The 144,179-nt window shown below is 34.6% G+C and overlaps 3 protein-coding genes across 3 annotated transcripts; 1 reads left to right on the forward strand and 2 right to left on the reverse strand.

Moving 5' to 3' along the window:
- Window positions 1–9,507: 9,507 nt before the first annotated feature.
- Window positions 9,508–10,915, reverse strand: LOC145039123 (dof zinc finger protein DOF5.7-like). The gene has a single exon (XM_078987240.1). The coding sequence runs from the start codon at window positions 10,689–10,691 to the stop codon at window positions 9,684–9,686; it is 1,008 nt and encodes a 335-aa protein (XP_078843366.1). The 5' UTR covers window positions 10,692–10,915; the 3' UTR covers window positions 9,508–9,683.
- A 21,441-nt stretch (window positions 10,916–32,356) lies between these two features.
- Window positions 32,357–86,972, forward strand: LOC145040630 (zinc finger BED domain-containing protein RICESLEEPER 2-like). The gene is made up of 8 exons (XM_078988539.1): window positions 32,357–32,696; window positions 84,412–84,471; window positions 84,553–85,090; window positions 85,301–86,036; window positions 86,106–86,199; window positions 86,296–86,679; window positions 86,778–86,842; window positions 86,925–86,972. The coding sequence occupies exons 1-8, from the start codon at window positions 32,357–32,359 to the stop codon at window positions 86,970–86,972; spliced, it is 2,265 nt and encodes a 754-aa protein (XP_078844665.1).
- Window positions 86,973–101,086: 14,114 nt separating this feature from the next.
- LOC145043587 (tRNA/rRNA methyltransferase (SpoU) family protein) lies at window positions 101,087–103,477 on the reverse strand. The gene is made up of 4 exons (XM_078992289.1): window positions 103,157–103,477; window positions 102,613–102,907; window positions 102,357–102,407; window positions 101,087–101,564 (listed from the first exon to the last, which is right to left on the reverse strand). The coding sequence occupies exons 1-4, from the start codon at window positions 103,441–103,443 to the stop codon at window positions 101,163–101,165; spliced, it is 1,035 nt and encodes a 344-aa protein (XP_078848415.1). The 5' UTR covers window positions 103,444–103,477; the 3' UTR covers window positions 101,087–101,162.
- Between the last annotated feature and the right edge of the window lie 40,702 nt (window positions 103,478–144,179).

Below are 144,179 nucleotides of genomic sequence, written 5' to 3' on the forward strand. Positions count from 1 at the left end.
TGCTTGATATACTTTCAAAGGAAAAAATCAGGATCATTAAAAAAATTATATAAAGAAAATACAAATTTAAATTTGTTGAAATTATGGATGAAATTACTGGCGAAAATTGTTTTGAATGAAGTTGTATTTTTTATGGTATAATAATATTATAAAATTTGAAATATGTATATTTGTTGTATAAATTTATAAATTTTATTTTTACTAGATAAATATAAAAAAGTAGGTTGATATGACATACAAAAACATCATAATTTCAATGATATTTTAAAATCATGCCAAAATTAACCGGATTCTTATGACATAAAAATTCAAAAAAATCATAACCATCTCTAATATATAAAAGTAACGTTTTCATAATTAATATCAGTTCCTAAGATAGGTAATTTCTGTTTTGTTAAAGGCACGTAATACATTTTATTGTTTATTTGAAAAGTTTCAGAAAAATATTTAATTGATTTCATGTAGTTTGTAAAAAAGAAAATTGAAATATATGAATACATATATTTGATATAGGAACAAAAAAATAATCGAAAAAGTATATAGAAAGTGAAACAAGGTACCAACCTTCTAGTACACAAGAGCGAATGTTTGAAGCAGAGAATGATGATGGAAGTTATAATCAACAATAATGATGTTGTAGGAGAAGGTTTGAAGAAAAGAAACGATTGAAAATAAGTGGAGCCACGGATTCAATGATGAATCGTATATGTATGTGATAATTTGAATATGATTTTTTGATAGTAATGATTTCCTAATAAAAATAGATTTTATATTAATGGTTTACTAATATAAACGGATTTATATTAATGGTTGATATCAATGTCTTGATTGAAATGGTTTGTTAGTAATATGCTTTTAAAATTGACCATATTAAAATCTTCATAACCGAAAATTAAAGATTTAAAATATGGAAAGCTTTTATTGGAATTAAATACATTCAATTTCAACGAATGTAAGTTATTGTTTGACGATTGGAAAACATTTATTGTAATTAAATACATTCTATATGGGAAAGATGATGTCAGTAATTTGATCTAATGGTGAAAAAAATAATATTGAAATACAATCAATGGTTCAGATTATTTAAGATGATCTCATAAAGTTTTTTTTTAATAATATTTAAAGATGTTTGGTAAATTTTAGAACCGTTTTGGTTATATTTTTGCATTTTACATGTTTAAAATCCATTATGCGTCAGATTTGTGTTATAGCAAATCATCTGACCATTTATGACAAAAATATTATTATAACACTCTTTACTATATATAATATATTGAGACAAAAATGATGATTGGAATATAATATGTTTGTTAAAATTTAAGTCTTGGATGGTACACTTTAACAAAATAATTTTTTTTCTCTGTAAGCTTATATAAAGAATTGATCCGTTATTAAAATCTAATTCTATTAAGAAATTTTATTAAAAATTGTCACTAATTAATACTTTGAACAATGACAACTAGACAAAAATTTGACTAATGCGTTTATGTTTCGTAGTAGCGTTGTCGTTGGAAATTACATGTGAAATCGTTGTGGCTACCCACCCAAATCATTGTAAGTATTCACAATCTTTTTTTTTTTTATTACTGTTTTAGTACTTTCTTTCGCTATTTATATTTTTTTAGATTATTTTTTTTTTCTCCTATATCAAATATATGTATTCATATATTTAGACTTTCTTTGTCACAAATTATATGAAATCACTTAATTATTTCTTTGAAACTTTTCAAATAAATAGGAAAAAAAGATATTGCATATCTTTAATAAAACATAAATTAACTATCTTTGGAATTGACACAAATTAGAAAAATATTATTTTTATATATTAGAGATGATTATGATTTTATTTTAATTATTATGTTATAAGAATCCGGTTAATTTTGGTATGATTTTAAAATATTTTGGTATAATCCTATTACACTTTTAGGTTTATTTAATAGAAAATAATATATAAGCTATTTATGCATACTTTGTAATTAAGTATGGAAACAATCGTGATAAATATATTGTATACGTATCTTTTATTTCATATAAAAGTTCTTTCTAATCCTAACTATTTTCTCTTTCATTTTACACCTATGTCACAAAACAATCGTGATGTGATCATCTTTGATAAGGTTGCTGATATCGATGGATCCAAAGAAACCTGAAACATTTGTATTCAAGTACTCTTGCTTTAGAAGCTAACTTAAAAAACAACTCAAACATGTTTAGCAGCTTGGACATGATTTTAATTGACGAGTAGGTACAAATTTTTCTTTTTATTATTATGTTGCTTTTAATTTATAAAATTTTAAACTTAACTAATTTTTTTTTTTCACTTACATGACACTAAAATACAAGCAACAATAAAAGAATATCATTAGTTCGTTTGAAGCCCACTTTGTTGAAGAATCTAACATGGAAATAGTAGTCTTGGTATGGCCAGAAATGAAGAAGATTACATGTTGGTTAATCATAAGCATACGAATAATTTCTACAAAACAATCAAAGTTCGTATATCATATGATTTTGTTGTTATGGCGAATCCTTATAACTTTGTGACTTTTCAGAATTTGATAGCCATGAGTCTTGACACTTGTGTTGCATTTGGTAAGATTTTATTTTAACACTCTACCTTATCTATACGTAAATATTTATTGTATTACACATCTATAATACAACAACCGCTTTTTTTTGTTCCAGATTTTCTTGGTCAGGTTGTGTCGATTAATCTCATGAAAGTGATTATTGAAAATTCAAGAGAGAAACCGTTGATGAACCTGATGGATCAGGATCTAAGTTAAGTATGTGTTTAAAACATTTTATTTTCTAAAGTATTTATCTATATGATACCATAAAACATGTCGTTTGCATGACAATGACATGTTCATCTATACTTCAATATATATGCTTATTTTAGCATTACTTAAAACATTTCGAATCCACTAATTATAGAATTCACCATTTGTCATACAGGAAATAATTTGTTGATCATTATCAGAGAGTCCACTTATGACTCTCACTAATAAATTGGTCAAATGTGGTTAGAGCTCTTTCACACATTTTTTTATCACATGTCTTCACACCTTTAAGTTTAAAATTTTCATCTTCAAATTTCATTTTTTAGTTACATACGTTCATTGAAATTGTTTTTTTGCTTAACATACCAAAATACTTTAGTTTATCTTTATATAGTAACAATAAAATAAATAAATTTACACAATGATATACATATTTCGAATTTTGTAATAGTATTATACTTCACAAAATACAATTCTCCCCAAAATAATTTGCGTCAGTAATTTCATCCATAATTCCACCTAATTTAAATTTATATTTTATTTATATAAAATTTTTTAATGATCCTGATTTTTTCCTTCCAAAAGAATTTCAAGCATTTATGTCTTAGATAATGTTACTCTATTATAATTATTATTTTCTAAAATATATCTGTTTAATGAGGAATTATTTTAGTGAATCAAGTAAATGTCAATTCAAACAAGATATATATTCTATAATTATTACATGAGTTTATTAAAAAAATATATCAAGATTTAAACATTAAACGTTGTTAAAATGAAATTTCAAAATACATACAAAAGAAGATGTTGTATACTGAAAAATAAAAAAAATAAAAAAAACAAAAAAAAACTATTAAGATAGTTAATATTGAAAATAGTATACTTATGAAAAATTATAAAGTAGGATAAAAATTATAAGATATTAGGAGATCTGTAAGTACACTTAGTAAAAAGCGTTAGAATTATTAAAAAAAAAATAAGATCGTTAAGATTAGTAAAAAATGCAATATATAGACGAAGTTATCACAATATTAATGAAATTTCATGATTTGATATTTTGTATAATTGAAAGATATACCAAATTACATTGATGATATACTAAAATTATTCAAAATATCACCAAGACTAATGCAAAGTTCTTATATTTATAATTAATTAACAATAAACCAATCATGATTTAGAAAAGAATTCTCATTAATGATATACTAAAGTTAAATGTATCTTGTAACAATCGAAAAATCCAACAAATTTAAATTTTTTTAAAAACAACCCGATTTCATTAAATTATTACAAAAAGGTTTTCAATGCATATCATTTAGTGTATTCCTAGAATCACATTACTACAAAATCATGAGAAGCGGTACGATCACGCCTTCGCCTTGCCACAGTCTCCTGAAGAACCTGAAAAACATTAAACCACAACTGTAAGCCCGAAAGCTTAGTGAGATACCCCTAAAATACCAACCACGTATACCATATACATATCACTCTATCTCATAACGAATCACAGAACAGCCATGCATATCGGGTCTACTGTGGGACTGGTCCGCCTTGCAGGGCCTTCAGTCCACCTGGTCCACCCTCCGGGTCTAATCATGTCCCTCGAGTCTGCAGTATGGTTGGTCCGCCCGCACTGGGCCTTCAACTCACCTGGTCCATTCTCTGAGTCTACAGTATGACTGGTCCGCCCGCATCGGGCCTTCAGTCGGCATGGTCCACTCTCCGAGCCTCGGCACGTCTGGTTCGCCCTCGTGGGGCCTACAGCCTATCCGGACCGCTCGCTGGGCGTTCAGAATAACCGGTCCGCCCTGGGTATCTTGGCCTACAGCACAAAGCAGGACCCGCCTCAACCCAACTCCAGTCCAAACAACTATGTGCACATAAACATACAATCACATAACAATTCATATTTAGGCAAACCGATCTAGCAGATCACATAACACAACATACTCTAACAGGATACCGACCTAACCGGTCACTAGCATATCATCATCCTATCTACCAAGATATTGACCTTAACCTGGTCTCTAACGAGTACCATCCTAACTACCAGGATGCAAACATATCAAAACAATAGCATAACAATAGATACCTGGATCTCAATCCGATAAAAGGGTCGGCCTTGGTGCCTTAGACCTTGTTGATATAGTGAGGATAACTCACCTCGAAACTGCCGGCTAAAAGGATAAGATCCCGCTGCTCCGAACTCCGACACGAACTCCTCCACTGAACACCAAAACACTCAACTCAATATATACCCTTATTTACCAAAATACCCCTGGAAGACAACTGGTCAACCCTTGGACAAGGTCAAAGTCAACCCTTGACTGACTCTACTCGCCGAGTCAACCCGATGACTCACCGAGTCCCCAAGCTCAGAACTTCCCTCAATCCGCGACCTGACTCGCGGAGTCACCCCGAGACTCACCGAGTCCAACCACTCTGAGTCCACTCGCACCCAACTCACCGAGTCATCCCTTGACTCACCGATTCTCGACTCAACCAGAAAATATTGGGACTCTTCGACAAGACTCGCCGAGTCTAAGGCTATCTTCAACTTACTCGCCGAGTTGTTCATCAAACTCGTCGAGTTCCAGCTCATCTTCAAGCAACTCGTCGAGTCCACCCTTGTGACTCGCCAAATTCCACCGGTCTGAATCCATACAGAAGCATTCCAGGCCATGCAATTGATCCAAAACATAGATCTAGCCTCCTAAAACCCATCCATCACGTAAAGTAGCAAACTTTACGTGAGTCCATGAAGATCTAGGCATTATACACATTAGGGCTAAGTTTTGGGATAAGATTGCTTCACTACATACTCAATCACAGGGACTTTCAGGCATTCTAACCCTTCTCTATTCCAGATCTGAGGTAGCGACCTCAGATCTAACCTCTAGACTCCAAAACACCAATAGATGTGATCTCAACACCCCCAAAAATGAAGAATCTAGACAATAGCAGCTCAAGAACGAGATATTACCTTCAAAGAATGCCCCAACAGCGATGAAACTCGAATCCAAGCAAAACCCTTTGATCCAAGCCTTTTCTCCTTCAAGATTTCTTCAACTAGCACTTCTCCAAGCTCCAATTTGCCCAACAATGATGTTCCTCCATGAAATTAGGGTTTCTGGGGCTCAAGGGGAATCAAAGAGGCTGGGGAGGAAACATAATGTTCTTTATATAGAGCTCAACCCCGAGAATTAGGGTTTTCTCCACTCAGCACCTACTCGCCGAGTCCATCTTTGGACTCGCCGAGTAGGCCACTTGACACGCGACCAAAGTCGCGACCTTACTCGTCGAGTCCATCCATGGACTCGCCGAGTTGCCCTCCAAAACTTACACTTTTAGCCCTTCAACTCTACTCTTGCTATTCCGGGATGTTACATATCTAACATTTAACATTCCATAAATTATATTCTATGTCTTTATTTGAATAAATGAAATAGTTGTTAATATTTAATGTAGTGAAAAAATGGTATATTGGTTGTCAATATAGATTTCAATTAAGTAACCTTATTATGAAAGAACATATAAGTAGAAAACTTATGCTTATGTAACAAGATCGTAATCATATTTGACGAGGAAAATCATTCAACTAATAAAACAAAAAATATTGCATATAAATAGTTCCTTTAACGATTATAGATATTAATCGATTTCAATGTATCTGCCACACATTTCAATAATACGAATAACCATAAAAACAATTATAATTATTATGTTGTAGATATTTATATGTTTTTTTATGCGTTTCCCTCGTTTAATGCTGGTTATAATCTAGTTAGGAACCTATAAAGAAACACTTATTAGCCTATAAATACCGAGCTATCGATTAAATCCCAATGCTTAGCTTAAAACACTTATGTCGCCGCTCGTCGCCGCTAAAGGGTCGCCGTTGTTGGTTTGTCGCTAATACCTCATTTGTCGCTGCTAATGCTTACTATCGTCGTTAATACCATGTCGCCATTAATACTTTCTGTCGCCACTAAGTGTCACCAGTAATTGTAGTTTTTTCTTTTTTGAGTTTTTTTAAACATTCTTTCCATATACAAAACAAACCTTATAAAATTATAAAAATTGTTATAAAATTATAAAAACATATAACCAAACACATCCATACATACACAATACACATACAAAAACATATATATATATATATATATATATATATATATATATATATATATATATATATATATACAAAAACACATATACATACATGATACACATACTAATACACAAATACATACATAACACACATATAAACACACACACACACACACACACACACACACATATATATATATATATATATATATATATATATATATATATATATTTCGCGTTTTCGCAGGATATTTATATTTTCGCATGAACTTACTTCTATATATATATATATATATATATATATATATATATATATATATATATATATATATATATATATACACATGCATACTAATTACACAAATACATACATAATACACACATAAATACACATACATATACAAAAGACACATTCAACATATAAATTTTAAAATAAACATATATAGAACATGTATTGGTGTGTAATCGGTAATCCGGTAGAGAAGCATGGTGGTGACAAAGAGAAATGAGTTCACAGAAGAGGGAAGAAAGAGCTGAAAGGGTTTATATCTGCGGCGACATATTGAGTATTAGCGGCGACACCTTTGGGGAGAATTTTAATGGTAAGATTTTTTGAGTATTATCGGCAACATCTTTAGGGGAAAATTTTGGCGGTCAAAATTTTCGAAATTTTGATTTTCAGTGGTTGGATTAGGGACAAAATCAACGGTTAAGATTTCACCTCATATTTCGATGTGAATCGTGGTCTACAGACATTATCGCGAAAGTTATGTGTCGCCGCTAAATGTGGTTGTCGCCGCTAGTACTAATTATTCTTGTAGTGATCACATAACCACATATACCATTTATGTTATATTATACAGAGGCATTGACATTCATTTTCACACTAGATTTGGCAAATATTAAGTTTTTTTTTTCTTTTTTTTTCTTAAATTGAATGGGTAATGGTGTATGGAATGTAGGCCTTTTAAAGTATTCAATTAAGATCCTATAAAGCTAAAAAGAGATAACAATTTCACAACCTTTGAAAGCTTTATACCATCCTAATTCATTGATTCTACTTGTCTTGCTTTTCGTACTCCTTTCAAAGCCTCACTTTTTTCGGACAATAATATATATCACACCACTTATTGTCTTGCTTCTTTTTACATGTTTATATATTTGTTGTTTGACCAACGGTAAATACAAAAATCCATAAGACATGACATCCAATGAATTTAAAAGCTATTTTCATAAAGTTTTGGAATGAGAATTTTGTCTTGCATTCACTAACATTTCAGATTATTGATTAAAGATATGCTTAAAGATCGAATTTTAACTATAGTAAGAGCATGTTACGATTTAAATAAGGGATCCCTTTAAATAAGCTTAGGTTCATTTCATGAAAAAAGAAATTATTATGTCATTATTGAAGCATAGTATGGGGTTGGGGTGCAAGAGGGCAGGTCTAGTGGTAGAAAAGAAAGAAGATGCCTGGATATTGTTATGTTTCATAAAACAATTAATTCAAAAGGCTGATCAACACAGTTTCCAGATTCAGACTGATGCAAACTTCCCTCAACATAAAAACAAATTCAAAGATCTGCTGCTCCCACATCTTTCATTCTTTAATTTATTCAACAAACACAATATGTTATTCATGTATTCTAGTTGCAAACTAAGTACCATATGATGATTAAATTTCCTAAAAATTTTAATATAATTGAATATCATTTTATCATAATTAACAAGGAAAATCTATAGAAAAATTTCAAATTTTTGGAAAAAACTTCAAAAGGTCATAAAAAAAATTTATAACAAAAAACCCTCATTATTTTGACAAAACTATATATATATATATATATATATATATATATATATATATATATATATATATATATATATATATATATATATATATATATATATATATATGGGAAAAGTGAATATACCCTTAAGGGTATATAAGCTTAGGTACCCAAACTCATTATAATACGTCATTTTGTTTAATATATTCATTATAATGTTCTTAAACTTCAACCCTTAACTTGATTTACTTTCAAAATTTTCGAAATTTCATGTTTATCTTCCTCTTACATCACATCTTTTTGCTGAACACCTACTAGGCTATATATATTATACTTGAAAATGAAAATTATATAAGAGGAATATAAATGTGAAATTGATAAAAATCTTGGAAGTAAATCAACTTAGAAGTTGAATTATAAGAACATTGGACAATTACAATGTATATATATGATACAAAACGATGTAGTATAATGAGTTTGGGTACCAAAGCTTATATACCCTTAAGGGTATATTCACTTTTCCCTATATATATATAATTTGCTATTAAAATGTGAAGAAAAGAACTTTTTCATTAATTTAAGCAAAATGTTAAATAATTAGAATTTTTCTGTTAAAAAAAAAAAAACTTTTAGGACTTAATTTAAAAAATTTCCAAAAATAATCCTTAATTAACAATGACACTATAATTAGTTTACCATGAAATTCATTCGACAGCTCAATCATTAAAGTAAGTATATATGAACAATTACCAATGCAATTATATAATGCAATTTTATATTATAACATAAAAACCATAATTAAGAACATAAGATAAGATGAAAACATATGAAAAACATGAACTAGCTAGTATATATCTTCATGATGCTTTTTGTTAAATCGCTACATATAAAAGGAGAAAAAAGAAAATTAAAATACAATAACAAGGTAGAAAAACAAAAACCGTTGTAAATAATTCTGATAAGTTTCTGATTTTCCATCGATTGATGCGATCCTTAGAAGAAACTACGGAAGAGCACTGTACTGATTGAATTGGTTCCAAACTTGAATTCCATTGTTCCAGTTGTTAATGCTTCCACTTTGATAGTTTCCAGCAGCGTTCGTATCCATTGGAGCCATTGATGTCGGTTGATCCACATTAATCGGTACATAACTGTTGTCAAAGAACCACTCGGTCTCCAACCCAACACTTCCGCCACCACCATCTTTTCTTAAATCACTAGCCATGGAGGTCTGTGAAGGTTTTGGAATCTCCAAGTTGTGAAACAAAATGGGTTGAAGTTTCTGAGCTTGAGACTCGATAACAATTTGATTATGCTGTTGTTGTTGCTGATCACTTTGTCCTCCAGCACCACCACCACCACCTCCGCCAGTACTGAACAATGCAGCCAGTCTCTGTTGCTGTAGCTTCCAATGTAAATCTTGGTTTATAGAACTCAAAGATTCTATAGAGGTAGCAAGATTATTCGTAGCACCAATGTCTTGAAAACTTGTCAACCCTCCTTGATGATTGTGATGATCTTGTTTCATTAAAGGAAAATTAAAACCCAATGAATCAAGATTCAAGTACGCTGGTGGATTGTTTGATGAAGAAGGGAACTGGTTTAACCCACCAAGCTGAAAGTCCATCGCTGGTGGTGAAAGACCACTAAACAAACTCAGACCTCCGATATCTAAAGACGAGTCTTTCGAGGAAGAATCACCATTCAAAAACCTCAAAGACGCCGATCTCGTCTTCTTATTCTTCCTGCAACCGCCGCCAATTGGAACGTTTCGTAGAGCGCCACCTTTTGTCCAGTACCTTCGACATGTCTTACAAAAGTGTCGTGGCTGGGTGAGACTGTAATTGTTGTAATAGCAGAATTTTGTGTTGGGTGAATCGCATCTAGGGCACTTGACTGTTTGTTCCGGTGGCTTCAAAGTAGTTGTTTTCCGGCTACAACCATCACCACCAGAGCTTTGAGATTCATCTTTCTTATGTTGTTTTGATTGTGTGGTATTCTCTAGAGACATGATGGAAATGGATTCAATTTAGAAGAAAGAAACCCTAATAGGAATTTATGTAAGGGAGAGAGAGAATGAGTTATCCTATGGGAGAGGGAAGATAGAGCGAATTGAATGGTTTCATGTATTCGCTTGAAATTAAGATGGTAGTGGGCGATGTTGATGGGTTCTTGTGAACTTCATCAATTAAGGAGAAGAAGGCTTCTATTTTCAGAAAGAATTATAGGCTGTCTTTGAAGGGTTACATCTCATATCTCACATTATATATATAGCTACAAATACGAGAGAAAAAAACAAATGTTAATTTTTATTTTATCTTACTATAGTATAAATATTATTGAAAATTCACAATAATTAATATAAATAATATAACTATGTAGTAGATTAGAGTGTGTTTCCATTTTTAAAAATATATAGCCTATATTGAAATGTAAAAAAAATATTGTAGGCTTAAAATTTTAATCAAAAATAATTTTCTTTTGAATAAATTAAAATATAAAATTTCACAATTTTGGCATTAAAAAACTACTCTTGATACTTAACAGAAAATTGAACTTACATAGTTATATTTGGAATCATTATATCAAAAAATTCATATTTAAGCAGTAACAGTTATAGTCCTTCCTCTCTTTAAGGTTGAGTTTTTAAGTTTTGTAACGAGTATAGATGAAATTAGGGGTAATTTATTATAATAGATGATATTTGCTTTTCAAAAAAATATTTATAATCATTTATATTTATATTTAATATTTTAAAAGATGTAAAAAAAACTTGTATCTTGTAATGATTGATTAAGTGTCTTAATTTATTTCTTTTGTATAATTACACAACTACATTTTATATATTTTATCAAAATTTGATAAATTTTACTTATTAGAGATTGTGAAAGTATATATTATCTATTTTCAAATAAAATAAATACTAATAAAGCACGATATTTTGTTAAAACTCTATTCTTTTATATTATTATAAATATTTTATTGTTTACAGTTTTTTTTTCATATATAATAAAAAATTATGTTTAATGAGTTTGCATTTGGAAAACGCGAACATTTATCACAATATACTGGATTTTAGCTGAAGAAAGGCTTTTATACTGTCATGGTTCTAAAAACAAATGTTTTCTTTTTGGAATTTTCCCAAGTGTTATCATTGAGTTGATAAAAAATGTGAAAGAATAATGATTGCAAATAATATTATTTTAGTTAATTAAGTGACATATGTCTGATATTGCATGAATATTGTTTTGATATATATCTATAAATGATATATAAACAGATTTGTTTTTTTTATTAGTATTCACCACAAAAGCCATTTGGTGCCTCAGCTTCACGTGGTCTTCATTTCCGAATTGTATGTTTTAAGCTATTCCGCAGAGAGTCGTGAAAAGGGTGCTAAACTCTATATCAGCATTCAGCATACAGCATAGCCATCTCCAACACCACCGATGAAAGAGAAAACGGCAAGAATATGCCAAGCTTCACAAAAATCCTCTCCAATTCAAGATGAGGGTATGGTGTTCCCCTCTTTACCGAGCTTTCTCTTCTCTCACTCTCTACAGCCTTATGTTGGTTATTATTATTATTATTATTATTATTATTATTATTATTATTGATAAAACTAATATATATTTGTATTGGAAAAGTCACTACAAGAAAGAAGGGAATTAACGACAACAAAAGTTGCAGCTAAAGAGTAGAAAAGTCGTAGGTAAAAGTAATAGTGACAACACATAGCCGGCAAAAGTCGCCGCTTATAACATCCATAAAAATCATGTCAAATTTAAACTTTTAAAATATTTAGAAATCATTAATTATTAAAAATTTGTTTTCAAAAAAGTCTTATATCAGAGTATCTTAGAAACATAGTTATAAAATGTTAGGAGCTGTACGATCATGCATTTACCTTCCCGCAATCATCTGAAGTACCTGAAACTAAAACTGAAACTGTAAGCCTAAAACTTAGTGAGTTCCTTCAAAATACTGATACATTGTAAAATAACACATATACAAATAACAACATCTAATAGGTCCACAGCTTTACAGACTATATTACCCCTTGGCCCATAGTGTGAGACTGACTTGCTTTCCGGGCCCACAGTTGACATCTGGCTTGCCACTGAGCCCACAGTACGAGTCTGGTATGCCCTATCCAGCCCTCGACTTGTATCAGGAATGCTTCTGAATCCACAGTACAAGTCTGGCATGTCAGCCCACAGCTCGTATCTGGAATGCTCCTGAGTTCTCAGTATGAGTCTGGAATGTCCTGTCCGACCCTCAACTCATATCTGGAATACTCTAGGGTTTTTTAATTAACGCACGGAGCAATACAATCTCAACCCATCCCACATAACATGTCGACATATAACATACCAATACACATACAAATAATCAGATAATAACACAGGTAGTCCTACAGATCTACCAATTGGCATAGCAACTACCATGCATAACTAACTTATATTCAACATAATACCAACTGCTAGGATATCATATCCAATGGGTCGGCATTAGTGCCATCGACCCCTTAGTCCAGTGAGGATAACTCACCTTACAAATGTCGAACATAAATGATAAGCTGAAACTCTCGAACCACAACCACAAACTCTACCATCTAAATTTACCATAATACCATTCCATAAATTTTCAATTTACCAAAATATTCCCAGAAGTCAAACTGGTCAACCCCTAGTCAAAGTCAAAGTCAACGATCGAGGTCAACAGTCCATGTTGATGCTACTAGTCGAGCGCAACTCACTGACTCGTCGAGTCCTTCAAGAACTCAAGAAGTTGTGAAATCCCCAGTTGACTTGTCGAGTTTCCAGACAGCTCTTCGAGTCCCTGCATGTCCAAAAGTCGAGAAAACCCTAACTGACTCGTCGAGTCGTCCTGCTGACTCGTCGTGTTCATGCAGAACCCTCAAAGGCTAATCTCCATCGGACTCGTTGACTTGGCCATGAAACTCGTCGAGTCTCTTCAGTCCTTTCTTCATTCAGATGTTTTTAAGCCACCCCAAAGCTGCCTATTGTAGATCTAAGTTGCTAAGGCACACTTCCTACTTAAAGTTGCAAACTTTACATATATGCAAGGTGTTAGGGCTAAAACAATCTAAAGAAGAAGTTCTAAGTGCGGAAAAGGCATTAACTTGTTAAAGGCTGAAGCTTTGTGACTATAAGAACCAACATGAGCCTAAATCTGAAGTTGCAACTTTAGATCATGTTGAATACCCAAAATTAAACACCAACAAGCTAAAATGACCCTCATCTCAAGCATGAAGAGATCTAGATAGAAGGAATTTCAAGGTAATGACTTGTTACCTTCAAGTGATGCTAAAATAGAATAGAGTTCTGATCCTCAATTGTTCCTTGCTCAAAGCTTTTTGATCTTCAAGCTCCTCTTACCAAGATCCACCTTCCAAGCTTAAAAACAATCTAATACGGAGAGAAAATGCGGTTTAGGGTTTTTGAGTTCAAAGGGGGTTGTAAGGGTGTGACAACCCGAAATTTCTTCCGTTATTTTAACCCACCTCTGTTAATAAAATTTAATTTTTATTAAATTTTTCGTCAACTTCTTGGGCTAAGTAAATTAACTAAGGTTATTGTTATAATTACATACGAGTCGGAAAAACCAAAAATCATGCGGAAAAACTCACGATTCCCACGAAAAATGACGAGTTCACGGCCAAGGCGAGTTTACGGCCGTAAACTCATGTACGACCGTAAACCCTGTTTACAGTCAGTGTCAGATGGAACCCACCACCGAGCATACCCCTAGCCTATAAATACAGGAACCCTACCCTCATTTGAACCTTCTTAGCCGGAAACACCCACTTTCTCTCTCTAAACCACTTGACCGTAAACTCCATAAAGCCCTCCTTTCATCCGAAAAACGCTGGAAATTATCATTTGGGGCCGTTTGGGAGCCTCTGGAACACTTTTTAGTTGAAAACCAACACTCTTGTTCTTGAGTTTACGGCCATAATCCTACAGATCTTCAAAAGCCGCAAACCTAGTTCACGGCCATAAACCTAGTTCTCGGTCGTAAACTCCATTCGCGACCCTAAACTCCATATACGGCCATAAACTGCTCTTTCGTGGGGAAAATCCTTTTTTCCTCAATCCAACCAAGTCTCGGTAACATTCCTTAACCAAAACCAAGTGTTTATTTAACACTTTATCTAACGAAATCTCTAATTTAGATACATAAATGTATTTATGTGGTATTAGGATTCCGTTAAGTGCAACGTACATCAACTCAAGAATCGTCTAGTTCAATCCTTTGCATCCAACCAACTGTGAGTTCATACCCCTACGCTTTTATAGTTTTTAAAACATTTTCAGGGGGAATACAAGTCAAACATAAAGGTTTTCACAGCTTAAAGCTGATGCAATTACAACAGCTTTACACCAAACATTTAGATACTTTATCCCTTTTGTAATATGCGGAGCATAAGGGACATTTTCTAAACATAATTGCATAGTTTTCAGAACATCACATGAACACAACTTACCAGTCAAACTATAATAGGTATAGTTTGGGGAATTCTTTACCGGTTTACAGATTCAAACACATAAACTATGATAGATTTAGTTTATCCATTATTATCTACAAATATCAAGAGTATCTTACTAAATAATTATTTTGTGTATAATTATTTATACTCTACACTGTATACAACGATTTCGAACACAAGAAAATCAGAACAACACGTAAACTAGTTAATACAGGATTGTGAGACATCTCTTCATCATACCCCTTTGGGGTACTGGCAAATCCTCTACATTTAGTATAGCTAGAATCTCCTGGAGGGAGAGCGTGAAATTTGTGAATAGATCTATTCGGGATCGACAATCTCACACCTGAACTGTTAGCTACAGTTAGGCAAGCATGCCTGAGGTGAAATTTTTTGTAACATACTACGCTTGAAGAAACGTCATGGAGGTCATCAGTCACATTAGCATGGCTATACAAACTCACAATAGTATGACTAACCTTTGTTTACGGGATTTTCCTTCTTCAATAGTTTTATTTCAATTAATAAGACTACGTACATACCACACTGGAGGGTATTCCAGGGACACAACCTTTGGTTTTATTTTTACCTTACAAACTGGTGATAGCCAGGATTTTCAACATATCATACATCGTTTACTGGTGGTAACCATGGTTTTCAAACGTAACACACATCACTTACTGGTGGTAGCCAGGGCTTTCAAAACGTAATATATTTTACTTACTGATGATTGACCAGGGTTTCGATACAAACGACATTTTACTTATAATGAAAAGAAATCATTTATACAAATTCAGTGACTAGTTTCCAATACAAAAACATGCTTATGAACTCACCAGCTTTATGCTGATACATTTACAAAACCTCTTGTATTCTCAGGGCAACGATAGACAGGTACCTTCGCCAGCTTTTAGAGAAGACGGAACATTTTGGAGTCTCGTCTTTATCTTTTGTTACTTTTGATGCTTACAAACTATGTTTTCAAACCGATGTAAATATTCATAATTCAATGTAATGGTTGTGTTTACTTGATTGCTATGATACGATTGTTGTGATACTACGTATGACGTCACCCGTCTCCGGACGTTTCCACCGTCCGTTCTGACGGTTCGGGGGTGTGACAGATTGGTATCAGAGCTATTGTTTATAGTGAACAAAGTATAATGAACCTTACATGGTATACAACTATAAACATTAAGGGGATGAAGTGCTCTGAACTAAAAGTATACTTTTAATATATAAGTATTTTACAAAAAGTATACACGTATCCCTACATACCAGAAACAATATCATAAGTAGAACCAAACAAAAGTATTTGGATGTTGGACACTGTGGTTAAATCTGGGCAGTTATGTAATCATCTCTAGGGTCAATATAGCCTAATCAACTATATTCACTCGATACATGACCAACATGTGCTTAAGAGTGATTGTGGTGTTACAACAAGCCTAAAACTTACCAAGTATTCCTACAGCAAGGTGTCGATAGAACAAAACAAACATCTTAAAAATACTATAGGAGTATCTTAGTCAGAGCTGACTACATTCTAAAGATTCATTCCAAGTGTTGTTACTCATTCTTTCTTAGCAATAGTTTACTCGTATTAGTAACTTTTCCTTGTTTATCGCTTAGTATCACACTTTATCTAAAATATAGAGATATACCTTGTTTTACATCTCTTGATTCAAAAGTCTAAGGGACTTACCATCTTCTTCTTCCTGATATAGAACAAGATGTCTCCAAACAAAAGACCCAGCAAAAAGAACACCAGTTGCTCGATGGATCCAACGCCACCACTACCTCCTCAGTTCGATCCCTCTATGTTCCAGGCAGCTGTTACTACCGTTGTAACTGCCGCTTTGTCACAGATTAACCCTAGCGGCTCTGGTGGTTCCGGGAGTGGTATTCATTCCCAAAATCATGATGGTAGCCAAAGGCACAAGAAGGAGTGCTCCTATAAGGACTTCATGAATGAAAAACCCACCTCCTTCGACGGCAATGGAGGTTTTATTTCTCTGACTCGATGGTTCAAAAGACCAAGTCTATCTTTGAAATTTGCTCCTGTTCTGAAGCCAAAAAGGTAAAATTCGCCGCTTGCACTTTCACGAACAGAGCGTTGACCTGGTGGAATAGTCGGGTCAAATCCTTAACCCTGCCGGTAGCAAATCCTATGGGTTGGGAGAGCTTGAAAGAGCACATGCTTGTTGAGTACCGCCCAAGGGGCGAGATGCAGAAACTGGAGTACGAGCTATGGAACTTGAAGATGAAGGGTTCCGACATTGCTGCTTACACTTCTAGGTTTGAAGACCTGGCACTTCTTTGCCCGGGAATGGTCACCCCGAAAAGCAAGAAGATAGAAAGGTACATTTGGGGATTGACGCCCGCAACACAAGGAAATGTCTTGGCCACTAGGTCAGCCACTTTTGACAGTGCCAAGTGCCTGGCGGGAACCCTTATAGATCACGGAGTTGATCTTGATAAAGTGACAGCAGCTCCCGAACTAGCTAAGGGAAGTGGCGAGATGAGAAAGTTCTGAAAATAGCGAAAAAGCCAGTCTTCGTAAGAGCCCTCCAAGAAGCAACAAACAGAGGTAGTTCACGCTGCTACTACTCCTGTCGCTGCTCCTGCAACTCAATCACCTACCAGTGGATATACTAGTACTCTTCCGTGGTGCAACAAGTGTAACTACCATCATAACCCCAGCCCATGTTGAGAAATCCTCTGCAACAACTGTAGCAAGAAGGGACACACAGCTCGTTTATGCAAAACTCCAATCCAACCAACCAATCAGGCCTCTGTAGCAGGTGTTGGTCAAGCCTGTTATGGCTGTGGGGAAGTCGGGCATTACAGGAGAAACTGCCCCATGGCAACAACATCTGGCAACGCAGGGAGAGTACTAGTTGTGGGGCAAGAGGAGGCAGTTGCTGACCCTATCGTTGTTACGGGTACATTCCTCCTAGACAACTCTTATGCATGCATTCTTTTCGATTCTGGTGTAGAGAGAAGTTTTGTTAGTCACGAATTCAAGCATCTTCTCAAACATAAACCCTAATCTTCAACTGAAACATTTACCGTCGAGATGGCTAACGGTGAGAAAGAGAGCATTAACGACATATTCGTAGGCTATACCATTACCCTAAACGAACATTCCTTTCCCATCGACCTTATGCCAGTTTCCATAAAAAGCTTTGATGTCATCATCGGCATGGATTAGTTGAGTCTCAATCATGCTGATATCCTTTGTTATGAAAAAACTGTCCGTCTCAACCTTCCCTCTAGCGAAGCCCTTATGATTTATGGCGATAAACTTAGTTCAAACCTTCGTATCATCTCGTGCATCAAAGCCTAAAAATTTCTGCGAAAGGAGTGTCATGCATCCTAGCCCATGTTGTTAACAAGAAGTAGGAAGTTAAGGACCTCGAGAGCATCCCCGAAGTTTGCAACTTTCCTGATGTCTTTCCCAAAGAGCTTCAAGGACTCCCTCCCGAATGCCAAGTTGAATTTCGCATCGACTTAATCCCCGGAGCTACCCCTATAGCTAAATCCCCTTACCACCTAACTGATGGGTTTTGAGCATTCTAACACTTCCTAAGTGTACATGCAACCCTAATAAACTTGGATCTATGTTTGTCTAATTGTCATGCAAAGTTGAATTCCAAGGTTATATTCCTATCTAGCATACATGGGGAACAATTTTAACATAAAGTATAGATAGAATAACTTACCTTGTTGTTGTTTGTGTTCCTTGAAACCTTGTGAGCCTAGCACCCCAAGTGTGATGCCTCAAATGCTTCACACAACACCAAATGCTTTTGGAAGAACTTATGAGAGAATACTCACCTCTCAAAATCGGCCAAGCCCTCTTGTTTCTTAGTGTAGCCAATTTTGGGTGGAGAACATGTTACTTATATAGTGTTGACACATCTAGGGTTAAACCCTAATGTGTCATGACTCTTCATTTCATGACCCATGGGTTTGTAACTCCCATGGAGCATCCTATGGGTGGAATCCAACTTGATAGTCCATGGAGCCTTTTAGCCCACTATACAAGATATGGATGATTTACATAATCAACCCATATATTTAATTAGTTATCTTTTGATCACTTAATTAATTCTAAATTAATTCTTGATCAAACTAATCAAATAATATTATTAATATATTAGAACTTATAATATATTAATAATCTCCAAGTGTTATTTCTCTCATTTAGTCTATCCAATTGCATGGTGCCATGCAACCCAAATGGACCATGCCGGGTCGGGTCAAGTACATACCAGAAATAGTTATGGACTTAGACACCTTATCCAACATTAACACCAGCACAAATGCAAGAATTATCCAGTCAGCTCAATGAGCTGGTCAACAAAGGATTCATCAGACCGAGTTCCTCACCATGGGGAGCCCCGGTTTTATTTGTGAAAAGAAGGATGGATCTTTTCGGATGTGCATTGACTACCACGAACTGAACAAGCTCATTGTCAAAAAACTGTTACCCTATTCCTCGAATCGACGACCTCTTCGATCAACTGCAAGGAAACAGCTACTTCTCGAAAATAGACCTAAGGTCAGGGTACCATCAGTTGCAAGTCCAAGAGAGTGATGTTCCTAAGACAGCATTCCGGACTCGGTATGGTCCCTATGAGTTCGTAGTAATGCCCTTCAATCTAACCAATGTACTAGCTGTATTCATGGACCTAATGAATCGGGTGTGCAGTCCCTTCCTGGACAAGTTTGTTATAGTGTTCATCGACGATATACTTGTCTACTCTAGAAGCGAGGAAGATCACAGACAACACTTGAGATTAGTACTGGAAACTCTAAGGGTGGAGAAGCTTTATGCGAAATTCTCCAAGTGTGAGTTCTGGTGTAACATCCGGAATTTCAGGTATTATATTTATTCTTTTTATTTTGAGTTTTGAGGAAGAACTCGGCGAGTTGGTGCATAGACTCGCCGAGTAGAGATGCGATTTCTCATCCGGATTAATGACCGGACTCGACGAGTCGCATTAGTGGACCCGGCGAGTCAGCGCTGTTTAATGAAACCCTAATTTCTCGGGTTTGGGGCCTATTTAAAGGGCCTTATGGCTGTCATTTGTGCTCACCAGCCCCCAGAGCGAAACCCTAGTGCATTTAAGCATGTGGAGTGAGAGAAGGAGCCATTATCAACCTTGGAGGTGTTGTTTAGCAAGGAAAAAGAAGTTTTAGCCAAGGGGAAGCAAGAGGAACAACTTCCTAAAGATTTGAGGTCCAGAACATCACATTTGAGGTACCATTTTCGAACCCTTTTCTGTTGAGGTGATGTTCATGTTGATTTAGGGTTTATTGAGCCCTTTTGTGGCTAGATCTAGTGCCCATTTGGTCCCTTAAGCGAGTTAGGTTCTGGATCTAGACCCTTGGAGGTCCAGAGTGTCCCTTTGTCCAAGCTTTTTATGAATCCATGGAGGTATTGGTTTGGTATCTTTGTGTTTGAGGTCAAAACACCATTTATGAGGCATTAGGTGTGATATGAGCGCTAAGACATGAACTTTACGTGATAAATAAGCTTGGAAGGACTGGATCTATGAGTTAGTGGAACAGATCTAACCTTAGAAGGTCGTTTGGGGTTGTGCATGGAATGCACTCACCGAGTCCATTGGCAGACTCGACGAGTTGGTGCGGGTTGTTCATAGATTTCGAACCAGGGGTTGAGTAACCGAGTTGGGTGAGTGACTCGGTGAGTCGGAAGGGACTCAGAGGAAATGGGGTCCTCGTAGGGACTCGGCGAGTCCACGCCAGACTCGGCGAGTTGGGGTTGACCATTGACCATTGACCAGAGTTGACCGGTGTTGACTTGATAAGGTTAGTCAACCTTAGTTGGGAAAGTGTTAATTAGAGATGTATTGTGTTATAGGAGGACTATAGCTCGGGAGATCGAGCACTAGTGATTTCAGGGATTTACGAGCTACCGAGATACGCGAGGTGAGTCTTCTCACTATACTTTACCTTGAGTAGGTAAATAGACTTATGTGATACAGTGCTTTATATATATATATATATATATATATATATATATATATATATATATATATATATATATATATATATATATATTGTTTGTTGTACTGCATCCTTCTATGTGATTTATGTTGTGCATGCTTGCAGAGTTAGAACCTGAGGGTTCACAGAGTTTGGGTGCACGGACCCACAAAGTTATAGCCTTGAGTGGCTAATATGTGTTATATGTGGTATTTTGGGGAACCCACTAAGCTTTGTACTTACAATGTTTTGTGTTATGTGTTTCAGGTACTAGTGAGGATCGCGGGAAGGCTCCGACTTGATCAGTACACACACAGGATTTTTATTATATGAGATCTTGGGATATTGTTATATGTTATACATTGAGTTTCAAACAATGATTTTTTTATGATTTACAAATGAATTATGTTTTTATAAATGCGAAAAATTGTTTTAGAAATTTACAGTGTTACATCTGGATTCGAAAAGTAACCTTACTAGGTCACGTGGTAAGCGAGGAAGGTATACATGTGGACCCCTCCAAAATCAAAGTGATAGAGAACTGGTCAGCACCGGAGACGCCCACAGAAACACATCAATTCTTGGGACTCGCGGACTATTATCACATATTTATCCAAAATTTCTCCAGAATTGCCAAACCCCTAACCTCTCTGACTCAGAAAGGTGTACGCTTTCGTTGGAGTGAAAAACAAGACACTGCATTCCAAACATTGAAGCAGGCCCTATGCAGCGTACCTATCCTATCTCTGCCCGAAGGGACGGAGGACTTCATTTTCTATTGTGATGCATCTAATCAGGGCTTAGGCTTGTGTGCTTATGCAGCGAGGAAAGGTTATTGCTTATGCTTCAAGGCAGCTGAAAGCACACAATGTCAATTATACAACTCATGACTTAGAGTTGGGAGCAGTGGTCTTCACACTAAAGATATGGAAACGTTATCTCTATGGAACCAAGTGCACTATCTTCACTGACCATAAAATCCTACAACACATTTTTGACCAGAAGGAGTTGAACATGAGACAACGGTGATGGGTAGAGCTACTCAGCGATTACGAGTGCGAAATATGCTATCATCTCGGCAAGGCCAATGTGGTGGAAGATGCCCTTAGATGGAAAGAATGCTCAGGTCGTAGAGTGAAGGCACTGACAATGATAGTCCATTCCCACTTATCCGTGCAAATCAGAGAGGCTCAAATGGAATCCTTAAAACCAGAACACGTGTCGGGTGAAGCCTTGAGAGGAATGGAAAAGAACTTAAAGATCAAGGGAAATGGAGTCTACTATTTCATGAACCCGATCTGGACCCTAATGTTCAGTGGTTACAGTGAGGTTGTCATGAATGAAGCTCACAAAACTAGATACTCCGTTCACCCAGGTTCGGATAAGATGTACCTCGATCTCAAGAAACTATATTGGTGGCCAAACATGAAAGCGGAGATCGCTACCTTAGTGGCAAAGTTTCTAACTTGCACCAAGGTGAAGGTTGAATACCAGAAGCCCTCAGGTCTGCTCCAGTAACCGGAGATACCAGAATGGAAGTGGGAAAGGATTACCATGGATTTCATTACCAAATTACCCAAATCTCCGAGTGGGTACGACACCATCTGGGTAATAGTCGATTGATTGACTAAATCTGCCCACTTCCTGCAAGTCAAAGAAACATTCAAAATGGAGAGACTCACACGAATCTACATCCAAGAAATAGTTCGACTGCATGGTGTGCCTGTGTCCATTATCTCCGATCAAGATAGCAGGTTCACCACAAGATTTTGGCAGTCCCTACAGAAAGATCATGGAACTAAGCTAGATATGAGCACAGCTTACCATCCTCAGACAAATGGGAAGAGTGAGAGGACCATCCAAACCTTGGAAGACATGTTACAAGCATGTTTCATCGACTTCGGTAAGTCGTGGGACACCCATTTGCCCTTGGTCGAATTTTCCTACAACAGTTATCATACCAGCATAAGGGTTGTATCGTTCGAAGCCCTCTATGGCCGCAAGTGTAGATCCCCTCTGTGCTGGGATGAGGTGGGCGAAACGCAGCTAGCCAAGGGACAAGTCCCTGATAGCACTCTCATCGGCCCATAAATCATCCGCGAAATCGTGTTTTGTTGAAGGTCATACAAATCCGAGAACGACTAAAAGCTTCGATAGATCGACAAAAGAGCTACTCCAATAAACGACGAAAACCCTTGGAGTTCCAGGTTGGAGATCGTGTTTTGTTGAAGGTCTTGCCCTGGAAAGGCATGATACGCTTTCGAAAGCGTGGAAAGTTAAATTCAAGATACATAGGACCTTTCGAGATCCTCTAGGATCGGTCCCGTAGCCTACAAACTTCGTTTACCTTAAGAACTTAGCAACATTCATCTTGTATTCCATGTCTCGAATCTTAAGAAGTGCTTATCCAACGAAACCCTTATGATCCCTCTCGATGAGATTGAAATCAACGAGAACCTGAACTTCGTGGAAGAACTGGCTGAAATCATGGATAGAGAAACCAAATGAACGAAACAAAGTTGCATCCCGATAGTGAAGGTTCGCTGGAATGCCAAGCGGGGACCCGAATTCACTTGGGAGCGCAAAGATCAGATGAAACAGAAGTATCTGCATCTCTTTCCAAATCCATAATTTGTATTCTATATTCGAATTTTGTGACGAAATTTCCTCTAACGGGAGGATGATGACAACCCGAAATTTCTTCCATTATTTTAACCCACCTCTGTTAATAAAATTTAATTTTTATTAAATTTTCCGTCAACTTCTTGGGCTAAGGTTTATTTTTATAATTATATACGAGTCGGAAAAACCAAAAATCGCACGAAAAACTCACAATTCCTTCGAAAAACGACGAGTTCACGGCCAAGGCAAGTTTACGGCCGTAAACTCGTGTACAACCATAAACCCTGCTTACGGGTAGTGTCAGATGGACCCCACCACCGACCATACCCCTGACCTATAAATACAGGACCCCCACCCTCATTTGAACCTTCTTGGCCGGAAACACCCACTTTCTCTTTCTAAACCTCATGACCGTAAACTCAATAAAACCCTCCTTTCACCCGAAAAACGCCGAAAATCGTCATTTGGGGCCATTTGGGAGCCTCTGGAACACTTTTTAGTCGAAAATCAGCACTCTTGTTCTTGAGTTTACGGCTGTAATCCCCCAGATCTTCAAAAGCTGCAAACCTAGTTCACAGCCATAAACCCGGTTCTCGGCCGTAAACTCCATATACGGCTGTAAACTGCTCTTCCGTGGGGAAAACCTGTTTTCTCGATCCAACCAAGTCCCGGTAATATTCCTTAACCAAAACCAAGTGTTTATTTAACACTTTATCTAACGAAATCACTAATTTAGATACATAAATGTATTTATGTGATATTAGGATTCTATTAAGTGCAACGTAAATCAACTCAAGAATCGTCCAGTTCAACACATTTAGTTATTTATATATAAAAACACATAAAAAACCAACTAACTACAAAAAATACTAGTCAACTCGTTTCAATGTCAACCGAAAAAAAAAAAACACAATTTCACTCGGAAAAAAATAGAGAAAAGATACGATGCTCCCTCCCCCCCCCCCCCCCCCTTTCCCTGACACACACACTAATACATGGATTTTATTGAATCTATTTAGGATATAATATTATTATTTGTCGAAATTATCATCATATTATTATTTTCAAATTATAATATATAATATATACATTATTTATTAATTAGCAGTTCGATCAATATAGGATCAATTTCCCTGTAAAATTGTAACCGAACAATTAGATTTCAATTATCAAAAATTAAAATCAAAACAATTAATTTTCAAATAGTTCAGTTATTATGATTCAGTTTTATGGTTATTCGGTTATTGTATTAGTTTTATCAAAACACTAGATGAATACTCGCAGCAAAATACAACAATATATTTGAAATCTTTACAAATATATATTTTTTAAATATATCAATATCATTGTTGGTAACTCTTATATATATATATATATATATATATATATATATATATATATATATATATATATATATATATATATATATATATATATATATATATATATATATATATATATATATATATATATATATATAATAAATTGATATAAACATTATTTGTTTTGAATTATCTGACAATGTAGACTTTGAATATTCTATAATCTCAATTGTGTCAATAGCATCTACATGCGGGTTTCTCGTGAATAAATAAATTAAATATATGGTTTAATGATATTTATAGTTACAGTTAAGATTAACTAATTTTAAAAAGTTCATTTGCTATAGATTTTAATTTTTATCATTTTAATTATTTAAAACATTAAACAATGTTTTTATTTTTAAAGGTAACAATATAATTTTTGTATATAATGTTACTTTTAACTATTTTTGTTTTAAGTTATAAAAGATAACGTATTTGGAAACTGTTAAATATTTTAATTTCGTTTCAAATTTTTAGTTTTTCTAAAATTTATTTGAGGAATATTGTTAGTTTCTTTAACTTTAATTATTTAAATCAACAAAAATTGTTTTTTTAATATATTATAATTTTTTTATATAATATTACTTTTAACTATTATTATTCTAACTAATTTTAAGTTACTTATTTGAAAATTATCAATGATGATAAAAAAAATAGTTTCATGATTTTTTTCTTTTGTTAATTTAGGATTACAATTTAGGTTTAATACTAAATTTATAACTTTTAAGTATTTATAAAATAAACTCTCGATTTCTTTTAAGTTTAATTGAAATTTTAATTTAAGTTAACTGTTTAACATTATCTTGAAATTAATAATTTAAGTATTTTTCATAAAATCATAGATTATACAAAAATTATGATTTTAAAATGACAATTGTTCATATAAGACAACATATCTAAACTAATAAGTTAACAATAATATATAAAAAGTTAAAGTCATAATTTTATAAATAGAAGTACATTATGATATTTTAATATTGTAGTTTAGTTAATTTATAAATAGAATTCAGTTTTTGCATTAATTTAAAATTATTAATCAGATTATAATAATTATTAGAAAGTAATTGAAAAGTCATGGAGGTTTCAAATTCATATGGTACAAGTAAAAATCCATCTTTTATAAGTCTACTAGGCAAATGCTCACGTGTTGCGTGAACATATAATTATTTAATTAAAATAATAAAATTTAAAAAATTGTCATTTAGTATTTATACATGCAATAACCAATGTTAGTAGCAAATAAAAACTTATAGTTAAACTTTTAGTTTTATTAACTCTAAGAAGTTTATATCATTGGTTATTTTTACTATTAACTGATGATTTTATAGACTGTTTTATATTATGTATTTATATCAAATAACAATGTAGTATGAAAACATAAATACTATAACTTCTGATGATTTTATAGAATGTATTAAGTTATGCAATTATATATAAAACATATGTTGATTTGTATATAAAACAAATATGAAATAATATGAAAAATACTACAAATTTTAACAACATAAAAACATTACAACATTTTGTATAACATTTACATCAAACAAAACTTATTAAACACTTATAAATCATTCAAAAGGAATATCTTGAAATGAACATACATTTACATTTGATATATATAAATATTGTTATAAAAAATCGCATTGAAATAACTGTTGCTGCGACAAAACTGATTTTTTCAACTCTTTTCATGTTTGAATCATAAATATTTTCAAACATATTTTGATCAAAACTTATTTATATAGTACAAATATAGTTGTAGTGCGTATAAATAAATAGAAAATAAAAAAGCATTGAATATTAATAATCATGACTTAAAAAGTAATAAATAAATAAATGACTAAAAACTTTTGAATGTAGTGAAAAAAAATTCATGATTAATTACATTAAATTTCTAATCAAAACTGCATTTAAAATTGAAAACTTTTGAGTTGTAATAGGAGTTTTAAACTCTTAAGTTATATGTAATAAGGTAATATAAATATTGATAATTATATGTTATAATAACAATATTATTAGAATTTATCATTAAAATAATAATTTTTACACTAAGTTTTAAATAATTTTATAATTATTTTAAGTATACGATAAGATAGATATAATAAGTTGTGTTTAAATAATAAAGTTTTTAATTTAATAAGAACTATAGGTAATTTTAAATGGTTTTGAAATAATTTATTTAAGTATTTTTATTAAAAAATTTATTATTATTATTATTATTATTATTATTATTTCAAATAACAATCATTTTTAATATATTATAATCTACTTTGTATTTTTACGTTATTTTAAACTATTATTATTTTTATTTAATTAAACACTACTTGTATGAAATTTCTTCATTATTACATTAAAAAAAGGTTATCGTACAGTATTGTTCTTTTACTTTTGTCCTTAAAGCTATGATATATTAGAAGGGGATGAAAGGTCCATGTAAGATAGTGATTTGAATTTCAAATCTATAATAATTGTTAAGTACTATGACCAATTTTAAAAAAAAAAAAAAAAAAAAAAAAAAAAAAAAAATGTTAATAGTGGGTTTGGTAGTTAGAAATGTTACACATGAAGTATTTTTATATCACTTATACTTATAAAAGTATTAATATTATTTTCTTATAAACGTATTCATATATATATATATATATATATATATATATATATATATATATATATATATATATATATATATATATAATTTAACTTTACAGTGAAGAGTGAATAGGAAAAAGGAAATTGAGTAATATAACAAGATATAATAGAGTAGTTATTGTTATTACTCTAAAAAAAACATTTAAAAAATATATAAATACATATAAATTTTGCAAGAACATAATAAATGTATTTTTATAACACATAAATAATCTTTGGTTTTCAACAACAAAGTTATATCATATTTAAAATCATTTGTTCTAATTCGTCATTATCACCAACAGTTTGGAATAATAATTGTAAATTCCTTTTAATAAAAGTTCTATTGATGTTATTTACAATAAAATAAATGATAGAACCTAACATAGTATCTAACTAATAGCATAAAATACATTTTGAATAATGTTCTCTTGATCGAAAAAATAGATTGTCTTAACATAAAAGAGAAAGAATATATATAAAAGTACATACATGTTAACAAAATTAATTGGTCTAACTGATAGTTAGCTTAAAGGTTGATTTACCAGAAGCTTATGAGAAGTAATTATCAGTCTCATTTCATCATCTTATGATTATAAAAATCTACATAACATATAAAATTAAAAAAATTGTCACAAGTATATTTTTATACACATACCCAAATTTGAAACTTGGTTAATATATAAAACGCTAAATGCATCAAATTTACATTTACTTCCATTTACATTTGGCAATGTTGCACTTGCTTTCTTACATATATGGAAGCACTCGCATAACTCTTCAAACTCTATTAATATAATATATCATTTTGTGTTGACATACATGCAATATGCAAGCTATAATGTTCTTATACATACTAAATATTTCATTTGACCAATCAATTAAATAGCATGATTTGAAGAGTTTTGGAAGTTACAAATCACAACGTTTCAATAAATCATAAATTAAATTATATAACTTGAATAGTCTTGGGGGTTTCAAATACACAAGGTTCAAGGAAAAATGTTTGTTTTATAAGTATACTAGGTGAATACCCGCGTATTGCGTAGAAACACTTATACTGTTGAAATCTTTACAAATGAATGTTTTTTAAATATAACAATAATATTGTTAAATTTAACATAATAATTCTTTTACTAAGTTGATATAATATATTGATTATCTTGAATTATATAATAATATATACATTTATTAAAACTGTTTAATATCAATCATTTGAATGACCTCTACCCACGAGTTACTCATGATTAAAATTAAATATAATATATGATTTAATGTTATTTATAGTTATTGTTATTGTTAATTAATTTTTTAAATTTTATTTGTTTAACTTTTCTATCATTGTACTTATTTAAAATATCAAACATTGTTTTTTTGCTTTTAAAGGTAACAATATAATCATATATATAGGGTTTTTAACTATTGTTAGCATAAGTTACTTAAGATACTTATTTGAAAACTTTTAAGGATTGTAAAAATATATTTATGAAATATTTTAGTTAAATTGAGATTACAATTTAGTTTTTGCATTTGGCACTAAAATTTATGTAACGCTCGATATTCTCCAATGTATTATATATTTAATTGTTGGGATAATTAGTTGGGTTGATTTGGGCCCAGACCCATTGGGTCCTTGTGATTGGGCTCAAGAATGTCGTACACGGGGCGTACCACTCTAAGTATGCGCAACGTACTCACGAGATATGGTCGCGGATGTCATGCGCGTATGCGCTGCGTGCCAAAGGGTACATGCGGCATACGCATGCAGTCCCCAAAACCCTAAAATTTAGGGTTGATCCCTATATAAAGAACATTATGCCCTAAAGTCCATCGTCCCTCTCACCCTTAGGCAGCTCCCACGAAACCCTAATCCACATTTTGTGTGTTCTTATTCTTGGAAGGCCTCTTAAGAGCATTGTTGGTGTTTTGATCCATTCTCCAAGGAAGTAAAAGTCAAAGCAAGGTTATGGTGCAAAGGAGAAAGTGTGGATCTGGGATTGTTACTTCATTTCAGACCTTTTTAATGTATAAAGCCTTGCACTTGATCTCTAAGTGCTTAGATCTATTGTGTTGATTTTTTGGACCTTTTTGGTCCCAATGATGAAACTTTATTGTTCAAGACTGATTCCTAGGCTTAGGGTTGCCACCCTTGGTGCTAATTGAGTCCCTCACAAAGTTTCCATCTTAGAGGTCTTGATGTGTTCATGCATGACTTTTGTCCACTTTTAAATAAGTAGGTTGTCATATTTCAATTATGGGCCGATTTTTGGGCTTGCAAGCCGCCAAGTAGTCAACTTTATGGGTTAAGACCCTCAATGTACTCAGATCTGCGTTTGGAGCTTTAGGTCTTAACGGGTTAAGATCTTTTTGGGATTATGGCTTAATAGGTGAGTTTGATGAGCATACAAGCCCGTACATGTAGCGTACAAGCAATACAGCATGTACGCCTAGCGTATAGATGAGTACGTCCCACGTACTCACTAAGTTAGGTTCTGCGTTGTTTGGGCTTCGGTTTGGGCCACTTCCAAGGAATAGTGGCTTGGGCCGAGGTGGACCACCTGTAAATTGGCTAATGGGATGAAGAAATATTTTATGGCAATGGTTTAAGGCCCATGAGAAAGAATTAGGCCCAATTGGAAATTGGGCCATATATTGGGCCTTATGGGACTAATTATCTCATTTACGCCACACGTTATGAGAAGAGTTGAATTTTCGGATAAGAGTATGTTAGGGGTACAATAGTCTTTTACCCCAATGAGGACTTAAGGTTAAGTGATTAGAATCCCAAACTTAATTAGTTTTATTTGTTAATTAGTAGCTCGGGGATTCGAAGGATCAGCAGTCAGGGATCATCTGTATTATTTAGCTTTGTGAGATGAGTTTTCCTCCTGTTTGAACGGGTTGAAGGAATCGATACCAATCCATATTTATGATAGTATTTTGTGTGGGCCATGGTCCAATGTTTGGCGGTGCTCGATGTATGTTTACATGTTTTTTGGATTATGATCTGATGTCGAGCATTGGTCGAGGAATGTTTTTATGCTTTCTGGACTATGGTCTGATGTCGGGCGATGCCTGCAAAATGTTTTTATGCTTTCCAGACTACGGTCTGATGTCGTGCGGTACCTGAGGAATATTTGTATGCTTGATGTGTTTGAGATTCTTGCATGTGTCTGTATTTGTATGTTTCCGGATTACGGTCCGATGTCGGGCGAGGCCTGAGGAATGTTTCTATGATTAAGTTATGTGATTATTATATGTGTATTTATTCATATGTTTATATGTATACCAAGCTGTGCTTGATGCTAGGCGTGGCCCGATGTCGGACACTGTCCGATGTCGGGTAGGGCTCGATGCCGAGCGGAGCCCACGATATGTTTATATGTGATTATGTGATTATATGTATGGTATGTGGCAGTTTGAGGAAATTCACTAAGCTTCGTGCTTATGGTTTTCAGTTTTGGTTTCAGGTACTTCTGGTAGCAAAGGGAAGAGCTCAGGGTGAATGCATTGCACACACCATGATGTTTTAGAAGGTTAGGTTTAGCCCTATTTCGCAGTTCTCGTTTAAGTCTAACTATTGTAGGAAGAGACCTCTCATTAGAAGAATTATTAGGTCTTAGTAATATCTAATGGTATTCGCAAGCTAGTTAAGGAAAGGTAGTAGGGACTTCTTATGCAGCTAATAGCGGAGAGTGGTTCGGAGATTACCCTCGGGTAAGCCTAGGATGAGATTAGTGTGGAAAGCAGTAGTAGTGAAAGAGACTCAGTGGAGTCAAGGAATTTATTGAGGAAAGAATGGATATATGTGGAAGGTAATATGGGCCCGTACTACTAAAAGCATAGGATCCATACTCGAGTCAAGGAGGGCTGAGATAAACCCAGGGAAATTGTAGTGTGTGAGATCCCTCAAGTTATGATGAGTACTCCGATGATTGTTATGGTGTACTTTCAGTATGGTGACGCTACGCGCTAGACCAGTTGGTAGTTCTGGCGCCGATGAAGGATCATGCTCGGGATTTGGAGTCGGGCATCTTGATGATCTGATGATGGAGTTCATTTCATCTGAGATCACACGCAGTATCATTGACCAGACTCCTGTGATCTTCAATATGGTCAAGGAGGACATTTTGAGGATTCTTGATGAGAGGCTGAGTGAATTCTGCACCAAGATGGCGGCCATGATAGGGAAGCGCACATTGACGTTCAACGAGTTCTGAGATTGTGGAGCTCCAGACTACCATGGGGCTAGGGACCCCCACTGCTAGCAGAAGGTGGTTGGCAGATCTCGCCAATGCCTTTCGCACCAGCAGATGTCCCAAGGGGGACGAGGTCTGACTTGCTTCCTGCCTCCTGAAGGACAGGGAACGTGATTGGTGGGAGGAGATTGGACGAGCTATCGGAGATGATGCCATTATCGATGCGATGAACTAGAGTGATTTCTCGACCAGCTTCAGGGCAGAGTTTGCACCAGTGATTGAGGTACATCAACTGGAACCGGAGTTCCAGGACCTCCAGCAGGCTACTGAGATGGTGGCCGAGATCATCGCCATATTCAGGGAGAGGGCCCTTCTTGCTTCGCAATATGTAGTGGATGAGGAGATAAAGAAGGCCTGGTACCATGAGATGCTGAGGAACGATATCCGTCAGTTTGTTAGCCGATCCAGCTGTAAAACGTTAGAGGATATGATAGCGAGGGCTTGGGAGAGGGAGCTGGATTTAGAGATGGAGAGGAAGAGGAAACGAGATGGGGTTCAGACAGAGAGTTCGGGCAAGAAGCCCAAGGTATTGGATCACAGATTGAGGAGCCAGCAGGTCCGTTGCCATTGCAGCAAGTGTGGCAAGATGCATGAGGGGACGTGTAGGACGGGTAGTTCGGGTTGCTTTAAGTTCATCTGAACTAGTCATGCCAGCAGGGATTGTATTGCTACCACCACCACCAAAGTATCATTTCTGATTTGCTTCCAGTGAAATCAGAGGGGACACAAAAGGTCCCAATGCTCGAGTTTAGTAGCAGAAGGACAGGTGGCAGTACCCACTCCTACTACATTGATGATTATCATTAGCCATCAGGGCCGGACGGAGGCGCCTGTGGTGAAGATCAGGGCCTTCCAGCTGACAGCATAGGAGGTACGTGCAGCTCCCGATGTTGTGACGGGATCGTTATTAGCGAACGGTATATTTTCTCTGGTGTTATTCAACTCATGGGCTACTCGATCTTTTTTATCGCTCGTGCTTATTAAGCGATCTGATGGAGCTCCGGGGGAGCTAGAGTGTCCCCTTGATGTAGCGATTACGGATGATTCGACCGTTCAGGCTGCAAGGGTTCACTAGGGATGTACACTACAATTGTTTGATGAGTAGTATTTTGTGGATTTAGTGCTTATTCGATTGCGAGGGAATTAGGTTATCGTGGGTATGGACTGGTTTAGCCCCAATGGGGCAGTGATCGACTGCGAGCACCAGCTAGTGCGAGTTCAGACCCCAAGTGGAGGAGGCTTGGTGATTCAGGGCGAAAGGCCACAGTGTGGGCCAATTTTGTTTTGGGAAGCAAGGGTGAGACACTACCTTCAGCAGAGTTGCGCAGGGTATATCGCCTACGTCATGGATACTTGGGAGAAGGGTTAGGTGACCGTGCACGATTTAGCGATTGTACGAGAGTACCTGGATATGTTCCCAGAGGATTTTCCTGGCGTACCTCTAGAGAAGCAGGTAGAGTTTAGGATTGACCTCGTTCCTGGTGCGGCTCCGATAGCCAAGGCACCATATTGGTTGGCTCCTCCTGAGATGCAGGAGTTGTCTAAACAGCTGCAAGAGCTGTTAGACAAGGGATTTATCAGACCGATTAATTTGCCATGGGGAGCCCCTATTCTGTTTGTGAAGAAGAAGGACAGGTCACATCGAATGTGTATAGATTACCGAGAGTTGAATAAGTTAACAGTGAAGAACCGGTATCCCCTCCCGAGAATTAACAATTTATTTGACCAGCTTCAGGGTGCATCTTGGTTCCCCAAGATTGATCTGGGATCCGGTTATCACCAGATGTGAGTTAGGGATGACGATGTGCAGAAGAAAACCTTTTGGGCTTGCTATGGTTATTACGAGTTCATGGTGATGCTGTTCGGCACCACCAATGCTCCTGCCATGTTCATGGATCTCATGAACTGCATGTATAGACCGATGATGGATTGGTCTTTGATAGTCTTTACCAATGATATATTGGTTTATTCCAAGACTCAGGAGCAACACGAGGAGCACCTGAGGGAGGTGATGGATACATTGAGGAGGGAGAGGCTTTTCACAAAGTTCTCCAAGTGTAATTTCTGGTTGCATGAGGTGCACTGTCTAGGGCACCTTGTCAGCCAGGAGGGTATTCTGGTTGATCCGGCCAAGGTAGAGGTCAGGATGTAGTGGGAGGTTTTGAGGTCTCCATCTGAGATTTGGAGTTTTCTTGGTTTGGTGGGTTATTATTAGAGATTCATCTAGGATTTCTCCAATATTGTTGTCCAATTGACTCGGCTAACCAAGAAGTCAATGACATTCTGTCGGGTGCCTAATCAGCAAGCAGCTTTTGAGACTATAAGGCAGAAGTTCTATGAGGCACCGATATTGACCCTGCCAGAGGGCATTGAGGATTTCGTAGTGTATTGCGAAGCATCTATTACAGGTTTAGGTGCAGTGTTGATGTAGAGAGGGCGCGTCATTGCTTATGCCTCGAGGTAATTGAAGCCTCACGAGTCGAATTACTCGACACACAACCTGGAGTTGGGAGCAGTTGGGTTTTCCCTCAAGATTTGGCAACACTACCTCTATGGGGTTCGTTGTACCATTAAAACATACAACAAGAGTCTGAGGTATCTTATGGACCAGGTGAAGCTGAACATGAGGCGGCGTTGTTAGTTATACATGGTAAAGGATTATTACTATGAGATCCTTAATCACTCGGAGAAGCCTAAGGTGGTGGCTCATGCTCTTAGCCGCAAGGTGGGATTCGGTTCCGATTCGGGATATATGCCTGAGGATAACGATGATTAATTTGTTGTTGGAAAGGATTCGGGAGGCTCAGGTCCAGGGTATAAACTAAGAGTTCTCGAAGTGTGAGCGGATCATAGGTTAGGTAGCTTCATTTGATTATGACGGTTGTAGGTTGTTGACACTGTAGCGGGGGGTCTGGGTTCCTTATTGGGACAGTTGGTGCCAAGTTCTGATGGAGGAGGCTCACAAGTCAAGATTCTCCATTCATCCCAGGGCGACGAAGATGTATCGAGATCTTCGCCCTGATTATTGGTGACCCTGCATGAAGCGAGATATAGCATGGTATATGGAGCGTTGCTTGACTTGCAGAAAAGTCAAGGATGAGCACCAGAGACCTCATGGAAAGATGAAGCCGTTGGAGATTCTTGTGTGGAAATAGGAAGACATCACCAAGGATTTCATCATAAAGTTTCCCAAGACTGCACATGGAGTGGATTCGATTTCGGTCATTGTGGATCTGTTGACCGAAAATGCACATTTCATCCCGATCTAGGAGAGTATATCGGCTGAGAAGCTAGCCGAGATCTATGTAAACGAGGTGGTGGAACGTCATGGTGTGTCATATTCAGTTGTGTCAGAGCAAGATGTTCGCTTCACTTCTAGATTCTAGAAGCGGTTTCATGATGAGTTGGGTTGATTTGGGCTTTGACCCATTTGGTCCTCATGCTTGGGCTCAAGAGTGTTGTACACAGGGCGTACCACTCTAAGTACGCGCAACGTACTCACGATATATGGTCGCGGATGTCGTGCACGTACACACTGCATACCAAAGGGTACGCGCAGCGTATGCATTCAGTCCCAAAACCCTAAAATTTAGGTTTGATCCATATATAAAGAACATTATGCCTTAAAGTGTTGGATTAGGTGTCTAAGCCCACAACTATAATTGGTATGTACTTGACCCGAGAGTAGCATGGTCCATTTGGGTTTCCTTCACCAGAACAATTTGATAAGATAGATATTTGAGAAAGAAGTTATTTATGATTTATTTATATATTATAAGTATAATATATTAAATCATATTATTTAATTAGTATTAATCAATAATAAATTTGGAATTAATTTAGTGATCAAAAGAGACTAATTAAATTAACGGGGACTGATTATGTAAACTAGTGATATATATTGTTTGGGCTATTGATCCATGTCGGGCTAAGTTTATATAAGTATCCATGAAGAGTTAGCCCACATGAGATATGGATCATAACCTAAGTGTACGGATTATCATTTACCCTTGACTCTTGGAATCCTACACTATATATGTATCTCCTTAAAGCTAAAATCGGCTCTAATAAGTTCTAAGAGAACCCTAGCCGAGTTTAGTGGTGCTTAACCTCTCTGTCAAAGTCCTCCTTTGTTCATGGTGTTTTTGAACCATTTGAGGCATAACTTGAGGTGCTAAGCTCTTGAAAGGCCAAAACTACAAGCTACAATTAAGAGGTATTCTTCTTATTTGATTTTATGAGTCATGTACCAAAATTGTATGCTAGTTGTAGGCTTCATGCTTTGGAAATTTTATTGCATGTATAACTACAGAAAACTTAGATCCAAAGCTATTAGGGTTGTATGTGCACCATATGAGAGTTATAGTACACAAAACCCAATAGTGGTATCAAAGCCATGGGTAGTTTTCCATTGTATTTGATGCTTGCTTATTTTTCAAAACTGAAAAAATTGATTTTCTGCTGGCTGATGGAATCAACGAGTCGACTGACTGACTCGACGTGTTCACTCATTAAAAGGGCAACTCGAGGAGTCAATTTCATTCACGCATCTAGTAGAGGCTTCTTGTTGCAAAATTTCGAGTTTTTTTGCCAGAATTGGATTAGGATCATTACCATAAACTGTTTTGTAATCATAAAAATTGTATTTTAATGATATGGTAGTGATTATAGTCATCCAATCAAAAGATAATTGTCAAATATTTAATATAATTGTTGCTTTATATGATAAACAAAGTTACTTGTAAATTGTTGATTTGATATTATCCTGCTATATGAGTTTAGTTAGATCAATCATGAATTATATGATAATTTTGTTTGTTAAAATTGATCTAAATGTTTTGTAATGAGTTCCATAACTTGTACTCAAGTTATGCAACATGAAAAGTCTCATCCATTAAAATAGCATTAAACTCATAAGTTATGAAATTCAAGAGTCTTGGATGGTTACAAAACTTGTCTTCAAGTTGGAATCCAAAAGGATTTTGAAGAGTTTCAAAACTTGCCCTAAAGTTTTGTAATTTGAAAAGTTTAATTAAAAGATTTCAATTTGTAATATTGAATTCTAAAACATCTACTAATTGAAATGGTTCAAAAGATGCATCTCTTGGGTAAATAATTTATGAATCAATTAAATAGTTTTAAATTTGTATTTTTAATAACCTAGATGCGTTGAATAGTTCAATTACACCTTAAGCACTTTATTAAATTAATTAAAGTGTTTAATTAAAATAGAAGTTTAATACATCTATAAAAACATGGATTAAGATTAATTAAATTAAGAGTATAATTTATTAATAGATTAAACCACCTAGTATAATAAATGTTTAAAATACACCCTTATACTATATAAAATTAAAAGTTTAATATATTATATATGTATAAGTAAAATGTCAGTCTTACCATTAGTAGGCCTCATTCACGAAGCCAGACTATAAAGGGGGTATAAGGTTACTGCCTATAAAATGGTGGTTTAATAGGCGTCCACTCTCACCCACCACTTCCTTGACCGGTGGAGGGTCGTTAGCTGAACGGGTAGGATAGGACATTAATTCTTATTAAAAGTATAATTTAATACCAAGTAACTAAATACTTTTATAAATTCCCAATCTTAGTTACTTAAGAAAAACGTGAATTTAATGCTAACCCATGAAATTGCACATTTCACCTTATTAGTCATTAGTGAAACGTGTGTGGTTAACTGAAACACTAATATGGGACTAATGATGGATGGAAATGGGTAGCTCGATGTTAATCATGGATCAATGGAGCATGTGTGGTTAACCGGAACATTGATTAGGTGATTTGTAACATTAAGTATAACAACCTAATTTTCATGGTTATTCACACTTTGTTTGTGATCCTCAGCATCCCAATCACAAACTTGAAGGGCATAATCGAGATTTAAACATGTCATTGAAAAGTTCAAAGAATCTCAAAGAATCTAGGAATTTCAATTCATTTAAAAACTAAAAGTCATTTTCGTTTTTCATGGTGGGAATTAGTAAATTATCATTTACCTACCTTCAAATATTTTACAGTTGGATTACAGTATCCCTCTTCCAAATTGTAGAATATTGTGTTGGGTCCTAGCCTGAATATTTCATTTTGGGTGATATATTAAGGACTTAAATCAACTAACTTGAATTTCTCCCATTATAGATGTCTAGGTAAGACAACTATGGTCTTCCCAAATCTTTTGGAAAAAGCTTTCCTTATGAAGCTGATGTCCCACTACTGGATCGTGGAAATGGAAATCATACTTCACTTCCTACACCTCATCCAATAACTCTCACTAACCCACAAGTTCAAAGACATGAAAATTCCAAGGTCACTTAAGCCCTATTTGCTAGAAAACACCAATATGGAATGTCTGTGTGTGCACATGTCTTGGAGATGAAGTCACGCATTGACAAGCTGAGAATGTTAGGAGTTGTTCTGTCGAGGAAGTTGGCTATCGAGTTGGTTCTTCAATCACTTCCTAAGTCATATGGTGAGTTCATTTAAGATTACTATATGAAAAACCGTGACATGTCTCTTATCGATCTTACCTATTTTCTAATTGATGCAGAATCAGCAACGAGTTAGCGTACTGGTAATGCAAATTTGATTGTAAGATCTACTTCCCAAACCTCCATGGACATTGACAATGGAAAAATTGGAAGTGCAGAAAGATTTCACTTTCCAAGGAAAAAGGAAAGGCTAAGTCTGAGATTATCTCATGTACCATTGCAAAAGAATCTTTTTGCTTCTATTGCCAAGAGAAGTGGAATTGGTTACAAATCTGTTGTATCTACCTGAAGGACCATAAGGATGGTAAAGTCGAAATGTTTGACTCTGCTTTAGGTAAGTCCACTATCTAAGTCCATTAAGTTCCTATTTGGAGATTCTTAATATATAATGTAAAGTATTTACATTTTGATGTTTTTTAGGATCAAAGGAAGATTAAAGGAAGAGTATGCTAAGTCTGATCATGAAGAGATGGATTTCGATCGCATGGTTCGATGATCATATTTTTGAGATGCTACTTAAGAGTTATGATAGATTGCTTAGAAATATTTAGTAACATAGTTTTCATCTTTGTAAGGAAAAGTTTTTCCGCATATTATAAATAAAGAATTTTTTTGAAATTTATATTGTTTTATATATCCTTGCAATGGCATTTGTGAAAATTGATGTTTGTGTGTTTCTATTGTTAGCAATGTTGACAGTGGATTTGATTCTTTCGTTTGTGGTAGTGTCAAAATTTACAAAATAAGGAAAGATTCTTATCACCCAAGTATCAGTTAGATAGAAACTTGGAATCATGCAACTTGTATTGTGTGATGTATGCGAACCTTCGTCTTTGGGAAATTAAGACTAATTCCTTGTTCACATGTATATGTGAGTCAAGTGAAGGACTAGGGGATCCGGTACACTTGGTTGTGTACTGGTCAGGTCCACCACAAAGAACGATAAGACTACTTGTTATGGTTTACTAAAAGTTTAGTAAATATGGTTGTACATACAAAATTAAGTGTAATTCTTAATCTTTGAAAAGGTTTCAATAGATAGCAGAACGAAGAAGAAGAATCAAATTAGGCAGAAAGATAAAAGTTTCTCCAATATGAAAAGAAGGGAGAGTAATTGAGTTTCATGTTTTATGATCATCTTAGTGATTATAGAACCATATCACAATTGATCCTCTAAAGTGCACTTGTATGGCTAAGAAGAGGAATCGGGGATTGTTGAAATGGCTAAATCAAAAGGTGAATCGTACTTCGTTCCAAAATTAAGTCTTAGAGTCATATTCCAAGATTGTAACTTGAGTGACATAATCTTAAGAATTGTTTATAACACTTATCAAATGTATAGTAAAATGTTTCTTACTCTTGTACATTTGAAATTGGTAATTTGTGATGTTTTGGATAAAACAAAGAGCAACTAAGACCAATTGTCAGAAGTGTTTGTCTTGATAAGAAACCACAATAACTCTTGAATATTTATTTGACAAGTAATGTTTCTTGACAAAGAGAGTCTTATATGTCAAGAGGTCAGTAGGAATCTTAAAGATCTTGAAAAGTTTCAAGAACTAATCAAGAATAAACCTGTTATTAATCATAGCACATGACTTAAGGTTTGTAACCTATCGTGTTAACATATTCTTATTCTTGAGCCCATTCCAGTTGGTTGACTATGCATGTGAGTTCTATGAGTACTCAATTGTTTGCATAAGGCAAAGCACCTTGATCAGTGAAAGTTCATTAATCAGTAAGGGTGAGCTGCTCAACAACTTGGAAGACATGGTAAACCCTCATACTACCAAGTGGCAAGAAATTAAGATTAAACAAGTTCAGTCCATGTGAGCTTGGATTTGTCACTAACCTTGTCTTTGGATTATGGTTATGACGAATTCACATGGATAGGAACACATACACCATAAAATCTAATTGTCATAAGGTTTCTCTCAAATTCATGAAAATGATTGTGAGGAAACACTTTCACTAAGTAGATTTTAAGGAGATAACAGTTATGTTATTTGCGTTCTCAAATTTGATTATGACTACGGCATCCCTCTTCATAGTTTGAATTGTGAGAAATGGAAAATAATCTAAACATTCGGGACTTACTGTAGTGAGTTCTGAAATAGTGTATACGTATGTGTATATACACACACACACACACACACATATATATATATATATATATATATATATATGTATATATAAGAAATCTAAGGAAAGGTGTATAAGTTTGAGAAGCCTAGATAAAGGCTTATCGAAGCATCTCGTATTAGAAATCTAAACTTTGGTAAGAAAGTCAATAAGTATCGATTTCTAGAAGTCCAGCTGATTTCTGAGTACATGTCAAAGCTAGTGGGAGATTAAGTGTTATGCTAGTAAGAATATAATTATCATGATAAGTTGCAAGTTAGCAATACTAGTTATAGGAAACAAAGGTTAAGAATTTTGCAAAGTTGTAGAATTTGAAAATTTGTTTCGCTATAGTAAGGGAGAGGATACTTATACTTCATTTCGAATCTAAAAGCTTAGACTAAAATTTTAATTGAATCATAAACATAGGTGAATTCTATGTTGAAATGATTCAACATAAAGAAATTCCATATATGGAAATATTATAGCATAAGACTGGTTAGGTATCATGTCTTTATGTAACATATTATGAATCATGTCTCATATGCTTCGAATATAGGATCAATTGCATATGCCATAATATTCACGTGTTCTAGTTTTCCAAATGCCTAGGGCATTAAGAGGGAAAAATGACTAGAACCAGATATGACTAAAGTTATTAAATAACCGTCAAGGACAATCTGAGGCTTACCAAGGATTGGTTGCTTGTGGATAGTTGGAAGTATAGTAATGAATGGACCATATTGATATAATTCTAAATAGATGGGGTTATATTAAGAATGGATAGTCATATGGTAATTATGGAAAACATTTCCATAGTGGGAGTTGGATATCAAAGATCTATGGGTAAGTTAGAAACTTTTATGCAATAAGGATGTTTAAAGGAGTGTGCTTTGAATATGAGACTTCGTATCTATGGAATTGTCTTGTAACAATCTCCAATGGAATGTTTTGTAATTGGCAAAGTCTCTATGACTTGTGTACATAGTCGTTACAAAAGGATCACTGCATATAAGCTTAGAATCTAATAGATTACAGTAAGTGGAAGGACTTTGTATTCTTACACTTACGATAAGGATTTGGAATTATGAAATGAGTGTCGCTGGAAATGTTTACAATTGATCTATTTCACAAAGTAAGGACCATAGGCAAACATAGTGTGCATGCTTGGAGCATGGCATAACTATTGTTTTAATTCAAGTGTAAAGTTGATAAATCGAAGCATTATACAATGAATAATGTGAAATCAATGTGGTGATTAAATAAAAGGTGTTTTATTTATATTCAAATATTTTGAGACCATATTGGATTCGATTATTCTTGTGTTTGACTTTGCATGTTTTGACTACCTGAATAAATAGGTTATTCAACCTATCCATAGTCGATCATACTTTGGAAGTAGGTATTGAAGCTAGATTATCATGAATAGGTCTATAGATTGTCTAAAGGAGTTTAGACATAGCACAAGTTTGCTGCAGTGTTCATGAGTACTCATGTAATAAGATTTGAGTATTGGATTAAACCCACGCTTCTTTGAATCACTTCATGGATTTTTTCACGAGTGATCATGAGACGATAATATCTTATATTCTTGAAACCGAGACATGTGAGTTGTAGTTTACAAGTCGGTTGCACATTGACATATGTAAACGCACTAGTAACTTGGTGTTATAAAACATATTGTTGTGTGTGATTTGATGAATAAGTATAGGAAATCATTTGAGTCGAAGTTTATCCGTTACTTTTACCCAATGTCGATAAAAGCGATATATGTGGGCCCCTCGATGATTTAGTCATGACAACCCTAAGTGCTTAGCCAAGCCTGGACTGATTTGATTTATTCAATCAGTCAGTCTTCATAAATCGGAAATCAGGAAATAACACATGAACAGAGGGAATGATTATAATCCATGTCTCAGTTCATGTGACATCTAGAATCAAGGCATATATGATCCTTTATCTAATGGACGTGTCATTGACTATATATCAGAGTTTGGCAACGGATTTTGAGAGCTACGATTGATAGTCGGGGTTTTAGAGTCATACTTGCAATAATAATTATTAGACTGATCCAAGTGGGAGACTGTCGGATTAGCTGTCTAATCCCATAACTATAATTGGTATGTACTTGACCCGAGAGTAGCATGGTCCATTTGGGTTGCCTTCACCAGAACAATCTAATATATGGATATTTGAGAAAGAGTTTATTTGTGATTTATTAATATATTATAAGTATAATATATTAATTTTGAAATCATATTATTTAATTAGTATTGATCAAGAATTAATTTGGAATTAATTTAATGATCAAAAGAGACTGATTAAATTAACAGGGACTGATTATGTAAATTAGTGATATATATATATATATATATATATATATATATATATATATATATATATATATAGACACACACATTGTTTGGGCTATTGATCCATGTTGGGCTAAGTTTATGTAAGTATCAATGAAGAGTTAGCCCACATGAGATATGAATCATAACCTAAGTATATGGATTAGGGTTTACCCATGATTCTTAGAATCCTACACTATATATGTATTTCCTTACAGCTAAAATCGACTCTAATGAGTTTTAAGAGAACCCTAGCCGAGTTTAGTGAGGCTTAACCTCTCTCTCAAAGTCCTCCTTTGTTCATGGTGTTTGTGAACCATTTGAGGCATCACACTTGAGGTGCTAAACTCTTGAAAGGCCAAAAACTATAAGCTACAATTAAGAGGTATTCTTCTAATTTGAATTTATGATTCATGTACCAAATTTGTATGCTAGTTGTAGGCTTCATGCTTTGGTAATTTTATTACATGTATAACTAGAGAAAACTTAGATCCAAAGCTATTAGGGTTATATGTACACCATAGGAGTGTTATAGTAAACAAAACCCAATAGAAAGTCCAGCCTCCCCCTCACCCTAGGCAGCTCCCATGAAACCCTAATCCATATTTTGTGTGTTCTTGTTCTTGGAAGGCCTCTTGAGAGCATTTTTGTTGTTTTGATCCATTCTCCAAGGAAGTAAAGGTCAAAGCAAGGTGGTGGTGCAAAGGAGAAAGTGTAGATCTGGGATTATTGCTTCATTTCAGACCTTTTTAAGGTATAAAGCCTTCAACTTGATCTCTAAGTACTTAGATCTATTGTGTTAAGTGTTTGGACCTTTTTGGTTCCAAGGATGAAACTTTATTTTTCAAGACCGATTCCAAGGCTTAGGGATGTCACCCTTGGTGCTAATTGAGTCCCTCACATATTTTCCATCTTGGTGATCTTGATGTGTGTTGTCTACTTTCAAAGATGTAGGTTCTCATATTTCAATCATGGTCCCATTTAGGGGTTTGCAAGCCGCCAAGTAATTGACTTTATGGATTAAGACCCTTTAATGGACTCAAATTTACGTTTGTAGATTTAGGTCTTAAGGGGTTAAGATTTTTTTGGGATTATCCCTTAACAGGAGAGTATGATGAGCGTACAATCCCATATACACAGCGTACAAGCCATACAGCCTGTACGCTTAGCATACAAATGAGTATGCCCCCATATACTCACTAAGTTAGGCTTTGCGTTGTTTGGGCTTCGGTTTGGGCCACTTCCATGGAATAGTGGCTTAGGCTGAAGTGGACCACCGGGAAATTGGCTAATGGGATGAAGAAATATTTTTAGGGCAATGGGCTAAGGCCCATGATAAAGAATTAGGCCCAATTGGAAATTGGGCCATATATTGGGCCTTGTGGGAGCAATTATCATATTTGGGACAGGTTATGAAAAGAGTTGCATTTTGGGATAACAGTATGTTAGGGGTAGAATGGTCTTTTACCCTAGTGAGGACTTAAGGTTAAGTGATGAGAATCCCAAACTTAATTAGTTTTATTTGTTAAATATTAGCTCGACGAATCGAAGGATCTGTTGGATAAGGTGTCTAAGTCCATAACTATTTCTGGTATGTACTTGACCCGACCCGGCATGGTCCATTTGGGTTGCATGGCACCATGCAATTGGATAGACTAAATGAGAGAAATAACACTTGGAGATTATTAATATATTATAAGTTCTAATATATTAATAATATTATTTGATTAGTTTGATCAAGAATTAATTTAGAATTAATTATGTGATCAAAAGATAACTAATTAAATATATGGGTTGATTATGTAAATCATCCATATCTTGTATAGTGGGCTAAGAGACTCCATGGATTATCAAGTTGGGTTCCACCCATAGGATGCTCCATGGATGCTCCATAGGATTTACAAACCCATGGGTCATGGAAATGAAGAGTCATGACACATTAGGGTTTAACCCTAAATGTGTCAACACTATATAAGAAACATATTCTCCACCAAAATCGGTTACACTAAGAAACAAGAGGGCTTGGCCGATTTTTGAGAAGTGTGTGTTCTCTCATAAGTTCTTCCAAGAGCATTTGGTGTTGTGTGAAGCATTTGAGGCATCACACTTGGGGTGCTAGGCTCACAAGGTTTCAAGGAACACAAACAACAACAAGGTAAGTTATTCTATCTACTATTCAAGTTAAAATTGTTCTCCATGTATGCTAGATAGGAATATAACCTTGGAATTCAACTTTGCATGATAATTAGACAAACATAGATCCAAGGTTATTAGGGTTGCATGTACACTTAGGAAGTGTTAGAATGCTCAAAACCCATCAGTGGTATCAGAGCCTAGGCTTGTTTGTTTTTTATTTGTGCTTAAAAGTTGAAAAAAAAAAGTCGAAAATCTTGCTGTCTGTGAGTGGACTCGTCGAGTCTATAGGGGGGACTCGTCGAGTTCATGTGTATCTTCAACCAACTTGGCGAGTGAGTTCATGCACTCGGCGAGTAGGGTCGACTAATTGTAGAATTTCGATTTAGTTGCTGGAAATGAATTAGAAACATTACCCTAAACTGTTTTGGTAATTGAAAACTTGTTTTTGGTGGTGTAATGTCTTTGCTAATTCATTTACAACAACTAGTTATCAAAATTACAAAGTTTTAAGTGTAATTTATGAATGTGTTCATATTCATGTTCTTGTTCTTATGATGTTTTAGATGATCATAGGAATTATTTGTAACCTATGTGGTAGATTAATTCTTGATCATAATGTGTTTTAATGGAGTCCATAACTTGTCCTCAAGTTATGGAAAACCAAGAGTCACACTTGAATTAAAACCATTAAAACAAACACAAGAGTTAGAAAAATGAAGAGTCTTCATTTTATTACTCTATTAAACTCATAAGTTACAAGAAATGAAAAGTTTTGAAAGTTACAAAACTTGCCCTCAAGTTTTGGAACAAGTAAAGTTAAGTTAAAACTTTAGTTCCAACCCCTAGAATTTTAAAAGTTAAAATTCAACCCTTATACTTATATTATGATGATTTAATAATTATATATATATATATATATATATATATATATATATATATATATATATATATATATATATATATATATATATGTATGTATGTATAAGAATAAAGTCGTCTTACCGCTAGTACGCCTCATTCACGAAGCCGGTCTATAAGGTGGGTATAAGGTTGTTGCCTATAAAATGGTGACTTAATGGGTGTCTACTCTCACCCACCGCTTGCTTGACTGGTGGAGGGTCGTTAGCCGAACGGGTAAGACAAGGACTTATAAACTCTCATTCAAAGTATGATGAATATTATAAAGTAACTAAATGTTTTATTAAATTCCCAATCTTAGTTACTTTAGGAAAATGTGAATAAGGTGCTAATCCATGAAATTACACTTTACACTTTGTCTAAGTCGTTGGTGGAGCGTGTGTGGTTAACTGACACACTAACTTGGACTTAACAAGGTAGGTAAAGGGTGACTTAAGGTTTATTATAGTATCGGTGGAGCGTGTGTGGTTTACCGGCACATCGATTTAGTGATAAACTTTAAGGGTACCAAGTGATTTGCATGGTTACTTCACACCTCGTTTTGTGATCCTCGGTATCCCAGTCACAAAACTTGGAGGGCACTCTCGAGATTGAAACATGCCTTTGAAAAGTTCATTGAATCTCAAAGAATCTAGGAATTTCTAAGAACCAATTATAAAACCTAATATCTAATATTTCGGTTTTCGTGGTGGAAATTGGTGAATCGTCATTCACCTACCTTTCAAATATGGTATAGCTTAGATTACGGCATACCTCTTCTAAGTTATATTATATTGTGATTGGATCCTAGCCTTAATATTACATTTGGGTGTTTTATTAAGGACTCTCTTAAATCTATACTAAACTTGTTCTCCTCTTTCAGATGTCTTCAAATAATGCTTCTGGCTCGAATCCTAATGGCTCCTTTACTCTTATGAGTTTGTGTGGGAAAGTCACCTTTGATGGATCCAACTTCAATGAATGGATCAGAAACATCAGGATGATTACCCGCTACGAGGACAAAGAATATGTCCTTGACAAGGAGCTTAAGGAGATTGATGAGACCACTGCAACTCCTTAGGAGATCGCTGACTTTCAGGCACATGAAAGGGATGCTACGAAACTAGCATGCATCATGATGGCCACAATGACAGCAGAACTCCAAAAGTCCTATGAGGATTTCTACCCTTATGAAATGCACCAAGATTTGATGGAAAGATACCATCAAAGTGTACGACAAGAGAGGTACGAAATCATCTGCTCCATGATAACAACCATGATGAAGGACGGGGATTCCGTCACGAGCCACATGCAGAAAATGCAAAGATATGTGGATCGATTGCTGAAGCTTAATGTGAACTTCCCTGAGGAGCTTGCAATAGATATAATTTTGCGCTCCTTACCATCGTGCTATGATCAATTCCGCATGACATATCACATGAATAAGGAAGAGGTCACACTCAGCAAACTTCAGGGACTTCTCAAGACTGCAGAATCAGGTCTTAAGGGGAAGTCGGTTGCTATCACTCCTACTCCAAACTCAACTCTGGTTTTGGCAATCGGGAAAAGTTGAGGGAGGAAGAGAAAGAGATCTTCGAAGGGTACCAAGGCTCGGACCCTTGATGGCTCTTCTTCAAGTGGAACCAAGAAAGGTTTCATTACTCCTTCTTCTAACCCAAAAGAGGCTGAATGCTTCTATTGCCATGAAAAAGCTCATTGGAAGCGGAACTGCCCAAAGTACTAGCAGGATGTGAAGGATGGGAAAGTCAAGCCCAACCATGCAGGTATTTACACTATCATTTCTAATAACTCACCCCATTCTAATTCTTGGGTCCTTGATACCGGTTGTGGTATTCATATTTGTTGTGACTTGCAGGGACTAAGAAGAAGTGAGAATGTGGAGCAAGGAAGAATAAACTTGATCATGGGGAACAGAAAAGCTTCACCTGTCACTAAGATTGGAGTTTATACTTTATCGCTAAGTAGTGGGTTTAGTTTAGATTTGAATAAATGTTGTTACTCGCCAGGAATGGCAAGAAATATTATTTCCTTTCATGCATTGTACAAACAAGGGTTTACCTTTTCGTTTAATAATGAAGTTGGTTCTATTGATGCTTTCTTTAATAATGTTCTTTATTTTAAAGCATTACCTTGTGATGGTGTGTATGAAGCTGTATCTGTTGTAGATAACTCAGGAAATAATGTTTTGTGTATTGATTCTACTAATAATAATAACTTGGATAAAGCATCATTATGGCATTGTCGTCTTGGACATATAAGCAAGAAACGCATAGGCCAACTCCAAAAGTATGGAGTCTTGGAGTCGTTTGACCTAAAGTCAGATGATAATTGCGAATCATGCTTACTTGGAAAAATAACAAAGTCACCCTTCACAGGCTCGTGGGAAAGGGGTGAAGGTTTGTTGGACCTTATACACACGGATGTGTGTGTACCATTCAAACATGCCACAAGGGATGCTAATCGTTATTAATTGACTTTTACTGATGATTTCAGTAGATATGGATATGTCTACCTAATCAAGCATAAGTCAGAGACTTTCGAGAAGTTTAAGGAATTTAAACAGGAAGTCGAGAATCAATTGGGCAGGAACATTAAGATGCTTCGATCCGATCGAGGTGGTGAGTATCTTAGTTCAGAGTTCCTCGACTATCTAAGGGAATGTGGGATTGTCTCACAATTGACACCTCCCAGGACACCGCAGTTGAATGGTGTGGCTGAGAGGCGTAATCGAACCTTGTTGGACATGGTTCATTCCAAGATGAGTCGAGCTTCGCTACCAATCTCATTCTGGGGGTATGCCTTAGAGACTACCGCCCATATCCTTAATCTAGTCCCTACAAAGAAAGTTGCCAAAACTCCTCACGAGATGTGGACTGGTAAAGTACCTAAACTAGACCACATCAAGATTTGGGGTTGCGAGGCTTTCGTGAGACGCGAGACTCATGATAAGCTCGAACCCCGAAGCGAGAGGTGTATTTTCATCAGCTACCTACAGCAATCCTTTGGTTACCTCTTCTACAGACCTAGTGACAATGTGGTCTTTGTAGCAAGAAGAGGAGTCTTTCAAGAAAGAGAGTTTATAAGCCAAGGAGACAGTGGGAGGCAAATTGATCTTGAAGAAATTCAAGAGTCAAGTGGTGAAGGAACTTCAAACTCTAGCCCTCAACTTGAGGAGGAAACTCCTGTTGAGCCAATTGACGAAGCTGTACCTCTGAGGCGTTCCACGAGAGTTAGGAGTGCACCTGAGCATTACTATGGATTCCATATTACTGCAGAAGGTGAGACACTTATTAGTGATGGAACACTAGTAAGTCAAGATGACCCTAACAGGTACGAGGAAGCCATGGCAGGCCTCGAGTCTGCTAAATGGAAAGAGGCTATGGATAGCGAGATACAATCCATGTGTGACAATCAAGTTTGGAACTTGGTTGAGAATGTACCAGGTCGTAAGACTGTAGGGTGCAAATGGGTCTTCAAGAAGAAAACCGACATGGATGGTAAAGTACACACTTATAAGGCTAGACTGGTTACAAAGGGCTTCTCTCAAATTCTTGGAGTGGATTATGATGAGACCTTTTCTCCGGTAGCCAAGATTAAGTCTATTCGGGTTCTGTTAGCCATAGCCGCATTTCATGACTATGAAATTTGGCAAATGGATGTCAAAACCGCTTTCCTTAATGGAAAGTTGGCTGAAGATGTTTACATGAGGCAGCCAGAGGGTTTTGTCAGCAACGAGTATCCTAATAGAGTGTGTAAGCTTGAGAAATCCATTTATGGATTAAAGCAAGCACCTCGCAGATGGAATCTTTGCTTTGATGAAAAGGTCAAGGAATTTGGTTTTTCTAGGAGTGAAGATGAATCTTGTGTGTATGTCAAGGCTAGTGGGAGTATAGTTAGCTTCTTGGTATTGTATGTGGATGACATACTACTCATAGGAAACGACATTCCAACCCTGCAGGAAGTAAAGTCCTGGCTTGGAAAGTGTTTCGCTATGAAGGACCTTGGTGAAGCTGCCTATATTTTAGGGATAAGGATCTTGAGAGATCAGAGTAAAAGACTAATTGGACTTAGTCAAAGTACCTACTTGGATAAGGTGCTGAAGAGATTCAGAATGCAAGACTCCAAGAAAGGAGAGTTGCCCATCCAGAGTAACGCCAAACTGAGTAAGACACAAAGCCCTAGCACTGAGGCTGAGATAGCAGAAATGAGTCTAGTACCTTATGCTTCGGCTGTAGGTTCGATCATGTATGCTATGATGTGTACTCGACCTGATGTAGCCTTTGCCTTGAGCATGGTTAGCAGGTTTCAGGGGAACCCTGGCAAGGCACACTGGACTGCGGTAAAGAATATTCTCAAGTACCTACGAAGGACTAAGGACTAGGTCCTTACCCTCGGTGGGAGTGATGACTTGAGAGTTGTAGGGTATAGTGATGCTAGCTTCCAGACTGATAGGGATAACTTCCGCTCTCAGTCGGGCTGGGTCTTTACCCTAAATGGAGGAGCAATTTCTTGGAAGATTTCCAAGCAAGAGACAGTGGCAGATTCTACTTGTGAATCAGAGTATATTGCAGCTAGCGAGGCGGCAAAGGAGGCGTTATGGCTGAGGAACTTCATTGGAGACCTTGGAGTTGTACCAGCTATTAAAGAGCCAATGGAAATTTTCTGTGATAGTAAAAGTGTTGTTGCCTTAGCCAAGGAACCAAGGGATCACGGGAGATCCAGACACATCGACAGAAAATACCATTTCATCAGACATCGGATCGAAGAAGGACTCCTCGTGGCAAAGAGGGTATCATCAGATGAGAATCCGGCAGATCCCCTCACAAAGGGACTGACTCGGGTTAAGCATCTCCAGCATGCTCGGAGCATAGGGCTGAAGGATGATATTAGATTTAGTAGTTAGATAACCTCGAAATTTGTAAAGTGTAATTGACATCTGATGATGAATAAAAGTGTTTTATTTATGAGTAAAGTGATGCTATCTCTTGTCGATCGTTTACTATATTTCTTTTGCATGTTTTGACTTCCAGAATAATTTTTGTTTGGTATAACATATTATTCAAACCTCCACAGTCGGTCATATGTCGGAAGTAGGTATGAATCAAGACTGTCATGTTTGGTTGTAGAGGTCTTGGACAAGGCTACAGCAATCATGAGTGCTCATAAGTTCTGAGCATTGGACTCAACCCACGCTAACTGGAATCACTTCATGGAATTCTATCTCGAGTGATCGTGAGACGGTAATATCGTATAAGTCTTCAAACCTAGAGATATGATTTGTTACTTACAAGTTGGTTATGCATTGATTGTACGAAAAACGCATTGGTAACTCGATGTTATAAATCGCGCTCTTGTGTGTAATTCAATGAATGGTAGAACAAACATATGAGTCGAAGTTTATCTGTTCCTTCTTGGATTAGAAGCTGATATCTGGGCCCCTCGATGATTTTGTTTTGACCTATGTGCTGGGCCCGGTCAGAACTAAGTTGATGTGTTCAATGAAGTTCTTTGTCAAACAAATCGGAAATCGGGAAACAACCTGTTGGACAATAAGTAAGACATTGTTCCATGTATTTTTCCGACTGATATCTAGAACAGAGGATTATATGATCACTTATCTTAAATGGCGTATCTTCATCTTCTCAGTTCCGAGAAACCTTGAAAAGAGCTACGATATCAGTTCCTGAAGTCATACTTGCAGTAATAGTTATTAGACTTATCCAAGTGGGAGACTGTTGGATAAGGTGTCTAAGTCCATAACTATTTCTGGTATGTACTTGACCCGACCCGGCATGGTCCATTTGGGTTGCATGGCACCATGCAATTGGATAGACTAAATGAGAGAAATAACACTTGGAGATTATTAATATATTATAAGTTCTAATATATTAATAATATTATTTGATTAGTTTGATCAAGAATTAATTTAGAATTAATTATGTGATCAAAAGATAACTAATTAAATATATGGGTTGATTATGTAAATCATCCATATCTTGTATAGTGGGCTAAGAGGCTCCATGGATTATCAAGTTGGGTTCCACCCATAGAATGCTCCATGGATGCTCCATGGGAGTTACAAACCCATGGGTCATGGAAATGAAGAGTCATGACACATTAGGGTTTAACCCTAGATGTGTCAACACTATATAAGAAACATATTCTCCACCAAAATCGGTTACACTAAGAAACAAGAGGGCTTGGCCGATTTTTGAGAAGTGTGTGTTCTCTCATAAGTTCTTCCAAGAGCATTTGGTGTTGTGTGAAGCATTTGAGGCATCACACTTGGGGTGCTAGGCTCACAAGGTTTCAAGGAACACAAACAACAACAAGGTAAGTTATTCTATCTACTATTCAAGTTAAAATTGTTCTCCATGTATGCTAGATAGGAATATAACCTTGGAATTCAACTTTGCATGATAATTAGACAAACATAGATCCAAGGTTATTAGGGTTGCATGTACACTTAGGAAGTGTTAGAATGCTCAAAACCCATCAGGATCAACAGTCGGTGATCATCCGTATTATTCAGCCTTTTGAGGTGAGTTTTCCTCCTGTTTGAACGGGTTGAAGGCACCAATTCATGTTGTATTTATGATAGTATTTGTTCCGGTCAATGGTCCGATGCCAGATGGTGCCCGATGTATGTTTACATGTTTTTCGGATTACGATTTGATGTCGGGCAATGACTGAGGAATGTTTGTATGTTTTCCAAACTATGGTTTGATGTCGGACAATTCACAAGGAATGTTTGTATGCTTTCTGGACTATGGTCTGATGACGGGCGGTGCCCGAGGAATATTTGTATGCTTGATGTCTTCGTGATTATTGCATGTCTCTGTATTGGTATGTTTCAGGATTACTATCTGATGTCGGGTGGGGCTGGAGGAATGTTTGTTTTCTTATATTATGTGATTATTATATATGTATGTATTGATATGTTTATATGTATATTGAGCTTTGCTCAATGCCGGGCGGGGCCCAATGCCAGAGACTGTTTAATCCCAGGCGGGGCCTGATGCCAAAGACTGTCTGATCCCGGGCGGGGCCCACGATATGTTTATATATGATTATGTGATTATGTGTATGGTATATGGTTCTTGGGAAAACTCACTTAGCCTCATGCTTACGGTTTTCAGTTTTGGTTTCAAGTACTTCTGGTAGCAAAGGGAAGAGCTTAGGATGATTACATTGCACACACCATGATGTTTTTAGCCTGGGATGTATACTCTAATTTTGATATTTTAGATACTTTTTTTGGGATTTTGAGCAATCTAACACTCCTAAGGTGTTCATGCAACCCTACAACCTTGGATCTATGTTTTACTATGAATACATGCAACTTTGATAAATCTAAGGTTCATAACCTATCTAGCATGGCATGGGGAACATTAAACATAATGGCTAGAAGAATTACATACCTTTTGTTATGAGTTGATTCCTTGGAGTATGAGAGCCTAGCACCAATAATGTGGATGACTCAAATGGAAATCACAGATCACCACAACTTGGAAAAAACCTTATGATAGTGTATGTAGCATATAGAAATCGGCCACCACCTTTTACACACACAACTAGTGCCATTTTAAGCATCACAAGATCGTTTATATAGTGTGGAGGATTAGGGTTACATCCATGTAAACCCTAATACCCATAACTCTTCCTTTCTAAGATTCCATGGGTTAAAAGCTCCATGGACTATCCATGGACTCCCATGCATGGCAAGCCCATTCCAAATAAGTATTAGCCCACACTTATATAAATACAAGAGCCCATATTTAATTAGTCACCTTTTTATCACCAAATTAATTCTAAATTATTTTATGATCTATACTAATTAAATAATATGATTTCATATTAAGATATCATAACTTATAATATATTAACAAATCATAAACATATAATTCTCACAGGTTTAACCATAATTAGTTCGGGTGAAGTGCAACCCAAATGGACCATGTCAGGTAAAGTCAAGTATATACCAAATAAAGTTATCGACTTAGACACCTTATCCAACAATCTCCCACTTGGACAAGTCTAATAACTATATTTGCCTATATTACTTCAGGAACCAACTGACAATCATAGCTCTCAAAAATTTGTTGAACTATGAAACGCCATTTTAGATAAGTGATCATATAATCCTCTGTTCTAGATATCAGTCGAACAAATACATGGAACAATGTCTTACTTATTGTCTAGCAGTTTGTTTCTCCTTTTCCCGATTTGTTTCACATAGAACTTAATTGAACACATCAACTTAGTTCTGGCCGGGCTCGGTACATGGGTCAACACAAAATCATCGAGGGGCCCATATATCACTTCTAATCCAAGAAGGAACAGATAAACTTCGACTCATATGCTTGTTCTACTACTTGTTGAATTATACACAAAGGAAAGTTTTATAGCATCGAATTACCAATGTGTTTATGTATAATCAATGTATAACCAGCTCATAAGCAACTAGTCATATCTCTAGGTTTGAAGACTTACATGATATTACCGTCTCACGATCACTCAAGATAAATTCCATGAAGTGATGCCAATGAGTGTGGGTTTATTCCAATACTCAGAACTTATGAGCACTCATGAATGTTGTAGAAACCATTGCTATGGCTAAACACATTTAGTCATCTACAAGTCCAATTCATGACAGTCTTAATTCATACCTACCTCCGACATATGACCGACTATGAAATTTTGAATAAAGTAATTTATTCTGGAAGTCCAAACAAGAAAAGCTGAAACAACAGTAAATAATTAACAAAAGACAGTAACACCTTACTCATAAATAAACACACGTTTTATTCATCATCAAATGTCGATTACATTTTACAAGTTTCAGAAATAGCTATATGATCTGTAAAACTAATATCATCCTTCAGCCCTATGCGTCTCACATGTTGTAAGTGCCAAACCCTCGTCAGTCCCTTCGTAAGGGGATCTGCAAGATTCTCTTCTGATGATACCCTCTTTTCCAAGAGGAGTCTGTAACATCCCGAGTCCAGGAGTGCAAGTTCGGGGTTCAAAGTGTAAATTTGAAGGACAACCTGGCGAGTCCATGGGTGGACTCGACGAGTAGGGTCGCGACTCAGGTCACGTGTTAAGTGTCCAACTCGGCGAGTCCAAAGTTGGACTCGGCGAGTAGGTGTTGTGCGAAGAAAACCCTAATTTCGGGGAATGAGCCCTATATAAAGGACATTATACCCTCTCCCCAGCCTCCTTACCTTCCCTTGAAGTCCAGAAAACCCTAGAAGCGTGATTGTGAAGGATTTGAGTGCTTTTGAGCCTTGGAAAAGTGATTTGGAGGAAGATCTTGGAGAGTTAGGAGGCTTGGAGCAAAGGGCTTTGCTTAGATTCAGATTTCCTTGCTGTTAGGGCTCCCTTTTAAGGTATTATCTCGTTTTGAGGGCTGCTATTCATCTAGATTCATCATTTTTTGGGTTGTATGGAAAGTTTGGCTTGTGGTATTTAGAGTTTGAAGGGTAGATCTGAGGTTGCCACCTCAGATCAGGAATTAGAAGGTCTAGGGTGCATTAAAGTCTCTGTTATTGAATGATTGGTGAAGCCATCTTGTCCCAAACCCTAGCCGTAGAGTGTAAAATGCCTAGATCTCTTTGGATTCACATAAAGTTTGCCACTTTACGTGATGGAAGGGTCGTAGAAGGGTAGATCTACGTTTTGGATCAATTGCATGGCTAGAAAGGCTTCTGTATGGGTTAAGAACAAGTGGTACTCGACGAGTCACAAGGGTGTACTCGGCGAGTTGCTTGAAGGCGGGTAGGAACTCGACGAGTTTGAAGAACAACTCGGCGAGTTGGTTGAAGATAGCCTTGGACTCGGCGAGTCTGTTCTTGGACTCGCCGAGTTTGTTCTTGAGGTCTTAGCCTTTCCTGGTTAAGCTAAGAATCGGTGAGTCAAGGGATGACTCAGTGAGTTGGAAGGGGGTCCCTTTCAGAGTTGGCGGACTCGGTGAGTAGGGTCAACCAGAAGGTTGACTTTGACCAAGAGTTGACCAGTTGACTTCTAAGGGTATTTTGGTCATTGTTGGCTTTTGTTTTGAGTTCAGTGCTGGTGCTAGCCAGTGGTGGAGATCGTGTCACTGGTCGGAGCATCTCGATCTTATCTTTCCAGTCAGCAGTTGCGAGGTGAGTTATCCTTACTATATCAACAGGGTCTAAGGCACCAAGGTCGGCCCTTTATCGGATTGTAATCCGGGTATTGTTGTTATGTTGCTGTTTTATTATGTTTTCATCCTGGTAGTTAGGATGGTATTCGTTAGAGACCTGGTTAAGGTCGATATCCTAGTATGTAGGATGATGTTATGCTAGTGAGCGGTTAGGTCGGTATCCTACTTAGAGTATGTTGTGTTACGTGATCTGCTAGATCGGTTTGATTGAATATGAATTGTTATATGATTGTATGTTTATGTGCACATGGTTGTTTGACTGGGGTTGGGTTGAGGCGGGACCTGCTTTGTGCTGTACGCCAACATACCCAGGGCGGACCGGTTATTTCGAAGGCCCAGCGAGCGGTCTGGATGGGCTGTAGGCCCCACAAGGGTGGACCAGACGTGCCGAGGCTCGGAGAGTGGACCAGGCCGACTGAAGGCCCTGTGCGGGCGGACCAGTGACACTGTAGACTCAGAGAGTGGATCAGGAGGATTGAAGGCCCGGTGCGGGCGAACCAACCACCCTGCAGACTCATGTATATGGCTAGACGTGGAGGGTGGACCAGGTGGACTGTTGGCCGGTGTCACGGACCAGTCACACAGTAGACCCGATATGCATGGTTGTTCTGTGATTCGATATGATATCGTATGTTATGTGTGTGGTATATGTGGTTGGTATTTTGGGGGTATCTCACTAAGCTTTCGGGCTTACAGTTGTGGTTTAATGTTTTTCAAGTACTTCAGGAGACTGTGGCACGGCAAAGGCGTGATCGTACCACTCCTCGTGTTTGTGTTTTATGATGTGGATCTGGGAATACTATGATAACAAATGTATTGAAAACCTTTTTGTAATAACATTCTTCAAATGGGTTGTTTTTGAAAAGTTAAAAATTTGTTGAAATTTTTGGTCGTTACAAGTTGGTATGAGAGCCTTGGTTTGAGTGAATTGGAGGAACATTCGTGTAAATCTAGTCTCAAATCAGGGAGAGTTTTTAAAATAGAATTTAAAATGGTTTTCAAATTATGTAAAAGGAGGACGCGGATATACGATCAGCTGGAGCCAATAAGTAACCCCAAAATACCATGCATGATAATTGTTTTTGAGCTTTGATAGAACAGCATGCTAGTACTAGGCCAGGGATCTTCAGGATTTCATGATAATGTTGCCTGTTTTATGATGCCTGCTAGCCTAGGGTTTCATTCTGTATGAGATTTTCAGTGTTCCTCTAGGAGTGAGGACTGAGCGCTTGCTATGTATATTTGTCACTAGGGTGTTGTGGTAGTACTTCATACAAATATGGGTAGGTGTGGAAGGTAGTATGGGCCCGTACTACTGAAAGCATAGGACCCATACGCGTATCAGGGAAACCATGACCTCTAGGGTTGGGTTGGGAATTGGTTCCCGGGTTAGTGGGAAGTATCTGAGATTTTGTGATGTTTTTCAGTATGGTGGTCACGAGGCATGCTAGGAGCGGATCCAGTTCGGGATCGAGAGCAGGAGAGGGAGGTCAGGGCGGGTCAGTACCGCCCGAGGTTATTGGTCAGATGAGCACAGGTGAGTTGGATGCCAGGATTCGTGAGATCCTGCACGATGAGGTTGCTGCGTTGTTCCAGGCCGATATGTCGGAAATATTTGGGTCGATCAAGACCGCCATGGTTGAGTATTTTAATGAGCGTTATGCGGCTCTCACCGAGATGGCTGTCGTGGCAGCTACAGCGGCTGTAGCAGCGGTAGGGGGAGGAGCTGGTAGAAGTTTCCAGTATCGGGACTTCGATAATACGAAGCCCCCTACCTTTGATGGAGTTCAGGACCTGATTCTTGCTATGAGATGGTTGTCAGACGTGGAAGGGTGTTTCTTCATGTGTTCATGCCCTGCTGATCAGAGGGTAAGGTGTGCTCTGAACCTGTTGAGGCTTGGGGCGAAGGATTGGTGGGGATTGACCACGGGGTCATATTCGGATGCTTAGAGGGCTACGATTTCATGGGACCAGTTCCGAGAGATGTTTAGCACTCATTATGTTCCGCGGGTTGAGAGGGAGAGATTGGCTCAGGAGTTCCTTGAGCTGAAGCAGGATTTGGAGTCAGTGACGGAGATCACCAGGATGTTCACTGAGAGGGCGATTTTTTGCCCCGAGTTTGCTTCGGAGCAAGCTCAGATGTCCTGATATCTGAGTATGCTCAAGAGGGATATCATACAGTTCGTGTCTACGCAGAGGTGCGAGACCTTCTTAGAGTTGCAGGAGGCCGCCAGGCGGCGTGAGTTGGAGATTTAGTTGCAGTTGCGAGAGCAGAGGCATGCTCCGGTGCAGTCGCAGCCGGTGCCGAAACGGTCTAAGACCGTTGATTCTAGATTGGGAGATCAGAGCAACCACACTTGTGGGAAGTGTAGGAGGGGTCACACCGGAGTTTGTTGATCCGGTTGTGCATGCCGCAAGTGCGGAACGGAGGGGCACTACGCGAGGGATTGTCGGCAGGAAGTCCCGGGTCGGGATTTGAGGATCTGTTATCATTGTCATCGGGTTGGGCACTTGAGAGTCAACTGTCCACAGCTTGCTGCAGGACCGATGCAGGCTCCAGCACCGGCCACATTGAGGATCACGGGTGGAGGTCAGGGTGGAGCGGAGCCCCCAAGGGCTCAAGGTCGTGCTTTCCGGCTTACAGAGGAGGAGGTCAGGGTAGTGTCGGATGCAGTTGTGGGTATTTTCTTCTTGATGTCTTATTATTTTATGATTATTGTGGAGTATTGTTTATCTGCTAGTCTCGTTGCATGGTTTTCGGTATTGTATTCTTTGATTTTAAGGGTTATGGCATGGTTATGGGCTTAGTGTTAGAAATTTCGTTGGTTATCATTCATGAGGGTTGTTCGTGGGAATCGGCTGTTGGTCTGGATATCGGGTAGCATCTACAGTCTGAGGAGTGGTTAGCTGAAGATCGAGTTTCTTTCAAGTTCGGGATGATCAGTGTTGATGTGTGATTTGTGAAGGTTGCTCGTGTTAGTGGGAATCGGTTCGTGTGTAAGTGTTTGTGTCGGGCAGGTTTGTTGGGGAAGGTCGGCAATGGCGACCGGTGGTTGATAGTCAGTACTCTGAGTGGGTGAGAATTAGAGAATTCTCCAGGAAAAATCGATGATTATGAAAGGTCGTTTAGCTGCATGGGATTCAGTAGTGTCTCGGTCAGCCAAAGGCGTAGGCTGGTATGAGTAAATGGCAGGCGTGCAAGGCAGGATAAAGACCATTAGCGATTGATTGTGGAAGGCCTAGGATCGGGTCGGGACTGAGTATATGGGATGGAGGTAGAGTTCTGAACCCTAGAGGGCTAGAACAGTATGCATGGGAGGAGTTTCCCGAAGGAGTAACTCGGAATGTTGATTGCTAATTGAGCGGTCCAGATAGACTGAAGGCCAGGAGGCGTACCAGTCAGGCCAAAGGCTCGGAGCACGGTCCAACCAGACTAAAGGCCCTGGAGGGCAGTCCAGGTCTGCTGAAAGTTATGAGAGTGGTCCAGTTTGGCTGAAGGCCTGGTAAGGCGGTCCAGTCATGCTGAAGACTCTGCATGTGTCGTTAGATAGGTGCGAGGAAATGGATTGAGTATGTCGCGATATGTTAGCGTTAAAAGGTATGGACCTGGATATTGATCATGATGGGAAGTTGAGCATGGACTTGAGAGTCTTCGCGAGTAGATTCAGAGTATATATGGTGCATGGGATAGCGGTCATGCCATAAGGAAATGGTGTAGTATTGGGTGAGCACCGTGGCAGTTGTGGTAGTGTCAAGGCAGCCAAATGGATCTCCTTGGTAAGGAAAAAGGAAAGGAATGTAGCTCCGAGAGGGAGTGTAAGTCATGGAAGTGAAATCAGTAGTGCGAAGTTATGACTGAAGTGTTTCAATTATGGTTATTGCGCAGTGTGTTCGGTGGTGATATGGAATCACATCCGGTTTGGATTTCTGCCAAGGTCACGGAAGGAAATTCTGAGGGTGTAAAGTCAAGAGGCTCGTAAGGGATGCAGAGATGGAGTCTTGGATTCCCAGCTTGATTTCGGTTGAGAAATTGTGTATGTAGTGGTAATTCATCCTGGGGGATGTTTGGAGGAATTGTTAGTGTATCGGGTTTTCCCAACCTGAGGATGCTAGAGTCAGTTCAGCATGGGTATGAGATTGCGGAGATTGAGGGATATGCCATCCTGTCAGCATGGAGTGGGTAAAGTGAATTCAGACCGGGATTCTGGTGGTTCAGGGATTAATTCTAGCTCACATGAGTCAAATGATTGTTGTGAATTGGAGCGAGCGAAGTATCAGGGAGTGGTACTCGGTGGTTAGGTGTGGTTATCAAAGGATGAGGCCGGTGGCCGGCTTGAAGCGGTGGTCCGGACACCGCAAGAGGGAAAGTTGGGTTTTGGGTTCTGATGGCTGTGTTTTGAAGAATCTGGTCTGGTTAATGCCAGCAGGTGCATTGCAAGAGTAGTTCTGAAGTTGTGTTGTTGTAGGCTTCGAGGAAGAAGCCTAATTTAAGTGGGGGAGAATTGTAACATCCCGAGACCAGGAGTACAAGTTCGGGGTTCAAAGTGTAAATTTGAAGGGTAACTCGGCGAGTCCATGGGTGGACTCGACGAGTAGGGTCGTGACTCAGGTCGCGTGTTAAGTGGCCAACTCGGCGAGTCCAAAGCTGGACTCGGCGAGTAGGCATTGTGCGAAGAAAACCCTAATTTCGGGGAATGAGCCCTATATAAAGGACATTATACCCTCTCCCCAGCCTCCTTACCTTCCCTTGAAGTCCAGAAAACCCTAGAAGCGTGATTGTGAAGGATCTGAGTGCTTTTGAGCCTTGGAGAAGTGATTTGGAGGAAGATCTTGGAGAGTTAGGAGGCTTGGAGCAAAGGGCTTTGCTTAGATTCCGATTTCCTTGCTGTTGGGGCTCCCTTTTAAGGTATTATCTCGTTTTGTGGGCTGCTATTCATCTAGATTCATCATTTTTGGGTTGTATGGAAAGTTTGGCTTGTGATATTTAGACTTTGAAGGGTAGATCTGAGGTTGCCACCTCATATCTGGAATGGAGAAGGTCTAGGGTGCATTAAAGTCCCTGTTATTGAATGATTGGTGAAGCCATCTTGTCCCAAACCCTATCCCTAGAGTGTAAAATGCCTAGATCTCTTTGGATTCACGTAAAGTTTGCCACTTTACATGATGGAAGGGTTGTAGAAGGGTAGATCCACGTTTTGGATCAATTGCATGGCCAGAAAGGCTTCTGTATGGGTTAAGAACAAGTGGTACTCAGCGAGTCACAAGTGTGTACTCGGCGAGTTGCTTGAAGGCGGGTAGGAACTCGACGAGTTTGAAGAACAACTCGGCGAGTTGGTTGAAGATAGCCTTGGACTCGGCGAGTCTGTTCTTTGATTCGGCGAGTCTGTTCTTGAGGTCGCCTTTCCTGGTTAAGCTAAGAATCGGTGAGTCAAGGGATGACTCAGTGAGTTGGAAGGGGGTCCTTTTCAGTGTTGGGGGACTCGGTGAGTCAGCGAGTAGGGTCAGCCAGAAGGTTGACTTTGACCAAGAGTTGACCAGTTGACTTCTAAGGGCATTTTGGTAATTGTTGGCTTTTGTTTTGAGTGTAGTGTTGGTGCTAGCCAGTGATGGAGATCGTGTCACTGGTCGGAGCATCTCTATCTTATCTTTTCAGTCAACAGTTGCGAGGTGAGTTATCCTCACTATATCAACAGGGTCTAAGGCACCAAGGCCAGCCCTTTATCGGATTGTAATCCGGGTATTGTTGTTATGTTGTTGTTTTACTATGTTTGCATCCTAGTAGTTAGGATGGTATTCGTTAGAGACCTGGTTAAGGTCGGTATCCTGGTATGTAGGATGATGCTATGCTAGTGACCGGTTAGGTCGGTATCCTACTTAGAGTATGTTGTGTTACGTGATCTACTAGATCGGTTTGATTGAATATGAATTGTTATATGATTGTATGTTTATGTGCACATGGTTGTTTGACTGGGGTTGGGTTGAGGCGGGACCTGCTTTGTGTTGTACGCCAACATACCCAGGGCGGACCGGTTATTCTGAAGGCCCAGCGAGCGGTCCGGATAAGCTGTAGGCCCCATGAGGGCGGACTAGATGTGCCGAGGCTCGGAGAGTGGACCAGGCCGACTAAAGGCCCGGTGCGGGTGGACCAGTCATACTGTAGACTCAGAGAGTGGACCAAGAGGATTGAAGGCCCGATGTGGGCGGACCAACCACCCTGCAAACTCAATGTATATGGCTAGACGCGGAGGGTGGACCAGGTGGACTGTTGGCCGGTGCGGCAGACCAGTCACACAGTAGACCTGATATGCATGGCTGTTCTGTGATTCGAGATGATATAGTATGTTATGTGTGTGGTATATGTGGTTGGTATTTTGGGGGTATCTCACTAAGCTTTTGGCCTTACAATTGTGGTTTAATGTTTTTCAGGTTCTTCAGGAGACTGTGGCTAGGCAAAGGCGCGATCGTACCGCGCCTCGTGTTTGTGTTTTATGATGTGGATCTGGGAATACTTTGATAACAAATGTATTGAAAACCTTTTTGTAATAACATTCTTAAAATGGGTTGTTTTTGAAAAGTTAAAAATTTGTTGAAATTTTCAGTCGTTACAGAGTCCTTCTTCTATCTTGTGTCTTATGAAGTGATATTTTCTTTCAATGTGTCTAGATCTACCATGATCTCTCGGTTCCTAGGCTAAGGCAACCGCACTATTGTTGTCACAGAAAATCTCCATAGGCTCCTTAATAGCTGGTACAACTCCAAGGTCTCCGATAAAGTTCTTCAGCCATATCACCTTCTTTGCCGCTTCACTTGCTGCTATATACTCTGATTCACAAGTCGAATCAGCTACCATATCCTTCTTGGAACTCTTCCAAGTGATTGCCCCTCCATTTAGGATAAACACAGCCTGACTGAGAGCAGAACTTATCTCTATCAGTGTAGAAACTGGCATCACTATACCTTAGTACTCTCAAGTCATCTCTCCCACAAAGGGTAAGAATCCAATCCTTAGTCCTTCGAAGGTACTTGAGAATATTATTTACCGTAGTCCAATGAGCCTTGCTAGGGTTACCCTGATATCTGTTGACCATGATCAAAGCAAAGGCCGCATCAGGGCGAGTACAAGTCATAGCATACATGATCGATCCAACAGCAGAAGCATATGGCAATCGACTCGTCTCAGCTATCTCATCCTTTGTAATTGGGCTCTGGTCTTGCTCAGCTTGGCATTGCTTTGGATTGGTAATTCTCCTTTCTTGGAATTCTGCATGTTGAACCTTTTTAACACCTTATCCAAGTAGGTACTCTGACTATGTCCAATTAGTATTTTACTCATGTCTCTTAGTATCCTTATCCCTAGGATATAGGCAGCTTCTCCAAGATCCTTCATAGCAAAACACTTCCCAATCCAGGACATCACTTCCTGCAAAGTTGGGATGTTGTTTCCTATGAGCAATATGTCATCCACATACAGCACCAAGAATCTAACTATACTCTCACTAGCTCTAACATAAACACAAGACTCATCTTCGCTTCTTGAAAAACCAAACTCTTTGACTTTCTCATCGAAATAAAGATTCCATCTGCAAGGTGCTTGTTTCAATCCATAGATGGATTTCTCAAGCTTACACATTCTATTCGGGTGCTCTGTACTGACAAAACCCTCTGGATGACTCATGTAAACATCCTCAGCCAACTTCCCATTAAGGAAAGCGGTTTTGACATTCATTTTCCATATTTCATAGTCATGAAAGGCAGCAATGGCTAACATAACCCTAATATATTTAATCTTTGCTACTGGTGAAAAGGTCTCATCATAATCAACTCCCAGAGTTTGAGAAAAACTCTTTGCAACCAGTCGCGCCTTATAAGTGTGTACATTACCATCCATGTCGGTCTTTTTTTTGAAGATCCACTTGCACCCAACTGTCGTACGACCTGGTACACTGTCAACCAAGTTCCAAACTTGATTTTCGTACATGGACTATATCTCGTTGTCCATAACCTCTTTCCATTTAGCAGCCATAGGGCCTCCCATGGCTTCCATGTAGTTGTTAGGCTCATCCAGATTTACTAGTGTACTATCACTGATAAGTGTGTCACCTTCCGCAGTAATATGGAAACCATAGTAATGCTCAGGTGCATTCCTAACTCTTGTGGAATGCCTCAGAGGTACAGACTCGTCATTCGGGTCAACAGGAATTTCCTCCTCAGGTTGATTGCTAGGATTTGAGGTTCTTTCACCACTTAACTCTTGACGTTCTTCAAGGTCAATTTTCCTCCCACTGTTTCCTTGGCTCATGAACTCTCGTTCACGAAAGACTCCTTTCCTTTCCATAACGACCACATTCTCGTTGAGTCTGTAGAAGAGGTAACCAAAGGATTTTTGTGGGTAGCCGATGAAAATACACCTCTCACTTCGAGGTTTTAGAGATTATTGTGAGTCTCGGGTCTCACAAAAGCCTCGCAACCCCAAATCTTGATGTGGTCCAAGTTGGTAACTTCTGCAATCCACATCTCATGAGGTGTTTTGGCAACCTTCTTTGTAGGGACCAGATTCAGGATATAGGTGGCAGTCTCTAATGCATACCCCCAAAAAGAGATTGGTAGCGAATTTCGACTAATCATAGAGTGAACCATGTCCAACAAGGTCTGATTACGCCTCTCAGCCACACCATTCAGCTGTGGTGTCCTGGACGGTGTCAATTGTGAGACAATCCCCATCCTTTTGGAGTTGGCCTATGCGTTTCTTGTTTACAAGTCCAAGACGACAATGCCACAATGATGCTTTATCCAAGCTAGTAGAAGAATCAATACACAACACATTATTTCCTAGGTTACCTACAACTAACACAGTTTCATACACACCATCACAAGGTAAGGCTTTAAAATAAAGAACATTATTAAAGAAAGCATTAATACTACCAATTTCATTATCAAAAGAAAAGGTAAACCCTTGTTTGTACAAACTATGAAAGGAAATAATATTTCTCTCCATTTCATACAAGTAGACACATTTACTCAAATCTAACTTTAACCCACTACTAAGCACCAAACTATAAACTCCAATCTTGGTAACAAGTGTAACCTTCTTGTTCCCCATGATTAAGTTTATATTTCCATGCTACACATCCTCGCTTCTTCTTAGGCCCTGCAAATCAGAACATATGTGAATACCACAACCTGTATCAAGAACCCAAGAATTAGAATATTGTGAGTTATTAGACAATATAGTGTATATACCTGCATGTGATGGTTTCACTTTCCCATCTTTGACATCCTGTAAGTATTTTGGGCAATTTCGCTTCCAGTGCCCCTTATTCTGACAATAGAAGCATTCAGCATCATTATGGATGGTAGAAGGAGTAGTAGAACCACCTTTGGTTCCACTCGATGAGGAGCCATCAAGATAATTTCCCTTGGTACCCTTCGAACGGGTTTTCATCTTCTTCCCTTTGCCTTGCCCGATAGCCAAAACAGGGGTAACTGTAGGAGTAGAAGTATAAACAACCGACTTACCTTTCAGACCACCTTCGGCGGTCTTCAGAAGTCCTTGAAGCTTGATGAGTGTGACTTCCTCCTTGTTCATGTGGTATGTCATGTGGAATTGATCATAACACGAAGGTAAGGAGTGCAAAATGATGTCAATTTCCAACTCCTCGGGGAAGTTCACATTGAATTTCTGCAAATGGTCCACATACCTTTTCATTTTTTGCATGTGGCCCGTGATGGGTTCACCATCCTTCATTTGGGTTGTTATCATGGAGGAGATAATTTCATATTGCTCTTGACGAGCACTCTGATGGTAGCGGTCCATCAAATCCTAGTGCATCTCAAAAGGATAGTAGTCCTCGTAGGAATTTTGGAGCTCAGCTGTCATAGTGGCCATCATGATGCATGCCACTTTCGTAGCATCTTTTTCATGTCCCTCATATGCAGCAACCTCCTCAGGAGTTGTAGTAGGCTCAAGATTCTTAATCTCCTTGTCGAGGATATATTCCTTTTCCTCGTAACGAGTAACCATCCTAATGTTCTGGATCCAATCCATAAATTTAGAACCATCGAAGATGACTGTCCCACAAAGGTTCATGAGAGAGAAGGAGCCAGTAGGGTTAGAACCCAAAGCATTGTTGGAAGACATCTGAAAAGAAGAAATACAAGCTTAGATTATATATATATATATATATATATATATATATATATATATATATATATATATATATAGTCCTTAATAAGACACCCAAATGTAATATTAATGCTAGGACCCAACACAATATATTATAACTTAGAAGAGGGATGCTGTAATCTAAGCTATAACATATTTGAAGGTATGTGAATGACGATTCACCAATTTCCACCATGAAAATGAAATTAATTATTAGGTTTAACTGGTTTGAAATTCCTAGATTCTTTTGAGATTCATTGAAATTTTCATTGGCATGTTTCAATCTCGAGTGTGCCCTTCAAATTTTTTGACTGGGATGTCGAGGATCACAAAACAAGGTGTAAATAACCATCCAAATTCACTTGGTACCCTTAATATTATCACCTAATCAATGTTTCGGCTAACCACGCACGCTCCACAGATCTATGATAAAGATTAAGTTACCCTTTTTTATCCTTACTAGTCCAAGTTAGTGTGTCGGTTAACCACACACACTCCACCAATGACTTGGTAAGGTACAAAGTGTGAATTTCATGGGTTAGCACCATTTTCACATTTGCCTAAAGTATCTAAGATTGGGAATTACTAAAACATTTAGTTACTTTATAATAATCATTATACTTTTAATGAGAATTAAAGTCATTGTCCTACCCGTTCGGCTAACGACCCTTCACCGATCAAGGAAGCGATAGGTGAGAGTGGACACCCATTAAGCTGCCATTTTATAGCCAACAACCTTATACCTGTTGGATTAGTGTCTAAGTCCATAACTATTTTGGTATGTACTTGACCCGATGATGCATGGTCCTTTTGGGTTGCATTCACCAAAGCAACTTGATAGGATGAATTATGGAGAGTAAGGATTAAATATGATTTATTAATATATTATGGGAATAATATATTAAAGGAGAAATCATATTGTTAAATTAATATTAGTCAATAATTAATTGGTAATTAGTTTTGTGACTAAAAGAGATTAATTAAACTTAAGGGACTGGAATTGTAATTATAAGATAATTGCAATTTGGGCCATGGATTGCCTTGTATTAAGGGATGGACGAATTCTAATGGGAAACCCATAAGGAAGTCGTCCATGGGCTTAATTAAAGGAGTCTATGGGTTGCTTAGGGCTTAAGCATCCAAATTAGGGTTTCCTTGTTAGATAACCCTAATAGCCCAACTATATAAAGACCCCTTAAGGCTCAAAAACACGGCTAATGTTCTTGTAAGGGTTTACACACGTTTTTGGCAGCCTCCAACCTCTCTCCTCTTCATCCTCTTGCTTATGGTGTTTGTGAACCATTAGAGGAGTGACACTTGTGACTCTAAGCCTTCCAAAGTCAATACAAGGAGATTTGGGATTGTTATTGCTACATAACAATCAAGGTAACACTATAAACTTATTATCATATTAATATGATTATATGTATGCTAGAATTAGGGTTTATAGTCTTGGATTCAAAGCATGTACAATAGAGAAACCTAGATCCAAGCATTAAGGTTTGTATGAGCACATAGGATGTCTTATGACCTAAAACCCATCAGTGGTATCAGAGCCTTGATTGGTTTCTATTGTATTGATGCATATTTGATCGTAATAAGCACTGAAAATCGATTTTTTTGAGTTTTGAAGGTTTGACTCGCCGAGTCACTTGGTGAACTCGCTGAGTCAGCTGATCTCGACGAGTCCAAGCCCGACTCGACGAGTCAAAGTATCTGACAGCTCGTTTTCGCGATTTTCTTCCTGTTTTGGTTTTGGATAATTACCATAAACTCGTTTTTGTGATAAAATCCGAATTTTTTCATTATTATGTGATTATCCTTACCTAAATAGAAGATAATTGTCAAAATTTATATAATCACTTGTTTTATTAGATAAAGTTTGATTATTTGTAATTTAGATTTGAATTATCTTGTGAAATAGTTTCAATTTATCCCTTTAGGTTTTATAGTTTAAATTTGAACCCCAAAAGTTTTGTTGTTTTGAAATTTAAATAGTTAAAACCCTAATGTTTTGAAAAAAGTTTCAAAACTTGCCCTCAAGTTTTGGAATTTAAAGGTGGATTAAAAGGTTAATTAGAAATGTTAAATTCTAAAACCCTAGTAATGTTTTGAAATGTTCAAATCACTCCCTTATGGTTTTATTAATTAATTAAGGAGTATAATTAAAAGAGGTTTAATAAATCCATAAAAGTTTAGGTTAACCTTTTAATTGAATTAAAAGTGTAATTGTTAGAGTTAACCATATAGTATTTTAAAAGTATAAAATACACTCTATACTATATATAACATTAAAAGTCTAACATTATATATATGTATGAGTAAAAGTCAGTCTTACCGTTAGTAGGCCTCATTCACGAAGCTGGTCTATAAGGGGTGTTTAAGGAAATTGCCTATAAAATGGCGATTGAATGGGTATCCACTCTTACCCACCGCACTCTTGACTAGTGGAGGGTTGTTAGCCGAACGGGTAAGATAGGATGAAACCTTCCATTATAAGTATAATGAAATACAAAGTAACTAAATGTTTTTCAAATTCCCAATCTTAGTTACTTAGGCAAAAGTGAATTGATGCAATTCCATGAAATTACACTTTGTGCCCTTGCGAAGACATTAGTGGAGCGTGTGTGGTTTACCGGCACACTAAATGGTTCTAAGCAAAGGTAGCAAAGGGTGACTCAATGTTTGTCATAGTTCGGTGGAGCGTGTGTAGTTTACCGGCACATCGAATAGGTGACTGTAACATGTGAGGGCACCATGTAGTTTGCATGGTTATTCACACCCGCTTTGTGATCCTCGGCATCCCAGTCACAAACAAGAGGGGCATATCGAGATTTAAACATGCCATTGAAATGTTCAATGAATCTCAAAGGATCTAGGAGTTTTCATAGATTTAAAACTTAAATTTCTTTTTCGTTTTTCATGGTGGAAATTAGTGAATCGTCATTCACTTACCTTCAAATGTTCTGCAATTTGGGTTACGGCATCCCTCTCCTGAGTTGTAGGATATTGTGTTGGGTCCTAGCCTTGGAATTTCATTTGGGTGATTTACCAAGGACTCAATCAATCAACTAACTTGAATTCGGTTTCTCCCGATGTCAAAGTTCGACAACTATGGTCTTCTCAAATCCCGTGGAACAAGCATTCCACATGAAGATGATATTCCACGATTCGATCGACGAACAAAAAATCATGCTTCACTTCCTCCTCCTCCTCCAATTATTCTCCCTAACCCACAAGATTGTAAAATTGAAAGGTTCAATATCACTCAAGCCCTTTTGGCAAGTAAACATAAAGAGGGCAAGTCGGTGTGTGCACACGTCTTAGGGATGAAGTCACACATTGATAGATTAAGAATGATGGGATCCGTTGTCGGTGAAGCGATGGCTGTTGATTGGATTCTTCAGTCACTTCCTAACTCGTATAGTGAGTTCGTAAGAGAGTACTATATGATGAGCTACGACGTGACCCTTATAGATCTCACCTATATGCTTATTGCTGCTAAATCAGCAATGGTTTAGCGCAATAGAAAAGTAAAGTTAATGGCAATGAAAGACATGCAATGATCGAAAAGTTTGATCATAAGAAAAAGGCGATGTCTGAAGTAGTTCCATGTGTTGTTCCAAAAGAGTCAATTTGCTTTTATTGCCAAGAGAAGGGGCATTGGAGACGAAATTGCCCTATTTACCTAAGAGATCTAAGAGATGGGAGAGTCAAAAGTATGACTACGCTTTAGGTAAGAATCCACTATCTAACTCCATTAAGTTCCTATTCATTGATTCTTAATACATGATGTGATAAGATTGCATTTGAATGTTTTGAAGGATCGGTAAAAAGAAAGGAAGCTTGATAAGAGAGCAAGATGAATCTAATCACAAGAGATGGATCTTGATTGCATGGACATGAAGATTGGATTTTGAGCTTAGATAGTTATGATAGAGTTGTTAGAAATTTTTTTTTTACATAGTTTTCAATAGATTTTGCATTGTAAGGACAAATGTTTTTCCGCTGCTTTTATAAATAAAATAAATTTTGTATGACTCACTTATTTAATTGTTTATTTCCTTGCAATGAAATCGTTATGAAAAAATGATGTTTGAATATTTCTACAACGAATGGATGTGATTCTTAGTTATATTATTTATGGAAATGTCAAGAACTTACCAAATATGGAGAGTTTCTCATCGCCCAAGTTTCAATTGGACAGAAACTTGGAATCATGCAACTTGGTTGCATGATGAATGAAAAATTTCGTATTTGGAAATTGGACTAATTCATTGACAAAGTGTCAAGTGAAGGACTAGGAGATCGAGTACACAAAGTTGTGTGTTGATCAAGTTCACCATAAGAGTAACAAAGATATTCGTCATGATTTACTAAAGGCTTAGTAAATATGATTACACTTACAAGATTAAGTGTAATTTTGAATTGATTAAAGGGTTTAGATCAATAGCAAAACGAATAAGAAGAATCAAGTAGGCAGAAAGATAAGAGTTTCTCCATTCTAAGAAGAAGGGAGAGTAGCTTTTATGCTTTATGATAGGTCTTAATGATTAAGAACCATATCTCAATTGATCCTCTAAGTGAGTCTTGGTACAATTGTATGTCCAAGAAGAGGAATCAAAGATTGAAGAAATGGTCAAATCAAGAAGTCAATCATACTTCGTTCCAAAACAAGTCTTAAAGTCAAGATTGTGACATTAAGTGAATAGTATTAAGAAGGTTTATAACATTCATCAATTGTGGAAAGTTGTGATGTCGTGGATAAGACAGAGACCAACTAAGACCAATTTATGAAGTGTTTTGATAAAAGCTACACTAACTCTTGAATATTTGGTTGTCAACAAATGTTTATTGACAAGAGAATCTTATATGTCAAGGAGTCAGTGGGAGTCTTAATGGTCTTGAAAGGTTTCAAGAACAAATCAAATAAACCTTATTGATCATCACTAGCACACGAGTTGAGGTTTACAACCTATCGTGAAGATATTATTTTGTTTCTGTGCCAATCCAATCGAGTTAATTATGCATGTGAGTCCTATGAGTTCTCATTTGAATGCATAAAAGGCAAGGACCTTGATCAATGGAAAGTACATTGATAGGAAAAGGTGAGCTGCTTAACTACTTGGAAGACGTGGTGGGCAGCTGTGCTACCATAAGGCAAGAAATCAAGATTAAGGAAGTTCGATCCATATGAGTTTGAATTTGTCATAAACTTTAGTTTTAACAAATTCACATGGATAGGAACACATACACCGTTTAAATCTAAGTGTCATAAGATTTCCTCCTTCATGAAAATGATTGTGAGGAAATGCTTTCACTAAGAAAGATTTTAAAAGATAGTGATTGTAAAATTGCATTCTCGAATTCAATCATGGTTACGGTATCCCTTTCCATAATTTGAATTATGAAGTTTGGCAATTAATCTTAATTGTTTAGACACACATATCAACTATCAAAGGAAAAGGTGTACAAGTTCAAGAAGCCTTGATAAAAGATTATCAAAGCACTAAGTATTAGAAACATGAACTTAAGAAATTCAATAAGTATTGTTTTTCTGAAAGTTAAGATGTTTATGAATACATGTCGAAGCTAGTGGGAGCATAAGTGTTATGTTTTATAATAATCATCATGATAGTGGGAGCATAAATGTTATGATTGTATGATTATTAAGGCACGTATTGCATAGTTGGCAATATTAATTATAGAAAACAAGAGTCATACTTTGCAAAGTTATAAGAGTTGAAAAGTTGTTTTGCTATAATTAAGGGAGAGAATATTATGCTTCATTTCAAATCTAAAGGATTAGGTTGTGGAATGTTAATAAATTTAGTCAAGGGTACATAGTGTTTTCTTAAAATTTCGATTATGATTACGGCATTCCTCTTCACAATTCGAATTTTGAGAACATAGCAAATAAAACATTATGCATCATGTCCCATACGCTTCGAGTATAGGATCGATTGCAAATGATTTAATGTTTTACCATTCTAAAATTTTCCAAATGTCTAGCGCATTTAGAGGGAAAAGGGACTAGAATCGGGTTTGACTAAAATAATTAAACAACTATCAAAGGACAATCCAAAGTTCGACGAGGATTGGTCGCTTGTGAGTAGTTGGAAGTATAGTATTGGAAATTATGGAAATGTTTCCATATTGGATGGACAATATCGACATCATTACGAATAGATAAGATTCTATTAAGAAATTAGTTGTCATATGGAAAATATGGAAGCGTGTCCATATTGGGAAGTAAATATTGAAAATCTATGTCTAGATTAGAAACCTTTATGCAAAAGGATGTTCAAAGGAATGTACCTTGAGTGAGAGACATCGTATCTAAGGAATTGTCTTGTAACAATCTCCGATAGAGGACTTTGTAATATCATTGGCAATAATCTTTGTGACCTTGGTGCAGTGACATTACGAAAGGATCATTGCATAAAGTGTTAGAATCTAGCATATTCTATAAGTAGCGAGAATTTGATATTCTTACACTTAAGAAAATGGATTTGGAGTTGTAAAATGAGAATGATTGGAAATGTGTTCAATTTGTCTATTTCACAAAAGTAAGAACCATAGGTAAACATTGTGTGCATGCTAGGAGCATGGGACAAGTGTAATAATTCAAGTAAGAAGTTGATTACCCGAAACGACAAATAATGAGTAATCGATATGGTGATAAATAAAATGTGTTTTGTTTATACTCAAAGGTTTGAGGCCATATGGGATTAGTATTATTCTTGTGTTTCACCTTGCATGTTTTGACTTCCAGAATAATTGAGTTTATTAAGAATAATCGAATTATTCAAACGGGCCACAGTCGTTCATATGTTGGAAGTAGGTATGAATGAAGATTGTCGTGAATTGGTGTGTTTGTCTAAAAGAGTATTAGACATAAGCAAATGTTTGCTGCAACGTTCATGAGTGCTTATGAATATGATTTGAGCATTGGATTAAACCCACGCTCACTTGGATCACTATCTCGAGTGATTAGTGAGACGATAACATCTTATATTCTTGAAACCGAGATGTGTGAGTTGTATCTTGCTAATCGGTTGTACATTGATAATATGTAAACGCACTAGTAACTTGGTGTTATAAAACATATTGTTGTGTGTGATTTGGTTAGTGAGTGCAAGCGAGCATTGTATCAAAGTTTATCCGTTCCTTTTATCCAAGGTAGGATAAAAGCGATATCTTTGGGCCCCTCGATGGTTTAGTGATGACATACGTAAATGCTCGGCCGGGATAGGGCTAATTTGATTTGTTCAGTTAGTCTATCGTCATAAATCGGAAATCGAGAAGTAGTACAAAGAGAATGATTTGAAATCATATCTCATACGATATCTAGAATGGAGGAATATATGATCCCTTATCTAAGGACACGCGTATCTGATATGATCAGAGTTGACAGCGGCTTTGGACAGTTACGATTGCAGATCAGGATCTGAAGTCATACGCATAATAGTTGTTAGACTTATCCAAGTGGAAGACTGTTGGATTAGTGTCTAAGTCCATAACTATTTTGGTATGTACTTGACCCGATGGTGCATGGTCCTTTTGGGTTGCCTTCACCAAAGCAACTTGATAGGATGAATTATGGAGAGTAAGGATTAAATATGATTTATTAATATATTATGGGAATAATATATTAAAGGAGAAATCATATTGTTTAATTAATATTAGTCAATAATTAATTGGTAATTAGTTTTGTGACTAAAAGAGATTAATTAAACTTAAGGGACTGGAATTGTAATTATAAGATAATTGCAATTTGGGCCATGGATTGCCTTGTATTAAGGGATGGACGAATTCTAATGGGAAACCCATAAGGAATTCGTCCATGGGCTTAATTAAAGGAGTCTATGGGTTGCTTAGGGCTTAAGCATCCAAATTAGGGTTTCCTTGTTAGATAACCCTAATAGCCCAACTATATAAAGACCCCTTAAGGCTCAAAAACACGGCTAATGTTCTTGTAAGGGTTTACACACGTTTTTGGCAGCCTCCAACCTCTCTCCTCTTCATCCTCTCGCTTATGGTGTTTGTGAACCATTAGAGGAGTGACACTTGTGACTCTAAGCCTTCCAAAGTCAATACAAGGAGATTTGGGATTGTTATTGCTACATAACAATCAAGGTAACACTATAAACTTATTATCATATTAATATGATTATATGTATGCTAGAATTAGGGTTTATAGTCTTGGATTCAAAGCATGTACAATAGAGAAACCTAGATCCAAGAATTAGGGTTTGTATGAGCACATAGGATGTCTTATGACCTAAAACCCATCAATACCCCCTTATAGACCGGCTTCGTGAATGAGGCCTACTAATGGTAAAAACGACTTGATCTTATACATACATACGTACATATATATATATATATATATATATATATATATATATATATATATATATATATATATATATATATATATATTAACCATTAATCTTATAATAGTATAAGGGTTGAATTTTAACTTTTAAAATCCTAAGGGTTGGAATTTAAAGTTTGTGTGTCTTTACAAATTCCAAAACTTGAGGGCAAGCTTTGAAACTCTTCAAAACTTTTCATTTCATAACTTATGAGTTAAGGGTTCATAAAAGTGAAGACTCTTCATTTTTATGTAACTTATGTGTTTAAATGTTCATTAAAAGAGGTGACCTTTGGAAATCCATAACTTGAGGACAAATTATGTATTCCATTAAAACACATAATTGATCAAGAATTAATCATTAAACAGTTTAGCAAGTAATTCCTATGATCTAAGAATAACTCATAAGAACATGAATCTTTATATCAAAATTTCAAGAACATATGAACACATATAAACATGGAATTTTGATATTAGCCATTGTAAATGGATTAGAACAACCATTACACCATCTAAAACATGTTTTAAAACATCAAAACATTTAAGGGTAATGTTTCTAGTCCATTTCCAGCAGCAAAATTAGAAAAATTGCATTCTGTGTCTCCTACTCACTGAATGCACGAACCTACTCGACGATTAGGATGAATTTGTGATTGGACTCGTCAAGTCCCCCCATGGACTCGGCAAGTCCACTGCCCAGACAGCTCAATTTTGCGACTTTTCAACAGTTTGCATCAAATATTCAAGAAAACAATCTGAGGATCTGATACCACTGTTGGGATTTTGAGCAATTTAACACTCCTAAGGTGTTCATGCAACCCTAAAACCTTGGATCTATGTTTTACTATGAATACATGCAACTTTGATTTTTCCAAGGTTCATAACCTATCTAGCATGGCATAGGGAACATTAAACATAATGGCTAGAAGAATTACTTACCTTTTGTTGTGAGTTGATTCCTTGGAGTTTGAGAGCCTAGCACCAATAATATAGATGCCTCAAATGGAAATCACAAATCACCACAAACATGGAAAAAACCTTATGAGAGTGTATGTAGCGTATAGAAATCGGCCACCACCTTTTACAAACACAACTAGTGTCATTTCAAGCATCACAAGCTCATTTATATAGCATGGAGGATCAGGGCTACATCCATATAAAACCTAATACCCATGAATCTTCCTTTACAAGGATCCATGGGTTAAAAGCTCCATAAACTATCCATGGACTCCCATGCATGCCAAGCCCATTCTATATGAGTATTAGCCCACACTTATATAAATACAAGTGCCTATATTTAATTAGTGCCTTTTTTGATCAACAAATTAATTTATGATCAAGACTAATTAAATAATATGATTTCATATTAATATATTATAACTTATAATATATTATCAAATATCAAATCATAAACATACAATTCTCACAGGTTTAACCATAAATAGTTCGGGTGAAGTGCAACCCAAATGGACCATGCCGGGTCGGGTCAAGTATATACTAAATAAATTTATGGACTTAGACACCTTATCCAACAACTTTGACATATGTTTTTGACGAATGTTTTGATAACTATGGTTTTATTTAATAATTAAAAACAAAATTTTCGAGACAATATTTTATGTATGTTACAATTTATCACTTTTAACTATTAATAAAATATTCTTTGGCTTTTTTAAGTGGAACTGAAATTTATATTTAAGTTGACCGTGTAATGTTATATTTAAATTAACAATTTATCTATTTTTTTCCAAATTGTTCAAAATATGTAGCTTTAAACTGACAATGGTTTACATACAACAACATATTAAATCTAATAAATAAGTATAATATGTTAAAAGTTAAAGACATAACTTTAAAAGTAAAAGTAAATATATTATTTTAATGTTGAAATTTAGTTTGTTTATGATTACACTTTAGGTTTGATATTTATTTAACCTTATTAACTAACTTATAATCATTATTAGAAACACAATCCAATTTATCACTTTTAACTATTTACAAAATATTCTTTGGGTTGTTTAAGTTGAACTAAAATTTATATTTAAGTTGATCATGTAATGTTATTTTTAAATTAATAATTTATGTATTTTATACAAATTGTTCAAAAGTTGTAGATTTAAAATGATAATGGTTTGCATACAACAACATATTAAAACTAATAAATCAAGTATAATATGTTAAGATTTAAAAACATAACTTTATAAGTAGAGGTAAATATATTCTTTTATTTTGAAGTTTAGTTTATATATGATTACTCTTTAGGTTTGATATTTATTTAACATTATTAACCAATTTATAATCATTATTAGAAAGAAATTGAAAAGTCATGGGAGTTTCAAATGAATGTAGTGAAAGAAAAAATATTTCTTTCGTAAATATACTAGATGAATCATCGTGCGTTGTACACGAATATAATTATTTATTTAAAATAATAAAATTTTACAAATTATGATTTAGTATTTATACATGCAAAAACCAATGTTAGTAGCAAAATAAAATATATAATTAACCTATTAGTTTTATTAACTGTAATAGGTTTATATCATTGGTTATTTTTACTATTAATTGATGATTTTATACACCGTTTTATGTTATGTAAATTGTATATCAAACGTATATTAATTTCTACATATATCAAATAACATAGTAGTATGAGAAAATAAATACTATAACTTCTGATAATTTAATAGACTATTTTAAGCTGTGCAATTATATATAAAACATATGTTGGCTTGTATATAAAACAAATAAGGAATAATATGGAAAAATACTACAACTTTGAACAACATAAAAACATTACAACATTTAGTATAACATTTACATCATACAAAACCTATTAAACACTTATAAATCGTTTAAAATGAATATTTAGAAATCAAAATAAATTTGATATATAGAAACATTGTTATAAAAAATCACGTTGAAATAACCATTGATGCAACAAAACTCATTTTTCAACTCTTTTCATATTTGAATCACAAATATTTTCAAACAAAATTGATTAAAATTTATTTATATAGTAGAAAAATAACTATGGTGTGTATAAATATGTGGAAAATAAACATTGAACATTAATAATCATAACTTTAAAAAATCTTCAATGTAGTGGAAAATAAAAAAACATGACTAATTATATTAAATTTTGAATCAAAACTACATTTAAAATAGAAAAGTCTTGAATTGTAATAGAAGTTTCAAACACTTGAGTTATATGGAATAACTTAATATAAATATTGAAAATTATATGTTATAATAACAATATTATTGGAATTTATCACTAAAATAATGATTTTTACAGTAAGTTGTAACCACTTTTATAATTATTTTTTGTATACTATAAGATAGATATAATAAGTTGTTTTTGAATTGAACTAAATAATGTTTTTAATTTAATAATAACTATAGGTAATTTTAAATGATTTCGAAATAAATTATTTAAGTATTATTATTAATATTATTATTATTATTATTATTATTATTATTATTATTATTTCAAATAACAATCATCTTTTAATATAATATAATGTATTTTGTAGTTTTAGTTTATTTTAAACTGTTATTATTTTTATTTAATTAAAAACTACTTGTTTGAAAAAAAAAATTCGTTTTTATAAAATAAAAAAGTTATCGTACTTCAACATTGTACTTTTATTTTTGTTGTTAAAGCTATAAAATATTAGAACAGAATGAAATATTCCAGTAAAATAGTTATTTAAAATTCAAATTTATAGTAATTATTAAGTACTAATACCAATCATATAAATAACATGTTAAGAGTGTGTTAGTGAGTGGGGATTGTTACTCATGAAGTATATTTTTATCACTTATATTTTCTTATAAAAATATTAATGTTTTCTTTACATTTAGTTTAACTTTATGGTGAAGAATGAATAGGAAAAAGGAAATTGACTAATCTAATAAGATATAAAAAGGTATTTATTTTTATTACAATAAAAACATTTAAAAAAAATAGATACATGCATATAAATTTTGTGAGAACATAATAAATGTATTTTTATAACAAATAAATAATCCTAGATTTTCAACAATAAATCCATATCATATTGAAAATTATATTTTTTTTTTTTTAAAATTCTTCATTATCAACAACAATTTGGAATAATAACTGTAACTATTTTTATCAAAATCAATTATCAAAAGTTCCATTGATGTTATTTACAACAAAATAAATGATAGAAACTAGCATAGTATATAACTAATAGCATAAAATACATATGGACTAATGTTCTCTTAGACAGAAAAATAGATTGTCTTAACATAAAAGAGAAAGACAACATAAAGATACATACGTGTTAACAAAGTTAATTGTTGTAACTGATAAATAGCTTAAATGTTGATTTACTAAAAGCTCATGAGAAGTAATTATCAGTCTCACTTTATCATCTTATGATTATAAAATGATCCATAACACATAAAATAAAAAATTTATCTCAATATACATTTATACACATACCCAAATTTGAAGCTTGGTTAATATATAAAACTTACATGCACCAAATTTGCATTTACTTTACATTTGGAAAAGTTGCACTTGCTCTCGTACATCCATGGAACCACTCGCGTAACTCTTCAAACTCTACCAATATAATCTATCATTTTGTGTTGACATGCATGCAAAATGCAAGCTACAATGCTCTTATATAGGATAAATATTTCATTTAACCCATCAATTAAATAACATGATTTGAAGACTTTTGGAAGTTACAAATCACAACATTTCAATTAAACATAAATTAAATAATATATGTTGAATAGTTTTGGGAGTTTCAAATGATGAAGTTCAAAGAAAAATGCAAGATTTCAAACATATATAGATATAGATATATATTTTCTTATAAAATTATTAATATTTTCTTTATTTTTACTTTAACTTTACGGTGAAAAACGAATAGAAAAAAAGAAATTGACTAATGTAATAAGATATAATAGAGTACTTATTTGTATTAATATAAAAACATTTAAAAAAATAGATAAATACATATAAATTTTGCGAGAACATAATCAATGTACTTTTATAACACAAATAATTCTTAGTTTTCAATAATAAAGTAATATCATATTTAAAATCATTCATTCTAATTCGTTATTAGCATCAACAATTTGGAATAATAATTGTAAACTCTTTTTATCAAAATCAACAATCAAAATTTATATCGATGTTATTTACAACAAAATAAACGATAAAACTAACATATTATCTAACTAATAGCATAAAATATGTACATGTTGAATAATGTTCTTTTGGACAAAAAAATAGATTGTCTTAACATAAAAGAGAAAGACTACATAAAGATACATATATGTTAACAAAGTTAATTGTTCTAACTGATAAATAGTTTAAACGTTGATTTACCAAAAGCTCGTGAGAAGTAATTATCAGTCTCACTTTATTATCCTGTGATTATAAAAAGACACATAAAATATAAAATTCAAAAAATTGTCTCAAGTATACGTATATACACATACCCAAATTTGATTCTTGGTTAATATATAAAACCTTACATGCACAAAATTTGTATTTATTTCCATTTACATTTGGAAAAGTTGCAATTGCTTTCTTACATCTATGGAAACATTCGTATAACTTTTCAAACTCTACCAATATAATATGTTATTTTGTGTTGACATACATATGATATGCATGCCAAAATGTTCTATATACATGCCAAAATGTTCTTATATAGTCTAAACATTTCATTTAACCCATCAATTAAATAATATGATTCGAAGAATTTTGAAAGTTACAAATCACAATATTTCAGTTAACCATAAATTAAATTATTTAAGATGAATAGTCTAGAGAGATTTAAATACATGAAGATCATATATATATATATATATATATATATATATATATATATATATATATATATATATATATATATATATATTTGCTTTATAAGATATATAGAGAGATAGAAAAATAAATAAATATAAATATACATACACATATACATATAGATAAATTGTATAGTTCGAATATTCAAAATTTCATGGAGAATTGGTTGAAAAGATTTTGATATGGCTTTTTAGTTTTGGTATTTCATTATAAATATTAAATAATAACAATTGTTTTATCATACAAATACTTAATGGCATAGTATGTTTTCTGCTTGCAATCTCATTTATTGTACGATGTTAACTGAGTTATATAATCAAAGTAAAAGAAAAGTTTGTTAATTATTTATGCTAAAAGTACCTTTAATTCTATATTAGATGATTAAAAAAAAATCAACATGAATAAAAGGATATTTACTCTACTGTGTAAATGTTCTACAAAGTGTAAATATAAAATTTTCTTTTATAATTCTGAGAAAAAATTTATTTTATAATTGTAAGAATAATAACCTAAATCTAAAAAAAATGGTTGTGATGATATGAAATGCCTCGTTAGTTTTATTTAACGATATCAAATGCCTCGTTAGTTTTTTTTATTAATATTTATTATGCAGTTAAACCACGAGATTAGAACTAATTTCTTTTACACATTTAACTAAGACGGAAAAATTCTTTTTATAAAAGATTCAGACGACCAATATAGATTGATGATACAGGTAATTTGTGAGACGGATGGACGATTTGTAAACGAATAGAAGGAGTGGAACTGTATGTAACAAGAAAAGGAAGCACAGTACCAGGTAATGAAAGGGAATACATTGCCCATAAGGGGACACTTATGTCTTTTCCTTCTACGTACTGTCACTTTTATACCCACCCGTTTCCCTTTGCAGTATCATCCATCTCTTTACCACATCCCAAATACCATACATAAACTCCACAAGCGGACACCATTTCAATATATATATATATATATATATATATATATATATATATATATATATATATATATATATATATATATATATATATATATATATATATATACACACACACAGAGAGAGAGAGACAGAGAGAGACAGAGAGGGAGAGAGACTAGGTGTATACCCATGCAAAATGGCGGTGACAATTATGATGTTTCGATTAACGGTTTTTTTATTCAGAAAATGTTAGTTGATTGTTTTAATGGTAATAAATTTTTGGCAGATATTTTAGAAAAATTTCATGTCCAACCTTCAGACAAACATCATGCACACGTTAAAAAAGAAAAAATGAGTCACTAGCATTTATCTTATACATATATAATAATTATTCTTATAATATTATAATAGTATATGGTTGAATTTTAAACTTGTAAAATTCTAGTATTTGGAATTTAATTATTTCAAAACTAAATATTTAATCAAAAAATAAATTCCAAAACCTGAAGGTGAGTTTTGAAACATTTCCAAACTATCTAGATTAAAATTCAAATAAATCAATTAAGCAATTAATAGGTGGTTATCTAATTTTGACATAATTCATTTACTTGCAAGATAATTGATCAAATAATTCAAATAATTAAGATTTATCATATGCAATAATTATCTAATTAAATGAAAAATATCTTTTATTTTGACTAAGATAATCACATAAAATTAATAAAATTCGGATTTTATTAATAAAAAACATTTTTGGTAATTATCCTACGTCAAAATAAGTGACTACCATTTATCTTATACATATATAATAATTATTCTTATAATATTATAATAGTATAGGTTTGAATTTTAAACTTGTAAAATTCTAGTGTTTGGAATTTAAGTATTTCAAAACTAAATTTTTAATTAAAAAAATAAATTTCAAAACCTGAGGGTAAGTTTTGAAACATTTCAAAACTATCTAGATCAAAATTCAAATAAATCAATTAAACAATTAATAGGTGGTTATCTAATTTTGATATAATCCATTTACATGCAAGATAATTGATCAAATAATTCAAATAATTAAGATTTATCATATAAGACAATAATTATCTAATTAAATGAAAAATATCTTTTATTTTGACTAAGATAATCACATAGAATTAATAAAATTCGGATTTTATTAATGAAAAACATTTTTGGTAATTATCCTAAGTCAAAATAAGCCAAAATGCAGAAAATATGTCTGTCTGACAGCCTGACTCGCCAAGTTCATTCTACTCGTCGAGTCCCTCATAGGGCTCGACAAGTTTGTCAAGCAGATAGCATAAAATTTGATTTTAAGCAATGAATAAATACACAATGCATCAAATATAATAGAAACCAAGAAATGCTCTGATACCACTGATGGGTTTTGAGCAAAAAAAAAATCATATGTGCACATGTAAAACCCTAAAGCTTTGGATCTAGGTTTGTCTATTGTACATGCAAATTTATCCAAAGCTTGCAAACCCTAATCTAGCACACTATTAAAACGAGATCAATAATAAAACAAGTTTAGATGATACCTTTCAATAGTTGCAAGAATCTTCTATCTCCAAGAGTTTAGTATCACACGTGTAATACATCTAATGGCTTACAAACACCAAGGCAAGAAGATGATTTAGAAGAGAGAAGGAGAGAGGCACAATTTTGGCTCTTAGGAACTCTAGGGTTTCTTGGGGTAGACGAAATTCGTAGCCCTGGGGTCCCTTAAATTGCTGAGTTATTAGGGTTTCACTCAAAACCATAATTGGATTAGGGATGGCTAAAAAACCCGAACCCGACGGGAAATCCCGATCCCCGAAGATTTCGGAGCGGGTTGGGTCACGCTTATCGGGAAACGGGTCGGGTATCGGGTCACTATCGAGTATTTATTTCGGGTTCGGGGCAGGGAGTGGGGTATGCGTGCCCCGACCCGACCCGAATATATATATATATATATATATATATATATATATATATATATATATATATATATATATATATATATATATATATATATATATATATATATACATTTAAGCCCCTTAGAACCCTAAAATCACGTTATCAACGACTCGCTTCTATTCGCTTCCAGTTCCAGCCGACAAGTCCAAAGAAAGTCGATCGCACATTCGCACTTCGTAGACTCGAATCTTGCCTCGCCTCCACAGAAAGTCGATCGCAGTCTCGGATCATTGCCTCGCCGGTCATCGGTTTCACTCGCATCCTCTAATCGTTGCGTCGTTTGGAGATACGGAATAAGGAAATCGCATAATCGAAGTTGAAGGCTCGAAGCACATCTGTTCAACACAATCTAAATCCAGGTAAGAATAATGCTTAATTGAACTCTATCACTCTGATGATTTCAAACTCTGATGAATTTGAATATGATTGATGACAAAGAAATTGGAGTCCAGCATTGCATTTATACGGAGCCTTGTCTGGTTCAAATTTCATACGGGATTCACTCTTGTTGTTATAAGGATTTATGGAATAAGGGTTTTACAAAACACACAGTTAAGGATAGTGTCATAATTATGATGATTTCAAATATGATTTAAATTGATTTTGAGCTGATTTGAACTGTACCGATGAATCTGATTGCAAATATTCATATGCATATATTAGATTATTAGTTGGTTTTTTTTTTTTAAATGAACATATAGGCATGTAAATAGAACTGTTTAAGAATCTGATTTGGGTTGATTTCTGTTTTGTAATCTGGTTAGACAGATTTGTTGAGTGTTGCTATGACATTGGTTTTTATTTTTTCAGGAAATATGAATTCAAAAAGTCAAAATCATGCTCCAACATCAAGTAGTCAAGATGTGGGAGGTTCGGGTTCTAATTAACAAAATACTGATTCTGTGGATCAACAAGATGGGTCAAATATTAATGATACATTTTTTGATGAAGAGGGAGATGAAGTGGTTGGTTCGAAAAGGGCAACACGTTCACCGGGATGGTTTCATTTTATAAAATTTAAATTGAATGGCAAGGTCAAAGCAAGATGTAAATATTGCTCTAAAGTATTGGGTGCAGATAGCAAGAATGGCACAAAACATTTACGTGCACATTATAAACGTTGTATACATAAACCTTTTACAGATATTCGCCAATCTATCTTGGTGCAAGAAAAAAAGAAAATAGATGGTACTACAACACATGTTTCAAATTATACATTTAATGTTGATACTTCAAGAAAGGATTTGGCTAAAATGATTATTGTGCATGAGTATCCACTTTCAATTGTAGAGCATCATGGATTTAGGAAGTTTGTAGGAGGTCTTCAAGCTTTGTTTAAGGTTCCTTGTCAAAACACCATCAAGGGTGATATCAAAAGCATTTATGATTATGAGAGGGATAAAACTATGAGTTTGTTAGCAAAGAACAAAATCAGAATTGCAGTTACTATCGATATGTGGACATCTAATCATCAAAAAAAGGGTTTATGGCAATCACAACACATTTTGTAGATCAAAATTGGAACTTGCAAAGCAGAATTATGAGGTATATTATATTTATTTAACTGCAATTTATACATACTTATTATTTATATGTTAATATTAATATATATATATATATATATATATATATATATATATATATATATATATATTAACACTCTCTGATTCTCTCAATCATTTGTGGTGCAATTAAACAGGTTTATTTACGTGCCTTGTCCGCATACATCTGATGTTCTTGCTGACATACTTTATGTTAGTTTGTGTGATTGGAATCTTGATAGGAAAGTGTCAACTCTTACTGTGGATAATTGCACCAAAAATGATGCAATTATCAGGATATTATTAGAGAAACTTCCTCTAAAATCACTAATGACGAATGGTGATTTGTTTCATATGCGTTGTTGTGCACATATTCTTAATCTTATCCAAGATGGCTTATCTCTCATTAAATACAAGATTGAGAGAATCAGAGAGAGTGTTGCATTTTGGTCCGCATCACAAAAGAGGGAGCAAAATTTTGAGACAGCAGCAGAACAGTTGGGAATACCATACTCAAAGAAGTTGATACTTGACTGCAAGATGCGGTGGAACTCTACATTCTTGATTTTGAGTGTTGCTATAATCTACAAAGAGGTTTTCGATCGGGTAAACATAAGAGACCCAAAGTATACATGTTTTCCTACAGACCAGGATTGGGAGTTGACTAGTGAGATTTGTGAAAGATTACAACTTTTTTATGAGGTGACTGTTATGTTCTCTGGTTCAAAGTATCCTACAGCTAATGTTTTTTTTCCTTTGATATGTGAGATTTGGTATTCTTTGTGTGAGTGGAAAAAATCTCCTATTGAGGAGATTAGGGAGATAGCTGAACAAATGGTTTCTAAGTTCAATAAGTATTGGTCTATAATTCATGGGATAATGGGAATGGCAGCGGTTTTAGATCCATAATACAAGTTAAAGTTTGTAGAGCTACTTTTGCCTGTGCTTTATGGAGAAGAAAAGGCAAAGATTGAATTTCAAAATTTGGAGGGGTTTGTCAAAACTTTGTTTCAAGAGTACGAGTCAAGTAATGCATCTAGAAAAAGGAAGAGTCAAGGTATTGTATTTTTCTTATTGTTTATATAATAAATAGAGCATTATCTTAAATTATTAACATTTTTATACTAAACATTATATGTTTATGATGGTTCAGTTCCCGGTTCATCTTCATTTGGTTCTAGTATGTCTTCCGGTCATCGTGTTGGATTCAAAAAGCTCTTATCAGATATTGTTTCTATTACTAGAGATGATGATGACTCAGGAGGTATGAGTGAGTTGGATAACTACTTGAAGGAGAAATTATTGCCTAAATATATGGAACTTGATTTTTTGGCATGGTGGAAAACAAATAGGATTAAATACCCGACACTACAAAGGATAGCTAAATATATATTAGCTATTCCTATTTCCACTATTGCCTCGGAATCAGCTTTCAGCACTAGTGGAAGATTAGTAAGTCCTCATCGTAATCGAATTCATCCAAAGACATTGGAGGCTTTAATGTGTGCTCAAAGTTGGTTGTTGAATGAAATTCGAGGTAGTATACTATTTTGTATTAATTATATGAAACTATGAATCTTTTTTGCATATTAATAATATTTTTGTTAAATTGCTTTTATATTTTCTTATGTACAGCAACTTGTTCTAAAGAGACCGAGGCATATTGTCGTTCTGTTGAATTTGATTATGATGTTGAAGAGGTAAAACGATACTTCTAAGAATATTAATTTTATATAGTTTCCATGATTTGGTTTGATTTTGAGTTTCTTTAATATTTTTTAGGAAAACACTAAAGAAAGCGGGACAACAAGTTTGGATGATTTTGTTTGATTTTGAGTTTGTTTTAATGTTAAGTGGTAATGTATTATTGTGATGAATTAGTTTTTCATATTTTGTACTTTGGTATTTTGCTTGGTTGGTTGTTCTTACGATACTAGACTATTAGTAATTTCTATTTGGTTAAATGATTTAAGAACTTATTTGGTATTTTAAGCCTATGCAACTGTCTTAATTTATCATTCAGTATTTGTAGTTTCTCCTTTTTTTCTGCAAAATTTCGGGTTTTGGGTCGGGTTTTCGGGTAGATATCGGGTTTTAGGTTTCGGGTCGGGTTCGAGGGAAGTTTCAGCCCCAACGGGACGCCCCGATAAGAAACATGTCGGGTATCGGGTCGGGGTCGGTACGCATTTAGAAATCGGGTTCGGGTTTTGAAAACCATGCCCCACCCCGAACCCACCCCGTTGCCATTCCTAAATTGGATGACTTAGGCCCTAAGCAGCTTCATGAACCTTCTAGAATAAGGCCCCTTTAACGAAATTAGAGTGGGCTTCCACTCTAAATTTCGTCCCCCCTTATATCTGATGGGTTTTGGTCATAAGACATCCTATGTGCTCATACAAACCCTAATGCTTGGATCTAGGTTTCTCTATTGTACATGCTTTGAATCCAAGACTATAAACCCTAATTCTAGCATACAAGTAATCATATTAATATGTAATTAGGTTTAAGATCATACCTTGATTGTTATGTAGCAATAACAATCCCAATTCCACCTTGGATTGACTTTGGAATGCTTAGAGTCACAAGTGTCACTCCTCTAATGGCTCACAAACACCATAAGCAAGTGGAGAAGGTATAAAGAGAGAGGTAAGAGGTTAGAATTCGTATCTAGGACCTCTTGGGAAGGGATACACGAATTCATGACCCTAGGGGTGTTTATATAGGTGTAGAGATAGAGTTTCAGTCATTATCCTTATCTAGTTGATTATCCATTAAGCAACCAATAAGATAATCCTTGAATCCTTATCATACTCGAATTCTAAGGCTTTCCAACCTTAAATTCGTCCACCATATAAATAAGATAATCCTTACCTTATTTTGTAACTATCACATAATTACAAATCGGCCCCTCTAGTTTAATTAATTACATTTGATCACAAAACTAATTCTTAATTAATTATTGACCAATATTAATTAAACAAATATGATTTCTCCTTTAATATATTATTCTTATAAAATATTAATAAATCATATTATCCTCTCTCTCTTTATTCATTTCTCCAATCAAGTTTCTTTGGTGAAGGCAACCCAAAAGGACCATGCACCATCGGGTCAAGTACATACCAAAATAGTTATGGACTTAGACACTAATCCAACAGTCTCCCACTTGGATAAGTCTAACAACTATTCTGCGTATTACTTCAGATCCTGATCTGCAATCATAGCTTTCCAAAGCCGCTGTCAACTCTGATCATATCAGATACGCGTGTCCTTAGATAAGGGATCATATATTCCTCCATTCTAGATATCGTATGAGATATGATTTCAAATCATTCTCTTTGTACTATATCTCGATTTCCGATTTATGACGACAGACTAATTGAACAAATCAAATTAGCCCTAGCCCGGCCGAGCATTTACGTTTGTCATCACTAAACCATCGAGGGGCCCAAAGAGATCGCTTCTATCTTACCTTGGATAAAAGGAACGGATAAACTTTGATACAATGCTTGCTTGCACTCACTAACCAAATCGCACACAACAATATGTTTTATAACACCAAGTTACTAGTGCGTTTACACATTATCAATGTGCAACCGATTAGCAAGATACAACTCACACATCTCGGTTTGAAGAATATAAGATGTTATCGTCTCACTAAACACTCGAGATAGTGATCCAAGTGAGTGTGGGTTTAATCCAATGCTCAAATCATATTCATAAGCACTCATGAACGTTGCAGCAAACATTTGCTTATGTCTAATACTCTTTTAGACAATCCACACACCAATTCACGACAGTCTTCATTCATATCTACTTCCAACATATGAACGACTGTGGCCCGTTTGAATAATTCGATTATTCTTAATAAACTCAATTATTCTGGAAGTCAAAACATGCAAAGTGAAACACAAGAATAATACTAATCCCATATGGCCTCAAACCTTTGAGTATAAACAAAACACGTTTTATTTATCACCATATCGATTACTCATTATTTGTCGTTTCGGGTAATCAACTTCTTACTTGAATTCCAACACTTGTCCCATGCTCCTAGCATGCACACAATGTTTACCTATGGTTCTTACTTTTGTGAAATAGACAAATTGAACACATTTCCAATCATTCTCATTTTACAACTCCAAATCCATTTTCTTAAGTGCAAGAATATCAAATTCTCGCTACTTATAGAATATGCTAGATTCTAACACTTTATGCAACGATCCTTTCGTAATGTCACTGCACCAAAGTCACAAAGACTATTGCCAATGATATTACAAAGTCCTCTATTGGAGATTGTTACAAGACAATTCCTTAGATATGATGTCTCTCTCTCAAAGTACATTCCTTTGAACATCCTTTTGTATAAAAGTTTCTAATCTAGATATAGATTTTCAATATTCAATTCCCAATATAGATACATTTCCATATTTTCCATATGACAACTTATTTTTAATAGAATCTTATCTATTCGTAATTATGTCGATATGGTCCATCCAATATGGAAACATTTCCATAATTTCTAATACTATACTTCCAACTACTCACAAGCGACCAATCCTCGTCGAACTTTGGATTGTCCTTTGATAGTTGTTTAATTATTTTAGTCAAAACTGATTCTAGTCCCTTTTCACATTTGGAAAATTTTAGAATGGTCAAACATTAAAGCATTTGCAATCGATCCTATACCCGAAGCGTATGGGACACGACGCACAATGTTTTATTTTCTATGTTCTCAAAATTCGAATTGTGAAGAGGAATGCCGTAATCATAATCGAAATTTTAAGAACACACTATGTACCCTTGACTAATTTTATTAACATTTCACAACCTAATCCTTTAGATTTGAAATGAAGCATAATATTCTCTCCCTTAATTATAGCAAAACAACTTTATAACCCTTACTACTTTGCAAGGTTTAACTCTTGTTTTCTATAATTAATATTGCTAACTTTGCAATACGTGTCTTAATAATCATACAATCATAACATTTATGCTCCCACTATCATGATGATTATTATAAAACATAACACTTATGCTCCCACTAGCTTCGACATGTATTCATAAACATCTTAACTTTCAGAAAACAATACTTATTGAATTTCTTAAGTTCATGTTTCTAATACTTAGTGCTTTGATAATCTTTTATCAAGGCTTCTTGAACTTATATACTTTTGCCTTAGATAGTTCATATGTGTGTCTTAACAATTAAGACTAATTTCCAAACCTCACAATTCAAATTATGGAAAGGGATGCCGTAACCATGATCGAATTCGAGAATGCAATTTTACAATCACTATCTTTTAAAATCTTTCTTAGTGAAAGCATTTTCTCACAATCATTTTCATGAAGGAGGAAATCTTATGACACTTAGATTTAAACGGTGTATGTGTTCCTATCCATGTGAATTTGTTAAACCCAAAGTTTACGACAAATTCAAACTCATATGGATCGAACTTCCTTAATCTTGATTTCTTGCCTTATGGTAGCACAGCTGCCCACCACGTTTTCCAAGTAGTTAAGCAGCTCACCTTTTCCTATCAATGTACTTTCCATTGATCAAGGTCCTTGCCTTTTATGCATTCAAATGAGAACTCATAGGACTCACATGCATAATTAACTCGATTGGATTGGCACAGAAACAAAATAATGTCTTCATGATAGGTTGTAAACCTCAACTCGTGTGCTAGTGAGAATCAATAAGGTTTATTTGATTTGTTCTTGAAACCTTTCAAGACCATTAAGACTCCCACTGACTCCTTGACATATAAGATTCTCTTGTCAATAAACATTTGTTGACAACCAAATATTCAAGAGTCAGTGTAGCTTTTATCAAAACACTTCATAAAATGGTCTTAGTTGGTCTTTGTCTTATCCAAGACATCACAACTTTCCACAATTGATGAATGTTATAAACCTTCTTAATACTATTCACTCAATGTCACAATCTTGACTTTAAGACTTGTTTTGGAACGAAGTATGATTGTCTTCTTGATTTGACCATTTCATCAATTTTTGATTCCTCTTCTTGGACATACAATTGTACCAAGACTCACTTAGAGGATCAATTGAGATATGGTTCTAAATCATTAAGACCTATCATAAAGCATAAAAGCTACTCTCCCTTCTTCTTAGAATGGAGAAACTCTTATCTTTCTGCCTACTTGATTCTTCTTATTCGTTTTGCTATTGATCTAAACCCTTTAATCAATTCAAAATTACACTTAATCTTGTAAGTGTAATCATATTTACTAAGCCTTTAGTAAATCATGACGAATATATTTGTTACTCTTATGGTGAACTTGATCAACACACAACTTTGTGTACTCGATCTCCTAATCCTTCACTTGACACTTTGTCAATGAATTAGTCTAATTTCCAAATACGAAATTTCTCATTCATCATGCAACCAAGTTGCGTGATTCCAAATTTCTGTCCAATTGAAACTTGGGCGATGAGAAACTCTCCCTATTTGGTAAATTCTTGACATTTCCATAAATAACATAACTAAGAATCATATCCATTCGTTGTAGAAATATTCAAACATCAATTTTCATAACGATTTCATTGCAAGGAAATAAACAAATAAATAAGTGAGTCAAAATTTATTTTATTTATAAAAGCAGCGGAAAAACATTTGTCCTTGCAAAATCCATTGAAAACTATGTAAGAAATGCAAATTTTCTAACAACTCTATCATAACTATCTAAGCTCAAATTCAATCTTCAAGTCCATGAGATCGAGATCCATCTCTTGTGATTAGATTCATCTTGCTCTCTTATCAAGCTTCCTTTCTTTTCACCGATCCTTCAAAACATTCAAATGCAATCTTATCACATCATGTATTAAGAATCAATGAATAGGAACTTAATGGAGTTAGATAGTGGATTCTTACCTAAAGTGTAGTCATACTTTTGACTCTGCCATCTCTTAGATTTCTTAGGTAGATAGGGCAACTTCGTCTCCAATGCCCCTTCTCTTGGCAATAAAAGCAAATTGACTCCTTTGGAACAACACATGGAACTACTTCAGACATCGCCTTTCTCTTATGATCAAACTTTTCGATCATTGCATGTCTTTCATTGCCATTATCTATATCCATAGAGGTCTTGAAGGCAGATTCACCAATTAACTTTGCTTTTCTATTGCGCCAAACCATTGTTGATTCAGCAGCAATAAGCATGTAGGTGAGATCTATAAGTGTCACGTCGTGGTTCATCATATAGTGCTCTCTTACGAACTCACTATACGAGTTAGGAAGTGACTGAAGAACCCAATCAACAGCCATCGCTTCACCAACAACGGATCCCATCATTCTTAATCTATCAATGTGTGACTTCATCCCTAAGACGTGTGCATACACCGACTTGCCCTCTTTATGTTCACTTGCCAAAAGGGCTTGAGTGATATTGAACCTTTCAATTTTACAATCTTGTGGGTTAGGGAGAATAATTGGAGGAGGAGGAGGAGGTGAAGCATGATTTCTTGTTCCTCGATCGAATTGTGGAATATCATCTTCATGTGGAATGCTTGTTCCACGGGACTTGAGAAGACCATAGTTGTCGAACTTTGACATCTGGAGAAAAACGAATTCAAGTTAGTTGATTGATTGAGTCCTTGGTAAATCACCCAAATGAAATTCCAAGGCTAGGACCCAACACAATATCCTACAACTCGGGAGAGGGATGCCGTAACCCAAATTGCAGAACATTTGAAGGTAAGTGAATGACGATTCACTAGTTTCCACCATGAAAAACAAAAAAGAAATTTAAGTTTTAAATCTATGAAAACTCCTAGATCCTTTGAGATTCATTGAACATTTCAATGGCATGTTTAAATCTCGATATGCCCCTCTAGTTTGTGACTGGGATGCCGAGGATCACAAAGCGGGTGTGAATAACCATGCAAACTACATGGTGCCCTCACATGTTACAATCACCTACTCGATGTGCCGGTAAACCACACACGCTCCACCGAACTATGACAAACATTGAGTCACCCTTTGCTACCTTTGCTTAGAACCATTTAGTGTGTCGGTAAACCACACACGCTCCACTAACATCTTCGCAAGGGCACAAAGTGTAATTTCATGGAATTGCATTAATTCACTTTTGCCTAAGTAACTAAGATTGGGAATTAGAAAAACATTTAGTTACTTTGTATTTCATTATACTTATAATGGAAGATTTCGTCCTATCCTACCCGTTCGGCTAACGACCCTCCACTAGTCAAGAGTGCGGTGGGTAAGAGTGGATACCCATTCAATCGCCATTTTATAGGCAATTTCCTTAAACACCCCTTATAGACCAGCTTCGTGAATGAGGCCTACTAACGGTAAGACTGACTTTTACTCATACATATATATAATGTTAGACTTTTAATGTTATATATAATATAGGGTGTATTTTATACTTTTAAAATACTATGTGGTTAACTTTAACAATTACACTTTTAATTCAATTAAAAAGTTAACCTAAACCTTTATGGATTTATTAAATCTCTTTTAATTATACTCCTTATTTAATTAATAAAACCATAAGGGTGTGATTTGAACTTTTCAAAACATTACTAGGGTTTTAGAATTTAACATTTCTAATTAAAACTTTAATCAACTTTTAAATTCCAAAACTTGAGGGCAAGTTTTGAAACCTTTTTCAAAACATTAGGGTTTTAACTATTTAAATTTCAAAACTTCAAAACTTTTGGGTTCAAATTTAAACTATAAAACCTAAAGGGGAAAATATGAAACCTTTCATAACAACAAGGATCAAATAACAAATAATTTTAAATTAACATTTAATCACATAATTATCCATATTTGATTTATTTAATGATTTCTTGCAAAACAATTTATCAATTTACTCAAAATAATTAATCAGTTATCTTATAAGGAAACAATTATCTTGTTAATTGATAATTATCTTTAATTAGATCAAGAATATAGTCATATATATCATAAAATCGGATTTATATTGATCTAACATGATAAGGTAACTATCCAAATGCAAAAACAGCAAGAAATCCTGAGATAAGCATTATCTGACGCTCGAACTCGTCGAGTACCACACTATACTCGCCGAGTTGAGGTCTACTCGCCGAGTACACTGTGGTACTCGCCGAGTTCCTCAGCCATAAAGCCAAAAAAACGATTTTCCAGTTATACAATGCATCAATACAATTGAAACCAAGCTAGGCTCTGATACCACTGATGGGTTTTGGTCATAAGACATCATATGTGCTCATACAAACCCTAATGCTTGGATCTAGGTTTCTCTATTGTACATGCTTTGAATCCAAGACTATAAACCCTAATTCTAGCATACAAGTAATCATATTAATATGTAATTAGGTTTAAGATCATACCATGATTGTTATGTAGCAATAACAATCCCAATTCCACCTTGGATTGACTTTGGAATGCTTAGAGTCACAAGTGTCACTCCTCTAATGGCTCACAAACACCATAAGCAAGTGGAGAAGGTATAAAGAGAGAGGTGAGAGGTTAGAATTCGTATCTAGGACCTCTTGGGAAGGGATACACGAATTCATGACCCTAAGGGTGTTTATATAGGTGTAGAGATAGGGTTTCAGTCATTATCCTTATCTAGTTGATTATCCATTAAGCAACCAATAAGATAATCCTTGAATCCTTATCATACTCGAATTCTAAGGCTTTCCAACCTTAAAGTCGTCCACCATATAAATAAGATAATCCTTACCTTATTTTGTAACTATCACATAATTACAAATTAGCCCCTCTAGTTTAATTAATTACATTTGATCACAAAACTAATTCTTAATTAATTATTGACCAATATTAATTAAACAAATATGATTTCTCCTTTAATATATTATTCTTATAACATATTAATAAATCATATTATCCTCTCTCTCTTTATTCATTTCTCCAATCAAGTTGCTTTGGTGAAGGCAACCCAAAAGGACCATGCACCATCGGGTCAAATACATACCAAAATAGTTATGGACTTAGACACTAATCCAACAATATCCATGAGGATTCACAGCCCAAAATCAATTATCTTATAATTGACAGTTCCAGTGCTCCTTATTTAATTAATATCTCTTAGCCACAAAGTTAGTTATCAACTAATTCTTGACCAATATTAATCAAATAAGGGGGACTGGAACTGTCAATTATAAGATAATTGATTTTGGGTTGTGAATCCTCATGGATATAAGGGGGATGAAATTTAGAGTGGAAGCCCACTATAATTTCGTCCAAGGGGCATTATTCCAGAAGGTTCATGAAGTTGCTTAGGGCCTAAGTCATCCAATTAGGGTTTTGACTGAAACCCTAGCAGCTCAGCTATATAAGGACCTCAGGGCTATAGATTTCGGCTACCCCAAGAAACCCAAGACTTCCTAAGATCCGAAATTGTGCCTCTATCCTTCTCTCTTCTAAATCATCTTCTTGCCTTGGTATTTGTAAGCTAGTAGAGGTATTACACTTGTGATACTAAGCTCTTGGAGATAGAATATTCTTTCAACTATTGAAAGGTATCATCTAAACTTGTTTTATTATAGATCTCGTTTTCATAATATGCTAGATTAGGGTTTGCAAGCTTTGGATAAATTTGAATGTATAATAGAAAAACCTAGATTCAAAGCTTTAGGGTTCTGCAATCAAGATGTGTCTCCTCACCATACCAATGGGTCGAAGGCACCAATGCTGTCCCATTTTATGATATGTGATACACTAGTTGAAGTTGTATTATGGGGCATGTTAGTTGGTTATGTGATAGGAAGTATGCTAGTGGTATATGTGGTATGCTTCTAGGCAAGACCATTAGAGAGCCCATGATACCTAGATGTAAGACCATGTGGAGAGCCCATGGCTTTGCTACTATATTGTAGTGTTAATGTAGATTCACTACTGATATGTATGGTATGCTAATGATTATGTGGTATGCTAGTTGACTATGTGGTATGTGGTATGCTAGTTGTCTTTGTGATACTTGCATGGAAGGCCATGGGAGAGCCCATGGCACCTTGATGTAGGACCATATGGGGAGCCCATGGCTTTCCTACTAAAGACCATGGGAGAGCCCATGACAACTGGATGTAAGACCATGTGGAGAGCCCATGGCTTTCCTATTAAAGACAATGGGAGAGCCCATGGCACTTAGGTGTAAGACCATGTGGGGAGCGCATGGCATCCTGGAGTAAGACCCTAGGGACGAGCCCACGACATCCTTTTATGTTTATACGCATGGTTTATATGATTGTTATGGTTTATGTAACTTTTATAGCTAATATGGATTATGTGGGCTATGTGGGCTATGTGGGGTATGCTTTGGGAACTCACTAAGCTTTAGGCTTACGGTTTACAGTTTTGGTTGCAAGTATCATCCATTTGGAAAAGAAGGGCTCGGATTAATCGCAGTACACACACCTATGATTTCCGCAATGAATGATTTTGGGATGAACTCTGATAAACGTTTTACTAAATGATGAATTGAATTGTTTGAAATTAATGGTATCAATGCTTTAGCTATTTTAAAAATGAAATTTTTACCCTTGATTTTTGGGTCGTTACACTCTACTTCGAAATTGATAAACGACAGTTTATATTGAATTCTATTGGAAATGTGAAAACGAGGGGTTACACTTTCGAGCAACCATGCAACAATGGTGGTGTTAGTAACATAATGTTGGATGTAACTATTTATATTGTAATGCTTCCATTATAATTTTAGTATACTAAAATGTGTATGACAAGATATATGTACAAATTGTTTTATAGTTGAAAGCGAAAAGGATATTAATGAGTATGTTGAGAAGTTTATCGATAGAAGGATCAACAAAATCCTTCGGTTTTCGGGTATACCAGATTGATCAAAGAAGATATCAGGTGACTGACCAAAAGAAAAATGGTATAGTAATCTTGGAATCTCATTATTGCACGTATGCGAAATGGCAATTGCCGGGTATACGTTGTTCTCATGCAATAGCAGTATTCAAGGAATTGATATGTCAATACTGCAATACATGGGTGTCATTATACTTCACAATGGGAACATGTCAATCAACATATATATAGAGGTTATGTTTCTTGTGCCAGTTCCAGCTGAATACGAACAATCATATGGTGTGATGGTTGTATTACCACCATTGATAGACAAACGACAATTCAGACGACCACGAAACCATAACTATATCCCATCCTAAGGCGAATGTATGATTCAGAGAATATACAGTCGTTGCTAAAGGATCAGTGAAACAAGCAAAAACTGTGACACTCAGTTTCCCGCAAATTCAACAAAAACTGAAACTTCTAGTAGGTCTAAGTCAATTTCCAAAAGTAATGTTAAGTCTAAGAGTAGATCTAACGTTAAAACTAGTCAAAATAGTAGTCAACCCTATGATATTGTGGACCTTAAAACCTCGTGATGATATTTGTATGAAATTAATATACTTTACATTGTTCGATAACATTAAGTTGTTTTTGCTACATCGTCATAAGGAAATTGTTTAAGACACACACACGAAAAAACCATAACTCAAACATCAAGGTAATCTGCAGCATCTATCCACTAGACACTCTTAATCCACTACAAAGCAGCACACTCCTGCTAAGTAGGATGCAACAATTCATTAGGGGATGTTGCATAAAAGAATATATAAAGGTTAATCTTAAGTTATTTTCTCATATCAACTTATAAATTATAAGGTAAACTAAGGTACACACATCAATAAAATCAAGAATACGTGAACACTCAGTAGTATGAAGACGTCTCATCCTACGATATGCAATTGCATGAGGGATAACACCCAGTATAGGGGAACCAACTATACTATTGTTGGGAAATGTCTCCATGATTCAAATCTACAGAATTAAGATGTCAAACAACTAATAAACTTAAAAAATTATAATATTTTTTTTGCTAAAAGACATATTAAACACAGTGGACATCCCTTAAATGCAAAGACAAATCCCTATAGAGTATATGTGTGTCTACTACCGATTCTTGACGCATTGGGGTTCAAATGCTCCTTAATCTTTTTAAACATAGTACATAGTTGTTTATACGTGAAATCCCATATCACTCTACCCATGAGTACTTATGTTAACAATTACACTTAATAAGTATATGTATGATTTGATATAATGTGTGTAAAAAACTATATACATGTTAAACTCATCTAAATTAGAGATGAGTGCCATAAATTCATCTGTAACTGACTGTAGAGGGTATTTCCCCAAAAAATCTTGCTCTAGCATAAACAACAATGACACTATCACTGCGTCTGCATTACTTAATTGATGACGTAAGTTATTGATCATGTGGATAAGTTCAGGCACTCTCACCGAATATGAAAGCAACACAAATGGGAACACATGTTGCCTGAACTCTCTAAAACTAGAACTATGAGGATACTCCCTGTACCGCAACCCAGTGACCAAGAAAAATGCCTTCCTGTCAAACCCAACCCAATAGTCGTCAATCAGAAATAGAAGATCTTGTAGGTCAACTAGATCAAAAGTAGTAAATTCCTTACAGATAAGATAGTAACTAACTAAAGGGTGACCTTCCACACCCATATGCATGTTCAAGTAATCACCAAAATATGATTTCATAAACATGGCCTGATAAACTGGTCGGTTATTTAAACGAGCCATGATTTCGCGCCAAAGTTCAACCCTGCAGGCTGTAGTAACAACCGATTCCTATGTTCTGTCTTGCTACAAGATAAAAAATAATTAATTACACATTTTTGTATGTATGTTACGAAGGACATTACTAAATACGCAATTCCAGACCAAAATTTCGGAACACAACTCCAGGGCTACAATCCAGAACGCAATTTTGAACCTAAATTTAAGAGCAAAATTTTGGAATGTTCATCATATTAGGGAGGAGTTCTTATTATTCTGGACATATTTTTCAGATTTCAAAATTGTTCCGGACTAGTCAAAATCAAGTTTTTTATAAGAATTTTGATGTAGCATACATATAGTCCTATATTTAGTCATATAGGAATCCGGAACGCAATTTTGAACCTAAATTTAAGAACAAAATTTTGGAATGTTCATCGTATTGCAGAGGAGTTCTTATTATTCCGGACATATTTTTCAGATTTCAAACTTGTTTCGGACTAGTCAAAATCAAGTTTTTGATAAGAATTTTGATGTAGTATACATATAATCCTATATTTAATCATATAATTGTCTTTAAATTAATAAAATTTAAAGATAAACTAATAATACCTATATAAATGCATATAATATGCATGTTTTAACGTATAGTCTAAAATAAAGGCATATAATTCTAAATATAATAGAAACTTACCTATAAAAAATGCATCTCATCACTACTATCAGAAGACATTTTCAGTTTTAGTGGTATCTGAAATGCTCTGGGGTAATCCGAAATAGTAAACCAAAATAAGAGATTTCGAAATGAAATCTGAAACGGGTTTAAATGGTATTTATAAAGGGAACCACATTACCAGGGCATATCCTTTACCCATTCTCAAAATCGATTCAGAAATGACCCATTACCATTTTGCAAAACAAAGGTTTATTATTATTAAAATAACATTAGAAAATGCTTAATTTACTCGATTTCCGAAAATAATGGTATATATACACTAAAGTCCAATATTTTCATCGATTTGACAAGAAAATCCTAAACTTTATTTTTTGACATTAAAATCCAAATTACCAGTAGTTTTTTTTTTTACACTTTTACCCTTTTTTCGGGTTAGCCGGTAATTAGGATTTTTTTTGTCAAATATATAAAGTTTAGGATTTTCTTGTCAAATCATCAATTAGGATTTTACTGTAAAAAAGTAAAGTTTAGGACTTTGTTGTCAAATTGTTGAAAACATTGGGACTTTAGTGTAGATATCCCTTTTTTGGTTAGAAATTTAATGCTATGATACTTTTTAAGCATAAGAGTTATTGAAACTTTCTCTAGTCAGCTGGATCCTATTGAAATTCTTAATGTTTGCTTCTTGTTAAATCGTTTTTTAATTTCAACCAACCGTCATTGAAAAAAATGGAGATGATCCAGATAGAAAGAAAAGAAAGAAAGAACCAAGGTTGTGTTAGCTTTTTGCAGTCCCAAAATGGAGAAATAAGTAACCGAAAAAAAAATGAAATTGCCCTTTTTTCCCTTCTCCACATTCACACATTTTTTACTAGGCATGTATTGTTTGTATTTGTATAATCTGTCACCACTTTTTAGTTCAAGATTTGGCGGCGAAGCAAGAAGAAAGTTTTACAAGTCTTTTCACCATTTCTCACTCTCTCTTTTGCATATGTTTCTCCGGATCGTGATTGTGTCAGGGTAAAGATGATGATGGTAAGAAAAACAGTGACGCTGCAACAAAAGTCACAATTAAAAGTTCTTGGGTTACAAAAATACACTAAAGTCCCAATATTTTCAACGATTTGATAAGAATGTCATAAACTTTATTTTTTTGACACTAAAGTCCTAATTGACGATTTGATAAGAAAGTCCTAAACTTTATTTTTGACAAAAAAATCCTAATGACAGGCTAACCAGAAAAAATGGTAAAAATATCAAAAACTACCGATAATTTGGACTTTACTGTCAAAAATATAAAATTTAAAACTTTCTTGTAAAATTGATAAAAATATTGGAACTTTAGTATATATATCCCTAAAATAATTATATCAAGTTGATTCATTATATTTTTTTTTTCAATTACAAAAAACTATAGAATTTAAAACCCAAAAGACATGTTTTTTAGCATAACCAAAAATTGTTATCCGTGATAGCTAGGTGACTTTTCTAAATATGTTCAAGCATCTTATTTTGTTATTTTTGAGTGAAGTGGAGATCCTAGATATGCGGTTGCATGTCATCCTCTTGAGCATCAATAGTAATCAGTAGTAATCAAGTGCACCTACCAAGGAGTTTAACATCTTTTTTATTATAATAGCGATGGAAGGGTTGAACCCAATCACAACATTGTAATAAAATCAACTAAATAAATAGTATTACAATATTATATCAACAGTAACAACTTTTAATCAAACTTCTTGTTTTGAGGCTGCAACATGAACAAAAAAATTCCCCCAGCAACAGAAACATTTAATGACTCAAATGCCCCTGCCATTCTAATGTTTACTAGTTCACATGCCTCATGGGCTTCTTTGGAGAGCCCACTCCCTTCACTACCTAAAACTAGACAAACATTTGTATTTGTTAAAATTCGGGCAAGTTCATGAGAGAGACAAGACACTGGTTTTGATTCGGTTTTGCTGCCCGGACTGCCCGCAAGGATTTTCATTTGAAAACCATTGACAAGAGATTGTAAATGAGACCATGTCCCCGAGACTAATGGAAGTTGAAATGATGCACCTCGGCTTGCTCTAACTGCTTTCTCATTGAATGGATCACAACATCCGGGGAGTAGAAATGCTCCATCCTGTTGATTTGTAATAGTTTTTAAACAAACAGAAGGGTAAAATGGTCATTTGATCTTTGTTCAAACGGTTCAATCGGTCAAAAAAAGGAAGTATCTTTTGTTCGTTGTAGAAGTTTTGTGTGGTGTTTCGTTTTGACTGAAAAATAAAATGACTGTTTATTGGAATCTTGTTATGAATAGGTATGAGTTATAGATGCGAGGGTAAAATGGTCATTTAATCTTGTTTATTAGGTCCAAAGAAGAAAAAGTATTTGTTGATACAACGCTTTGTTTAGACAAACATCATTTATTCATATAGCAGTTCCTAGAGACACACAAGATTTATCCGGATAACATTTCATCAATACAACAGTCAATGAAAAAGGAAGAAACAGGAACCTAAATAAGCATAGTACTTCTAAACAGAAGGGTAAAATGGTCGTTTACTCTTAATGAGATGGTTCATTTAGTCCCAAAAACAGCCTTTGTTCATTCGCACTTGCTTCAAATAGACATAATTTTTGCATTAACTTTATATAATAAGCACTTAATGAAAAAAAATGACTAAATAAGCATTGTATTTCCTAGACAAAAGGGTAAAATGGTCATTTGCTCTCATTCAGACGATTCTACATTGGTTAATAAAAAACAGTCTTTGCTAATATAACGCTTCCTCTTGAAACACATCACTTATTTGGACAGCATTTTATCTATTGAGCACTTAATACAAAAATAATAATAATAATAAAGAAAACACATTTCCTAAAAAAGAAGCATACTATGTCAAAAAAAAAAAAAAAATTACGGAATTACCCATCCAAACGCCACTGCTGATCTTAATAACGTCCCAAGATTGCCAGGATCCTGCAATTACATACAACAAAAATCCTACAAAATCAGTTCAAAAATATCAACAGAAACTTATGTTTTCCAGGGCTATTTTTTATGATGAGGAGCATTTATGTCTTTTTCCACACACGAGACATCAACACAGTATAAGGTCGTCTTGTTCTGTTCAATAAATGTTATTAACAAATAAATTAATAAAATTCGTAACTGAGAAAATAACCTGGATTCCATCAAGAACAAGAATTCGGTATGCAGAAGGAAACCATTTTGAAAAATCTTCATGGTGGTTGTTTTCTAAAGAGTGAAAAGTTGAAGGAATTTTCACTAAAGAAACCACATCAATGGATTCCGTGGATTGAAGTCCTGAAAGTTTCTTCATCACCATTGAATTAACACGAACAACACGAACACCACTTTCAACAAACTCTTCAGGAACCGAAGTTTTTTCATGTAAAAGTAAACAATCGATTGTCGTTGGCTTTTCTTGCATCGATTCTTGAAAGTTGTAGATTTCCCTAGTGTTATAAACATACGATTTAGGTTAAAAAAAAAACCATATGTTTTGTAGTTAATATAAATTCTTTGAATTTCTAAGATAAAAATGAAATGAACCCAACAAGCCCAGAAATTGCTGGTGTTCGATTCAACGGAAAGTGTATCGAAATTTGAATCGATTTAATATCAATACAGATGATTCTAAAGGTGTGTGAGGAAATCAGCATAAACCCTTTATAGAAACTGGGGTTAAGATTAGAGAAGCATACCTGAGTGGAGTAGTTCCAACAATAAGAACAGAACCATGAGAATGGCGATAAGATGAGCTGTTGCGAAGCTTTACGCAATGCTTCACAAATGGGTTTGATGTGCTTGTGATGGATTTGACATGGAACGGTGGTATAGAAGGTGTCGCTGCCGAAGAACCGCCGTCGCCGACGTCTACATGAGAATTTGGGGTTTTGGTTGGTAGGGATAGTGAGAGGGAAGAATTTGACCTTGGTTTGCAGAGAGTCAAAGGGGGGGAAGATGGTGGGAAGGATGACGATGACCACATCGTATTTGCACTTTGCAATCATTTTCAGTTTCCTCTAGAGTGGTGATCTTATAGCAAAACAGCTGTCACATATAGTTTTATAACGGATTAACGAATTATTGCATCAAATTTTACAAAGTTTAATATAATAGATTGTCAAAAAAAAAAAAAAAGTTTATTGATATAAAAGTCTTTGTTTATCAATTTTATGGTTTGTCCTGCCACGATTTTTTGTTTGTTTATATCTTTAAGGGTGCGTTTAGTTGCGAAAAAATGGACCGTTTTTAAGAAAAAAATTTTAAGAAAAATGAGAATTTTGAAAACGCGTTTAGTTCGTCTATTTTTCTAAATTTTTCACGGAAAATGAAAATTTTCCGTTTTCTAAAATTACAAAGAAGTTGGAAAATTTTAGAAACTGATAATCATTGTTTTCCATATTTTTCTAATTCCAAAATTTTTCTATAAACACACACCCACTCCACCCATCCACCTCTATCTACCCCCACCCCTACACACACCCCCCCCCCCCCACACACACACACACATACATACATATCCATTCACACACACATACATACCCACCCCCACACACACACTCACCCACAAACACACACACACACATACCCACCCACACACACACACACTAACCCCCCCCCCCCACACACACACCCACACACACACACATACACCTACATACCCATCCACACACACACCCACAAACACACACACATACACACCCACCAGCACATACACACACATACATACCCACCCATACACACACACACACACAAACCCACACATACACACATACATACCCCCCCCCCCCCCACACACACACACACAAACCCACACATACACACATACATACCCCCCCCCCCCACACACACACACACACATACCCACACACAAACCCACACCTACCCCCACCCCCACCCTCACAGACACACACACCCACACACACACAAAACTACACCTACCCCCACAAACACATACTCGCACCCCCACCCACCCAACACCACCACGACAATCACCGACCTACCATCACCACCACCACCACTAACCCGTCACTAGCACCACCACCACCGCTGCTGCCACCATCAGCACCACTGACACAATTGCCGCCGCCACCACCATCGCCTGTCATCACCACCACCACTGCCGACCCGCTACCGTCACCGCCCCCGCCCACTCCCTACCACCGCTACCGTTTTTTAAAAATGAAAACCGATAGAAAAATACACGTCTAAACACGTTTTCTAATTTTCTAAAACTGAAAATGAAAAATGAATAAGTTTAACTAAACGTGTTTTATAAAATTTTCAATGAAAAATGAAACCGGAAAATGAAAATCGAAAAAGGAAAACAAAAAACGGAAAATGAAAATTGTTTTTCCGTAACTAAACGCAACCTAAGCTTTTCAAGTTTTTTTTTGTTTTTGTCATTTTAACATGCAACATATTTTCATTTTACCATGAAATATTATTTATCAAATAAACTCTTAATCTTATAAATATCTTGCAAAAAAAAACATTAAGTTTATAAATATTTTACGTTTTTATCTTATGTATGTTTTTCTTTTTCATATGATACGAATTAAAGGGTATTTTTTAAAGAGCTGAATGCATTCACAAAATCATATTCTAACAAGGATCTAGAGCAAAAACGAACCAAATACATCAAGTTTAAAAAAGAATTTTGAAGTCAATCGTTTCATTTAAATTGGAACTAATCCTTCTTATGAACTACCCAACTAAAAGACACATCTATTTCTAAAATACCAAACATCTATGTCATCAAACATTCTATCCTTTCTAAAAAACACTTTCATCATAATTCTATCGTTTCTCGATTTATTTGTATCAAATATGGGTGTCCAAAAATTAACGAATCCAACTGGAACCGACCGATCCAATTACGAACCGACCAAATGAATTGGATATCCAATTACAATTGGATTGGATCGGATGCCAAATTTCAAATTCCAATTAGATTGGATCGGTTATTGGATCATCCTGAAAAATACAATAGATAATCAAACCGATTCAATCGAATTGGATATTCAATTTAATCCAATAAATGTATAATATTATTATCTAAATTCAATTACTATTATTACACTTTCAATAAAAAATTAAGTTGATAACTTAAATTTAATGTTACTTTGTTGGTCTTATTTAGCGTAATTATGCGCGATTTTATTTTTAGTTATCATAATTATATTTGGTTATTCAATAAAAAAAATGATTAAAATTGGTTGGATAATGGATAACCAATGGATTAAACCACTAAAAAAATATTCAGTGGATAAAACCGATATAATCCAACATCCAATTGGATTAGTTTGGTTTAGTTTTTCTTTTACATAAATTGGATTGGATCGGTTGACAAAATCCAAAATCCAATGGATGATTGGATTGGATCGGTTTCATTGAAATTTATTAGATTTGAACTGATGAACACCCCTAGTATCAAAGACACGTCTAATTCAAAAATTCCAAACTGACCACCACGTAGTGACCAAAACTACTTTACAAACCATAGGCATATGCAACAAATCCAAAAAACTAAGTAAATCATGGATAAGAATAAGATTATATAAGTCTATATCACACTAACAACTTATCTTGAGAAGAATTTGGGACGCCGCTTTACATTCGATCAGAGCATGTCAGATATCTTTTGTAGAGTTGTTACAAATTGGGCATAAGTAACTGGAGAATTGAGAACTAGAGAATTTGGGATGCAACTTCACACTAAATGAGAACATGTCAGATATAGACTTATATAATATTATTCTTATATGTGATTTACCTACTTTTTTTGGATTCGTTGCATATGTTTGTGGTTCATAAAGCAATTTCCGTCACTACATGATGGTAAGTTTGGAATTTTAGAGATAGATGTGTATTTGATACAAATAAACCAAAAAATGATAGAATGTTTGATGAAATAGTGTTTTTTTAGAAATGATAGAATGTTTGATGACATAGATGTTTGGAAATTTAGAAATAGATGTTTCTTTTAGTTGGGTAGTTCATAGGAAGCATAAGTTCCAAGTTAAATGGAACAATGGCTTCAAAATCCTCTTTTAAAATTGATGTATGTGGTTTTTTTTTTTTTTTGCTTTAGCTCCTTGTTAGAGTGTGGTTTTTTAATGCATTTGGCATTTCAAAAAAAAAAAAAACATACTTAAGGTAAAACCTAAAATATTTGTAACTTAAGGGTTTTTTTTTGCAAAATATTTGTAAATTTAAAGGCTTTTTGCAATTATTTTATGGTAACTTGGAAGTCTGCTATTAAAAATGGCAAAATGAAAAAACTTAAAAAACTGAAGGACAGGAACAAAGAAAAAATCATCATAGGAACAAAACCAACAAAACTTGAAAAACTTAAGGACTTTTATGTCAATAACCCTTATTTTATATTTCATAAAGTTTTATCGATTTTTTTTCTACAATGCATTTAGCTCTATAAAGTTTAATAGAATATATATAATTAATCATTTACGAATTAAAAATTTTCTTTTTTTTCCTTTTTACTATTCAAAAGGTCATTGAACTCCAAATTCATTAAATCTCAAGGTGACATCTCACCACTACTAGAAAAAAGGCTTTTTACGACGCTCATTGCGCGTCGTAAAACGCTCAGACGACGCGCAAATGCGTGTCAAGGAAGGCCCTGTCATAAAGAGAGATGATGCGCTTTTGCGCGTCGTCTATAGACGACGCGCATTTACGACGCGCATTTACGACGCGCGGTTATGACACGCAATGCGTATCAAGGAAGGCCCTGTCATAAAGGAAGACGGCACGCATTTGCATGTCGTAACCTTACGACGCGCGTGTTTATGACACGCAATGCGTATCAAGGAAGCCCCTGTCAAGAAAGGCCATGTCATAAATAAAGATGACACACATTTTTGCGTATCATAATTTTAAATGTTTAAAAAAAATATTATTTATAGATTTACTAATTTTTCATATTAAATAATACATTAGAAATCTCATAATAATAAATAAAATACCATAAATAACAAAGATAATTCATTTCACTAATATGTCAAATACAAATAATTATTCCAATAGTGAGTAAATGTTATAAAAAAATGAACTCATTTATATACAATTGCATTATCTAGCTTACTATGTGCCAACAACTTCTATCTTTTTCCTTCTCTGCATAAACTTCATTAGCAGCATCCTAAAGAACTTCTATCTTTTTCATCAGCAACATCCTCAAAAACTTCTATCTTTTTCCTTCTCTGCATAAACTTCTATCTCACACTCAATGTAGTTTTAAACATCAGGTTTAAAAAATCAACTTTAAGGTTGCCTTGTTAAAGAGAATGACTAGAATAGATTTCCCTTTTTCACAAGGCATGTGCTTGCTTGCACATATATATGGAATCATTCTAACAAAAAAAAAACTGTTCATGTCAACTACTCCAAGGACTATTACGTAATTTAACATGAAGAATTTTGTCCAAATGAAAGGATTGACTTTAAACTTTATAAAAATCATTTAACAAAACTTACCTGACCATGAAGCGTGTTGATCCAGGATCTCCTTGCCTTCCTGCTCTGCCACGAAGCTTTGTAAAGCAAGAAATAAATTAAAAAAGTGAGTCTGAAAGTATATGCTAAATTTATGTAAAACCTTAAAACACAATATTGATGCAAAGTTACCTGATTATCAATTCTTCGGGACTCATGCAAAGATGTCCCAATGACATGGAGACCACCAAGTCGTTTGACTTCCAATCCTTCATGAAAGCAATGAATCTCACAGTCCTTTAGAACCGATAAATAGGCAATTGCAATGCAAGGACCAAGAGGGTACATCTCTGCCTGTTCTTCCACAAGCCTTTGCAGTTCATCTAAACCCATTGACTGGCTCATTTCAATTGACTCTGAAATTATAGATTTTGCCTTCTCATATGTCCAACTCTTGTTCTCACTTTTGCCCACGTATTTAGTTGCGTTATTTACCCAAAACCATATACCATTCACATTAACGTTAGGGCCAAATGAAAGAATAGCTACCTATTTCTAATTACCAGCATCCTACTCTAAGTACAACATCCTAAAAAGAAAAAAAAAATGAAAGTATACAGCTATAACCATAAGTGGTATAGTTTTCAAAGTACAGTGCCTTATGAAAGATATCTTTTTTAAAGAGTATGCTAGTATGGTAGAAAGCAATGAAAGTAGGATGCTATAACACACAAATAGATGAAAACAAGTAGTTATTGTTGCTTGTTATATTTTTAGCCCATATAGAAAGTGAATACTTACTTCAGTTTTTGCAGTTCCTGTCATCCCTGAAAGCTTTGGATAAAGCTTAAACATTGATTGGTATGTGATTTGTGCCACTACAACTGAATCAGCCTGCAAAGCCCAAGAGGAATACAAGGTAATACCTCTGACCATCGTCTTTTTTTTCCACTCTCCCCGTCAACTTCAAATGAACATTAATTTACAGCAATATAACTAGGTTTTTCTCCTAAAATAAAAATACGATGTTTGTAATACCTCGTTTATTATAAGAGCTTTCCCATTTTTAACAATGTACTGGACATCTTGGCGATAGAACTCCCATTTTTAACAATCTGCAGCTCCTCCAGCCATTATGCCCAACATATACAGGTTAATTTCAATGATTTTTTTTCACAGATTAAGATGCTGCAAAAAAAAAAAAAAAAAAAAAAAAATTAAACGGGTGTTTTTGAAGACTATTTAATGCTTTCAAATCATGTTGCTTTCGATTCATAATTAATTATTAATCAAGTAAAGATATATTATAATTTAGAAGGAGAAATGCATACATATATAGCCTCCCATGCTAGCTCGGGAATCTGCAGCAACCATCACACCTTCCTTAAAAATAAAAGCCAAAGTTGTTCCTTTTGCTGGTTTTACCATTTGGATAGAATTCTTTTGAAATCCATCAAACTGAAGCAAAGGATTTGATGTAGTGTTTTAGCAATATATACATTCACTTAATATCTAGCAGAAAGGAAAAGAGAAAAAGGCAAGAATTGTAAAGAAACTCACATCTGATGTAACTGGTAGGTCAAATGAAGGGGCATCAGAAAGCAGGTCGTCACTTCCTCCATAGAGTGGTGCACTTGTGCAGTTTAATCAGATGCAAAATAAATCGCATACGATAATAATTACCTTTGATGAGCTGCAATACATCTTATACTCCAAACCATTCACCACATGTACGCCTTCCATGACAGCTGATATAGCAGAAGATTCATCAATACCTGAGAATTGGCATTTATTTCTGCATGTAATTAGGAAACAAATTAAATATGAACATAAATAGATACTTATTTACTCAATGTCATAAGAAGTATTAATATTTATTAGTTATTACCTCTGCAACATAATACCAGAATCCTTTTTTCCAGGCACAACAGAAAGAAAACCATTGTGAAGATAAGTTGAAAAATTATGATCCACAGAAACCGCAACCACATCAGTCTTTGCATTCCCAACATCCATCAGTTGAATGGTTAAACAACATGGGCCAGATGACTGCAAAAAAATAAGGAAAAATAAATAAATAAACCAGAGTTCTTACAGGATACAGAGACTGCTACATATTCCTGTTATTATTTATGTTTATTGTTATTGCTATTGTTACTCTACCTTCACTGTTTTTGTTTTTGTTAATGTTATTATTCCTGTTACCTAAGTGTTAATGTTATTGTTTGACTGCTTTCTGCAACCATAGTTATCAGATTTGTGAGCAAAAATAAAGATAAATAAGCTTACCTACCATTAAGCCAGGATAAGAGTTTAGGGCATCAATGGAAGATGTCTCCTGGATTTTATTATCGTGTCTTTGATCCATGTTAAATATCGTGTCTCCAGGGGGGAGATGATTTAACATCCCTAAATAATTAATTTTGCCTGCAACATGATCAAAAAAATAAATTATGAGTTGTAATTCATTGATTTAAATAAAGAAGATTCGAGAATGAATTTGTCTTATGCATAAGAACATGCGAGCCATTCTTGAAGACCTTAAAGATCGCTTGATTTAATCTCTTAACAGATTGTTCATCGATCCATCCTTTGAAAACCGACCCAGATCCACCTTCTCCAAGAACATTATCGAGTCGGAAATTTCTTGTAGCCAATTTAAGTACATTGAAGCTAAAAGGCTTTAAATTTCCCAATTGTAAGATTTCTGTTTGACTTCTAGGAGTCCAAGAGCTTGGAGGTACTGATGTAGATGTAACTTTACATGTTGAAGTTTAAACACATCAAAAAGATCATAACACCCTTTTTTTAATCAAAAAGACCATATTACTCTCTATATTGCTTAATTTTATGCAGCTGGATACATCACAAAAATATAAAAATGTGAAGAAATTCAACTTTATTATGTTCTATTTTTATATTTACACAATGCATCCACAGATTATCGATAAGAAAATGAAATGAGAAGTATAAGTTCTTCTAGACAAACATATAAAAATTCATCACAAAAATATAAAAGTTATAACAATGTGAACTTTCAATTTTCAATCTAACACTGAAACAAAAACCCATCTTGATCCAGATATTGATCTTCTTCTTTCTTCTCAATTCAAAACACTGAATTGAGTCTCCCCTTCTTTTTCTTCTGAGAGAGAGAGAGAGAGAGAGAGAGGGAGAGAGAAGCAATAATAAAAGTGATAGAAAATAAAAACTCACTGGGACATTAAATCAAACAGTTGGAGGGTGTGAACGGGAAGATGTGTTGAAATACATATAAAAATACGAATGTGAGTGTGTGTTGAATAGTTGAAGTGTGTACATGTGAGCCCCTGGTTTCACGAGGAGAAAAGGCAAAGACAAAAGGCATCAAACATGTTTGTATCTTTTCTTGAAAGCATCAAACATTTTCATTTTTCAAGTGCATTTTCATTTTATAAAATATATTTTTTTAACAGCACTTGATTAAAAAAAAACAGAGCCAAAATGGGATTTGCGAGCAAACAGGAGAACATGATGATTTCCTGCATGCAACCGTTATATCAAGTGTTTGAAGCTTCCCGTAGTCCTAATTACTATACCATCGGTTCATTTTAGGAATAGGAAAAAGGGAAAATTGCATCAATGTTATAGTTAAATAAAATATTACTGTGAGCATCTTGGCTGGATCAAAACTTTGCATAGGTGGACAAGAACCAAAGATCTTGTGAGTGAGCTCAAGAGCAAGCTGTACAACAGGTAGTTTGCTGTCAATTTCTTGTATCAAATCAGCTGAAAAAAAAAATATTACAGAGTATAAGAGTTCCAATTTTTGAATTAAAAAAATGAAACCATCTATCCATTCAAATCCTTGGTTTAAAATAAGAAAAGTAAATTAGCTGCAAGATTTTATAGAATATACAAAAGATGTATAAACTTCAAGCTATCCATGAACAGAGAGAGTCGATATGGGATTTTATACTCAAACAACCTTTATACTCTCAGAGTTGTACTCCATCTCTAACATCATAATCTCATTATTGCCCTAATTAGAACAAGAGAAGGGGCAAAATTATCCCATGGAGAATCAGAGCAAACCATAGGAGTATTGCCACCATAACAAGGAGAAGGTAATCGTACATCAGATGAAGCACAAAGTAACATTGGTGATGGTGAAGGAATGGAAATAAAACAGAAAAAAAAAAAACAGAAACCCTAACCAACCTTGGTCGTTGAGATGATGGTGGAGCTTTTCCCTTGACGCAAAACCCTCCATGGTATCAAGCTCAATCTCTGTAGCCCTACGATCTGCCATGTGCAAATCTCTCTCGTCCTCCAGAGAATCGTCCAACCCAACCGACCTTCATAGCCATTTCTATTGCTTTCCAACTCGATATCATAAATTATGTTTCAACATGAGAGTGTGGGGAGGTTTCAAGAAGAACAGAGCAGAAGCAACAACGCAAAAGATAACATTAGGTATCGAGGGCTAATCGAGTTTGATTAAAAAGGTTATAAAACTCGTAATAAAGGAAGACAAACCTCTGGAACAAATAAAGAAGTAGAATGTTGATGGTGATTGACCATGGAGTTTCGATACCTTGACTTTAATGGAGCTACTGTTCTACTTGATATGGAAATCACTCTAAATTTGTAGTTGTGATACAACTCTTCTATTGATTGAGAGGCTGAGAAAGTACTTGAGGAACTAAAGATCGAGGGAAGTAGATGAAGGGTTTTTGAACTGAAACCTTAGTTCCAAAAATAGTCATGGTTCCAAAAACTGTACCCCTTTGATCAATTTCATGGCCTAGTGACCAAAAAACCTTCGATTTCACTAAGAACCGGAACCCTAGTTCCAACAATAGTCGATTTTTGGTATTTGATTGAGAGGGATAGAGAGAGAGAGAGAGAGAGAGAGAAGAACGATTGAAAGAAGGTAGAGGAGAGCATGGCGGGGTTTTTAATTTTTTCAGAATTTCATTTCCCCCTTTCCCCCACTATTAAAGGATGGAACGTGCGTTCCATGAAAAAATATAAAGCGACATCCTTAGACGACGCGCATTTTATTATAGGTGCCCTCCGTGTTTTTTTAGACACTAATTTAAGGGCGCGCAATAATGCGTGTCTTCTATCCTTAAATTTTTTGAAGAGATGACATTTTTCTAATGTCACTCTCCGTTGCGTAACATAGATCAATGAGCGTCGTATTTTGCGCGTCGTAAAAGGCCTTTTTTCTAGTAGTGCACAATGCTAGAGTTTCATCCATTGAACAACAATTAGTTTTGCCATCTCATTCAACTCTTTCATTGAACTCTCCGTTGTGAGTTCTATTAGGCTTATTCTATATTTACCCCATAATTGTTTAGTGTATGCCTTGTGTGAGTGGGTGAAGCATATGTGTAAACAACTTTTTATGTGAGTGAGGGATATATATAATAACACCCATGCATTTAGTGTCTTTTCGGCCAAAATAAATTAATCTATTATAATTTGATTTTCATTAAAATCATAAACATAGCTTATTGTAGTTTATAAAGTAGCCTATAAACTAGTTTATTGATAAGATAACTTTATAAAGTTTATTGATAAGCTAGCTTATAAGCTTTACATAATTTGTTGATAAACTAGTTTGACAAATAGAACCTTGTTCATATAAGTTTTTTAGACACATATGATCATGAAACTTTTTCTTTATATACATATAACCCACAAATTGATTTTTTTTATTTCATTAATATTATTATGATTGATTGTATGATAATTTTAAGATTCATAGAATTCTCAGTTGCATTTTACCAGTGATCGTCATAGTAATGCTCATCTAAAAGGTAACTATTTACATATATGTTCATAATGGTTGTTATGGATGGAAGCCATCATAGCCTATAATGTGAGCATAATATAAAGCGTCAAATCTTGGTCATGGTTCTTAATAAGACATAATGAATGTATTAACAGAGTTAGGAAAGTTGTCTTCAAAATAAACATGTCCGATTAAATTGATACCCCCCTTTGCCATTCTTTCTAGATTCCTATTGTGGGTATTGTTATCAAAATTTGTGTATGGAATTTATATCTAGAATTAAAAAGCTCAAGCCGTCGAAGATTTCTTCAGGTAGACAAGCAAATCTTAAAGCATGTCAGATTTTAAAGAATATTTTGTTAAGCTACAACAAATAATTAGGAGATAACATAGTTAGTTAGATAATATTGGTTATACAAAATAGTAAGAGCTTATTTTCCTAAAATGTGTTTCAATACAATAACTGAGAAATTCTTAATGTTGTGTTCATGTTATCGTGGATGAAGAGAATGTACTGATAACGACGCTCATTGAGGTAATCAGTGGGACCATTATTCAACACAGTAACTGAGGAGGTACACACAAACACACACACACACATACACACACACACACACACATATATATATATATATATATATATGTATAGTAAGGTCAAACCTTATAATCTAATGAGTCAAATATATATTATGCTGACTACATCATCGGTGACATCAGGCCTTAATCAAGCTTAAAGACAGTGTGATATGTTTCTTAGTGCTTAAGATTTATGATATGTTGTTATAGTGATATGGTATGTTTTGTATTATCTATACCTTTTATTTAAGGTAGTTATCATAGATATTCAAATTCTTTATATGTAGGGATTTGAATCTATAATAGCCTTTTACCTAGTATATAAGTTACACTAGATATCAATGTAATAAACACTTGGTTAATTATCTCTGTCTGAAAGATTTCTTTAATCAAAATGGTTTTTGATTAACTTTGTTCTTTTTTCTTTACATTGTTTGATATCAAATGTTCTATCTCGATCCTTCAGTTGGTATCGGAGCATGTACGTATATATGTAATGCCCAGTTGCCACTTGGAGAAGGAAGGAAAGGCTTGAGAGGTTCAAGAAGAAGGCAGTAGATCCAGATTCTTGGTTGCATTTCCAGCTTGTTTGAGGTAAAAATCTTCAACCTTGACTTCACATTTGTTAGATCTTCTTTAAGGCTTAAATCTTATCATTTTTGGGGCATTTCTAAGTCACCTTCAGGTTTAGAGTGTAATGTAGAGTGTTGACTTCAGATCTTCAACCTTGAAGGGTTCTCATGGCTAAAAGTGCCAACTTTATGGTCATGGGAGCCGCATGCACCTTGTAGACTTCAGTATTGGGTCTTTTGAGCTTGAAGACCCGTGCATGGATGTAAAGTTCATGACTTTACATGTTATATCGACCCCAGGAAGTCAAATCTACCCTTTGGATGCATTGAGCTCAACAGAAATCGAGTGTTTGGACATGAAATTTAGGGGACTTGCCGAGTTGTTCATAGGACTTAGTGAGTCAGGTATTGGTTCCCCAACCTTTTCTGTTTTTGAGGAATCTGGTTGAGCCTAGAAGGGGACCCAACAATATGAACGTGATTATGGACTTGAAGATCAAAGTACTCGACGAGTTCAAGGATGAACTAGTAGAGTTCAAGGCAATGTCCCAATCGATATGAAGATGAACTTGACGAGTCAAGGAAGATCTCGACGAGTTCAAATGGAAAGTCCCGATTCTGCCATAAGGAGAAACTCGACGAGTTAGAGGGCAACTCGATGAGTGATATGTGCATAATTAGTTAATTATTTAACATATATTCTTAGTTATTTTTGGTTATTTATGAAAATAATGTGGACAAAAGGTACTTAAAATGCTTTTAATTGTGTTTTCAGTCCAAAAGATATGCTTGGAGGCAAAGAGGAGAAAAGGAAAAGCAAGTGAAGATTAAAGAGTGAAAAGAACGACCTACTCGGCGAGTAGATCGACCCTACTCGGCGAGTACACGATGATATGCCAGAAGATAAATACGACTGCTAATCTAAAGACGGATAAGTATTGACCTACTCGGCGAGTTGATTCTGCTACTCGCCGAGTACCCTCTGTTTTGGGATATCTTTAAAAGACGAATCCTTATCTCATGGGACATAACTCCTGGCGAATTTTGAAGGATTAGCTGCGACTAAAAGGTTCAGAAGGCGCTGAGGAACCCTAAGCTTCAAGAGTTGGAAGAATTCAAGCAATTAGGTTAATTCTACCACTTAGACTTAGGAATTAAACATGTTTGCTTTCATAAACTTTGTTTTTATGCTTGTTTCTACTGCAACTATGAGCTAAACTCGTTTTTGTTTCTGTTTGAGGAATACCAAAGAACTCCTATGGTTTAATTATTGAATTTTGTTTAATTGTCTATTGGTGATTTATTAAATTAAGTTTGTTAAAGAACCTTATGTATTAATCACTACTATTTTCTGTTAATTGGAAGGCAATTAGGTTGCATGAACATCACTTAATTATTAACCTCATATGTCTATGTGAATGCTAAAACATATGCTTGGAAGTAATGAGTATGAAACTAAGATTAATAAGAAAATAGGAAGATTAATGTGTGAGCTTGTTTGAGAAACCATCAACAAGAGGTTAATTGAATTAATAACTTAATTGACCATTACAAATCTTATTTAATCCAAATAATTAATCTGGGGAATTAATTAGTTTAAACACTTGATCAACGCTTAAATTAGTTAATTGTTTAAGGGTTAGGAGTAATGAACATGAACCTAACTACTATCATTGGTAACCAATAGCAATTAATCTACCTTAACTTAAATAACCATAGGAGTGAATTGGTTGAACCTAAATAGAAACATCTTTATCAAATTTGGTGAATAGTTGTTGCTTTAGTTAATTAGTTAATTTAGTTTGTTTAAGTTTCTAGTCTTGCAAAACTAGAGAAAAACCCTTTACTTCTATTATTTGTTTTAGTTAAAATTAGCTATTAGTTTAATTGCCCGTTCCCTGAGTTCGATACCTTACTTATCAATCTATACCACTTAAAGACAGGTTCACTGCCTTTGTGTGCTTAAATTATTAATAAAAAGTAGGGATAAAACTAGTTGAATTTACACACATCAAGTTTTTGGCGCCGTTGTCGGGGAACGGTTCTAAATAGTTAATTTTATTTGCTAATTGTTATCATTTTTTTATTTTATTTGTTGATTAATTTTTTTTATTTAGTTTAATTTTTTATTTTTATTTTTATTTATTATGTATTTTCCAAATCTCGATGCTTTTGATGCTTTTCTTGAGGAAGTAGTACAGGAAATTGAGCAAGGAGATGAGGAGTATGACTCAGATGAAGATTTGCAGAAATTTGGAAGATGGTTAGATAACATATTGCCCAACACAGAAGGGACATCTGAGTTACAAGATGAAGAATTTAATCCAGAAAGAGACTTGGAGGAGCTGGAAAGATTGCTAGCAGGAGGGTCAGATGAAGAACAAGAACAAGCTGAATTGCAGGAACCAAGCTGTGGTTTGACCATTACCACGACATGGCCCCCTGTATTTTTGGTTTGTGTTTCGAAGCATGAGGTGACGATTCCAACTTTGGAGAAAGTTCTGAGGCACGATCCATTTTTGATTAGTATCCAACCGGTTCCAACCCTTGTCAATATTCTTGGGTTTTATGAATTCAAGCTCGTTTGGCCAATTTTAGAAGAAAAGAGCCAAATTTTACAAATTGGTCCAAAGAAAATATGTAATGCAACGGATGGATTGGCATTGAGTTTATTGGAAGTTTATTAGGTTGGGAGTCCAGCTAAAGACTCGCACAAAAAGAAGCGCTTGCGGGAGGCAACCCGTCATTAGAGTTTGCTTTTCTTTTTCTTTCTAAACTTCTAGTATTTAGGGATAATTTAGGATTTTTATTTTGATTTATTTTTATTATTACTTGGTATTTGTTTTTGATCTTTTCAGTTTGAGTGTAAGGATGCATGTGGGGATCTAGAGTCAAGGCTGATGAAGCGAGAAATCGAGTCTAGGCGAGAGAGGAAACGAAGCTTTGAGTCAAGCTATGAGTCCAATTGATAGAAGGGTTATATAGTGTTTATTACCTAAAGAAAAATGAGGGAAATTATTAGTTTATATAACCCTCATACATCAGAAACGGACTTGGGCAAAATAAAATTTTTGTCACACATCGGTCTACTCGCCGAGTCCATGTGAAAATTCACGATTGTTCTGCCATTTACGCTTCAACTCGGCGAGTCTACATACTGACTCGACGAGTCGCTCATTCTTCTTACTTTTGAGCTGAAGATTTGATGACATTTGATATGGGCATTGATTCTATTCTTTGAAGATCATTTTCCGAGCATTTCCAAGAATTTTTCCCTTATATTTGGAGCTTTTATAAAGACTGTACCACACGAGATTTTGACACCCAAGACATGGATGAGCTGTTCCCATGTCTAAAGTCAGCTGAAGATGGAGTTGAAGAAGAGAGTGTCAACCTAGCGACTGCTACCCCAGGGGAGTTTGTTCCGACTTTCTCTCTATTTGCATTCTTTTTAGTTGTTATAATATGCAATGAGGGCATTGCATAAAATAAGTGTGGGGTAGGGGGTTAGTCACATCTTAGAACACTTAGAATCTTAATTTAGGCTAATTTTTAAATTTGTTGAATATTAAAAATGATTAGGTCTTAAATTAGAAAATTTTGGTAAAAAAAATTAGGATTCCATATTAGAATTGTGTTAATAATTGCATGAGAACCCAAATGTTTAGTTGAGCCTATACACGTTCTAGTGCATTTGTGGCTTCCTTATTTCAGTGAAATCATGAGACAAAAACACGACCTTGCAGCTGAGGGATGCAATATGTTTAGCAGCCTAAACCTGAAATGTATCCAGGAAAATTTTTATCATTAGCCAATAAAGGTTGAGATTGAGCGCCCCTGCTTAAGCATGTAGGGATTTGAGTGAAAGAAAAAAAAAAGTGAGGTATACATGTAAAAAAAAAAGAGAAAATTACAAGAAAAATTGTAAGAATTTTGGAGCAAATGAAGTAAAGATCTGAAGATCAAAATTCCAAGAAATCCAAAGAGTTGAAGATACCAAAAATCAAACAACAAAGGTGGTGAATTCAAAGATATCCAAGATCAAATTATCAAGAAGTGAAGAATTCCAAAGAGCTCCATAGTGGTATCATAAATTGTAATTTTCTAGATTATGTATGCTTGGGTTGCTCAATTAAAAATACCTTGAGGGTAAAGAGGTTTTCTGAGGATGGATTCGGAGGGTTGCATAAAATGAGCATAATTCGGGGTGAGTGGGCGAATGTTTATGAGGATTGTGAGTATTTGAAGTATGGGGGGTTTTTAGGAATTTTAGACACAAATGCATGCGTTGCGGTCTTGGCATAATGGCTGGGAAGGATTGGAGTTATTAATGTGATTTCAATGTGTTTAAAATATAGTTTTGCTTGGGGGCAAGGAAAAGTTAAGTGTGGGGTATTTTGATATGTGCATAATTAGTTAATTATTTAACATATATTCTTAGTTATTTTTGGTTAATTATGAAAATAATGTGGACAAAAGGTACTTAAAATGCTTTGAATTGTGTTTTCGGTCCAAAAGATATGCTTGGAGGCAAAGAGGAGAAAAGGGAAAGCAAGTGAAGATTAAAGAGTGAAAAGAAGGACCTACTCGGCGAGTAGATCGACCCTACTCAGCGAGTACACGATGATATGCCAGAAGATAAATACGACTGCTAATTTAAAGACGGATAAGTATTGACCTACTCGGCGAGTTGATTCTGCTACTCGCCGAGTACCCTCTGTTTTGGGATATCTTTAAAAGACGAATCCTTATCTCATGGGACATAACTCCTGGCGAATTTTGAAGGATTAGCTGCGACTAAAAGGTTCAGAAGGCGCTGAGGAACCCTAAGCTTCAAGAGTTGGAAGAATTCAAGCAATTAGGTTAATTCTACCACTTAGACTTAGGAATTAAACATGTTTGCTTTCATAAACTTTGTTTTTATGCTTGTTTCTACTGCAACTATGAGCTAAACTCGTTTTTGTTTCTGTTTGGGGAATACCAAAGAACTCCTATGGTTTAATTATTGAATTTTGTTTAATTGTCTATTGGTGATTTATTAAATTAAGTTTGTTAAAGAACCTTATGTATTAATCACTACTATTTTCTGTTAATTGGAAGGCAATTAGGTTGCATGAACATCACTTAATTGTTAACCTCATATGTCTATGTGAATGCTAAAACATATGCTTGGAAGTAATGAGTATGAAACTAAGATTAATAAGAAAATAGGAAGATTAATGTGTGAGCTTGTTTGAGAAACCATCAACAAGAGGTTAATTGAATTAATAACTTAATTGACCATTACAAATCTTATTTAATCCAAATAATTAATCTGGGGAATTAATTAGTTTAAACACTTGATCAACGCTTAAATTAGTTAATTATCTAAGGGTTAGGAGTAATGAACATGAACCTAACTACTATCATTGGTAACCAATAGCAATTAATCTACCTTAACTTAAATAACCATAGGAGTGAATTGGTTGAACCTAAATAGAAACATCTTTATCAAATTTGGTGAATAGTTGTTGCTTTAGTTAATTAGTTAATTTAGTTTGTTTAAGTTTCTAGTCTTGCAAAACTAGAGAAAAACCCTTTACTTCTATTATTTGTTTTAGTTAAAATTAGCTATTAGTTTAATTGCCCGTTCCCTGAGTTCGATACCTTACTTATCAATCTATACCACTTAAAGACAGGTTCACTGCCTTTGAGTGCTTAAATTATTAATAAAAAGTACGGATAAAACTAGTTGAATTTACACACATCAATGAGTCAGATTGCGAAGTTAAGAATCTCTAAGTTATGGAACTCGACGAATTGGTGGACCAACTCGGCGAGTTGAGTCAACCAGAAGTAGACTTTGACTATGATGTTGACCTTGACTGTTGACCTGAGTTGACCCTTGATTAGGGTTAAGAGTATGTAATGGTAATTAAGGAAGGTTGTTATGTGTAGGAGTTCAGACACTTCACGGCATTGAGGTGAGTTACCTTCCAGTAGCGATTGGTCTATGGCCACAATGTCGGCCCACTAGTAGGAGTTGTATGTTAGATGAATGTCTTTGTGATAATTATCTAGGTTGCTACTACCTTGTATGTTTTATGTGTTAGCCTGATATGATGATATGTGATAGTAGCAGTAAGGGGAATAGTCCCCGTAACACGATCGTAAGGACCTGAGGGTGGGTCGGGCGCCCCAGAATTTACTGGCAGGGTAGGTCAAGCACCCCAGAACTGCTTGAAATGGGTGGATCGGGCACCCCAGAAATGTCTGGTAGGGTAGGTCGGGCACCCCAGAATTGCCTGGCAGTATGTATTTTGTATGGCATGTGGTATAATAGGGGAACTCACTAAGCTTCATGCTTACAGATTTCAGTTTTGTTTCACGTACCTCTTCATCGAAGGGGAATGAGCCGGCACGCTAGCAGCGCATCGTACACATATGATTTCCATACTTTGAGATCCATGGGATTGTACTCTAACATTATTACTATTTTGATGATATGGTTTGAGACATGTATCTATGGTTTTATGAATAGAAGTAACTCGATGATGCTTTCTTATAAATTGTTATAAATCGTTATGTTAAAAACAAAATTTTTGGTCTTGAAAATTAGGATGTTACAATATCAAACAATATCGAAACCATCTTCTTCATCCTCTTTTTCGTCTTAATCTAAACCTCTTTCTACTTTAACTTATGAAAATAAAATCCCTCCATTCAATTAGAAAAACTTCTCCATGTAGAAAACTAAAGTGATGGTTGTCCTTGAAACTATGGATCATAATATGATAGGCATCATTGATAATGGTTCATATATTTGATGGGTTTTGGTCATAAGAACATCCTATGTGCTCATACAAACCCTAATGCTTGGATCTAGGCTTCTCTATTGTACATGCAAGTTATCCAAGACTATAAACCCTAATTCTAGCAATCAAATAATCATATTAACATGAGAATAGGTTTAGAATGTTACCTTGATTGTTATGTAGCAATAACAATCCCAAATCTCCTTGTATTGACTTTGGAAGGCTTAGAGTCACAAGTGTCACTCCTCTAATGGTTCACAAACACCATAAGCAAGAGGCTGAAGAGGAGAGAAGATGGAGGCTGCCCAAAACCATCTACAAACCCTAGAGAAGTCTTAGCCACGTTTTTGGTCCTTAAGGGGTCTATATATAGTGAGGCTATTAAGGTTATCTAACAAGGAAACCCTAAATTGGATGCTTAAGCCCTAAGCAACCCATGGAGCCCTTTCCTCAAGGCCTTGGACGATTTCATATGGGCTTCCCCCATAGAATTTGTCCACCCCTTAATATAAGGCAATCCATAGCGCAAATTGCAATTATCTTATAATTACAATTCCAATCCCTTAAGTTTAATTAATCTCTTTTAGTCACAAAACTAATTACTAATCAATTCTTGACTAATATTAATTAAACAATGTGATTTCTCCTTTAATATATTATTCTCATAATATATTAATAAATCATATTTAATCCTTTCTCTCCATAATTCATCCTATCAAGTTGTTTTGGTGAAGACAACCCAAAAGGACCATGCACCATCGGGTCAAGTACATACCAAAATAGTTATGGACTTAGACACTAATCCAATAGTCTCCCACTTTGATAAGTCTAATAACTATTCTGCGTATGACTTCAGATCCTGATCGGCAATCGTAGCTTTCCAAAGTCGCTGTCAACTCTGATCATATCAGATACGCTTGTCCTTAGATAAGGGATCATATATTCCTCCATTCTAGATATTGTATGAGATATGATTTCTAATCATTCTCTTTGTACTATTTCTCGATTTCCGATTTATGACGACTGACTAATTGAACAAATCAAATTAGCCCTAGCTCGGCCGAGCATTTACGTTTCTCATCACTAAACCATCGAGGGGCCCAAAGATATCGCTTTTATCCTTCTTTGGATAAAAGGAACGGATAAACTTTGATACGATGCTTGCTTGCACTCACTCACCGAATCACACACAACAATATGTTTTATAACACCAAGTTACTAGTGTGTTTTCATATTATCAATGTGCAACCGATTAGCAAGATACAACTCACACATCTCGGTTTCAAGAATATAAGATGTTATCGTCTCACCAATCACGTGTGATACAATTCATGGAGTGATCCAAGTGAGCATGGGTTTAATCTAATGCTCAAATTCATATTCATAAGCACTCATGAACGTTGCAGCAAACATTTGCTTATGTCTAATACTCTTTTAAACAATCCACACACCAATTCACGACAGTCTTCATTCATACTTACTTCCAACATATGAACGACTGTGGCCCGTTCGAATAATTTGACTGTTCTTAACCAATTAAATTATTCAGGAAGTCAAAACATGCAAAGTGAAACACAAGAATAATACTAATCCCATATGGCCTCAAACCTTTGAGTATAAATTAAACTCCTTTTATTTATCACCATATCGATTACTCATTATTTGTCGTTTCGGGTAATCAACTTCTTACTTGAATTATTACACTTGTCCCATGCTCCTAGCTTGCACATAATGTTTACCTATGGTTCTTACTTTTTGAAATAGATCAATTGAACACATTTCCAATCATTCTCATTTCACAACTCCAAATCCTTTTTCATAAGTGAAAGAATATCAAATTCTTGCTACTTATAGAATATGCTAGATTCTAACATTCTATGCAATGATTCTTTCGTAATGTCACTGCACCAAAGTCACAAAGACTATTGCGAATGATATTACAAAATCTTCTATCAGAGATTGTTACAAGACAATTCCTTAGATATGATGTCTCTCACTCAAAGTACATTCCTTTGAACATCCTTTTGCATAAAAGTTTCTAATCTAGACATAGTTTTTCAATATTCAATTCCCAATATGGACACGCTTCCATATTTTCCATATGACAACTCATTCTTAATAGAATCTTATCTATTCATAATGATGTCGATATGGTCCATCCAATATGGAAACATTTCCATAATTTCCATATGAAAACTCATTCTTAATAGAATCTTTTCTATTCATAATAATGTCGATATGGTCCATTCAATACCATGCTTCCAACTACTCATAAGTAACCAATCCTCGTCGAACTTTGGATTGTCCTTTGATAGTTGTTTAATTATTTTAGTCAAAACCGATTCTAGTCCCTTTTCCCTCTAAATGCGCTAGACATTTGCAAAATTTTAGAATGGTCAAATATTAAAGCATTTGCAATCGATCCTATACCCGAAGCGTATGGGACACGATGCATAATGTTTTATTTCCTATGTTCTCAAAATTCGAATTGTGAAGAGGAATGCCGTAATCATAATCGAAATTTTAAGAACACACTATGTACCTTTGACTAAATTTATTAACATTTCTCAACCTAAGCCTTTAGATTTGAAATGAAGCATAATATTCTCTCCCTTAATTATAGCAAAACAACTTTACAACCCTTACGACTTTGCAAGGTATAACTCTTGTTTTTCTATAATTAATATTGCCAACTTGCAATACGTGCCTTAATAATCATACAATCATAACATTTATGCTCCCACTATCGTGATGATTATTATAAAACATAACACTTATGCTCCACTAGCTTCGACATGTATTCATAAACATCTTAACTTTCAGAAAAACAATACTTATTGAATTTCTTAAGTTCATGTTTCTAATACTTAGTGCTTTGATAATCTTTTATCAAGGCTTCTTGAACTTATACACCTTTGCCTTCGATAGTTCATATGTGTGTCTAAACAGTTAAGACTAATTGCCAAACCTCACAATTCAAATCATGGAAAACGATACCGTAACCATAATCGAAATCGAGAATGCAATTTTACAATTACTATCTTCTTAAAATCTTTCTTAGTGAAAGCATTTTCTCACAATCATTTTCATGAAGGAGGAAATCTTATGACACTTAGATTTAAACGGTGTATGTGTTCCTATCCATGTGAATTTGTTAAAACCAAGGTTTACGACAAATTCAAACTCATATGGACCGAACTTTCTTAATCTTGATTTCTTGCCTTATGGTAGCATGGCTGCCCACCATGTCTTCCAAGTAGTTAAGCAGCTCACCCTTTCCTATCAATGTACCTTTCATTGATTAAGGTGCCTTGCCTTTTATGCGTTCAAAATGAGAACTCATAGAACTCTCATGCATAATTAACTCGATTGGATTGGCACAAAATCAAAATAATGTCATCACGATAGGTTGTAAACCTTAACTCGTGTGCTGGTGATGATTGATAAGGTTTATTTGATTTGTTCTTGAAACCTTTCAAGACCACTAAGACTCCCACTGACTCCTTGACATATAAGATTCTCTTGTCAATAAACATTTCTTGACAAACAAATATTCAAGAGTTAGAGTAGTTTTTATCAAAACACTTCATAAATTGGTCCTAGTTTGTCTTTGTCCTATCCAAGACATCACAACTTTCCACATTTGATGAACGTTATAAACCTTTTAATACTTGTCACTCATTGTCACAATCTTAACTCTAAGACTTGTTTTGGAACGAAGTATGATTGACTTCTTGATTTAACCATTTCTTCAATTCTTGATTCCGCTTCTTAAACATACAATTGTACTAAGACTCACTTAGGGGATCAATTGAGATATGGTTCTTAATCATTAAGACCTATCATAAAGCATAAAAGCTACTCTCCCTTCTTCTTAGAATGAAGAACCTTTTATCTTTCTTCCAACTTGATTCTTCTTATTCGTTCTCCCATTGATTTAAACCTTTTTAATCAATTCCGAATTACACTTAATCTTATAAGTATAATCATATTTACTAAACCTTTAGTAAATCATGACGAATATCTTTGTTACTCTTATGGTAGATTTCTTTAACACATAACCTTGTGTACTCGATCTTCTAGTCCTTCACTTGACACTTTGTCAACGAATTTGTCTAATTTCCAAATATGAAATTTCTTATTCATCATGCAACCAAGTTGCGTGATTCCAAATTTCTGTCCAATTGAAACTTGGGCGATGAGAAACTCTCCCTATTTGGTAAATTCTCGACTTTTTCCATAAACACCATAAATAAGAATCATATCCATTTGTTGTAGAAATATTCAAACATCAATTTTCATAACGATTTCATTGCAAGGAAGTAAACAAATAAATAAATAAGTCAAACGAAAATTTATTTTATTTATAAAAGCAACGGAAAACATTTGTCCTTACAATGCAAAATCCATTGAAAACTATGTATTTCAAAAAGAAAATTTCTAACAACTCTATCATAATTATCTAAGCTCAAAATCTAATCTTCAAGTCCATGCGATCAAGATCCATTTCTTGTGATTAGATTCATCTTGCTCTTTCACCAAGCTTCCTTTCTTTTCACCGATCCTACAAACACATTCAAATGCAATCTTATCGCATCATGTATTTTGAATCAATGAATAGGAACTTAACGAAGTTAGATAGTGGATTTTACCTGAAGCGCAGTCATACTCTTTGAATTTTCAGGCTCTTGGGGCAGACTTCTATCCAATGCCCTTTCTCTTGGCAGCAAACACAGGTCGCTTCTCTTAGAACGTCCTCGGAAGCATGGTCGGTTGACTTTCCCAACAAATACGCTCCATTGCTTCGCCAAATCATTTCTGATTCAGCAGCAATGAGCATGTAAGTTAGGTCAATGAGGTTGTCGTCATGATCCATCATATAATACTTTCTTTTGAACTCATTATATGATTCAGCGAGTGACTGCAGAACCCAGTTCACAGCCAACTCATCAGGAAATGACACACCTAACATAATCAACCTATCGATGTGTGATTTCATTCCTAGAATGTGGGCACACACGGATTTACCATCTTCATGTTTCATTTCCAATAGGGCCTTAGTGATTTTGAACCTTTCAATTCTTCGATCTTGTGGGTTAGGGAGAACAATTGGAGGAGGTGGAGGAAGTGAAGCACGATTTCTTATTCCTCGATCGAATCTTGGAATACCATCTTCATGTGGAATGCTTGTTCCACAGGATTTGGGAAGACCATAGTTGTCGAACGTAGATATCTACAAAACGGGAGAAAACGAATTCAAGTTAGTTGATCAATTGAGTCCTTAGTAAATCACCCAAATGAGATACTAAGGCTAGGACCCAACACAATACGCTGCAACCTCGAAAATGGATGCCGTAATCTAGTTGCAGAATATTTGAAGGTAAGTGAATGGAGATTCACTAATTTCCACCATGAAAAACGAAAAAGAAAATTAAGTTTTAAATCTATGAAAACTCCTAGATCCTTTGAGATTCATTGAACATTTCAATGATATGTTTAAATCTCGATATGCCCCTCTAGTTTGTGACTGGGATGTCGAGGATCACAAAGCGGGTGTGAATAACCATGCAAACTTACATGGTGCCCTCACATGTTACAGTCACCTATTCGATGTGCCGGTAAACCACACACGCTCCACCGAACTATGAAAAACATTGATTCACCCTTTTCTACCTTTGCTTAGAACCATTTAGTGTGCCAGTAAACCACACACGCTCCACTAACGTCTTCGCAAGGGCACAAAGTGTAATTTCAAGGAATTGCATGAATTCACTTTTGCCTAAGTAACTAAGATTGGGAATTTGAAAAACATTTAGTTACTTTTTATTTCATTATACTTATAATGCAAGCTTTCGTCCTATCCTACCCGTTCGGCTAACGACCCTCTACTAGTCAAGAGTGCGGTGGGTAAGAGTGGATACCCATTCAATCGCCATATTATAGGCAATTTCCTTAAACACCCCTTATAGACCAGATTCGTGAATGAGACCTACTAACGGTAAGATTGAATTTTACTCATACATATATATAATGTTAGACTTTTAATGTTATATATAGTATAGGGTGTATTTTACACTTTTAAAATACTAGGTGGTCAAATTTAACAATTATACTTTTAATTCATTTAAATTGTAAACTTAAACTTTTATGGATTTATTAAACCTCATTTAATTATACACCTTAATTAATTAATAAAACCATAAGGGTGTGAATTGAAATTTTCAAAACATTACTTAGAATTTAACATTCCTAATTAAACTTTTAATCAACTTTTAAATTCAAAAACTTGAGGGCAAGTTTTGAAACATTTCAAAACATTAGGGTTTAGAAATTTAAACATACATCAAAATTAAAACTTTTAATCAAAATTTAAATTCCAAAACTTGAGGGCAAGTTTTGAAACCTTTTTCAAAACATTAGGGTTTCAACTATTTAAATTTCAAAACAACAAAACTTTTAGGTTCAAATTTAAATTATAAAACCTAGTGGGGAAAATATGAAACTTTTCATAACAACAAGGATCAAATAACAAATAATCTAAATTAACATTTAATCACATAATTATCCATATTTGATTTATTTAATGATTTCTTGCAAAACAATTTACCAATTTAATCAAAATAATTAATCAATTATCACATAAGGAAACAAATATTTTATTAATTGATAAATATCTTTAATTAGATCAAGAATACAGTCAAATATATCATAAAATCAGATTTATATTGATCTAATATGATAAGGCAACTATCCTTAAGCAAAAACAACAAGAAATCCCGAAGTTTGCTCCATCGGACGAGTTGACTCGTCGATTCAAGCATGGACTCATCGAGTCAACATGGACTCGGCGAGTTCAGCTATGGACTCGGCGAGTCCAGCCCCCAGAAACACAAAAAATGATTTTTTTCAAACATATAATGCATCAATACAATAGAAACCAATCTAGGCTCTGATACCACTGATGGGTTTTGGTCATAAGAACATCCTATGTGCTCATACAAACCCTAATGCTTGGATCTAGGCTTCTCTATTGTACATGCAAGTTATCCAAGACTATAAACCCTAATTCTAGCAATCAAATAATCATATTAACATGAGAATAGGTTTAGAATGTTACCTTGATTGTTATGTAGCAATAACAATCCCAAATCTCCTTGTATTGACTTTGGAAGGCTTAGAGTCACAAGTGTCACTCTTCTAATGGTTCACAAACACCATAAAGCAAGAGGATGAAGAGGAGAGAGGATGGAGGCTGCCCAAAATCGTCTACAAACCCTAGAGAAGTCTTAGCCACGTATTTGGTCCTTAAGGGGTCTATATATAGTGAGGCTATTAGGGTTATCTAACAAGGAAACCCTAAATTGGATGCTTAAGCCCTAAGCAACCCATGAAGCCCTTTCCTCAAGGCCTTGGACGATTTCATATGGGCTTCCCCCATAGAATTCGTCCACCCCTTAATATAAGGCAATCCATAGCCCAAATTGCAATTATCTTATAATTACAATTCCAGTCCCTTAAGTTTATTTAATCTCTTTTAGTCACAAAACTAATTACTAATCAATTCTTGACTAATATTAATTAAACAATGTGATTTCTCCTTTAATATATTATTCTCATAACATATTAATAAATCATATTTACTCCTTTCTCTCCATAATTCATCCTATCAAGTTGTTTTGGTGAAGGCAACCCAAAAGGACCATGCACCATCGGGTCAAGTACATACCAAAATAGTTATGGACTTAGACACCAATCCAACAATATTCCCACCATTGATGAAACAAAGGATGGAGTTGTCAAGAAGACCATTAAACATTAGTTTACTAAAGATGACAAGTGTTTATATAGTCTTCATGTTTGTGCTCATGCTATAATAGGAAACTCCCTTTCCTATGATATTTACCACCTTTGTTCAGAATTGTGTTTATGCCAAAGAGGTGATTGACACGTTGGCTGTAGCATATGAAGGAAATAAAGAAGTGAAAGCAACTAGGGAAAACACTCTCAATCAGAAGTATGAACACTTTGTTACTTAAATGAATTAATCTCTTACTCAAACCTTTAATCATTTTAATTGTCTTATTAATGATAGGAATGGCAACGGGGAGGGTTCGGGGCGGGGCATGGTTTCCTAAGCCTGCCCCGATTATTTCGGGTATTTTATCGGGCGCCCCATTAGGTTTCGGGATTTCCCATTGGGTTTCAGATTTCTTATCGGGTTTACAACAATTCATAACGAAATCTTTATTTTGTTTTATGGTACCCCAATGTCTTACAAAAAATACATGTTCTAGCCTCCCTTTTAAATTAAAAATATGATGCATCACTTTAATAAAATAAACTGGACATTATATTAAAAATTATTTGATTTAAGTTTAGTGTAATATATCAAAATATAAAAAATGATCATTCACACCAGATTCTTAATAACTAAAAAGATGGTCTAGAGTAAGTATTTTATCTTTGAATTCATGCAATGAACATCAAAAGGATTAGAACATAATGTTCGCTACATGCCAATGTGTCCAATACCAAGCCAACCCAAAGGTTTCACATCTCACTGCCATTAAAAAAATCCTTCAATATCTTCGAGGAACAAAATCCTTAGGTTTATGGTATCTAGTCTGGAATGACTTCTGTCTTTAAGCTTTCACTAACTCTAGTCATGCTGGATGTAAACTCGATCAGAAGAGCACATCTGGAGAATGTCAATTTCTAGGAGGACGATTTGTTAGCTGGTCTTTAAAGAAACAAAAAAATTTCTCCCTCTTGACTGCCAAAACAAAATACGTTTCTGCTGCAAGCTATTGTTCTCAAGTCCTCTGGCTGAAATCACAACTTCTAGACTATGGATATCGTATTTTAAAGGTACCAATTTAGGGTGATTCAAAGAGTGTCATTTCTATCTCTCATAATCCAATTCAACACTATTTAACCAAACATATCAATATTCGATATCACTTATTGAAAAACAATATATTAAAAGGAAACATTGAAATCATTTTTTTCCTACAACAGAAGAAATCGTAGATGATTTCACGAAGGCTCTTGATCAAACCATCTTTAATAACTTTCTCAACATGTTAGGGATGCTCAATACATATCTGAACATGCTAACTTAACATCTCTTTCTATCCAAACTTTCTAGGATTTATGATTATTTCATCTGATTTATCAGAAGTTCATCATTAGGAACCTTAAAAGCTCACTTTAGAAGCAAGCTTCTTGCTTTCTAACTGATATGGGCATATTTAGTTATAAAATTCATGCATTATCTATTACTTTATGTTGTTTTTGTCTCATTTAATGAGCAAAAGGTAATTAATTAGTTTAGAATTTCAGTTTTCAGCAATAATGATATGCTCGGAAGGAAAACGAAGCGGAACTAGCGATTGGAGGCTTGGATCTTGGTTTTTGAAGAAAGATGGATGTTGTTGGACAGCTTGACCCATCTTCAGTGTTTTGGCCATATCTCGTGAACTGTAACTCCGATTAATGAGATTCAAAATCTTCTGAAAACTAGACACAATTTCGGACGACTTTCATGTTTTGAGAAAATGTTGATTCCAAATGGACTCAATGAGTAGACCATCAACTCAACGAGTTGGTCAGAAGTTTCACGATTCTTGACTTTGCCTTGTCGTACACAGGATTTTAAGTGATTGACTCGTCGAGTAGGTCACTGGACTCGCCGAGTAGCCCCTGTTTTCAATATATATATATATATATATATATATATATATATATATATATATATATATATATATATATATATATATATATATATATAGAAACGCTTCTCATTCGAACCCTAACGAATGGGGGAACCCTTGGGGGTTAATTTGCGACTGGAGGTGCAACTATAAGCCTTGGAACTCGTGGAACAACCCTAGCTTTCAATTTTGAGAAGATAAAAGGCAATTTAGTTTTACTCTTTACTTAATCTTTTGTTTGAATTGTGTGTAAACTATTAGATTTCGTTTTTGATAAAATTTATGTTGTAATCATGAGCTAAAACTCATAACTTCTGTTTAGGTAGATGAATTTGTGAACATGGATTGGTTATTTTATTAGGATTAATTTTAATTGGTGATTATGTTTTATTGAGCTTGTTAAAGAACCTTATGTGTTAACAATAACTATTCTTCTGTTAATAAATCAGTAATTAAGTTGTATGAACATCTCTTAGTTATTAATTTCATATGATTTATTGTGACCACATAGTTGTATGTCTAGGAATAGCGAATGTGAAACTAGAATTAACTAGAAGATAGGTAAGTTAATGTGTGAGCTTGTTTGATGAACATCAGCAAGAGGTTAATTGAAGGGCCAATTTAATTAACCATTACAAGTCTTATGTAACCCGAATCAATAACTAGGAAATCCATTGATTTAGACAACTGGCCACTGCTTGAGTTAATTTGTTTCGTAAGGATTAGTAATAGCGAACGTGAAACTAATCATCTTAGTCGGTAGCTAATGAAGAAATAATTCGATACATTGAAATCATCCATGGGAACAAATGAGTTGAACCTAAACAGAAGTCCTCTTTATTATTGAATTAAGTTGATTTTTATTTGCTTAGCTCTTAGTTTCTTAGTTTAAGTTTTAGTTAATTGTTTAAGTTTCTAGTCTTGCAAAACTAGAGAAACCCCCTTTCCATTACTTGTTTTATTTAGATAATATTAGCATTTCTTTTAATTGTTTACCATTCCCTGTGTTTGATACCCTACTTACCTGAACTAAACTACTAATCGATAGGTACACTGCCTTTCGTGTGTTCGTCTTTGTGATTAAGTTAGTAGGATTAAAACTAGTTGGTTTTACACACATCACTGACATAACCTTTGGACAAAAGTCGTTGTGTGTGTTTGTCTAACCTTCTGTTTCTTAAAGTGTTTTTCGTTTAGTCCTCGTTAGATCATTTCATTAGAAGAAGTCATTCCAAAAGCTGAAAGGTATAATAAATAGAGTTCTTATTATTGTCTTAAATGCTGAATCAGTTTATTCTTCTGGGTCATGTCTAAAAAGAAGGTTTTATTTCAAAATCACCAATGACTACATTTATGTGTTCAAATGATTCTCTTCAAAAGTATTTTAAAAAAAAGACACGTGTTGGAATATTAAAGTTTTCTTTTCCTCCAAGGGTGGACACAACTTTTTTTGATAATCAAAAGTTAACCAGTTAATTGTCACATCAATTTGGGTTTTTAAGCATAGATTACCAGATCACTTGAGTTTTTTCATTAAATGACTCTACATTTATCATTAAATGTTTCATACTTATCCCTTTTCTTTAAAGGATAAAAAACTCTTTTTGATTGAACCTGACAGTTCATAATCATTCCCGATAAATCCAAACCCATATATAGCCTTTCTCTCTCACACGTTCCTTCCCACGCTCTAAGAAAAATCCTTTGTCTTCCTAACTGCAAAAAAATATCCTCTTACTGCTCTAATGGTCAAGTCTAGAACATCCCCAAAAAGTCTTGGTGCTTGATCTCAATCCAAACCAACATACAATACTGCATCTTGCAATCTTCAAGCAGTTATTGATGCCTCGCTATACAACTCCATTCTCGCACCCATAATTGAAGCCCTAAAGCACCATGCTTTTTTCTTTCCTCTCACCATTTCCACCTCCAAAGTTCCATTCACCTACCTAATCAAATCCCATGGTTAATGATGAACTTGATCGTGTCGAACTTCAAACTAGTTAACAACGGCACTATGTTTCTCTCTATACACATCTTTCTTGAGTCAATTTGAATTCCTAGTTCTACAATTCACTCTCGCTATGAGAGTCCATCCACTACTTCATTTTTTAAAAAATTACGAGAAATTGGTCACAAAGCTCCTTTTAAAACCACGAGCCACTTCAAGAAATTAAAGCTCCCAGTGACTTGGAACTTCCTTATTCACATTATAATTCACTGCCTCACCAGCAAGACTGGAGGAATTGATCAACTCATCATTGATTGGATTCAGATTCTATGGCCATCATCCTTATAAGACTAGTAGATTATGCTACTTGTTTATAAAACGATTTCAAGGAGTACATCGATACTCGAAATACGGAGATCTCTCATGCTCCCTTTTAAATCGTCTGTCTTGATTCCCTCTATAATGCCTCAAAGATACCATTCGATGAATCTATAGAAATGGTGGAGACTCATCAAATGAAGATATTTACTATTCTTGATCAAACAGACTTCAAGGCCACAAGACGTTTACCAACTGCAATTCTAGATCTAATTACTAGAGATTCAGAAGTTATTGCCAAACACATTAAGGATATGGATAAGCTAGAACCAGAGCATCCTACCCCATCATTGGCAAGAACCATACAGAGAGCCACAAGGTCTGAAGTCCCCACTACACCACCATAGGTAAATATAGTTCTAAAGAAGAAGAAAGCTAAGAAGAAACGCAAGGATTCAATTGTTCCATCCCCTCTTCCCAAAAGGTGTATCCTATTGCACACCACAAACTCACAACAGTATGGGGAGATAAAAGACCTCTTATCGAGTCAGAGGAACCTAAAGCCATCCATTTGTCTCCTCGAGAAGGAGACATCTCAAAGGTTAAAGAGGATACGCTCACTTCCACAACCACTCCCTCTCAAAAGGGTGTTGGCAAAACAACATCCACTCATCTGCAAATGGACACTTCTTTAGGTAAAATTTCTTGTTCCTCATAAGAGAATATCTTATTCATTTTTGCACACACTGCACTTCTAAATCCTTTGCTTTGGATACACCTTATGCTACCAGAACTATGGATATATCCATATGAAATCCTTTTAGGAATAACATAAACACCATCCTATAAGTGTGGCTAGATAGATACCTTGGTATTTGTCTATGCTAGAACAGAGTTCTACGGAACGGTTGGTTTGTGTGTGTATATGTGTTTAAACTTAACCAAGATATTATGACAGGAAAATTTCTTTTGATCCATCCAAGATTGTAAAATCTTTTAATCAGTCAGGAACTTCGGATAAATCAAAAGCCATTACTGCCAAGATTCGACGAGACAATGAATTAAAGGAGAAAAAGGATAAAGAAAGACAAGCTATGGAACAAATTGATGCTCTATAGAGGAAAGCTCTACAAGAGTTGATGGAGAAGAAAGAAACATAAAGAAAAGAACTAGAAGTTGTTGAAACAAAAGTTGTTGAAGAAAAGTTAAAAGCATAACAAGAGAGTAACAAAATCAAAGCTCTAACTGAAGAGCTACTGAAGAAAGAAGCAATAGAAGTTCCTCCGTCACTACCAAAGACTTCCAAAACATTGAAGACATCATCAAAAACATTGACTAGATCGAAGCTAAGCTCAAGAGACAACACATTTGGAAATTATTCTGATGTATATGTCTCAGAATCCATTGGAGTCATGCCCAATATTTTTGTCAAGCCTCGTCCTCCAACAAAAACTGACACATATAAGAAGCCTCCCATAGAACCAAAAACACCTTTATCTGATTCCACAAATCGTCCTTCCAAAGAACATAAGTCTAAAGCTAGATCAAGACATTCTTCAGTGAACATAAAGATTCTTGAAGCTAAAGTTTATATCATCTTAGAACAACTTTCCAAAATGCCCTCGACTCTGATTCCTCCTCTAGTAGCTCCATCACCTCCAAAGATCTTGAAAAAGCTCTTCAGAAGGTTCTTTCTGAATCCAATGTTCAAGCAGACTCTCGCCTCAAACATCTTGAGGATTTTCAAACTTCCATCACAGCTATCCTCAATGCTCTCTCCAAGGAAATTTCGGATCACAAAACTTCCACTAAAACATCTTTGGAATCATTCTTTGAAACTCTGGGAGGCAACACAGTGATGAAATTGAGATACTTCGCCATGATCTTCTTCATTATCATAATAACCTATTGGTCATGACAAGTATTTTCTCTAAAATTTCCAATGACGTGCAGCTCCTGACCAAGTGGCCTCATGAATAATCCTAGAAGCTTAACGAATACGTGCAGAAGATTCGTGCCTTTCTTGATACTATTGAGATCAACACGAGTGTTGATGCTCTTTCGAAGAATGTCACTCAATCATTCCTTAAAGTCTTCTCTAAACTTGATGATGTAAAGTATGAGTTCGTGAATGAGGCTAGCCCATCCTTCACGAAAAGGGGAGAAGGACCTCATACTTCCTAAAGGATGTTGACGAGAAGAAGATACCCGAAGTAGCTATTATTCAAACTTTCTCTGATGATGAGAATGCTTCAAAGAAGCCTCCCACTCCTTCTTTATCTCCTCCCAAAAATCCCAATCCTCTGAAGTCACCTCCCAAATCCTCACCAATCAAATCATCACCTTCAAAATACTCACCTAAAGCTCCAACCTCTCCCAGAGATCTCATAAAATCAAAGATTATTGGAAAAGAAATTTGTCCTCCAACAAAAACTATGTTTACAAATGATGATGTGGATGAACAGACAAAAAGACAACATAAGTTAGATTAAGAACATCAGGACTGTCTAGCCACAACACTTCTTTAAGAACAATTCAAAAATGAGAAAATTATTCATTCCTCCCCTTTTGAAGAAATTAATGTGGATCCTTTGTTTTAACCATGGAAATCCTTGATCATAATGATTGAAGATAAGGACATTGCCTCTTATGAAACTTATGATGCCCATTCAAGATCTAAACATGATTAGGACCTTCCTATTTCTCCTAACGGGCATTACTTTCCAATTTTTCCTCCTCTTAAGTCCTTTAAACCAAGAAGCCATCCTTTATATGGCATGGGTTGGTCCAGAAGAGTCATAATCAAGGTGAAAGGCTTCAAGTCTCGTTCATTTAAAGGAGCTTCATACTACTCTTATGATCTTTAAAGATCCAGTGAACAATAATATTATCTCAGTGAAGTAGACATCCCCATTGCAAATCATGCTAATCTGTTATGTAATGCCAAAGAATTAAATTGAAGGATTCCCTCAAAGGAAATAGCTAGACCTGCCATCATTCTCATCCAAATCTATCTTCAAAGAATAACTTTTGAGATATCGGCAGTAAACTTTGAGATAAGTTCTCTAGTCCATGTGACTCACTTCATAGAAATGGACTCAAGTCTTGAAGGAATCAAAGATTGTGATTTTGGAATCACAAACAATCCAAAACTAGGAGTCATTTACTAGATTGATGTCTCAGAAGAGAAGCAATTCTTCTGACTTAGTCAGAAACATTGATGCTCAAATTCTTTTCTGAAAAGCCTCATGAAAGTTACCCTTGAAGCTCGTTAAGCTTCTATTGACATCAAGATGGAAGTCGTGAAGCAAATTCAATGGATGTTCGCTGTCAGACAAATTTTTTAGAAGGGTAGTTGATTTTCTAAATGACACCGCAGATATTTGAAGAATAGCAACTACAGTCACTTAGGGGAGTTGTTGAACCCATAAGTGACCCTCTGCCGAAGATCAATTCATAGTTACAGGCCGAAGGGTGTCATAACCGAAGGCATGCGAGATATGGAAGGTGCTCGAATCAGAAAAAGATGTGAAGTTAAGAAGTTGACTTGTGTTTTATCTTTTTGTTATGGTAGTTAATATATGTTGGTTTGTAATGATTGTTGGATAATGACTATATCACTTAGTTATATCATTATCTATTGTCGGTATCTATTTACCCTTTTGCCATCATGTTGTGTCTATAAAAGGGGAACCGGGTTGTGGTACTCTTTACAACTTTCAAGAAATCTTGCTAGATAATCTTAATATACGATTGTTCTTTGTTTATTTACCATGTTCATTACTTATGTTTATGGTCGTTCATTATTGTTCATTATATTAGTTGTTAAGTTATAGCTTCTACAATTATTTTTTAATCATTTAACTTAGAGCATTATGCTCGTTTTATCAAACTTAATGTCTATTGTGTTATTTTTTAATTTTAAAACATTATCATGTCAAGTTATTTTTTTAATTTTAAAACATCATCATGTCAAATCAGTATCATATTATAAAATAGTGTCATGTCAGCATGACAAGTCATTAAAACCTGATACGTTAACATGTCATGTCAGTAGGTAATTAAATTGACTGATCAAATTGTCAAAATTAATAAAATAGTTATTAAATTGTAACAAAAAAATACAATGTCAAAATTAATTTTTTGTAATAACATAGTGACTTTTGTACAAGTTACCATTTTATAAAAAAAAAATACTTTTTTTTTCCTTTATATCATTTTAAATTACTTTTTTTTATCATGTAATATTCGGTATAAATCCAAATATATTATTGATATCATCTCATTTTACAATATCATTTATTATTATTCTGTTGTTTTGTTAACTTTATAATCAATTTAAGTGTTTAACTTTGATTACTTAATATTGTCTAAATGTTTCATTGATAATATTCACTTTACTATATAATAATATAAAGTTGTTTTAATCAAATATATATCAGACATCATATTATCGGTCTTAAAATGTTTTTTCATTAACGTTTTCTTTCATTTATATCGTTACAAAGTATGTTATTTCTATTACACAATAATCCATATAAATCCAAATATATCATTAAGATCACTATATTTATATTTATACAATGATATAAATTTGAATCAATTCCAAATATATCAATTTAACATGTTTTCTAAGTCAAAAATCTTTTTATATCATATAAAATATACTTTTTCTTGTATAATCTTTATAAATAATTTAACTTGTTTATTTTCATCTTCTATTATTTCATTTATTACGTAATATTTTGTACAGATATGAATATATTATTGAATACATATTTATTTATACTGTGATAAAGTATTTTTTTTAATCTTTTAATCAAGTATATATTTTTTTGGTATTACATAGTACCTGATTTTTTTTTCCTGCTTTTCCATATATTATACTTCTAGAACTAGAATATGATGTTTTACAAATGTTCAATTTCACGGGAATTTAATAAATTAATTATGTTATTTTCCCTAGTACCTAATACCCTAAATATTGTTTGATTTCAAAGTTAATACATTGTTACAATCATTGGATGCAACATAGTTTCTTAGGTGTTGTTTGTTTTTTCTGAAGTAAAATATCTGCAGTTTGCGGACGACATCTGTAGACATCTGCAGTAGAAGAGGTGGATCAAACGTGTACAGTCTGAAAAAAGAAGACTGTTTGTTTTTTTAACATCTACGGATTACTAAAATAAACTGAAATCTAAATAAAGTGAGATTTTTTAATATTTTTATGATTTTGTTATTAATAATTAACGAATCTAGATCAATTTTTATGTATCATTGTATAAAAAATAAAAATAAAAATGGTATGAATTAACGTATATATTTGATAAAAACCAACAACTTTTGTTGTAAATTTATAACTAAACATTATAATTAGTGATAAAAGAATTTGATACATAAATGGATGGAAATAAATTCCGATTTTTTTCAATTAAATCCATTAAAAACGTACCATAAATATTTTCTTGAGAAATTGATGATACTGTATTAAATAATGTTTTAAAAAATTTGACAAAAATAATATAAAAATATATTATGATTTTTTTTTCATATTTATATAAACAACTTTAACGACTATTATTGTAATAAATCTTTATTTATAAATTTGTCAAAAATATCATGTTTGTATCGTCGAACCTTTTTTTTTAAGTTTTAATAATTTTTTTTCAAATTGTTTATTATTAATAAAGTTGGAAAAAAATATAAATTAAAAGAAAACTTGAGAAAAAATAAAGATATATATGTTTTTTAGGCTAGAAGATATCTGAAGATGTTAGAAAACTCTTATTCACATCTGCGTCAAGAAGAGGGTGTGCAGACATTTTTAGGTCTGCAATCTTCAAAAAAACAAACAGTCTGCGATAACTAATATCGTTTGGTTTGTGCGGCGCAAACAGAAGAGATTACGCAGATCTACAAACAAAAAACAAACACTACTGTAACAATTATATAGCAACGTCTTCAAAGGGCAATGCTTTATAATGCGTAAATTAGATTACCTAAAATTATAATAGATAATATACGTCTTGAAATACGTCATTTCTGAAGAACACAATACTTAACAATATATTTCTATAACCCTCTTCATGATAATATAATAAGACTAATGGAGGTGTTAAAATGGATATGTACAATACATGAATTAAAGTAATGGATCAAAATGAATATTTTTTAAATAGGCCAAAATAATTATTGGGTCTAACAAGTTGGGTTGGGCTGACTCTTATCACATATGTCATATCCTTTGTTTTTCTTTTGTAAACATATTTGATCTATTAATATAAGCAATGTATATTATATTTATATTTATATTAGTAATGTATTTCTATGTTAATCCTTACCAGCAATATAGTTTCATTTCATTGTCGTCAATAGAAACTTATCTGGAACAACTTAGTTACACAATATTGCTCATTAGACCAACCCGTGCAAAACAACAATAATAAATAGCTCTTTTGTTGAGTAATTATTTTACGGAAAAATCATTATTAATATTTATTATTAGTTATTTTGTAAAAAAATTATCACTTTTAAATAGAATATGTGTGTTTAGACCTTATACTTATATTGCATTTTTATACATCTAATGTAAAATAAATAATACCGTGTCTAGTTTGAGAAACTTAAATTAATTTATATACATGAATTTAATATTTTAAAATTATCATTTTTGCTCCAAATTAAATTTCTTAATAACCTCCTTATTCAAGTCTTCAAACTTTTGATAATTATTGATTATATTTATGTATAACTGATTTGTACAAAAATCTTTACAATTTATACCTCTTAAAATTTAAAATTTAAGATATGATTAATATGCTTTATAATATAGTATAAGATATAAGATTTTTAAAAGATTATTAGAACTAAAATTATAAAATATTTTATAGACAAAAGTTGCTAGTAGAATTTCTTTGTTTAATACAAATTCATAAATATGACGCTAGCAACATTAAAACCAACAAGATTAGCGATACTATATATCAACATATCAACTGTTATAATAAATGGAGTTGGGAGGACTATAATGTTTCTGAAAAGGAAAAGTAATTTGGATCTTTTTGAAAGACCATATGAACATTTTTTAATCTGATATTTCGTTCTAGGTTATTTAAATTCCAAATTATGAAAACAATCTTAAATCAAAGCATCCATATGAGGCCATGAACTGCCCTTTTGGTGTATTTCGTACATTTAACTTGTAATAAAATCAATATGAACTTTATTGATAATGTGTAAATTCCATTATACAAAAATGTGTCAACAAATAGTCGTTATAATAATGAGAATGATAATAACAATAGATATAATTTTTTTAGTGGGTTAATATATGTTTGTTATGTACGGGTTAAAATAAGCATTCGAGGAAGTCGTAGGTTTAGTTGAGCCACTCATATAACAATGAGTCCGACAGACACTCACGACATTTGCTGATGTTATATTGCAAGGGATTCCTTTTGCATGCAATTGTGCGCAGTGACGTTACTCCCCTCCTACATTGTTAAAAAAAAAATAATAATAATAATAATAAGTTAAAAACAATATAATTTTAAACAATTTAATTTGATGATACTGTCTTATGCTCGTATGATCGTTTGTCCGGCTTGTCTTATTACTTTAATAGCAATTAGGAATATGCGGTGCGTTTGCGCATAATTAATATAATTTGATAAGTTAAACAATTTGTTTTTCAAAAATGAAATATATCTATAACTTTTAATTAGTTAATTTTTTTAAACTAACACAAAACAAACATATATATATATATATATATATATATATATATATATATATATATATATATATATATATATATATATATATATATATATATATATATATATTTGTTTCTAACTTATTTTTTTAACTCGAAATGTCCTTATAATTTAGTTTAGTTTCGAAACTTGGTCCCTAATTAACATAAAAATATTGATTTGCTCTTAATAGTTTTTTTTTTTTTTAATTTTTTGTATTATATTATTTATCATTTTTTAAATTAAAACAAAAAGGAAAAAACCAATTAGCCACCATCCTTCCCCTTCAACCACCATGAGATCGGTTGTCTCCCTCTCAGACTCCCTCCTTTCTTTTCCTCTCAATCGCTAACACCATTCTCCTCGAAATCGACAATCTACCGAACCATAGTCTCCGACGATGACCACAACCCACTTTGTCGACCTATTATTGACATTGGTTCGTCTTTGAACAGATAACCACATCTCTCATGGCACCGGCGCCAACAAGAAGAAACAATCTAGTATGCGAGACCTGGCGTCCGACGACCACTTCAACCAACTATTTCTAGAACCCGACGTCCAACAAACAAATCTTAGATCTTGAGGTTGTGTTGGTTGTTTCCGACCAAGCCCCCGACTCCTTCTCCTTCCTATTCATTTTCTCCCTACCATTGTGCCCCATAAAACCCTCAAAGTCAATTAGGTTCAAAATAGCTGACAACCCTAAAGAATATGCCATGTTCATGCTCCTGTTTCTGTTAGGAGAAATTGATTCCAGGACTACTCAATTGAGCTTTAAATCATAAGAAATCGAAACTATATGTGACTGATTATAATTCAAATCAAAATAAATCGACGTTACATCAAGTTTTTTTGTGTCTATGTCTGAGTGTGTGTTTGTTTATGTATTGTTTGATTTCTAGAATTTATTTTTTGATTGAGTTGTTGCATTTGATTTCTTGAATAGATTTGATCTTGTGAATGGATTTCTAGGTTAGCGGTTTTTTTTTTTAGGATTTTACCATTAATGGTGTTTTTTTTTCCAATTACATAGTAGTGATGGTGGTAGCCAGAGATTAGTAGTGATGGTGGCCGAAGGTGGTTTTCCATGACATAACACGATGAGGGGTGGGATGGTTTGGTTTTTTAGTATAAAGAACCGAAATATATAACTTACATTTTTCAACATATTTATTAACATTTTTTATTAATTAATAATGAATAAAAAAATTTAAAAGAAATGAATAAGGGCAAATAAGTATTTTTATGTTGATTAGGGACCATGTTCAAAACAAAACTAAACTATAGGAACCTTTCGAGAATGCACAAATTACCTAAAACCAAAGGAACCTTTTCGTGCGATTTACTCTTAATTAAATATTATCAACAACACCCTTTGATTAATAACATGTATTTAATTTACACTAACGATTCAACCAGAATATACAACGATTATATACTAAAATCTCTCTCTCTCTCTCTCTATGTGTGTGTGTATATATATATATATATATATATATATATATATATATATATATATAAAAGCTCTAACATGATAACATGCATCAAAATATGGTTAAAACACTTCAAACCAACACAAAAACCTTAATTTTTTATTTGTAATTTTTTTATATATGTACTCAAAAGATTGACTTCTTTGTAGTAAACTAGGTAATTCCCGCGCGATGCCTATGAATATATTTATACAGATAACTAATAACAAATGTATGTTGTTAAAAATATTTAGGTCAATGTCATTAAGACATTAACTATGAGATAATCACTTTCAATTAGTATTGCAAAAACATAATTACTATTCTTAAATCATATTACGTTAGTTCTTATAAGATATTATATGTTTAACACTTATATACATAAAATAAAATAATACGATAGATATTTATTGTAAGAAATTAAATATCTTAATAATTTGTTAAAAATATTTAATTTATTGTTATTAACAATGAAATAAACATTATCAATTAGTATTGTAAAAAACAATTATTATTTTTAAACCGTATTGCTTGAATTCTTGTAAAATAATATATGTTTAAAACTTATATAAATAAAATAAAATAATATGAATGATATTTGGGGCAATTAATTTAATATCTTAATAAATAAAAGTCATTCCTAAAAGTCATTCAATTAAAACCTATTAGTATAATATTCATTAAAACTTACAATATTAATTTGAGTACTTATTCATTATAAGATATAAGTTAAAAACAATATATTTTTATTCATTTTGTAAACTTTTTGTATAATGTTGAACACTTCCATATAAATAAAACATATTAGTATAATTTGCAAATAAAAATATTAATATGTAATTAAGTTTTAATTGAGTGGAAGTCTTATAATAACTTATACAAAAAGTAACATATGATGACCGTAAAGGTGTTGATGTGACTCAATTATAGTGTAAATAGTTCATACATTTAAATGTTCAAAGTTTGTTAACACTTATCGTGATTCAATACATTAAATCCAACCATTTTATAGATAATAAAAAATTATAATAAAAAACATTATGAAAATTTATCATCGTTTACATCTCAATTACAAATCATATTTTCTAGAAGACTCAATAAGTGGATAATGCACAAAAATGAACATCATAAATATGCCAATAAAAAAATAATAATACCAACTCGGTAGAAAACATAAAAATAATTGTATGTGTCTCACATACATCTTGATATCATATTCCTTCATATGATGTTGAAGAATATGTAGTATTTATCACATGTTTGATTGTGGTTGATAGTTTTCTTTAATAATGTATCCCACATTGTTCAGCGAAGAAAGTTGGGAAAATG

This window comes from Lactuca saligna, chromosome 4 (assembly GCF_052625555.1).
Source record: "Lactuca saligna cultivar CGN05327 chromosome 4, ASM5262555v1, whole genome shotgun sequence".
Lineage (NCBI taxonomy): Eukaryota > Viridiplantae > Streptophyta > Magnoliopsida > Asterales > Asteraceae > Lactuca > Lactuca saligna.

Bases quoted from the DNA above. Each gene is read 5' to 3' on its own strand.
- LOC145039123 (XM_078987240.1), bottom strand. From the start codon at position 10,691: ATGTCTCTAGAGAATACCACACAATCAAAACAACATAAGAAAGATGAA.
- LOC145040630 (XM_078988539.1), top strand. From the start codon at position 32,357: ATGGTGGCCGAGATCATCGCCATATTCAGGGAGAGGGCCCTTCTTGCT. The intron at 86,037-86,105 runs GTTTTAGATCCA...GGAGAAGAAAAG, and splicing joins GGATAATGGGAATGGCAGCG to GCAAAGATTGAATTTCAAAA. The intron at 86,680-86,777 runs GTAGTATACTAT...TCTTATGTACAG, and splicing joins GTTGTTGAATGAAATTCGAG to CAACTTGTTCTAAAGAGACC.
- LOC145043587 (XM_078992289.1), bottom strand. From the start codon at position 103,443: ATGTGGTCATCGTCATCCTTCCCACCATCTTCCCCCCCTTTGACTCTC. The intron at 102,908-103,156 runs GTATGCTTCTCT...TTATAACACTAG, and splicing joins GTTGGAACTACTCCACTCAG to GGAAATCTACAACTTTCAAG. The intron at 102,408-102,612 runs GTTATTTTCTCA...ATGTAATTGCAG, and splicing joins TTGTTCTTGATGGAATCCAG to GATCCTGGCAATCTTGGGAC.